Below are 117,328 nucleotides of genomic sequence, written 5' to 3'. Positions count from 1 at the left end.
CCAGCAATTTCGACGTTGCGGGACGCGGATCGTCTACACGGTCCCTACTTCGACGTTGAACGTCAAAGTAGGGCGCTATTCCGATCCCCTCATGAGGTTAGCGACTTCGACGTCTCGCCGCCTAACGTTGAAGTTAACTTCGAAATAGCGCCCGACGCGTGTAGCCGCGACGGGCGCTATTTCGAAGTTGGTGCCGCTACTTCGAAGTAGCGTGCACGTGTAGACGCAGCTCTGGTGCAGGGCGGAGCCCCGACGACGGAGCTCTCGCAGAGCTGAGCTGCTTCAGCATCTGGTTTGCTCTGCTGGGGGTTGTTACCCCAACTCTGCGTTTGGCTGGGGGAGATCAGAGCCCCGGCTTGGCAGCATAGGGGGTGGGTGGCGCCCAGAGGGCAAGCAGAGAGGCTCAGTGGTCTGATCAGCCCACCAGGTGACAGTCCCAAGGGGATCTCTGGGGACTGAGCTGTCCCAGCCTCCCTCCCCTTACTAACCACAAGGGCGGTGGAGTTAAATGGCAATTTGAGCTGTGCACTACTTAGGCTGGAAACCGGACTGCAATGGTGGCGGTGGGGGGCAGGCAGGGTGAGAGCTCTGCCTCCGGTGATGGCGGCGGGCTGGGCCTGGAGGGGACAGGGAATGAGTGAACTCACCCCAGCAGTACTAGGCAGGAAAAAATGGTGCTCGACTATTGACTGTTTGGCTCCTCTCGGGCACAGAATCCCAGAATCCCAGGGCAGGAAGGGGCCTCAGGAGGTCATCTAGTCCAGCCCCTGCTTCAAGCAGGATCAACCCCCCACTAAGTCATCCCAGCCAGGACCTTGTCCAGCCGGGACTTAAAAACCTCAAGGGATGGAGAATCCACCACCTCTCTAGGCAACACATTCCAGTGCTTCACCACCCACCTGGGGAAGGAGTTTTTCCTAATATCCAACCTACACCTCCCCCTCTTCAGCTTCAGACCATTGCTCCTTGTTCTGCCATCTGACACCACTGAGAACAGTTTCTCACCCTCCTCGTTAGAGCTCCCCTGCAGGAAGTTGAAGGCTGCTATTAAATAACCCCTCAGTCTTCTCTTCTGTAAACTAAACAAGCCCAAATCCCTCAGCCTCTCCTCATAGGTCTTGTGCTCCAGCCCCTGAATCATTTTTGTTGCCCTTCGCTGAACCTGCTCCAGCAAATCCACATCCTTTTTATACTGGGGGGTCCAAAACTGGAAACAATATTCCAGATGTGGCCTCACCAGTACCGAATAGAGGGGAACAACCACTTATCTAGATCTGCTCGAAATGCTCCTCCTAGTACAATGTAATATGTCGTTAGCCTTTTGGCTACAAGGCCACACTGTTTACTCATATCCAGCCTTTCATCCACCATAATCCCCAGGTCCCTTTCCATCGTACTGCTGCTGAGCCAGTCAGTCCCCAGCCTGTAACAATGTTTGAGATTCTTCCGCTCCAGGTGCAGGACTCTACACTTCTCCTTGTTGAACTACATCAGATTTCTTTTGGCCCAGTCCTCCATTTATCCAGGTCCCTCTGGAGTCTCTCTCTCCCCTCCAATGAATCTACCTCTCCCCCTAGTTTCGTGTCATCCGCTCCCCAGTCCCGAGGCGCAGCCCCCTGCCGGCCCCCCACACCCACCTCCCTGCTGGTGCTTTGCTAAGCCCGACTGGTGGGGAATAGAAAATCAAACAGGCTGAAATCGCCAAGGGCCCCAGTGTGCAGGGATCCACTGGGCAAATTGTCTACCGGCACCAGAGCAGACACTTGGGTGAGTGGCGAGAGTCTCCTGTGGGTTCTGCTGACCCTCTGGGAGGGGAGTGGTGCCTAGTGGATACAGCGGGGGGGGCTGGGACTCGGGACTCCTGGGTTCTGTGATCTGGCAGGGAAGTGTGGTTGGGTAGTTGAAAGCGTTGGCAGCCCGGACTCCTGGGTTCTGGCCCCAGCTGAGGGCTAGGTGAGCAGTCGAGTAGGTTAGACCTGGGGGGGAGGGGATGATGGAGACAGTGAACTTGGCTGAAGTCTGTACAGTGCCTGGGGTGAGAGGGGCCCCCATGGGAAATCGGGGGGAGCCTGTGCAGCAGCCAGAATTGTGGTGTCCTGATCTTGGTTATGGGGGTGTCCAGTGATCGGGGAACAGATCTCAGTCTGCGTCTGCGCAGTGTGGTGGGTCCCCCGTCTCAGCTGGGCTCTGAGCAGTGCGCAGCATGGTGGGTCCCCATCTCGGCCAGGCTCTGAGCAGTGTGCAGCGTGGTGGGTCCCCATCTCGGCCAGGCTCTGAGCAGTGTGCAGTGTGGTGGGTCCCCATCTCGGCCAGGCTCTGAGCAGTGTGCAGTGTGGTGGGTCCCCCGTCTCAGCCGGGCTCTGAGCAGTGCGCAGTGTGGTGGGTCCCCATCTCGGCCAGGCTCTGAGCAGTGTGCAGTGTGGTGGGTCCCCATCTCGGCCAGGCTCTGAGCAGTGTGCAGTGTGGTGGGGTCCACCGTCCCGGCCAGGCTCTGAGCAGTGCGCAGCATGGTGGGTCCCCGACTCGGCCAGGCTCTGAGCAGTGTGCAGCGTGGTGGGTCCCTGTCTCGGCCAGGCTCGGAGCAGTGCGCAGCGTGGTGGGTCCCTGTCTCGGCCAGGCTCTGAGCAGTGTGCAGCGTGGTGGGTCCCTGACTCGGCCAGGCTCTGAGCAGTGTGCAGTGTGGTGGGTCCCCGACTCGGCCAGGCTCTGAGCAGTGTGCAGTGTGGTGGGGTCCCCCATCTCGGCCAGGCTCTGAGCAGTGCACAGCGTGGTGGGTCCCTGTCTCGGCCAGGCTCTGAGCAGTGTGCAGTGTGGTGGGGTCCCCCGTCTCGGCCAGGCTCTGAGCAGTGTGCAGTGTGGTGGGGTCCCCCGTCTCGGCCAGGCTCTGAGCAGCGTACAGTGTGGTGGGGTCCCCCGTCTCGGCCAGGCTCTGAGCAGTGTGCAGTGTGGTGGGCTCCTATCTCGGCCAGGCTCTCACCAGTGCGCAGTGTGGTGGGTCCCCTGTCTTGGCTGGGCTCTGAGCAGTGTGGTGGGGTCCTGTCTCGGCCAGGCTCTGAGCAGTGTGCAGTGTGGTGGGGTCCTATCTCGGCCAGGCTCTCAGCAGTGCGCAGTGTGGTGGGTCCCGTCTTGGCCGGGTTCTGAGCAGTGCGCAGTGTGGTGGGGTCCTGTCTCGGCCAGGCTCTGAGCAGTGTGCAGCGTGGAGGGTTCCCCATCTCAGCTGGGCTCTGAGCAGTGCGCAGTGTGGTGGGTCCCCATCTCGTCCGGGCTCTGAGCAGTGCGCAGTGTGGTAGGGTCCCCCGTCTCAGCTGGGCTCTGAGCAGAGCGCAGTGTGGTGGGTCCCCCATCTCGGTCGGGCTCTGAGCAGTGTGCAGTGTGGTGGGTCCCCTGTCTCAGCTGGGCTCTGAGCAGTGTGCAGTGTGGTGGGTCCCCATCTCGGCTGGGCTCTGAGCAGTGTGCAGTGTGGTGGGTCCCCATCTCGGCTGGGCTCTGAGCAGTGTGCAGTGTGGTGGGTCCCCGTCTCGGCCGGGCTCTGAGCACTGTGCAGTGTGGTGGGTCCCCGTCTCGGCCGGGCTCTGAGCAGTGCGCAGTGTGGTGGGTCCCATCTTGGCTGGGCTCTGAGGAGACCCACCCATCACTCACCTGCCTCTGGAGCTGCGCTGAGCTGAGCTAGATCTGGGCCCTGGGACCTGCCTGCAGCCAGGGACGCGTGTCTCTGCTGGGAACCTGATGCTTTGAAAGCGGATCAGGTCACCACAAAACGTCTCTGCTCTTCTCACGTCTCACCCCCCGCCGTGCTCCCCACAGTGACTCGCTCCGGCCCCAGCCGCAGCCGGGCAGGAAGCTGTGGCTGGCAATTGTTCCACCCCCAGCGCAGGACGAATGTGGCTCCCCTGGGGCTCAACCCGGCGCTAGAGAGACTGCAGGGACCCTCAGAGACACAAACTGCACTGGAGCCCAGAGCCCAGTTTTGCCTGCCTGGGGAGAGAACCCCCAGCTGGGCCCTGCCCCCGCCCGCACGGCGCCCCCTGCTGGGCCCTGCCCCCCCAGCACGGAACCCCCAGCTGGGCCCTGCCCCCCCCAGCACAGCGCCCCCTGCTGGGCCCCACCCAGCTCCCCACAGCACAGCACCCCCTGCTGGGCCCTGCCTGGCTTGCTGCACCAACCCCCGTCCTCCTCCTCAACATCAGTCTTCACCAGCCTTCACCAGCGCCAAAACCCCCAACCTTCCCCCACCCCCAGCCGTCACTGGCCCCCAGCCTCTAAGCAGGAGCACAGGTGCCACTAGGGCCCTCAGTCCTGTTGGGCCTGGGCCCACACTGGGCCTGGCTGCTCCAACCAGTTCAGCCCCTGCAGCCCTGGCGAGGGGCATGAAGGCATCTGCCCTGGGCCCCCAGCGGGATGGACCAGCAGCCACCCCAGGCTCGGGGCTGGGCTGCTCAGCACCAGGTGCCACCACAATGGGCTCAGTGGCTGGGAACGAGGTGCCTTCTGCAGCCGGGCAGCTGGACAAGACCAGGGGTGCCCTGGGGTTAAAAGCCGGGGGGGGGGGCAGTGGCCTGAGTTTGGGGAGAAAGAGGAGTGGGGGTGGGGGGGACCACGGCCCTCTGGTGGAGTCGTCCTTCCCAGGGTGACAGTGGGTCACCCCCAGGGCCTTGATCCCCTCAGAAATAGACCTAAAATACCCCCCATCACTACCCCAGAGGTCTCCCCAGCAGAAACCAATGCGACAATGGGGGGAACCAAAGGCCAGGGGCTGGGGGCACCACCCAAGGCCTCCTCTGGGAGGGACTCCAGGAGGGGAGTGGTATCCCCCTGCTCTGCTGCTGCTGCATCCCCGGCTGGCGGCACCTGCGGGCCCCTCTCTATGGGCACGACGGAAGGATTGGCAGCACCCCTGTCCTTAGAAAGGAAAGGCCCCAGGTCCCGTTCCCGATCCCCCCAGCCAGCCAATGCCCCTGCCTTAGGGCCAGAAGGAACATTCCTCCTACCCGCTCCTGGATGCCTTGGCAGTAGCAATGTCTTGTAGGTATCAGCTGTGAGCTATTGCTGTCCCTAAGAACATTGACCCACTGTCACCCCTGGGGAGGACAACCCCGCCAGAGGGCCTTGGTTCCTTGCCCAGTGCTCCTCTGCTCTTGTTCTCGATCTCCATAAGAACGGCCATACGGGGTCAGACCAAAGGTCCATCTAGCCCAGTATCCTGTCTGCCAACAGTGGCCAGTGCCAGGTGCCCCAGCAGAGGTGAACCGAAGACAATGATCAAGCGATTTGTCTCCTGCCATCCAGCTCCCGCCTTCGACAAAAGGCTCGGCACCGTACCTTACCCCTTGCTAAGAGCCATCTAGGGACCTGACCTCCAAACATTTACCGAGCTCTTTTTCAAACTCTCAAAACAAAAAGCAGTCAAGTAGCACTTTAAAGACTAGCAAAATAGTTTATTAGGTGATGAGCTTTCGTGGGAGAGACCCACTTCTTCAGACCATAGCCATAAATATTGAGTCTGTTCTGGTCTGGCTATGGTCTGAAGAAGTGGGACTGTCCCACGGAAGCTCACCTAATAAACTATTTTGCTAGTCTTTAAAGTGCTACTTGACTGCTTTTTGTTTTGATAGTGTATAGACTAGCACGGCTTCCTCTCTGTTACTTTTTCAAACTCTGTTAGAGTCCTGGCCTTCACAGCGTCCTCTGGCAAGGAGTTCCACAGGTTGACGGTGCGCTGTGTGAAGAAAAACTTCCTTCTATTAGTTTTGAAGCTGCTAACCATCAATTTCATTTGGTGTCCTACAGCTCTTCTATTAAGGGAACAAGTAAATAACTTTTCTGTATTCACTTTCTCCACACCATTCATGATTTTATATACCTCTATCATATCGCCCCTCAGTCTCCTCTTTTCTAGACTAAAAAGTCCCAGTCTCTCTAGCCTCTCCTCATATGCGACCCGTTCTGAACCCTTAATCATTTTAGTTGCCCTTTTCTGAACCTTTTCTAACCCCAATATATCTTTTTTGAGGTGAGGAGACCACATCTGCACGCAGTACTCAAGATGTGGGCGTACCATAGTTTTATATAGGGGAAGTAAGATATTCTTTGTCTTATTTTCTATCCCTTTTTTAATTATTCCTAACATCCTATTTGCTTTACTGACTGCCGCTGCACACTGCGTGGATGTTTTCAGGGAACTATCCACAGTAATTCCAAGATCCCTTTCCTGATCTGTTGTAGCTAAATTTGCCCCCATCATATTATATGTATAATTGGGGTTATTTTTCCCAATGCGCATTACCTTACACTTACCCACATTAGATTTCATTTGCCATTTTGCTGCCCAATCACTCAGTTTGCTGAGGTCTTTTTGAAGTTCTTCACAGTCTGCTTTGGTTTTGACTATCCTGAAGAGTTTGGTAGAAGCCACCCCCCTTGCTGGTGTTAGCCACATTACACTGGATTTCCTGCTGCAGCAAATTCATCCGCTGGTCTAGCAGCCCTGCCTTGCTGCGCCTCCCTCCCAGCGCTCCCCACCAATGTGCCCAAGCACGCATTGCAGTCGCCCATTTCTACCCTGCAGCCAGGTCCAGCCTGCTCAGGGTGGAAGAAGGACAAGACGTCCTGCTCAGAAATTTGCTTTCATGAACGTTTGTTGGAGCAGGGAGATACGTTTGGAAAGATCCAGAGACACTGGAGTCCTCCCAGACGCTAATCATTTTGCAACAGCGCTGCGAAGCTGTAGGGCAGGTTTCCAGGCTGGAGATATCTAACGTGCAGTCAGGAGGTTTCAGAGTTAACCACATTTCCCCCTCTATCACTGAAGGTCACCACAGGAACTAGTCTCTCAGCAGCTGCAGATAGGGATGAGCTAAGAACATGCTTTAGTTCACGAACTAGGGGAAATTTGCCCTTCCCGGTGACTCCCAATGTCGTGCCGGCTCCTTGAGCCTGGTGCCAGCCTGAATCAATGGAATGTTCTCCTCGGTGTTCACTCTGAATCCTACTGATGGTAAGAGGTAGGCCATCCTCTTTGTCGACCATCTGTGCAGAGGCTGGGTGAGACCTGTGCAATCATAATGCTATAACTGACCCCAAAGTTGCTAGCTAACTGTAGTAAGCATCCAAAACAACAGTTGGGTGCCAGCCCCCTAATGAATCCTCCAACCGGGAGCCCAGCCCATCTGCTGGGTATTTGGAACCATGCCCGTCCCTGGGGTATCTGTGGGTTTCTATGGAGGGTTAAACACTGAAGGCACACCAGGATGTGGCTGAGCTTTGCACCTCTTCCTTTCCTGCCCGCACAAGCGCTTTCCAGGGGACATGCTAGAGAGATAAGTACTTTGCGGGGATGGAGACAAGGGACGGCAGGTTGGCTGTACGGTCTGCAAGCGTTATTGGATTGGCGGGTTGGAGGTAGTCAGGACATTCATTGGCTGGTGAGTTGCTCTAACTGTGCCTACTGGTTGGTTGACTGGATCTAGTCAAGACATTCGTTGCTTGACTGGTTGCTGACATGGGCTGCACTAGATCAGTGGTTCCTAACCCATGCGCCTCTGGCGGCCCAACCCTGCAGTTCATGTGACATCTTGATGGCCACGCAGTTAGCCCATATATATATAGAGCGTAGATGTGACCGACGTAATCTATGGGGACGTGCCAATGCAGCCCACAAAGGTCAATAGGTTGAGATTATGTAGGAACGAGATACATACCCTGGGCAGTTGATTGGAAGGGTGCATCAAACACATTGGTTAGCAGGTAGGTCGGATACGCACAGGGACATAAGGTGAGGAGTGAGCCCAGCCTGGGAAGTGAGCAGAGATATTGGTGCATCCTCCAGCCCAGCCCACCCACAGCAAGGGTCTGAGCAGGTGGCTCCTACTCAGAGAAGTCACCCAGTCTGCTGAACCTCCCCAACCTTGCTGGGGATCCTGCCAGCTACTAGATAGGTCTGACAGACTGTCCCTGCTCTGTCCATGGCAGGTTACCAGGGTGTCCTGACCCTCAAGAAAATTCCCCATAGCTGGTCAGTCCCAAATGGGAGCTGGTGCCACCTAGAAAGGAAGGACCTCATCTCCCATTCTACTCCTCACTGACCCAGCCAGTCCCCTGCTCTGGATTGGAACTAGCATCCTCTAGAAGGGAAGTTCTTGTGCACTGGGTGGTGTTGCTATGATCCCAGTTCCAGCTGAGCCCTTCCAGCCCAGCCCAGCTCTCACCAGTAGTAGCTGCAGGAGACCTCGTGGCTCACAAAGCTGGATTTGTCCTTCCGCGAATGCTCCACCAGCAAATGGGCCAGTTTGAAGCGTGATCCAGCCATCGCCACCTGGACATTACCCTTGGGCTTCACGAGAACCTCCAGCCACACCTTCCAGTCGTTCTGCACCGTGGACGCTGCTGAATCCGTCACGCCCATCGCCGACTGCTGCATTGAGCTGCAGAATTTCTTGTGGCACGAGTCATGGACCTTCCAGTCCACCGCGGCCAGTGGCAGCCTCTGCCAACTCCCTCCCTGCAGCGGATTCTGGCACAGAGTGCATGTTTCATCTGCATGCTGCCGGATGCCATTGTCCCACAAATAGGCCCCCCTTCCTGTCCATCGTGGTCACGTGGATTCCCTTGCCAAGCAGGCTGTGCCCAGGCCCCATATCTGGGCGTGGCTGACCTAATGGAGTCCCTCTCCTAAGAAGGGGGCCGCTGGTCTCTGAACTGCCCTAGAGGGAGAGACACAGAGGAGGTCTAGAACGAATGGCAATCCAGCGGCAGGTAGTGCCGTAGGTTTACTCTGTTGTAGAGACAGAGACCTGCCTACCAGCCACGACATGAACCTGGAAGCCTTATGCAAATAACATGAGGCCTCCTTTGCACGTTTGGCTGCAGATTACCTAATCCGAACCAACTTCCCTGCCCTCCACTCCCCAGACATTGTAACAGCCACGCTAACGAGGAGGATGCGCAATTTCACACCCCGGCTCTGCGGTGTGCAGGAGTGGGACACTGCAGTTCCTCCAGGGGGCCGCTAGAGGGCGGTGCCACGTGGACAGACTCTGTGGCTGGCAACCAGCGAGCTGGTGCAAAGGCCGGGGGTGGCCACGAGGGCGCCGGGCAAAGGTAGCCGAGCCCACGTCACGCACGCTGTGGCTTTTGAGTGACCTGCCTCACCTCACAACCTGCTGGCGCCCCCTAGGGGCCATGCCTAGGGCTGGAGTTGGCTACGTGGAAGCAGGAGTGGAGGGCAATTTTCTGGGAGGCTTCATGGTCACCCTCAGCCCTGGCATTGGGCGCTGCCCCTCTTGCACTGGGACTGTCGGGGAACAAGAGCAGGAAATTGCCCCAGAGCAGATCCTGGTCGTGCCTAGCTTGCTATTTTCCCCCCGCCTGTGGCCCGGGATTGGTCCCAGCTCATCTGGCATTGGGTCCCCTTCCTGCTGCCCCAGGAGCTCTGATCCACTCACCCCTCCTGGCCTTTCTCCCCCTCTAAGCACGCGAGCTGCCGGGTTCGACAGCGAGTCCGACGCTGCTGCCCTTTGGCTGGCCTCCTTCGCAGTGGGGGGCAGGAAGGGGCGGGAGCTCGGCATCCGGAGGGGGCAGCTGGCTGGGCCTGGAGGGCGCATGTATGGACTCACCCCAGAAATAGCCGGCGGGGACAACACTTGAATGGTGACTGCTCTGCTCTGCTGGTGTCCTCCATCCTGAGCCGCAGCCCCCTGTGGACCCAGCCCTGGGGTCCCCTCTGCCTTCCCCCACTCCACTGGTGTCCTCCAGCCTCTCCCCTGCACCCCTCTCTCATGCTGCCGGTTCTCCTCCCCGTGACCTGCTGCTCCCCCGTTTGTGGCCAGCAGAGAATCAAACAGCCCCGAGTCGCCGGCTGCCCCCGACGTGAGAGATCAGCCACGGGCAGGACTTCGCAGCGGCAGCGTTAATGGATGGAGCACTGACCTGAGAGCCAGGACGGCTCTGTTGTCGCTCTGGGGGGCTGGGGAGCAGGGGGTTACAGCTGTGGGGGGTGGGGAACCAGGCCCTTGGCTGAGGTCTGGGCAGCGCCTGGCGTGAGGGGTCCCTGGTCTCAGCTGGGGTCCGGGCAACGCCTGGGGCGAGGGGTCCCTGGTCTCAGCTGGGGTCTGGGCAGCGCCTGGGGCGAGGGGTCCCTGGTCTCCGCTGGTCACTTGCCTGTCCCAGCAGCCGAGCTGAGCTCTAGTTTGGGGCCCCGGGCGCGTTGGTGGCCTGGGCTGGGCTGTCTGTGGGGAGAGGCGAGCTTTGGGAGTGGACCAAGACCACACAAAAGACTCTGGGGGCGTCAGAGAGTGAGACCCTCTTCATGCTCTCCCAGCAACGGGCTCCAGCCCCACATCGCACCTGTGGCCGGCATTTGCTCCACTGCTGCAGTGAATCAAACGGGCCCCACGTGGGTCTCGACCCAGGATGTGAGGAGCTGGAGGAAGTGCAGGGGAGCCCTCAGTGAGACAAGCACAGGCGCTGGGCCCAGCACTGCCTGCCTGGGCAGAACGCCCCCTGCCGGGCCCGGCCCCTCCCCGCAGCACAGCGCCCCCTGCCGGGCCCGGCCCCTCCCCGCAGCACAGCGCCCCCTGCCGGGCCCGGCCCCTCCCTGCAGCACAGCGCCCCCTGCCGGGCCCGGCCCCTCCCCGCAGCACAGCGCCCCCTGCCGGGCCCGGCCCCTCCCTGCAGCACAGCGCCCCCTGCTGGGCCCGGCCCCCCTCCCTGCAGCACAGCACCCCCTGCCGGGCCCGGCCTCTCCCTGCAGCACAGCGCCCCCTAATGCTGCCTGGGGCACTGGGGCCAGCCCTACCTGCCAGGGGAGAGTGCCCCCGCCCTGCAACATGGCATCCCCTAGCACCTAGTGCCTCAAGGGTTGCACTGTAAATCCAGAGGTCCCGCACCGCTGCCAGTGGGACCAGGCCTGGATATGACCCATGGGTCAGTGTGGAGCAAGCTGGGGCCAGGCAGGTGCACCTCTACAGCAGGCGCCAGGGTTTTCTCTCTCTGGTCCCCTGCGTTTTGTTCCACCTGCCTTTCCAGCCCCCGGCACTTCACCACCAGGTTCCCCCAGCTGCCCCTGTGCTCCCCCGGCCAGGGGATTGTCCTTCACCCCCCTCCCTATCCCCATACTCTTGCCAGGGGTCTGCCCCGACTTCCTGTACCCTCTCCATCCCAGGCTCGCCCCATTTGTTCTCTCCTGCTGCCCTGGAGATACCAGCTGGGTGGGGGTGACACCAGAACCCCACCCGGGACCCCCTGGGCATTCACCACTGGTGCGTGTGAGAAGTCGGGCACTGTCCGTGCCTTGCACGGAAGGAGGCCCCGTGTGCTGAGCGTGAAAGTCCCACTGAATGGTGCGTCCTGCCATGGTGGGCACAGTTCTCACATCCTGGAACATGTTTGAGACCCAAATACGTGGGAAGCAGACAGGGTCCCTTATGTTTCCATCAGTGGGTGGAATAAATTTTATGTGCACTGAGGCCTGCACGGATGCACACCACCCATGGAAACAGGCTGCCGGCTGCGGGTGCTCTGCCTTCAGCTGGGGGGGAACCTGAATCTGTACTGGGAGGCTGCCTGCTCCCCCAGCCAACACTAGAGGGGGGAACCCCCCAGCTCCTCAGCAGCCACAAAGGGGCAACCAAACAACGGGCTGAATACCTCAGGCTGGCCCATGGGGATTCCAGACTCCCCGTGACCTCAGCAGCAGGTGGGGTGGAAGTAACATTAGTTTCTTCCTAGTATGGGGGGAGGCAGATGACCTCCCCATGGGCCCCTGCCCTGTCCCCAGTCTGGGCCTCCAAGTTCCTCTCGTCCCGCCTTACTGGGGCGAGGGAGGACTGGAACCCGCATGGCAGCCAGAAGAGCTACCAGAGTTCTGCTCATTTCTCACTTTGTCTCCCCGCCCCGATGCCGGCCGGCCTCTCCCACACCTGTCCCTGCGGTGGGAGCCCTGCCGGAGGACAGGGCTGGAGGTACTGCTCTGCAGCAGGGAAGGGACCGGAGGACCGGCAGCTCCTCCCTGCCCGGCCGTGGTGGGAATGGTGGTGGTAACAGCATGTCTCTGATATACGGCCCTGGCTAGAAACAGCTGGGCCGGGGAACCTTGCCAGCCACTTTCATCCTGTGCCATTTACCAAGCTGTACCCAGCTATCCCGGCTTACTCGCCCCTCTGCCTATCCCTTCTCCTGCCCTATCTCACCACTGCTGGGAAGACGGCTCCCAGGCTGGGCAGGGAACCCAGCCGGGATACCACAGCCGGGTGCTGCTCAGGACACCCAGAGGGGAGAGAAAAGTCCTCCCATTCAAATCTCAGCGTGACAAAGGCTGCGTCCGCACTGTGCAGCCATGTCTGTAAAAGCCAGGCCACGTAACCGCTGTTTGCGGGAGAGATACTCCCACACCCGCACGGAGCAGAGTTGGAGCGCACACACTGCTTCCCCTAGCCCGGGCTGCGGCAAAGCTTGTGGTATTTGGAGAGGGGCTGGGGGGGGGGTCACTCCTTGGCCCAAGCAATTCACACGGCCATTCCATTTTTACTTTCTGTGCAACTAAGTTTGAGCCCTGGGCTTGCCACTGACTGTCATGTGCAATCCCTCTTCCCGGCCGGACGTGGAGGTTTTCTCCTTACCAGCGTCTCTGGCTGCAGCCGCGGTGCCCAATCCGCGGCGAAAGGCGGCTTAGGAGAGTCGTGCATGTGGGGCGCCCCTCCTGCCGCTCTGCACGCACAGCCCACCACTTGGGGAGACAAGCGCGTGGCAGCAGTGGGGGAGGCAGCTCGGAGCCGTGGTCTCCTGTGGCCCCACGCGGCAGCACCAGCTGGTGGTGCTCGCGTGGGGGTGTGGGGCCAGAGGCAGCACCTGGCTCAGGAGCCGGGAGCACGTGGCCATCTGTTCAAACCTTTCGGACACCCCGGGTCGAAAGGAACCAGGGGATCGGCCCCGGTTACTAAAACTGGGGCAGGTCCACGGCCCATTGACAAAGTCAACTAATTCCTGAGCTCCCGCTGCTGCCGAGAGGGCCCCGTGCAACGTGAAGTGGTACCTCCCTGGGGAGATGTGCTGGTGCGGTTCCTGTAGAATGAGCTCGTTAGCTGAGCCTCTCGCCGACCGAGGGATCACAGCCCCTGGAGGGGTTTGCTGCTTCCAAGTGGCAGAGCATCAGAAGGGTCGCCGCCGGCTGGAGAGCAGCTGCGAGGTGCCACCGTTAGTCTACCCGGGGGATGCAGACAGAGGGAGCAGCATGGGGGATACATGGGTGAGGGCCTGGGGAACTCAGAGCCACCCAGCCTTGGAGGAGATACCCAGGAGCGGAGGACGCCAGGGAGGGGTGGAAAACTTGGGTAGCAGGGTCTCCCTCTGCCTAGGAGCACAGAGCTGGGGGGAGCGAAGGGAAGGGGCTTGGACATCTAGGCTACGTCTACACGTGCACCCAACTTCGAAATAGCTTATTTCGATGTTGCGACATCGAAATAGGCTATTTCGATGAATAACGTCTACACGTCCTCCAGGGCTGGCAACGTCGATGTTCAACTTCGACGTTGCTCAGCCCAACATCGAAATAGGCACAGTGAGGGAACGTCTACACGGCAAAGTAGCACACATCGAAATAAGGGAGCCAGGCACAGCTGCAGACAGGGTCACGGGGCGGACTCAACAGCAAGTCGCTCCCTTAAAGGGCCCCTCCCAGACACACTTTCATTAAACAGTGCAAGATACACAGAGCCAACAACTAGTTGCAGACCCTGTATATGCAGCACGGACCCCCAGCTGCAGCAGCAGCAGCCAGAAGCCCTGGGCTAAGGGCTGCTGCCCACGGTGACCACAGAGCCCCGCAAGGGCTGGAGAGAGAGTATCTCTCAACCCCCCAGCTGATGGCCGCCATGGAGGACCCCGCTATTTCGATGTTGCGGGACGCGGATCGTCTACACGTCCCTACTTCGATGTTGAACGTCGAAGTAGGGCGCTATTCCCATCCCCTCATGGGGTTAGCGACTTCGACGTCTCGCCGCCTAACGTCGATTTCAACTTCGAAATAGCGCCCAACACGTGTAGACGTGACGGGCGCTATTTCGAAGTTACTGCCGCTACTTCAAAGTAGCGTGCACGTGTAGACGCAGCCCTACAGGCCTACCCTCGGGAGAGGCGGCGGCTCTGGGATGAGCCCGAGAAAGTGCCAGGAGTGCCAGTGCGGGAGAATCCTGCTTCCATGAGGCTATCACATGGCCATGTCGCTTCAGCGAGGGGCGGGGCTTGGGACCATACGGCCACGCCCCCCTGGGGCTCAGGAAGGGGAGGGGCTTAGGCGGACAAGTGTGAATCTCTGTCTTTAAGAGGAAGCCCCCCCCCCCCCCCCCCCCCACAAGACTCCTGGGTTCTGAGCTGTGTACAGAGGGTGGGGCTGAGAGTCGGCATCCCTGGGTTCTAGCCCAGCTCGGGGACAGGAGGAATCGCAGAGGAGCCCCAGGCTACAAAAAGAGGGTTTTTATTTCATTTTCTCTCTCAGCGGCTCTGCGAGGCCGATTTACAGAGCAGCTTTCGCTGCTGATTACCACAAACTTCCTTAAACTGATTCCCACCCCCCCCACCCCCGTGGATCAACAAACCCTTCCAGCCCCACCCCCTGTGCTTCAGGCCACGCCCACCAGGGAAACAACCAATACACTCACATGCTGCGCCAACACCCCCCAGTAAGGGGTAGTGCCACCTCCCCACCCCATGACCTCATATGCATGGGGCAGTGTCTTGCCAATCTGCCATGCCCAACGGGGCGGGGCCTGGGAGCAGAGAGCCACACCCCCCAGGAGGGGCATATGCAGCCACGCCTCCTGGTGGGAGGGGCAAGGAACTGGGCTCTTTTCATCATCTCCCCAGCCTCCTACTCCTCCCCAGAGGGCCCAGAGAAAAAGTTGCATCCCTAGTTGGGGAAGAGGCCTCCAGACTTGGGGAACAAAAGACAATCCCCCAGGGCAGCTCAGGAGAGAGGCCCAGGGGATGAGACAGCCCCACCCCCTGGCAGGCGTGTCAGCCAACAACGCCCCCTGAGTGGGAGGGCGGAGCTTGGGAGCACTTTGCCACACCCCTCTTGGGCCCGGAAGAGGGAGGGTCTCCAGAGCAGCTATGGTCTGTGAGAGGGAGGGGCTCAAAGCCACACCCCCTGGAGAGTGAGGAAGGGGAGGAGCTACAGCCTTCCAGAGGGAAGGGGGCTGGGAGCATAGACCACACCCCCATGAGGGCTGAGAAGGGCTGGGGGCGCAGGGGATTAGAGGGCTATACCCACCTGCAAGGGTGGGGTGGGGGTTGTCAAAGAGCCACGCCCCTGAGGGGAGGGAGGGGCTCAGGAGGCCTGGCTCAGCTCCTGGGGCAGGCAGCCTTCGGGCCCGTTGGGGGCGGGGGCGGGGCCGTGGGTGCGCAGGTGCTTGCGGAGGTCGGAGGCGCTGAGGAAGGCCTTGCCGCAGCGGGTGCAGGCGTGGGGCCGCACCCCCGAGTGGATGCGCTCGTGCTTGCGCAGGCCGGCCCGGTCGGAGAAGCCCTTGCCGCACTCGGGGCAGGGGAAGGGGCGCAGGCCGGGGTGCAGCCGCTGGTGCTTGCGCAGGTCGTAGGGCGAGGCGAAGACCTCGCCGCACTCGGCGCAGGTGGGCGCCTCGGGGGCCGCCTCCGGGCGCGCCCCCCGCGGGAGGCGCTGCAGCACCCCGGCCTCCCCAAAGGCCGCCCCGGCTTCCTCCTCCTCCTCCAGCTCCTCTCCACCCCGGCGCTCGCCGTGGGTCCGCTCGTGCTTGCGCAGGCTGGAGGACACCACGAAGGTCTTGCCGCAGAGGCCGCAGCGGAAGGGGCGCTCGCCCGAGTGCACCCGGTGGTGCTTGGTGAGGCTGGCCCGCTCGGCAAAGCTCTTCCCGCACTCGGCGCACTGGAAGGGCCGCTCGCCCGAGTGCACCAGCTGGTGCCGCTTGAGATCCCAGGAGGCCACGAAGGTCTTGTCGCACTGCAGGCACTTGTAGGGCCGCTCGCCCGTGTGGATGCGCTGGTGCATGGCCAGGTCGGCCGGCTGGCGGAAGGCCTTGCTGCACTTGTCGCACTGGTAGGGCTTGACGCCCTGGTGGGCCCGCTGGTGGCGCCGGAAGCTGGAGGGGTCGGAGAACATGCGGCCGCACTGCGGGCACAGAAAGGGCTTCTCCCCGGAGTGGGTGCGCTGGTGGCTCTGGTAGGAGGAGAGCTGGGTGAAGGCCTTGCCGCACTGCCCGCAGCGGTAGGGCTTGTGTTCGGCGTGGATGCGCTGGTGGCAGGTGAGCGAGGAGGAGCGGGAGAAGGCCTTGCCGCAGTCCGAGCAGAGGAAGGGCTTTTCCCCCGTGTGGCTGCGCTCGTGGTTCTTCAGGTCCTTCAGCTCAGCGTAGGTCTTCTGGCAGGCGCTGCACTGGTAGGGCCGCAGCCCGGCGTGGATGCGCCGGTGCTTGCGGAAGACCGAGGGGTCGGCGAAGGCCTTGCCGCACTCCCCGCAGGTGTAGGGCTTCTCGCCGGTGTGGGCCCGCTGGTGGATCTTCAGCTTGGAGAGCGTGCCGTAGCTCTTGGCGCAGTGGGAGCAGGGGAAGGGCAGGTCGCCCGTGTGCCGGGCCATGTGCACCCGCAGGCAGACTGGCTGCATGAAGGCCTTGCCGCACTCCTGGCAGAGGAAGGGCTTCTCGCCCGTGTGGCTGCGCCCATGGCTGCGCAGCTCCGGCGCCGTCTTGTAGGCCTTGGAGCACTGCGGGCACTGGAAGGGGCGCTCGCCCGAGTGGCTCAGCTGGTGCTTGCGCAGCTGTGCCCGGTCGGGGAACTCCTTGGCGCAGCTGGGGCAAGCGTGGGGGGCAGCGCCCGCCCCGCCGTGGCACTTGGCATGGCGCAGGACGCGGGGCACGCTGGGGAAGGTCTTGCCACAGGCCAGGCACTTGTAGCGCCGGCCGCACTTGGCATAGCCGATGCCCTCTTCCTTCTCCTCCTCCTCCTCCGAGTCACCCTCCAGCTTCACCACGATGCTGACCTCGGGCTCCTCCATCGCTGGGAGGGGGAAGGAGCAGGATGGGGGAGGGGGCTGCTCTCTGAAAGAGAAGGAAGAGGGGGGCTAAGGAGAGGTTCACAAAGACATCAACTCCCCGCAGAACACAGCTGGGTGGTTAGGAGGCTCTTTAGTGAAAAATGTCACTGCCACCACCAACGCATACAGACTGAACTAGCAATAAATAATCCCAGACAGCTATTGCAGTCACTAAAAGATGCCATAGCAAGGTAGAATCCTACAGCTAGCTGCTCTAGGGCTGCCTGCAGTTTATACTAGCAAAATATAATCCCACTCTCGCACCAACATATCTGTTAGGTTGCACATAGAATGAACTAGCAATAGTAGTCCTGCTTTGCATACCAGACAGCTACTGCACTCCCTATCGGCAGACCTAACAATGTATAATCCCATGACTAGCTGCTCTAAGACTGCCTGCAGTCTAAACTAGCAAAATATGATCCCACAGCTCACACCAGTGCATCCATTAGGCTGCACATAGACTGAACTTGCAATAGATAACCCCACTTTCCCAGCAGACAGTTATTGCACTCCCTATAGGTTGAACTAGAAATGTATAATCCTATGGCTAGCTGATCTAGGGCTGCCTGTACTCTAAACTAGCACACTATAATCCCACTCGGTCACCGATACAGCCATACCGAAGCAGAAAGACAGGTCAATCCATTAGGGTACAAGTTGAAGGCTCAGTGGCTCTGGAGTCAAGATCTTGCTCTGTCACAGATGCCTGATGTGACCTTGGATACATCACTTGTTCTCTTTAAGCCCCAATTTCCTCATCTGAAAAATGAGGTTAATAGTACACCCGACCTCCTAGCGGGATTACGAGGATAAGACATCCTGTATGGTGAGCTAGCCTCTGGCAAAAGACCTCCCGGACGCCCCCAGTTGCACTACAAAGATGTCTGCAAGAGAGACCTCAGAGAGGTAGACATCGAGCTGGACAACTGGGAAGAACTAGCAGACGACCACAGCAGATGGAGGCAGGGGTTACACAAGGGCCTTCAGAAGGGCGAGATGAGGATCAGACAGCTAGCCGAGGAGAAGCGAGCGCACAGAAAGCACAATAAGGACTTGCCAGACACCCACTACATCTGCAAGAGATGCAGCAAGGACTGTCACTCTCGTGTGGGTCTTCAGTCACAATAGACGCTGTAAATAAAATCCTCAATTGAAACTATAAAGGGCGCGATCCATAGTCTATGCAGACTGAAGGATGCCTACTACTACTACTACTACTATCTTAAAGACCGTGAGGTTCTGATACTATGGCAGTGGAGGCCAGATAAGAAGCTAAAAAAGATGAACACTAAACCAGGAAAGTATCATTCCACCATTGGCTTGCATGGAATATATATTCCAATACTTATAAGCCCAGGAGTGCTGGTGTATAGAACGGGCCAACTGTGTATTATCCCACTGCTCACACCAACGGGTCAATTGGGAGCACTCACATCCTGCTGACCACAGAAGACTGACTGGGGACTTACGCACTCCTGTGGCTGGAGTCTATTGGGAGGGTGTTGAATATGTGCATGTGTTCAGATGGAGACACAGCTCTTTTGTGCTCCTCCAGAGAGCGACATCCTTACAACCCAAGCACCATCACAGACCTAACCCCCTTGTCTTTTTGGGTGAAGTACCACACGGAGGCCATGGAAAGCGGTGTTATTTTTGTAGGGCCCACACTATTTCCAGATTTAGCCAGCCAGCAGAGAGTGCATGTGTTCACCAGGCATGGAAACAGGCAGGGGAATGGTCCCTTGGGTGCTGTAACTGATGCCCTCTGCGGTTTTAAAGATGCTCTGTCGGTGTTCCTTGGAGGGCCGCCCAGGAGATTCAGGTGCCGCCTGGCTGGCAGCAGCACACCTACACCCCGCAGCATGCGTGTCTCGGTGGTGCACATGTGCATGTGCTCCAGTGCACATCATAAAATTTATTCTGCACACGGATGGGAAACAATAGCAGGAACGCTGCTCTGTGCTGATGATCAAGTACCAAGGTTTCCTGAGCTCTGATCCGTTCCCCGAAGGACTTGGGGACATCCCAATTAAGAGCATGGATCTATTTCCTCATTGTGGCTTTCTGCCTTTCATCACACTCCTAATGTTACAATCTGCAAGATTTGTGGATCATATGTTTGTGCACGTACCATTCTTCCATGTGAGGCTGGAAACAAAGAGTGCGTGTTTGTTTGTAGTTTAGGGGTGCTGTTGACAGCTGCTACTGGGGCTCCCAGATCAACCCAAACCAGGGGGTTATTAACCCTGAGCGGTCAGCTTAACAACCTGAGAACAGCTGCAGCCACATGACCACAGCAGCTGGTACAGGCCTCCATTTTGGAATTCAGGTTTTTTCCAATCCAAGGGGGATGTTAAAACAAAGGGCTCCCATCCAGGGGAAAGTTGAGTTAAGCCCTGGGAAGCTTTCAGCCTGCCTTGGAAATTCCCTGATACACCCCAAGAGGGAGAAAGAATTTGGCAGCAAACTGAAGATCTAGGTCAGGATAAGATTATTTTTGACTTGCAGCTTTCACCTGGAAGAAGACCAGCTGTTTTCAGGATCGCCCCTTCCCAGGAGAGAATCCTACACCCCCTAAGTGCAGCCTGTGATCTCGGCGCCTGGGTGGAGGCATTTATATTTCTATCAAAACACATATTGTGTGCCGGCCCTGCTGAGCAAGAGATCCAAACCCCTCTGCATCTGGGACATAAGAATATACAAACGGCCAGACTGGATCAGAGCAAAAATCCATCTAGCCCAGCACCCTACCCCCAACGGCAGCCAATGCCAGGTGCCTCAGAGGGAATGAACAGATTAGGTCAACAACTAGGAATCCCACCCCTTTCGCCCATTCCTAGCCCTGACAAACTGAGGCTGGGGACACCACCCATGCCCAGCCTGGTTAATAGCCACTGATGAACCTGTCCTCCATGAATTTAATCTAGTTCTTTTTTGAACCCTGTTAAAGTTCTGGTCTTCATGCCCTCTGGCAGGGAGTTCCACAGGTTGACGGCACAATGTATGGAGCAATATGTCTTTGTGTTGGTTTTACACCTGCTGTCTTCCTTCCTCATCATGATTTTCACCCCCACTCCCTCCATTTTAAACTCCTGCAAATTTGATTGTACATTTGCTTCCAGCCATCGATAAAAAAGTGAATGGCGCCGGGCTGAGGACAGAGCCCTGCAAGACCATGCTGGGAGCACACTCGCCTGATGTCGATTCCTCATATACGGCTACATTTTGACACTGAGAGGCCGTTCAGCTTCTAATCCATTTCACGTGGGCCTTGGAGATGTGATAACATTTTAAATCACCTGCGCCGTGTCTACGCTAGCCCAAACCTCGAAACGGCCATGCAAATGGCCATTGTGAAGTTTACTAATGAAGAGCTGAAATACATATTCAGCACCTCATTAGAATGCCGGCAGCCGGGGCACTTTGAAATTGGCACGGCTCATCCAGATGGGGCTCCTTTTCGAAAGGACCCCGGCAGCTTCGAAATCAGTAGATAGGAATAAGGGAATTTCGCATGGCCATTTCGAAGTTTTGGGCTAGTGTAGATGTAGCCCTTGTGTGGTACCAAGTAAAACACCTTCTAGGTGCCTAAAGATACACCAACGCTATTGTCAGCATCAACAAACTCTGCACTCTCATTAAAAACTCCAGTTACAGAATCTATTTTCTGTGACCCTCTGGTGATTTGCATTAATTATATTATACTCCTTTAATTCTTTATTAATCCAGTCCTAGTCCCTTTAACCTCTCTTCATAGAGGACTTCATATAAAACCATGGTTCGCGCACATCTTGAATACCGCATACCGATGCAGTCTCCTCATCTCAAAAAAGATATATTGTTATTAGAAAAGGTTTGGAAAATGGCAACTAAATGATTAAGGGTTTGGAACAGGCCCTGTATGAAGAGAGATGAAAGACGCTAAGCCTCTCCAGAAAAGAGGAGACATGGGGGGATATGTTAGAGGTCTATAAAATTGTGAGTGGTGTGGAGAAAGTAAACAAGGAAAAATATTTACTCATCCCCATAACAACAGAAGTAGGGGACAGCAAATGAAATTAAAGGGCAGCAGGTTTAGAACAAATAAAAAGTTCTTCTTCGCACAGCCAACCTGTGGAACTCCTCGCCGGGGGAGGCTGTGGAGGCTGGGACTGTAACAGGGTTTGCAAAAGAGCTGGGTAAATTCATGGAGGTTAGGTCCAGTAATGGCTGTTAGCCAGGCTGGGGAGGAATGGTGTCTCTAGCCTGTTTGTCAGAAGCTGGAGATGGATGGCAGGACAGAGCTCAGTATCAGAGCACTAGCCGTGTTAGTCTGTCACTTCGAGAACAACAAGAAGTCCTGTGGCATCTTATAGACTAACAGAGATTTTGGAGCATCAGCTTTCGTGGGCAAAGACCTGCCTTGTCAGATGCATGAGTGGGGGGGGGGAGGGTTCAGAGGGGTATTTAAAGAGTGGGGTCCCAGAAAAAGGGATGCCGAGAGCTGAGCTCAAGAGGAGAGAGATCATTACCTGTTCGGTTCTCTCCCTCTGGGGCACCCGGCACTGGTCACTGTCAGCAGTCAGGACACTGGGCTGGATGGACCTTTGGTCTGACCCGGTCTGGCCATTCTTACGCTCCGTTCCAAACCCCCTAATCATTTGTTGCCCTTTCCTGGACCTTTTCTCATGCCAATCTCTCTTTTTCGAGCTGAGGGGACCACATCCGCAGGCAGCCTTCAAGCTGCGGGCGCGTGGGGTGTTACATAAGGGCAATGAGCTATTCTCCCCGATTCCTAACACCCTGCCTGCTTTCTCCACCGCCGCTGCACACTGCCAGCATGCTGAGGACGCCCAGGAAATGCAGGCAGCAGAAGCCCTTTGGTTTCGCAGCAGCCAAGGTGGGACAAGGGGCCCACGTCCCTTTGTTGCAAGGAGCCTGCACGGGGAGGCCAGCTGGGTCGCGTTAGGACCGGGAATGGCAAGGCAGGGTGCAGCTCGCGGGCAGCTCGGTGGCTCCTTTTTTTTTTGGCTTGCCCTTGAGCAGCCGGGAGGCAGAAAGCCACCGGGAAGTGACTGTCTTTAGGACCAGGGGAGGCGAGGCCGGTGCAGAGGGGTGCAGGCCCGCAGCGCGAGGAGACACAGACGGGGCCGCGTGCCTGGCGGGACGTGCACGGCGCAGGCTGCAAAGCAAAATGGCTGGAGCTGAACCAGGGGAAGGTGGGACAGGCAAACCCCCTGGGCGGGGGAGCTGCTCTGTCCTTGTGCATTGCAGAAGACGGAAGGGTGCAGGACTGGGCACAGGCTGCAACGCCGGAGCCGAGCGACGTGGCTGGAGAGAAGGGGCGGGGAGCTTGCAAGGCGAGGCGGTTTGCAAAGGGAAGGCCCCCCCCCCGGGAAAGCGAGCCTGGCCCGGCTCTGCGCTTGCAAAGGTGGCTGGTTTTAGGACCGAGCGAGGAGACGCCGCCCCGGGGAGGGAATGCAAAGGGGAGAGAGGCTGGAAAGGAACAAGCCCTTCCCCCCCAGGGGAGCGGGGGGTGGAGGCATCGCCCCGAGTTTGCAAGCCAAGCTCCCCGCCCGCCCGCGCCGTGCAACAGCCGCGCGGGCTCGCGGCCGGGCGCTGGGGAAATGGCTCGCTCTAGGACCTCGGGAGGCGAGCCCGCCCGGAGGGACGGCAGCGGGGCGGCTGCAGGGCAGCGCCGGGTCACCCCAGGCGCCTGGCTGCGAGGCGGGTTGCAAAATGTCTGGGTCTAGGACCAGGGGAGGAGGCTCGCTCCAGGGGTGGTTTGCAAAGGAGATGTGCTGCGTCCCCGCAGTGCACGGCCAAGCAGGGATTGCAATGGTTTAATCTGTGCCTTACCTGGCTTCTGCGTCTCCCCGGCTGCCGCTGGAGCTGCTGTGCCCACTCCCTGCTGTAGGAGAATGAGTCAGCCCCTAGGACCCAGAGGGAGGAGAAGACGACAGCAGAAGAGGGGGGAGTGGGGGAGAAATGCAAAGCAGAGGAGCCACTTAAAGGGATATTACCCCTCCCAGGACTCTGTAGGCTTCCAGCCCTGGGGGAGTTAAGTGCCACCCGGTTGGAGGGGAGTTGCTGCACCGCAGGGGCTGGAGTCAGTGCAGGCAGGGAGTGGATGGCAAAGGTAGGAACCTTGTTTTCTGTTCGGCGGTCGGGGGTTGGAAGAGTTTGGGTGTAACACCGCAGGAAGTGTGGCACGGTGTACGCGCCGTAGTGGTAGGAAACTGGGGCCATCCCCGGAAGTGTGGCACCTAGCTCACCCAATGGCAGGGAACGGGAGGGTGAGAGAGAACCCAGGAGTCCTGGCTCCCAGCCACCCCCCCACCCACACACAGCAAGGAGAGAACCCAGGAGTCCTGGATCCCAGCCCCCACCCCACAGCAAGGGGAGAACCCAGGAGTCCTGGCTCCCAGCCCCACAGCAGGGAGAGAACCCAGGAGTCCCGGTAAGCACCGGCGGGGAAGGGTTTGACTGTAACTCAACCATGTTGGGGGGGGGGTCAGTGTTCCCGTGCCCCCCCCCCCCCCCCCCCGGCCTTTAGTTACCCGGCGGGGAAGGAGGAGGGCGGAACTGGCTCCAGGAGGAGCGGGTGTAGGGGGGGACCCTTTGGTTGGGACGCCGCCGGAAGCGGCGCCCCGGGCCCGGCCAGGCCGGAAGCCTTTTCCCGCCGCACATTTCCTGTTTCCTAGCAACAAAAGGAAGTGTTCGCGGGGCCCCGGCCGGGGGGAGTCGCGGGGGGGCTGCAGCCGCCCCCCAGCCGCAGCGCCCGGGGCGGGGGGGCACGCGGGGCCGCGAGCCCGGCGAGCCCCGCCCGGGAAGGCCGCTCCCCCCCCCCCACCCCGTGGGAAGCCCCGGGGCTCGCCGGGCTCGGGCCACCCCCGCGCCCCTGCAGCCCGGGGACCCCGCGCCGGGATCGGGCCCCCGGCGCGTCCCCGCCTCTGGCTGCGCCCCGCCGGGGGACGCGCGACTGGACCCCGGAGGTGAGCGGCGGCTGGGGGGTGTCCTGGGGCGGGGCTGGTAGGGGGCTGGGGAAACTGAGGCACGGAGCTGGGGGTTGGCCCGGGCCTGTGCGGGGCGCGCGTGTCCGAGCTGGGAGCCGAGACGGGCCCCCGCCTCCCCGCCCCCGTTCCAGCCCGCTGGGTTCTGTCCCCGGCTCCCGGTCCCCTCCAACCCAGCCCACGAGATCCTGTTCTTCGACCCCAGGCCTGGCTCCCAGCCCCCTGCTAGGCCCCCTCCCTTCCCAAAGAACCCAGGAGTCCGGGCTCCCACCCCACCCCCGACTCCATCCCACCAGACCCCCTTCTCCCAGAGCCGGGGAGAGAACCCAGGAGTCCGGGCTCCCACCCCACCCCCGACTCCATCCCACCAGACCCCCTTCTCCCAGAGCCGGGGAGAGAACCCAGGAGTCCGGGCTCCCACCCCACCCCCGACTCCATCCCACCAGACCCCCTTCTCCCAGAGCTGGGAGAGAACCCAGGAGTCCGGGCTCCCACCCCACCCCCGACTCCATCCCACCAGACCCCCTTCTCCCAGAGCCGGGGAGAGAACCCAGGAGTCCGGGCTCCCACCCCACCCCCGACTCCATCCCAACAGACCCCCTTCTCCTAGAGCCGGGGAGAGAACCCAGGAGTCCGGGCTCCCACCCCACCCCCAACTCCATCCCACCCGACCCCCTTCTCCCAGAGCTGGGGAGAGAACCCAGGAGTCTGGGCTCCCACCCCACCCCCGACTCCATCCCACCAGACCCCCTTCTCTCAGAGCCGGGGAGAGAACCCAGGAGTCCGGGCTCCCACCCCACCCCCGACTCCATCCCACCAGACCCCCTTCTCCCGGAGCTGGGGAGAGACCCCAGGACTCGCTCATTCCATCTTCCCTTCCTGCAGTTCTAACTTATATACGTTTATTTGTCTCTCTTCATTAGCTAAAATGTGTGTGGCTTCATCCTGTGTCCTACATCTTGTGTCCTACCCTAGAAGCTGCCGCATTGCAATAGCGGATAGGTGATCAGCTGGTGGTGGTGGGTGGCTCTTATCCAGCTGACCCTCCCCAGAGGTGGCAGCCTCTTATTGCTAGGCAAATCATCCCCGTGCTGTGTCACTGTGTGACTGTCCCCCAGCTGACTCATACCAGGGGCAGCCACATCTCAACACTGAGTGACTTGTACTGTCCCCCAAAGCACAGCTGGCTGTATTTCTGTACCAAAAGTGTGGTGTAGCTGTGTTTACCCAGGTTGGGGGTTAGAAACGTGGAAATCCCATGTTTTAAAAGGATCCAAATTTTAAAGAGCAACCGAATAGAAAACAACCAACTTCTGGCTGACCTGTCCTAAAAGATTGTTGTTCCTTTAGCAATTTCTGAGCCATTGAAGGCAATTGTGTTCCACCAGTCGCAGATCATAAAATCACCAGCACACGGTGTGTCAATCAGCCAAAAATTCTTCCCCGGGATTTCAGCTTCTTAGGCGTCACCTCAGATCAGTAGCGCTCTTTGCCCGTGGGGGCAGAAAACTTCCATTGTCAGTTTTTGCCTTGTCGCACAAATCTGTGTGTGTGGCGCTGGCCCTTGCTGGAGGGAATCATGAGACCCAGTGTGTGTGTGTGCTGTGTGTTTTTTCCACCCTGAAGTTGTGTCAATCTTTAAAGTGTGGAGGAGGTTAAAGCCAGTGGCTGGTATTCAGAACTCCAGAAATTAGCTTGTTGGTGTTCAGAAAAATACTGCATGTGGTTGTTTTTAGGGGCAAAGGTTACACATTAATCAATAATTGAGTGTTTGTTTTTTCTCTTGAGCCTTAGAATTCTATTCCGTGCTTTATATACAGGTGGTAATATGGAGTCATACGCTTTTCTAACTTATAATTATTAAGCCATTGTGCCTTAAGCGAGCCTCACCTTTGACTCAGGCAAGGCACACATAGTGGGTGTTTAATGATGGCCTTAGTAAACATGAGTTGGTGTCTGTATTCAGAGATGAGGAAACTGAGGCAGAGGGAAGGAGATTGACTTGCTCTGTGTCTTCAGCAAAGGAGGGTCTAGAACCCAGAAATCCTGACTCCCAACCTCTGACTAGTAGAGCAGGTGTCTGTGGTTCCCTGGGGGGCTGCAAGCAGGATTCAGTTGGCAGATCCCCTGAACCTTGGTGGAGCCCAGTCCCTGCTGCTTCCCGTGTGGGGCTGAAGCTGCAGCCTGACAATTCAGCTGTTTGGGGCTCCCTGTGGTGTGGGGCCCTGGGAACTGTCCTGGTTGCTAACCCCAGTGCCGGCCTCCAACTAGAGTTCATTCACCTCTCAGAGGCAGTGACAGAACCAGGAGTCTTGGCTCCCAGCCTCTCCCCCGCCCAGCTCTGTAACCACTAGGCCTCACTCGTTTCTCAGAGCTGGGGATAGAACCCAGGAGTCCTGATTGCTTTGGTGGCAGAAGCGGAGTGTACGTGGCACTGAGGGTATCCCTGGCTTTGGGGGCACACAGCTGTGCCCCTCAGTCTCATACCACAGACCCCTGTAATGCCAGTCCTGCTTCCCACTCTCCTGCTCCAGAGTTCTGCCTTCGTCCCGGCCCACAGCCCAAGACTTTTCTTAAACCAAGTGCATGACCCAAGCGTGGATGCTGGGGAATGAGCTGGTGTGTTTTGGGGGGGGGGGGAGAGACACGCACACCCCCCCCTTAGTTTCTTTGCATCCCAGACAGAGCTCTCTCTGCCAGGTGTTCTGCCCGGCAGTTAGGTGGCCTTTGTTTTCCCTTTTTGGACACCCTGAGACATCAGAGACTTTGTCTTCGGTTTGTTTACACGCTCTTTTAGTTAGTCTCAGAGGTGTCACTGCGTTAGCCTGTCTCTTCATGAAACAAAGCGAGCAGTCCTGTAGCACCGTTAAAGTCTAACAGCTTATTTGTTAGGCAACAAGGTTTTTGTGGGAAAAACCCGCTTCTGATTCTGGGTCTTTCCCACAAAAGCTCGTTGCCCAGTAAATAAATTTCGTCTTAAAGGGGCTGCAAGGCTGCTGGCTTTGTTTTAGTTAGCAAATTGCGTTTGGGTTTTATCCCTGTCTCTGGGAAGAGGGCCAGGGTGTATGGGTTAGAGGTGGGGTAGCTGTGAATAATGACACCCGGGTTTGGGAGGGGAGTGGACAGTAATGGTTAGAGCAGAGGGGCAGGGAGGTGGGGTGCTGACTCTGCTGGGTCTGTCGCTCTCTGATATCCTTTCACCCACCAGGCTAGGAAATGTAGTTGCAGGTAACCCCTTCTGGGCTTTGGTCTGGAAGGGATGAAGCTCTGGGTGCTTTGGCAGCTGACTGTGAGGCTTGTATGTGGGACACTCATTTTGCAACATCTTAACCCCTCTTCCTGCACTTGTGTTCCCGCAGCTGTCTCCTTGGGATGCTGTAAGGAGCCAGAGGAGGTGGGAGAAGCAGGAGGGGATGCCGGCTTGTTGTGTCAGAAGCAAAACTGTCCAGGACGCCGGCCCAGCCCTGTGAAGCCGGTGGAGACCGCTCCCTCCTGCCCTCCGATGTAAGCGATGGAAGAGCCCAGCTGTGACCCGAGCCAGCCGCAGCGGGAGGAGAGGCCGTTTAAATGCGGGCAGTGCCAGCGGAGCTACCGCCACGCCGGCAGCCTGGTCAACCACCGGCGCACCCACGAGGTGGGGCTCTTCACCTGCCTGCTGTGCCGCAAGGAGTTCTCGAACCCCATGGCCCTGAAGAATCACCTCCGCATCCACACTGAGGAGCGGCGCCACCGGTGCTCTGACTGCGGCCGCAGCTTCCGCGTTGCCTCGCAGCTGGCCAGCCACCACCGCTCGGCCCACGCCCGCTGGGGCTTGCAGGGGGAGGCGGAAGAGGAGAACAGCTTTCAGCACGGGCAGGACTCCTCCTCGTCGGATGCTGATGTTTTCCCTGCGCTAGAAGGTGGTGGTGCTGGCACGTTGCTTAGCAACCTGGAGAAATACATCGCCGAATCAGTGGTACCGGCTGATTTCTCCCAGCTAGAGTTCCCTGGCAAAGCAGAGGAAGGCCAGGAGGCCCCCGGAGTGCCAGCAGAAGAGCGGCGTTATAAGTGTAACCAATGCGATAAGGCCTACAAGCACGCGGGCAGTCTCACCAACCACAAGCAGAGCCACACTCTGGGTGTCTACCAGTGTGCCGTGTGCTTCAAGGAGTTCTCCAACCTCATGGCGCTCAAGAACCACACCCGGCTGCACTCAGAGTACCGCCCCTACAAGTGTCCGTCATGCTGCAAGGCTTTCCGCCTGCCCAGCGAGCTGCTCAGCCACCAGAAGGTCCATGACAAAGACCGGTGGGCTGGGAGAGCCCGCTCCGAGGGCTCGGAGCACAGTGTCTCAGAGGAGGACTCCATCGAGACCTCAGCCAAGCTGGACATCTACCAGCTGCCGCCGGCCGCCTTCGGAGAGGGTGCTCCCTGCAGTTTGAAGGATGGGGCGAAGGCTAGGGGTGGAGATCGGGGCAATCCGGATGGGGAGCTATGCGTGAGGTGTGGAGCAAACTTTGCCGATGAGGAGGAGCTGAGAAACCACAGCTGCCTCTACCCAGAGGAGGAAGAGGAGGAGAAAGAAGATGGGGGTGGCTTAGCCCAACCCCCAATGGACTCGGAGGGGGCGTGGGAAGCCAGCAGTAAGGATGGAGAGCAGGCGCGGCCCTACCGGTGTAGAGAGTGCGGCCGGACCTACCGTCATGCCGGCAGCCTCATCAACCACAAGAAGAGCCACCAAACAGGCGTCTACAGCTGCAGCGTGTGCTGTAAGCAGCTCTTCAACCTGGCAGCTCTCAAGAACCACCTGCGGATCCACCTCAAATCCAAGCCAGCCTCCCGGCCTGGCCTCCGTTACTCTTGCCCCCCTGCACCTGAGGAGACCACTTGCCACCTCAACCAGGGTCCCAGTGAGCCAGCCAGCAGGGCCAGGGCGGTGGAGGAGGGAGGCGCTCTCAAAGAGGAGGAGACTGGTGGGGTGGAAGAGGAGGAAGAGGGGGCCACAGAGGAGAGGCCTTACCGCTGCGGGGAGTGCGGTCGGACCTACCGTCACCGGGGCAGCCTGGTCAACCACCGGCACACCCACAAGACAGGCGTCTACCAGTGCTCTCTGTGCCCAAAGCAATATTCCAACCTGATGGCCCTACGCAATCATGCCCGCATGCATTTCCGGGCGGCACGAGCCAGGGAACGGGAGACCTACACCTGCACCAGCTGCGGTGAGAGCTTTGAAGAGGAGGCAGAGTACCAGCACCACCAGCTGCGCCACGCCCCTGCGGATGCTGCCACCCGTCCCGAGGAAGGGAAGGAGGAGCAGGAAGAACCAGGTACTGTCCGCACGCAGGAGACGGCTTTGCTGCAAGCCGTCAAACGAGACGCGGAGGAGTTGGAGGAGGTGGGGCCGGCGCCGGGGACGTCCCACATCTGCGGCTGCTGCGGGATGCTATTTCGGGATGTGGCGAGTTTGCAGAGCCACACCCTGACGCACAGCGGTGGGGAGCCCGGCACGGGTGAGTGCGAGGCAGAACCGCTGGGCAGGCGGGTGTACACCTGCGAGCTTTGCGGCAAGTCCTATCGCCACTCGGGCAGCCTGATCAACCACAAACAGACCCACCAGATGGGGGATTTTGAGTGCTCCCTCTGCGCTAAGCGCTTCTCCAACCTGGCTGCCCTCAAGAGCCATTTGCGGGGCCACCAGAAGCTAAGGAAGAGCCAGGTGGGGGCGGAGGAGGAAGAGGGGGGAGTGGCAGAGCCTGCAGATGCTCCTAATGGGCCGGTGCAGTCGGAGGGAAGCGAAGAGGCTGGGGGTGGCAGCCCAGAGAGTCCCGGAGAGGGAGAGGAGAGGAAGCTGGGTGAGGAGCAGCCCAAGCAGAGCTACAGTCTGCGGGGAGGCAGCATGGCCAATGGGTGGCAGCACCCAAAGGACGAGGAGGAGCCTGTTGAACCCCTGCCTAGCAGCCCCAACTCAGAACCGTACCAGTGCGAAAGCCTCAACCACAAGCCAAGCCTGCAGCTGGGCATCTACCAGTGCTCGCTGTGCCCAAAGGAGTTCCCCGACGTGGAGGCACTGAAGAGTCACTTCCGGGGCCACGCCATGGCCCAGCGGCCAGGCGCTGAGGAGCGTCCCTTCCTTTGCAGCTTCTGCGGCATGATCTTCCCAGGCGAGACGGATCTGCGGCACCACCACGGGCTGGCTCACAGCGAGGAGGGGGAGCCGCGGGATGGTGGCTTGGATGGGGGCGAGGCTACGGCTTTCCCAGAGCTCCGGCAGGAGGCAGAGGGGCGGCCGGATGAGCCTGGAGGAGAGGACGAGATGCTTCTCTCTCACATCTGTGGCTATTGCGGGCAGACGTTCGACGACATGGCGAGCCTCGAAACGCACAGCCTGGGCCACCGGGAGGAGAAGGAAGCCGCCCTGGCTGACACCACCCTGCAGCTGCGGCTGGGACCGCAGCCGGAGGTGCCTGAGGAGCAGAAATCCAGCCTGAAATCACCCGACCGCCGCCCCTATACCTGTGGGCAGTGTGGGAAGACCTACCGGCACGGTGGCAGCCTAGTCAACCACAAGAAGACTCACCAGGTGGGGGATTACCAGTGCGGCGTCTGTTCCCGGCAGTACCCCAACCTCTCCGCCTACCGCAACCATCTTCGGAATCACCCCAAGTGTAAGCTAAATGGCAGCCGGCCGGCCAGCAACGGGAAGGAGCCAGTGGTCCCACCCAGTGGGAAGGAAGGAGAGACAGCTGCAGCCCCTGTTCCTGGCAAAGAGGCGCCAGCAGGTGGCAATGCTGTGGATTGCCAGCTTCACGTGTGCGAAGTCTGCGGGGAGCTGTGCCAGGGTGCGGCAGGGCTGGAGGCGCACTGTGCGGCCCAGCACGCCCCAGAGGAGGAGCTGGTCAGCATTGCCAAGGAGGACGAAGAAGGCGGCGGTGGTGGCCCCGGGGAGGAAGGCGCCGCGTCGGAGCGCCCCTTCTGCTGCGAGCAGTGCGGCCGGAGCTACAAGCACGCGGGCAGCTTGATCAACCACAAGCAGACCCACAAGACTGGCCTCTTCCGCTGCACCATCTGCCAGAAGCTCTTCTACAACCTCATGGCCTTGAAGAACCACAATCGCATCCACTTTGAGGCCAAGCGCTACAAGTGCACCCAGTGCCCCAAGGCGTTCCGCCTCCAGAAGCAGCTGGCCAGCCACCAGCGTGTCCACCGGGACAGGAAGCCGACACTGCCCTCCTCCTCTTCCTCTAGGAAGCTGGCGCCTGCCAAAAAAGCCGGCAAGGCCTGTGCCGATGGTGGCCAGGTCTCTGTGTCACCTGCTGCCCCCAGGAAGCACCCCGACCCTGAGGAGCGGCCGTATCGGTGTGAGCAGTGTGGGCGGACCTACCGCCATGCTGGCAGCCTCCTTAACCACCGCAAGAGCCACAAAATGGGCCATTACTGCTGCCCTGTCTGCCCCCGCGCCTACCCCAACCTCATGGCCCTCAAGAACCACCAGCGCATCCACTTCGATGTCAAGCGTCACCGCTGCCCTGATTGCGGCAAAGCCTTCAAATGGCAGAGGCAGCTGGCGAGGCACCAGCTGGTCCATGCCCAGCGCCGGCCTCGCCCTGGGAGCAGGAGCTCCCTGGGCCACCGCCTCGGGGAGGGTGGTGCCCCTGTTGTGGGCAAGACAGCACGGGGATGGCGGGCTCCCCACAGGGAGCAGGGTGGCAGCCATGTTGATGCCTCAGGTGGCCATGTTGATGGTGGCCATCTTAGCACTACCTCAGGTGGCCATGCTGAGGGTACCTCAGGCTCTGATGTTGACAGCAGCCATGTTGGCAGTGCATCAGTTAATGCCTCAGGCGGCCATGTTGACGGCGCCTCGGGCGGCCATGTTGACAATACATCAGTTGGTATCTCAGGTGGCCACGTTGACACTGGCACCCAAACCCCCGGAGGTGACATTTCCACGCCCCTTGGCCCTTTCCAGTGCCCGGTTTGCCCCAAGCAGTTCCCCAACCCATCGTCCCTGAAGAACCACGGCCGGGTCCACACTAAAAAGCGTTTTGAGTGCTCGGAGTGCGGCAAGGCCTACAGGGCCTCTCGCGACTTGCTCCAGCACCTGTGGCGGCACCAGGCAGAGGCCGAGGCTCTGGCCACTCCAGGCGCCAATGGCCTGGTGGACCGGCGGCCCTACAAGTGCGACCGTTGCGAGCGGACGTACCGCCACGCTGGCAGCCTCCTCCACCACAAGAAGGTCCACACCGTCGGTCTCTACCGCTGCCCTGCCTGCCTCAAGGAGTTCCACAACCTCCTGGCCCTCACGTACCACCACCGCACCCACTCGGACAAGAAAAGGTGCCGCTGTCAGGACTGCGGTCAGGCCTTCCGGACTTCCAGCCGCCTGGCCAGCCACGCCAAGGCCTGCCCCGGCCGCACCAAGGCCAGCCACCCTGCCCCCGGCGGGGACCAGGGGCCCGGGACGGGCTCCTCCCAGAACTGGGGGCTGGATGGCGATGCCGCTCTCGCCACAGGGCCAGTTAGCTGAGGGTTGTGCGAATGAACGTGCTAGTGGGTGGGAGGGAGTGAGAGGAGTCGTTAGGGAGGGGAGGAATTTTCAGAGGCACAAATTTGGATGAGAGACGTACCCAGCCTGCCAGAGGAGGGGGCGGTTTGTGGGTGCTCCGGTCTGCTATGGGGGAAGCTTTGGGGTGGACCCCACTTCTCCATGGCGAGGCATGGGGGGAAGGGGTCTTAGTTTGATATTTTTTTTTTTTGCTGCCTTTTTGTGCCTCTGAGTCCTTTTCCTTTTATCCCTGTTATACCTTGTTTTGGGCCCCCAGTTCAGGAGAGATCCGAAGCTCCTGCTAACCTCTAAGCCTGTGCTTAAATCCAGTCGGTTTCAGTCAGGTTTTTAATTGGCTTGGCTGTAATTCTCAAAGGATTCCACGTAGATTGGTTCAGACGATGCTACAGGGATCCCCTGCGCTGGAGCCTCAATGTTGTGCTTCTAAAAATCCAAATCGTTGGTACCATGTTAGTTTTGTTTTGCTTTTTGTTCGTCGACATCTGTAGAATTTAATTTTATGGCTTGTTTTGACCGATTCCCAGCTCCTTTTTGAATGGTGTTTTCTATTGTAGAAGAAGGAGGACATTTTTAAAATTGCTTTCATTTGAAAAAAACAATAATTTTGCCCCTAAAAATTGACACACGTTGAAAACTTTTGTTTTTTCCTCCCTCCAAAATTGGTTGTGATGCTCAGTGCAAAATTCTAAATAATTTAAAATGTTGACTCTCTTTTTAAAATAGGCATTTATTATTTATGATGGTTTTTTGCGAGAGGGGAAAATAGTTTTATAAAAAAAACTTTTTTCCCTCAAATTAAAAAAAAATTGGTCTTAAAAACAAAACTTTGTAAAAAGAGAAACACACAAGCTATGTAATAAAAAAACAAATGTTCCATATTTGGAGCAAATTGTATTGATTAGAACAATTTTTTTCTCCCAAAATTTAAAATAAAAAAACACTTTTCTTATTAAAAAGAATACTAAACCTCTGTTTCAGGAGAAAAGGCAAATACAAATTTTGAACCATTTTTCCCTGAAAAGAAACACATTTGAATTTTAGACTAACTTTCTCCTTGTAAACAACGCATGTGTGTCTTCAGAATTCCTTTGAAACAATTTTCTTAAAGACTCCTTTGATGGGGGGAGGAATTTTTTTTTTTTTTTTTTTTTTATTACCAGTCTCAAGGAAGAGAAACTGTTTTGCAGAAATATTGAATTGTGATTGTAGAAAAATTTCCTTCTTCGGGGGTTGGGATAAATAGCTATACCTCCCAGAAATAGTTACTGTGCTACTGATCCAAGATGTATGAATATTTTTATTGTCCTATGGTGGAGAATATGTAAGTGTATTGCAGAAATCCGGCCGGTTCTCATATCTCGCACTCTCCTCTTTTAGAAATACCGTAACTTACCCATAGTTAAATTTTTCCCTGTATTTGTCTGGGTACGTGGAACAGCTTTAAAAGAAAGTTTTATCCCCCACTCCAACACTGAACTCCCAGTCCCCTTTACTCGACTCCATTAGACTTCACTCTGAGCTGGGAATAGAACCCAGGAGTCCTGACTCCTAGCCCTGCTCCCGTCCTCTCTCCCTCTAACCTTTAGTCCCTGCTCCCCTCGTGGACCCACATTAATATTTAAGTGACTATCTCTTCTTCACCCAATTGTAAGCGGGTGACTCTTCTGTGGAGAGTAAAAAATCAGCAAATGTGGGGTTTCGTGCCCCCTTAGATTCCTCCCTTTTTGCAAGTGACCATAAGAGTGGGGCTACGTTTGAACACCTTGGGTTCTATCCCTGCTTTGCCACAGCCACCTCTTAGACTGGGACATGCCCTGACTCCGTTTCCTCAGCTCTTTAGGTACTTCCCTCCCGGGGGCGGAAAGCTTTTTAAGTAGCTTGCTTGATGGCTCTGTCTGTACAGTGCCTGGCGCAGTGGTCCTGCTATCTGTGATAAAACGGGTTTCCTTTACCCCTAGCCTTTAATGAAAACTGGAGACCAAGTATCACCCTGCCCCCACCAGTATTTATTGATCCTTTTGAGCCGCTTGCCAGCTGGGCTTGGTACTTCATTTCTCCAGCCGTCCCACTCAAGTGAGGCCTGGTTTCCCACCCTCACCCCAGGTGCCCCCGTGGGATCTGTGATACGCTTATAGATTCGGCAAAGCCACCAGGCGCTTGTTCTGTAACCAAGTGTCCAGGCCTCTCGTTCCCTGTCTCTCTTTCTCCCTTTTGTGGTGGTTTTTTTTTTTTTTTTTTCCGTTTCGGAATAAAGTCCAGCCCACACAATAGCAACTACTTTGGCTTGCCAGACCCCAGCTGAGATTTCTCCTTGCCAGGTACGTCTTGGAAGGGCGGCATTGAGTTTCTTAGTCTTGTCTAAACACCTCCCCCCCTCCACCCAAATTTATATTCCATCCCTTGGGAAACTTCTAGGAGGCTGCTAAATTTGTTAATGACTCTTTGGAGGGGAGCGGAGAAGGGCGGCTAAATTTTCTGCTGAAAACTCTTTTTTTGTGATAAGCTTTAAAATGTGAACTTGGAATGGTTTTTCATGTAGAAATGCTTCAGTGCCGGTTGGGGTTGCTGTGCTATTTCCCATGATGCACCATAGAAACTCAGGAAAGACCCCAGTGCATGGTGGGACTTGTAGTTTGAGTAATTTATGCCCGCCATTCTTGCAGGCTCCACTCCCTGACTGGCTTACATCTCCCATAAAGGAACACCTCTGCCAGGTGGAAGAACACAGTGCATCATGGGAGATGTAGGCTGCTCTTGGAACCTGCCCCCCCTGCCCCCCCCCCCCCAGACATGGATGGGAGCATGAAACACTTGCATTACACCTCCTATTATGCGCTCTCCTATCCTGGAGAGGGGAAACAGTACATCATGGGATAGCCTGGCCCTAGTGCATCATGGGAAATGTGGTCTGGCTGGGCAGCCTGGCCTGTGGAGGAGAATAGGGACATGAGGGAATGGATTCAGGCCAGCCGGCAGAGGCAGGGGGTAGCAAAAGGGGGCATCGGCCAAGGGTGACAAAATGGGGTAGAGAGGTGGGGGAGGGGTGGTGCGATCTGGGTAGGGCTGAAGGCTGGCTGCCTTTGCCCCGCCCTTCCGCCCAATGCCCCTCCCCTGCACATGCCTGGGGTAACTCTGGTCGCTGGACAAACAGCCCCTCTTAACCACCACCCTCCTCCTTTGATCATCGCTTGCCTCAGAGCAGCAACAGGAAGTATTTCTGAGCGGGATGGAAAGTATAAAACAACCCGACTCAGTCTAGCTAAGTCTTGTCAGCTGAGTGCATCTGACGGAGCAGAGAAGGGGAACTTCACCTCCCATAAAATCTTCTGGCCGAGGCATGCAGAGGTAGGGCTGCTACTCAAGTTGCTATGGAGTGCGTTGGGCTCTTATTTCCAGCCAGTGGCTTGTGGAATTTGGGGATGAAGTTTGTACAAGACGACGATGTTGGTTAGAACTGTACGCGCGCGGGGGTGGCGGAGGGGAAGTGCGTTGTATTTAAGATGTTTTGTTTTTTATTAATTAACTAAAAATCTCACCAAGAAAAAAACTGGACCCAAGTGCAGCCGGATTACTTTTTGTTGTTGCATACTCGACGATGAAGGCGGGAGCTGTGGAAAGCCCCAGGCCTTTTGTCTCTGTGTGCCTGTGGAAGGGTTTGGGTTTAGTTCTGTGGGCAGTGGCTCCCAGTGCCCTCTGCAGCTGAGAGCTGTGGTGGTGGTCCCATTTTACAGAAGGTTAGACTGAGGCTGACATCACCCAGGGGGCCATGGCTGGAGAGGAGAATTCAAGTCACAGCAGAATGCTGCAACCACTCAACTCTGCTGCCGCACCCACAGATACACAGCTGTAGCATTAAAAAAATCAGTATTTATTTAAAAAACAGAAATGGGGGATCCTCTTTATTTATCTGATAGTTGCTGCTTTGCCCCAGAGTTGCGAGTTGGTGCAATAGCTTGTTAAAGCTGAGGTTCGTGTGCAGGAGTGCCCGGGATTCAGACAGCTGGGCCTGTGCACAGAATGGTTGAATCGTGCTCCACGCTGTCTCTCCCTCTCCCCAGGTTACACGGAGCTCAGGTGTGGTTGGAGGGAAACTCAGAGTTAAGCAGAGACCTGGGTCCTACAAATGGCCAGGCCTGCCATTGTGGGTGGGTTTGGCTCCCTGAATTGGAACCCCTTCATATTTGGAAGGGGGTAGGTCAGCACAGCCCCCTAAATGCCCCTTCTTATGCCAGATGCTGCATGGACCCCCTCTGGCCAAGGTAGAGACCCCCAGCTGCTGCACAGACCTCACCCCAACTGAGATCCAGGCCTGGGCTACCGGGTGTTGCACAGAGACAATGCTTGAATTTGGAAACCAGGTAATTCTGATTTACACTTGGGGAAACCGAGGCCCAGCCCTTGAGGAATGATTTGCCCAGCACCACATGCAGCGTGGTAGGGAACCCAGGAGGCCTGGCTCCTACTCCCTCTCACCCAGACCTGGGGATAGGACTCAGGTGTCATGGCTTCCACCCTCTGCCTTTTACTACATGAACCCTCCTTCCCTTCTCCGCTAACCCTTCCTTTCAGCTCTGACTGCAGCCCCTGCCCCTTGGCTTTCGGTCAGGCTCTAGAACAGGCAGGCCTCTTGCAGCCCATGAATTCTAGGTACGTGAGCACAGTTAGCAAAACTACCCTAGCCGTGGAGAGCCTCTTGGCTACGACTATAGTGCGTCCCACTGAGATGGAGAAGGGCCACTCATGCAGCCCACTGGGTAGCCTTGGTTGCCCTTGGCTGCTCTAAAAGGGCCACCCCTGGCTTTGGGGGTGCTTGATCAGGACTGCAAAGACAGAGGACGGCTGTGAGCATTGGGCTGATCTCACCCCTGAACCACTGCTTGTGGCTGGGCTAGAACATCTCTGCCCTTTGGCTTTTCCCTGCCTTGCTGGTACCAGGGGTCTTGCCTGCCCCTCTGCCCAGCATGGAGTGTGACTGGGGCTCTGGGGCCAGACATAGAGGAGCATGGGGGTGTTTGTGTCCTTGCTGCCCCCCTGTGGCTGCAGTTGGGGGTCTGTCTGGCCCCACTGCAAGGAATGGCTTTGGCCTGAGCCCCCAGGAGCAGAGGGCGTGCAGGGACCCCAATCGCCTTTCTGGCCAGATCTTTATTTGCAAAGCCAGGACCTCAATGAGTGCAAAGGGGCCCAACAGCTCTGGGGTGTAGCTGGGTAGGAGAGCAGAGAGGACTGATCCTGAAGGTCGGGTTCCCTGCTGGGGTCACCTGCCCCTAGCTCCATTGGAGCCAATGTGGCTGTGCCCTCAGTTGGTGTCACTTGGCCATAGCTCCATGGGCTCAGGGGGGTCTGGTCCCCAGCAGAGCATCCAGCCCTGATTCTTAATTCAGCCCATCTCCTCTGGCTTGCCCCCATGCTGCCCCCACTTTGAACTTCAAGCCAAGGCGCAGGGGGAGTTAAGAAACGGGAGGGTCCCCTTCCCTCTTTAGAGAGCCCCACTGCTGAGGCTGAGCTCTGGGTGAGAAGGGTCGGGAGGTTCATGCTTCAGGGTTTCAGCCAACCAGCTGTAGAGGGGAGGAGGGAATCCCCCAGGCCTATTGCCCCATTGGGATTAGTAACTGAGACAGCAGAGCTCAGCCATGGCTGGAGACAGGACCTGTCTGGGGTGGTCTGTGCTCCAACTTACTCCAGCGGGGTAGGGTGCTGTGCTGGAAGTGGGGAGTGGACGGGGGTCCTGTCGATCTGTGAGCATTCCCCTCTGGGGGTTTATCTGTCCCTCCTGCCTGCCCCTAGGAGTAGGGCTAGGGGTGCGTAATCTATGGGTGCCTCTCTCTGGGATCCCTCCCCATGCACATGTGAATGGTCGGGGGCTGGAGTGAGTTCATGCCATGGAGACATGGGCTTGCTGTTAACGTTCGGGTCTGCGGGGGGCCGCAGTGGGGGTGGGACTGAGCAACAGGGCTCCACCGTCCGACCCGGATCTCAACATTGAAATATTCTCTCGCCGAAGCCTTAGATTCTGCAGCTTCCTTCTGAGCAGGGGTGGGCCCAGTGCAGACTATTGCTCCTGTGTCTTGTTTCCCTCGTGTCCTGGGCTCCAGCAACACAGCAAAGAAGTAGAGATGGGACCACGGCAGAACTGATAAATCAACCCAGGAAACCTTCCTCTACGTTACTCGTGTTTCTCACAGGCCCCCACGGAGTGGGAAGTAACTAGGCAATCACAACGTGGGTGCGTGTCCCCTCCTTTGGCTGGCAGGTACGTGCAAGTTATTTGTTTAGGTCTCTGCTTTGTAACGTTGAGTTTAAGTTGGAACCCTTGTCTGGTTTTTTTTTTTTCTTTTTTTTCCTCGCTGACCGAGAAACGAGGGGCGTGTTTCTCTTTAGGCCAGGCAGACCGTGCTGGACTTGCAGCTATAAGAAAATAAATTCCACCAGGAAATCGGTGGCTGTTTCTCTCCCCTTCTGACAGGCGTGGGCACTGGCTCAGCGGGGCGAAGGGAGGGTTGTGGGAAAAGGGAGGGCTGGCGTCTCATCCCAGGGACCCTGGTGAGAGCTGGAAATGACCCAGCCCAAGTCTTTGGAAGGGTGGTGGGGAACTCAGGGCCCTTCGGGGTTACGACAACCTGGTGGCGCACGGAGAGGGAGGAGGGCTGCTCATGGCCCGGACGGCCCAGGGCTGCATTAGCAGCTGACCCATGAATAGCCCGATGAAGGGATTTAGCTAATGGTTCCTATCCACAATTGTTTTGGGGTCCTATGACCTGGCTGATGAGTGAGGCATTACCCCTCCAGAGGGCTCTGGCTCCTACTTAGATGCTCTTAGTCCGGCCAATCAGCAGGGGCTAGCCTACCCACAATGCTTTGCAGCCAGCCTACAGCCTGAGCAGGTGTGTGGCTGCGGCAGAACAAGGTCAGAGCCAATATTCCCAGGGGCCGAGTGTGTCAATGGGGGAGGGGGGAGGGTGGGAACGAGGACTCCTGGGTTCTGTGCAGCATTACGGGAAGGGAGTGGGGCCTAGTGGGTTGGAGCAGAAGGTGATGGCTGCGTGCCAGGACTCCAGGTTTTTCTCCTTGGCTCTGGAAGGGAGTAGGGCTCCTGGGTTCGAGCAGGGGGTGGGGGATGTGCAGGGAGCCAGGACTCCTGGGTTCTAGCCTGGCTCTGCCATAGATGCCTTGTGTGTTCAGAGCCGTCGCTGCAGCGTTCTGGGAGGCATTTCTGCCCCCGCCCCCATATACAAGGGAGGGGATAGACCTGGGAGCTGGGTCTGTGCAGCACCAGGCAGAATTGGGGCCTGTCACCCCCTTCCCTCAGTCACCCCGAGGCAGAGCCTCCCCCCAAATGGGGAGTGTCAGGGGCTGAGAGCCAGTGGCCAGGACCAGCTGCCCTCCTGTTGATGTTGCACCCCTGTAACAGCGCGGGGGAGCACGCGGCTGGGCTGGGCTGGGCTGGTGACCAATCTTCTCGCATTTTTTCCAGCTCTGGGCAGAACACGTTTTGTTCTCTGCACAGAAGCCTGTTCGGCCGCACACCACCAGTAGGAACACAAGGCTGCGGCTGTGGGTGCTCCTGGGTAGCAGCTGCCCAAGTGCTCAGCTGCCAGGGATGACAGTGAATGCTGATCCTGCCTAGGAGACGTGCTCGAGGGCCTGGGCTGGCCAAAACCGATGTTCCTGCGAGGGGGTCGGTGGCATCCCTCCCTGTGGTCTCCCTCTCCAATCCTTTATCTCGGGGACTCAGTGCAACCCCCAACCTCATGTCCCTTTTGCCAAGGGCTCTGTGTGCACCTGCTTCCCTCCTCTCCCCATGCCAGAGGTTGTGTGTGTCCTCCCCACCATCCTTTCTCTCTAGATCAGTCATTCAGATGTCAACTTTATCAGGGTATTTGGGGCAGACTCAGAGCCCTGGTTTCAGAGTAATCAAGGTGGACGAATCAGAAAAAAATTGATTGAGGTGAGCAAATCAGAGAGTAGAGAGATAGAAGGGGGCGGGAGGTCAAGGATTAGATTAAGCCAAGTATGCAAATGAGTCCTTTTGCATACAAGTTTGCATACTTGGCTAAATCTAATTCTTGACCTCCCCCCCACCCCTCTACTCTCTGATTTGCTCACCTTGATTAATGTTTTTGGTTCTCTGTGCCTTAAATATTGAGTCTGTTCTGGTCTGGCTCTGGGCTGAAGAAGTGGGTCTGTCCCACGAAAGCTCGTCACCAAATAAATTATTTTGTTTGTCTTTAAAGCGCTACTGGGCTGCTTTTTTGTTTTGTCTGATCCTACTGCAAGCCCGGAGAGAGGCTGAGCCAGCCACTCCCTATTTACTGCTGTGGGGATGGAGGAGGCTGCAGGTAGCTGGTAGCAGGAACCGATAAGTACCTGTTAGTTCTGCAACCAGATACTCTTATTACATCCCTAGCACAGCACAGGGAATCATCTAGTGATCCCTCCCGTCACCCATTCCCAGCTTCTGACAAACAGAGGCCAGGGCCACCCATCCTTACTAACAGCCATTGAGGGACCCGTCTTCTAGGGATTTACCACGTTGTTTTTTAAGGCCAGTTAAACTCCTGGTCTTCAGCACATCCTCTGGCAGTGAGTTCCGCAGGTTGACTCTGCAGTGTGTGGAGAAGTTCTTCCTTTCTTTCTGTTTTAAGCCTGCTGCCTGCTCGCTTGCCGTGTTGACCCCTCATTTGTGTGTTATGAAAGCAGAGCAATTGCCCTGCCTCAATTTTTCCACACCACTGTGATTTTTATAGATCGCCAGCATATTCCCTCCCGTGCCTATCCTTAGGGGAAACAACTCTGTTGTGTTGCTACCTCATGGTGGGAAGAAGCCCTGGGCAGACAGTCTATAAGCAGAGCTGGTCACGCTTCCTGGCGCAATGGTGGCCTGATGTAATACACTCATCCCTCGTTAAACGAGTATGTGCTAAAACGAGGGACACGTATACCTGCCTCTGTTCACTAGACAAGTGAACTCCCCCCACTAAAATGAGCCTTACCCCCTCCCCGAGGACCCAGCCTACTGCAGCTTGACCCCTGCCCACCCACCCAACATCCCCGACCTGCCGCAGTCTGAACCCCCAACCTGCCCCATGGCCCCAACCTGCCGCAGCCTTAACCCCCACCTGCCCCACGGCCTCAACCTGCCACAGCCTGAACCCCCCCTGCCCACCCCACATCCCCCATGGCCTCAACATGCCGCAGCCTTAACCCCCACCTGCCCCGCAGCCTCAACCTGCCGCAGCCTTAACCCCCACCTGCCCCACGGCCCCAACATGCCGCAGCCTGAACCCCCCCCCACCTGCCCCATAGCCTCAACCTGCCACAGCTGGAACCCCCCACCTGCCCCACGGCCTCAACCTACCGCAGCCTGACCCCCCCCCCCACCTGCTCCATAGCCTCAAACTGCCACAGCCGGAACCCCACAACTGCCCCACGGCCTCAACCTGCCGCAGCCTCAACCCCCCACCTGCCCCACGGCCTCAACCTGCCGCAGCCTGAACCCACCCCCCCCCGCCCCACGGCCTCAACCTGCCGCAGCCTAAACCCCCCTGCCCCATGGCCTCAACCTGCCACAGCCCTAACCCTCACCCCCCCGCCCGCCTGCCCCATGGATCCAACCTGCCACTGGGTTTTAACCCTCCCTCCCGCTCATGGCCCCAAACTGCCCCCCAGCTTTTAACCCTCCCCAGCGCCCCCCAAACCCAAGGTTCATTTACCTTTCCAAAGCAGCTGCCACTCCGTTGCTGAGTTAGGAGCACTTGGACTGAATCAGAGACTTTCACATGTATTTTAATGGGAATTTAGTGTCCCTCTTACGAGTTTTGCCTACGAGCAGGAAGTTGGGATGTAGCGATGGATGAGGGTGTTTGATGATACCCTGGTTTCAGCTGGGGACTGGAATGTGTAGCAAAGGAAGAGCTGCGAGTGGGGAGACCAGGACTCATGCAGAGACGCATTGGAAGGGATCGGTCAGAAGGGGTCAAGCTGGGGGGTGGAGGGCAGAGGAGCCTGTGACATGACCCTAGAGCACGCACCACTCAGAACCAGGGACAGAACCCACAAGTCCTGAGTTTCAGTAGTTCTCTGCTGTCGGCCAGTACCGATGAGGGCCCTCACTCGCTGGTACTGCCTGGTCCCCACGCAGGATGACAACCTAATACTGCTCTCAGTTACGCGGTTCACTGAACCGGCGGAGGCGTGCGCCTGGGATCTGGACATTCAAGTCCTGCAGGTGAGATGCGGGGGTGCCAATATGAAGTCACACAAGGGAACTGCTTTTGTTTTTCAGTTTATTGTTTTAACCAAGGCAACTGCACATGGTTTTTAACGTGACAGGAACTGTCTGGTGGCAGAAGCAAGCCCTGGGAAGTTACAAAAGAGCAGGAGCAAAATGAACAGCGCCTTGTTATGGAATTAAAGACTCTCGCCATGCAGAGGGCTGGCCTCTATTCCATGTTAAAGACCTCTCGGATGCTCTGCAAAGCCTGCTCCTTGGTTATTTTCTTCCACTCCGGGGGCAGATCGGCAGGCTCTGCAGAGTACTCACTGGCAAATTGGCGACTGAACTTTCTGAATATGTACTTCCAATAATCAGAGGCCCCAATGCTGGGGTCTGGCTGGATGCGCCAGGTGGGGTAGAAGTGGCGATAATCTTTGTAGGGATGCCATTGGAAGGCTGTGTGCCGGTTTCTAAAGCGCATAGAAGAAACCACATCAGAGGAGCACAGAGAATACACTAGCCTGTTACTTGTCAGATTCCTGTATCTCCCCAGCCCTTGAGGCCGATGCACGGATGCAAAATGCTCCTTGTGGTCGCTGCCTCCAGCTTCACAGGGGACTTTGCAGAATGGGCACTGCTTGCCACAGCCAAACACGCGCAGGAAGATCTCATCCTGGGGCTTGAACTGGAGTTGTGGGAACACCGTCTCACGGCTCAGCTCTGCCCGCTTTGAGAGGACACCTTCTTCCAGCTGGCGGAGGAAGCTCTGAATGTTGGCTGAGAACTGCCCCACGCTGGCCGTGTTCCTGAAGAGGATCACCTCCAAACTGTCCTTGGAGATGACCAGCTCCTTGCGCAGAGCTTGGCAAAGACGGTCCAAGAACTCAGAGATGGTGAGGGCAGCTTTGCATTCAGAGCTCTCCAGTGCATGCTGGATTTTCTTCATGATTGTGGCTAGAACTGCTCTCTCAAGCTCCTCCAACCTCTCGTTCTCAAAGTAGTGATCGAACAGGCGTGTCTGGATCCAGGACTTGACAAACTCTTCATAACCATTGATGTATTTCACATAGTTAGCAAAGTTCTTCTCCTCCAGCAGTTTCTTTTGCACAGTGAACTGGAAGAAGCTCCGGCTCCCATACTCAATGGACTCTCCACTGCTGAGAAAATCATCCACGATCTCAATCCCCAGTCTCTTCTGCATGTATTCCCAGAGGGCAGGTTTCAGGCATCGGTCACAGAAATCAAAAGCTCTCTTCTGGCAGGCATCCTTCTCATAGTAAAGGTCTCTGAAGGTGGAGAAATATTGAGGTCTGAGCTCCTCCAGGCGGCGCTGGGGGTCGTTCTTCTTGAGAAAATCTTCGTGCATCTTCTGGAAGGCACCAGCAGCCTCCCCCAGGATATGAAGCTTCAAATCGACTTCGAAGGAAGCACTCGTGTACGTCTTCCCAGTGGCCTTCTGCTGGAGCCTTTCATTGATCATCCACAGCAGTTCCTGGCAGTAAGTCTGGTCATAATCCCCACCAGAATGGACCTTCTGTCCAATGTATCTCCTACATTCCTCCACCAGGGTCTTGGCAAACTCTTCTGCGTCACGCCAATATTCCTGAGTTACAAGCTCCAGGGGCACTCTGTACCAAGACAAGTCCAGATATTCCTTCTTCATGCAAAAGGGTTTGCTTTGATAGGTCAGCAAGTTTTGGGCTTTACGGAGCATCTGACTGACCAAACTCCCTCTGTTCTCCAGGTCCTTGCACAGCTGGTAGCGGATGTTTTTGTGGATTTGGCGTAAGGGTAAGCTCTCCAGTGGCAGCTCTGCGATGGTTTCCTTCCACATCTTGTCAAACTCCCTTTCCAGTTCCTTTTGCTTTAGCTCTTTCTCCCTCTCCCTGCAGTCCCGCAAGAGCCCATCCACTTTCCTTTCGATGGTTTTCACATACTGGGCTTGCAGATGGTCTATCTTGCTCCGACCTTTCTGGATACGAATAGCCTCTTCAGATTTGCACAGCAGATAGTTCTCCAGTTCGTGTCGGAGAATTGTTGTGCTCCGGAGAAAGTCTTCTCTGTATTTCTCTACCAGGTGCAGGTTCCCAGCTCCACTCTCAAAGTAACTCTGTAGGTTCTGCAGCATTTTCTGCTCCCCATCATGCAGCATCTGGTGGACTTCCAGCTTTAGCCTCTCAAACGTGCCTGGACCCAGATCGTCCAGGGATTGGTTCTGGATGGTGGTTTCTGCTTTGGACATCCAGAGGTGCATCTCCTTGCGGAAATCCCACTCCCACTCTGCATACTTCACAGACAGCTGGGTATAGGCCTCGGCCACGAGGCTGTTTCTAAAACTGAAGATGAAGTTCTCATGTTTCACGGCATTCCAGAGGCTCCCCATCCACTCAATGAACTGGGGAATGTCCTTGGAAGATCTGCACAGAGATCGGTTCCTCATGAATCCAAAGAGATATTTCTTCAGCTCAGTCACACTCTCACTGTATCCCATATTCACTGAGGCCATAGGGGGAACCCCATGCCACAGCCCAGGGATGTACCAGCTGTGCTTCTCCGGGTCATAGTCCATGATGTCAGAAAATGTCACCTCCCTACTTTGCTTTTCCATCCTCGCGGCCGCTTTGGTCATTTCATTGAGCTGCTCCAGGAGATGTTTCCTGTCCCTCATGTTTTGGTCATGCGCAGACACATCACTGATGTTCTGATGCACGAACTGGCAGTTGGGTTTGTGCCCGATTTCCTCCATTCGGAGGAAGGCATGGACCACGATTTGCAGAACATCCTTCATTTCAGTGGCGTTCTCCATGGCCATGTTAACGATGGTGATGTCGCTCAGTCCAATCACCAGGGTGGCCAGTTCGTTGTCGTGTTCGTAACTATCCTCCAACGTGGCCAGCTCAGGGGCTTTCAGACCTTCTGTGTCTATCACCAGGATAAAATCACAGCCCAACTCCTGCTGAAAGTTCTCTGCCACTTTGATGAGTGTCATGAAGGCTCCTCGCGTACATCGGCCGCTGCTCACTGCAAACTGTAGCCCGAACATGGTGTTGAGGAGGGTGGATTTCCCTGTGCTCTGCACTCCCAGCACAGTTATAACCACCATTCTGGACCTTCCCCCCAGCTTGGCGTGGAGCTCAGTCAGAACATCCGTCACCCACTGCAGGGGGATGTTGGATGCATCCCCATCTATCAACTCCATGGGAAACCCTTCCAGCATCAGGTCAGCGGTTATGCCTGGGAGATGGATGAACTGTCTGGGCTGATTCCCCATCTTCTGTTCTTTCACCATCGAGCATTCGGCCTCATAAAATTGTCCCAACTCGCGCATGAAGTGCTCCACCCCTAGGGAGCTGGCCGAAATTAATTCATCCAGTTCTGCCAGCCGCTGCGCATCATCACCTAGAGTGTGACATTGGTCTTTGTACTCCGCCCGCAGCCTGGAGAGGTTCCCCCTGGCGATGCCGTCCAGGTGGAACTTCATCCATGTCAGGAAGTAATGTTTCTCAGCTGGAGGCAGTTGTCCTATCCCACTAATAAATTTAAGCATCCCGTCGGTGAGGTCACATTGATTCTGCTGCCTGCGAAGCTCCAACCACCTCTCTCTCAGCTGGGATCTGTAGTCTTCCGGAGGGACATCCCGTTGGCCTTTCATCCGGCACAGCTCTTTCTCCACTTTAGCCAGGCTCTTCCACAGATCCCCTTGGAGCCTCAGCATTTTCCTCTTGTACCTGGCCACATCCTGTATGTCTGCAGTGATTGCTTCAGCATGCTCCAGGGCAGTCTGACACGCTCCATTATCTTCGTCCACCTGGACCCCCAGCTCCCGCGCCATCACAGCCATGTCACCGATGCACGTGCTCTTGGGAGAGGAGCTGATAAGGCCCCGTAGGGTGGATCGGAGCTTTTTCACCAACTCTGTGCTGTTGTCGCTATTCTGTTTCACTAGAAGCTGCGATTTGTTCATATCCAGCAGCAGCGCTAACTTATTGAGGTAGGGCAGCGTTTCTTTGGCTTTCTGGCCCTGACTGTTAAGGATGAAGTAGTATTTGCGGGCTGATCCCTGCAGAGAAGATAGCAGCGCGTGTTCTTTCTCAGCGACGCTCTCTGTTAATATGAACACTGCTGAGGAAATCTCTGTCAAAAAGCTGAACTGCAGCCAGTGCGACTCCATATCTCCTCGCAGATTTGTAACTGCAACAGGCTCTGGGAAAAGATCTGAATTCTCCCTCCCAGCAGGGAAATACCAGGCAATCTCGACCAGCCCCTCTGCCATTTCCCGAGGGATGTTCCCAGACTCCATGTCCCGATGGACGAAGAAATCGTGATGCTGCTGGGAGGGGCTGAGAACCTCGTTGAGGAGTTTGGACTTGGAGAGGCTGCAGCTCCCCAGCCGCACAAAGGAAACGGTCGGCACTTTGGTGAGCACCAGGCTCTCCTCCCTGAACCCTCTGCTCTCTGCCAGGGAGTGCGGCCTCCACTTCTTCACAATGTCCCTCATGGCCCACAGCATTAGGGTGCACCTGGGGGTGTCGAGGGCGGGCAGCAGCAGAGGCAGGGCAAACTGGCACATGGACATTTTGGACAGGAGCTCCTGCTGTAGGAAACCGTCTGAGCAAAGCAGAACGGCACAGAGAACATCCAGGGGGTGGAGAGAAACCCTAGAGTCATCTTCCCTCAGAGAGAAGACATCCCCTCCTATCCCACCCTCCTCATCCTTACTCGTGTCCTCATCCGACGTCTCCTGTCCGAGGCTCGTGCTTCTGGCTGTCCCATTCAGGGCCATGAGCTTTCTCAGGAAGTGCCAAGGTAAACCTACCAAGTCCAGTCCAGTCCAGTCCTTCAGGCTTTCCGAGCTGATTTCCAGGAGATCTCGCAGCCTCAGCTTTCCATTTTGGAAATTCTCGAGTCTCAGCTTGGACAGGACGGTCTCCACGGCTCCTTTTTTCCCTGCAGGGGGAAACAGAGACATCACCCACCCCACCTGGCAACACAGCTCAGGGCCGCTTGCACCGTGGCCGTGGCAACAGTTACAGACCACAGTGGTGATTCCTCGTGCATAGGGAAATGGCCCTCCGCCAGGAGCCGAGGTCAGGGTGTGAATGCAGGGACAGACGCCGGCCTCTCCCAAACGCCGTCTCGTTTCAACTCAAGTGAAGGGATGAACCCAACCGACCTTTCACCCCCGCTCTGTCTCAGCTAACTCTGAGGGTGCTTCGTTTCATCTAGATCCCCTCGCTTCTGCGGCTGGGGGTCCCACACTGAGGCGAAGATGGTGTGACCCCGGCGTGGGGTAAGCGCCTGGCCTAGCAGTTACAGCGCAGTGAGAAGGCCCAGGCAGATGCACGGCCAGGAGGCCAGTCAGGGACTGGAGCGATGGGTTCAGAGGCAGGCAGGGTTTGAGTGGAAGGGCTGGTCAGGGAGCAGATCCGGCACAGCTATGGACGAGGAACGCCCTGAGTAGCCACTGTGCTGCTGCTGTAGCTAGCTGGCTTAAACAGGGACTTATGGGTCCTTCTGTCCTGCCAGGGAGTACAGTCAGCCAGGCCTTGTCTACACGACTGCAGTGAGTCCATCTAAGGAACACTCCTCCCGTCATGTGAATAACACAAGTGAAACGGACATAGCTTAGGTCAACCTACAAGGGCGTCCACCCTGCCCCATGGCAACGGGAAACGCTCTCCCGCAGGCTTCCCTTACTCTCTTTGGGAAGCTGGCGTGTCAGAGCTGGTCGGAGAGCGCTCTGCCATCGATTTAGCTTGTCTTCCTTAGGCCTAATAAAATCAACACCGCTGGGTCCGGCACTGCAGTGCTGATTTGGGCAGGTTTCTCGGGCCCAGCTGAGCTCATCGGGTTGTGAGGCAACCATTCTGGGAACCAGCTGGGTCCTTCCCAGTGGGCCCGTCTTCATTGCCGTTAGCTCAGAAATAGTGAATTTCCCCCCACAGAGCTTTCATTCATGGAGGAGTAGGGGGGGACAGTTTCCAAATCAAGGGCGGAAACACCCAGCATTTAAAAATCTCAGAATCTGCCACAAAAGGGACCTTCCATTCCCCAGGCAGCCCGACGGGTTGTATTTCTAAAACAATTTCACAGACGGACAATACACAGGAGCAGTTAGGAGCAGAGATGGAGACGTTGAATGGAAGAAGCCTGGGAAGAAGTGGAGGGACCTTCCTGACTTCCTCAGGGGCCAATTCAGGCTAGGGTGACTTGGATTTGGAGAGGACCTTAGGGTGTGGTGGGGGGACGTTATCTGGGCTCTACCTCCATGAACTTTGTTGGGAGATATCTCTGGATCCTCAGTTCCACTCCTGTCCGTGGATGCAGAATCGTCTGGCCTCTCGGTTCCACTGCTCTCCACCAACATGGCAACTTCCGGAGTCTGAGGTCTGCTCTCCGCCACGACCGCATCCGAGTCTGGAGTCCCTCCATCTAAGGACCCAGAAAAGAAGCCTGCTCAGATGCCCTAGACTAGCGTGTCTCAACTTTTCCAGGCCACTGTATCCCGCTCAAGTGCCTGATTTGTCCAATGACTTGCATACGATATGAAATATAAAAATACAAAAAAACGCCCCGGTGCGCTCTTACTGAGAAAAGGCCGCTTCTCTCGGTTTTACCATGTCGTCGTCATAAAACGCACTGGTGGGAATATAAATGTTGTACTTACGTTTCCATGTGGTCCTTGAAAGTGTTTTCCACTTGTGAGCCTTTTCCGAAGCCCGTGTCACAGGAACTGGGGCTGAAGCATCTAACATATCTTTATGGGGCCCCCATGGCATGGTGCCCCAGGCTCCTTTGACGCCCCCTCATGCCAGCCTACGCATATTGTCTCCCGAAACCCCTCCCAGCATCCCTTGCAGGCTGCAACACCTCTTCCCACACCCCCAGTTGAGACGCTGATCTAGAGGGCTTGTGTATCTCCCAGAATTTTTGCTATAAAAGTGACGGAACAGGAGTGTATTGACTGATCACAGACTGACTATGAGTCATCACCGTGATGCAATCCTGGAAGAAGCTAACACAGTCCTAGGAGGTATTTCCATGAGAGACAGGGAGGCGTCACTGCCATTATACAGGACACTGGTGAGATCTTACCTGGAAAACTCTGCAATTTCTGGTCTTCCATGTTTTAAGGAAGATAAATTCAATTGGAACAGATGCAGAGAGCAGCTACTGGGGTGATCTGAAGAATGGAAAACCTACCTTTAGAGAGGAGAGTTAAAGCTCTTGGCTTGTTTAACCTAGAAGTTATATTATATATTAAGTATACTATTATATTATATTATATTAGATTGTTAAGTATATTAAGGGTGTACTGTTTAAGGCATGTGCCAATATCCACAAGAACAAAAGTGATATAAACTGTCCATCCGCAAGTTAAGGTGTGAGTACCAGTGGCCAATGTCTCCAGGAGCTGGTGGTGGGACACTAGATGGGGAGGTTTCTGAGTTACCACAGAGAATTGTTACCCAGTTTTCTACCTGATGGTCTCACCCACATGGCCAGGATCTAACCGATCATCCTATTTGTGGTCCAGAAGCAATTTTCCCTCAGTCAGATTGGCCAAGAGCCTACCTGCAAAATTCCATTTTGCTGCAGCAGCCTTTCCTTCTTCTCCACAGCTGGGGCTACTTCCAGATCCTACCAACCAACACAAGAGAGAGTCTCTTAGGCTCGCATCAGAAGGAAGGTGGGATATTATAAATCTGAACCACAGACTATGTCCAATCGGGGTTTTTGAGAGGTGGCCTTCAAAAGTCTTGCTCTGTCTCTTGAAACCCTTTACCTGGATACCCTGAGTTCTACCTTAGCCCCTTCTAAAATAGAGGTGGAACCAAACTTGTAGCTGGAGCTGCTGAAATTGAGCTCCAAGTACTGGGACTCGTGGCTGATTTAACCTGCTAATCTGTGTAGTTCCAAAGAGCCAAGGGCACCTCTCTTCATCCCCCTGGATGTCCCCTAGTGACTGTTTCCATAAATCCACAAGCACCTTCTGCCCTTGCAAAGGAGCGAAATACACAAGAACTAGACTGCTCCTACACCTGACATCTAGCACAGCTTTCCTCCTGCCCCTGTCTATCCACCCCCAAGGAGAATCGGCCTGGGATCCTGTGCTTGGCGCAGGACAGCCCATAAATACTTAAGCACTGTCCTTACACGGGCCACTCTAGAGACCCGACCTGTACCTGCATCATCCGCTCTCTCCGAGGGCTCAGCAGCTGCAGGTATCTCTGAGGATTCAGCACCTTCTGGACTCTCTGGATCATTCTTGTTGGAGGGTGAAGCAGTTTCTGGGTTTTCTGGTCTGTCCCTCATTGTGCACTTGGCAGAATTTGGTGTCACTAGACCATTACCAGAAGACAATACATCTGGCTTCTCGAGTTCTTCCGGCTTCTCTGCATCATTCTTCTCTGAGGACATGGCATCTTCTGGCTCCTGTGGACCAACGTTCCCTGAGAACGGGCAAGTGGCTGGACTCCCTAGCTCATTTTCCTTGTGCAGCACAGCGCTTTCTGGGGTTTCTAGCTCATCCTTCCCTGAAGTCAAAGCAGCCCCAAGATGCTCTCGTCCATTCTTCTGGGAGGACGTGCCACCTTCTGGGTTCTCGGCATCGTTTGTCTGAGTTACACACCCTGCAAAGGGAAAACAAAGAGACGCCCTCAAAGTGTCTCGCAGATTTCTCCACAGTTCTGGGCACCTCCCTGCCTGGGAGAAAAGGGGGTGTGTTTCCATGCCCAGCTGAGCCCTTAGCTGCTCCCCTGCAGGAGCAGGTGCTGCCCCAGGTTCCAGTTAGCTCCGGAGTAAGGGAAAAGGGTAAAAACAGAAATCCTGGCAAAAGGGTGTTATGCGGGAGGGAGGGTGGTTGTTGGGGGACGGGGCTCAGAACAGATGAATTGGGGGCTAAATCCTCATGGTTCCAGGAATGTTACCGACATACTGAGGTTGAGCTGTTTGCAACGCCTCATGAAGAGCCCGAGATACCACCCTGTGGGTCCTGCTTCCTGCCTGCACCCGCCCCGCTCTCGCCCCCTGCTCTCTTCCTGCCCCCGTCTCCAATCGCCAGTCGCTGGGCAACGTCCCCTGCTAAACGCCGAAGGGCCTGAGGAAGCCTCAACTCACCCCGTGCCGGGGGCTGCAAGTCAGACAGGAAGTCTGGGAAGAGGCTCTGCAGACACTGCAGGAACAGCTCACAGCCGCACTCCCCCTTCCTCTGGATCTTGATCAGCAGCCGTCGGATCCGCTCCCGGGGCTCCGGGAGCTTCTCCAGGGCCTCGTACTCCTCCTCGGAGACTATCCCCAGCGAGGCCACTTCATCCAGGACAGAGTCGGGGGTCGTGAGCAGGAGGGCGATGAGTCGCTCCCGTCCCCGGCGGATCGTCTCAAAGGCCATCGGGCTCAGCTCCCTGGGGCTGGGCCAGGGACAGGGAGAGAAACGACGGCAGGTCGTGTTTGCAACTCCTCCCAAACCACCCACAACTCACTCACTGGAGCACAGCAGCCCCTAGCGCCTGGTGGGGGCATTGGGACTAGCCCTGCCTGAGGAGGGAGAACGCTCCCGGATTGCCCCCCCCCGCCTCGCCCCCCCCAGCACAGCGCCCCCAGCTGGGCCCTGCCCCTCCCCCCAGCACAGCGCCCCCTGCTGGGCCCTGCCCCTCCCCACAGCACAGCGCCCCCTGCTGGGACCTGCCCCCCCCGCAGCACAGCGCCCCCTGCTGGGCCCTGCCCCCCCCGCAGCACAGCGCCCCCTGCTGGGCCCTGCCCCTCCCTGCAGCACAGCGCCCCCTGCTGGGCCCTGCCCCCTCCCCCCGCAGCACAGCGCCCCCTGCTGGGCCCTGCCCCCCCCCCCGCAGCACAGCGCCCCCTGCTGGGCCCTGCCCCCCCCCGCAGCACAGCGCCCCCTGCTGGGCCCTGCCCCCCCCGCAGCACAGTGCCCCCTGCTGGGCCCTGCCCCTCCCTGCAGCACAGCGCCCCCTGCTGGGCCCTGCCCCCCCCCCAGCACAGTGCCACCTGCTGGGCCCTGCCCCTCCCTGCAGCACAGCGCCCCCTGCTGGGCCCTGCCCCCCCCCCCCGCAGCACAGCGCCCCCTGCTGGGCCCTGCCCCACCCCCCCGCAGCACAGCGCCCTCTCCTGGGCCCTGCCCCACGCCCAGCACAGCGCCCCCTGCTGGGCCCTGCCCCCCCCACAGCACAGTGCCCCCTGCTGGGCCCTGCCCCACCTAGCACAGTGCCCCTCCTGGGCCCTGCCCCTGCCCCCTCCCCCCCCGCAGCACAGCGCCCCTGGCTGGGCCCTGCCCCACCCACAGCACAGCGCCTCATAGCCCCACATGGGCCCAGCGCTGATTCCCGGCGGTGGGCGACCCTACTAAGCCCGCGCCCCCCGCACCGCCTTGGGGTGCCCCTAACATGGGAGGAGGGTCCCAGGCCGGCGTAGCCCCCCCCCTTCCCTCCCCACCCCCCGAGCTCGCCCCCGCTCTTACCCCAGAGCCCCGCAGCCCAGCGGGCACTGCTGGATGGCGCTCACAGCCCAGGGGACGGCGCCGCCCCTTCCCCGCAACTGCGGCTGCCGGCGCGCCGAGAAAAAGAAACTGAAAGCAGGACGGGGCGTCGGCTGGAGCCGCTGATTTGCCCCGTGCTTTCTGGGGCGGCCAGCGCCCGGGCTGGGAGCGGCCCTGCGGGGAGGGCGGGTCGGAGCCCCGCGGCAGGGCTGGGGGCTGAGGCTGGGAGGGATTTTGCTGCAGGGGGTGGGGATTTGCTGGGGGACACTCAGGCCCTGCCTAGGGCCTCCTGGCTGGGGAGCTGCTGGTGACTTTGGTGGGGTGCTGGGGTTCAGCCAGGCCCTGGGCGGCTCCCCGGCCCGAGCAGGGCCATTTGGTAAGGCGGGGTGGTGGGAATTCGCTGTTGAGTGGCCTCACTTCCCGCAAAGCCGAGTTAGCGCTGCCCCCTGGGGCGGCCAAACATCCCTGCTGCCCAGGCCACAAACGTGCAAATACGGGACGGGGAGACATGGGGCCGAGCCACCAAGCCCCGGAGCCGGGAAGGAGGCGGCAGCCCCAAGATTGCTGTGGGAGCCCTGGAGAATCCCCCAGCCCGCGCCCTGGGAAAGCGGCAGGGACCTGGCAGCCGCCTGCAGTCCCCGCAGGCCTGGGGAAGTGACTCCCGCCAGGAGCTGTGCCTGCACAGGGGCCCCAAACGGGACAACTCATCCTTTTAACAAATAAGTTGGGATGCCTTTTTGGCACCTCAAATACAGGACCGTCCCGCCCAACACGGGATGGATGGTCACCCTCCTGCTGCAGCAGTGCATTGTGGGACGCTATCCCATAGTTCCCTCAGTCCCTCTTTCTGTGCCCTGCCCCCAGGCCCTATTGTACCCCCCACTGCCGGCAACGCTCACCCTGCTGGCTGCTTCCCAGGGCCCTGCAGCCTGGGGAAGCGGGAAACCGACCAGTGCTGGCGTGTGGCAGCCGGGAGCCAGGTGCAGCAGGGCCAGGCAGCCTCTGGAGGCTGAGGACTTTGATTCCAAGGCATGGCGCTTCCACACCGGCCTTCACTCGAACGGCTGAGTTCGAACTCGACGCTGCACCCACCTGGTTCCACTGATATTCGGCTATCGAGCTTGGTGCCCCCTCAATCGAGCTAATGGTATTGACAGGCTGTGTCTACACTGGTCCAAATCGTCGAAAGAGCCATGCTCATGGCTCTTTTGAAGATTACTCATGAGGCGCTGAATTGAACATTCAGCGCCTCATTAGCATTAGGACGCTTCCGGCCGCAGCGCTTCGAAAGCGCCGCCTTTGAACGCCCGCGGCTCGGCACGGCTGCAGGGTTCCTTTTCGAAAGGACCCCCTCACGTTTCGAAATCCCCTGTGCCGTTTGCTGAAATCCCCTTATTCTGCTCCTTTTCGAAAAGGACCCCCGTGTAGCCACGCGTGTTCGAAGCGCCACAGCCGAAACTGTCCTAATGCTAATGAGGTGCTGAATAGTCAATTCAGCACCTCATTAGTAATCTTCAAAATGGCCGTTGGCATGGCTCTTTCGAAGGTCTGTGCCCGTGTAGACACACCCATAGAGTAGATGTAGCCCACCAGTGCTGGTCTTTCCTCCTTGGCTCTGGCTCTGGAGCTGGGGGGCTGCAGGGGCTGATGGGCTTTTCTTTCTTTCTGGGGGCCTTCGGCTGTGAGTGTTTTGTTGCGGAGTTTCTCACCCAGGGGTACATGTACTCTTGGGGTTACGTCAGTGTCTTCCAGGGGGCCAGCTACTCATCTAGACATTTGCCTAGTTTTACAGAAGGCTGTATAAAACCACCAGTACAGTCTAAATGTTCCTTCAGTGACTTGTTTTTACTGCTTCCTGTGCCTCACGCTGAAGTGGAGGCACAACATTTCCAGTTCGTTTCTTTCACAATAAGGTGGCAGAAAGTCAGCACGTTTTCAGCCGTAGTTGGCCATGATAGTTGGGATGGGTTCAGGGGTCCCCGAGCGCTGCACCCTGGCCACAGGCAGGAGTGATTCTCACACAGATGGTAGAACAGGAAGTTTATTAGGCATCAGGGGTCCAGTTTCTCACAGAGGTATCAGTACAGCTGGCAGAGACAGTCATTCCAACCCGTCCTGGGGAGAGGAGCCCAAGGGGTGCCCCTCTGGGGTGTAGTTTCCCCCCTCGCCAGGCTGGCTGCCTTCCAACTCTCTCTTCCCCCAGCTTCCAACTGCCGCCTCCGAATCAAACCAGCTCGGCTCCTCCTTCCTCTTTGTTCAGGGCAGAGGTGTTACCTGCCAGCCTAAGTTAGAGCCCCAGGGTCATCCTTAGCTGCTGGGAGCTGCTCTGTTTGTCTCACACACATCCAGCCTGAGTCTCACACATGCACTCCCCCCACTCCAACACAATAGTCTTGCATGATTTTATAAGTACAAGTAGCAGAGAGGTGGCTGTGTTAGTTTGTATCTCCGAGAACAACAAGAAGTCCTGTGGCGCCTTATAGACTAACGGATATTTTGGAGCATCAGCTTTGGTGAGCAAAGACCTGCTTCATCAGATGCATGAGTGGGGGGTTGGTTTCAGAGGGATATTTAAGGACCGGACTCTTTAAATTTATTTATAAGTAGAGAGGACCTAAAAAAAAAAAAAAAAGCAATAAAAACTGATAAATCAAATCGGATTGAAGGAATTTGTCAGTTTTTATTGTGATTCCTTTTTTGGTCCTCTGTACTTATAAATGTCAGCCTGTATTGGAAATGACACTGATCTCAGGAGGTGGGTCTGTCCCACGAAAGCTCGTCACTGAATAAATCATTTTGTTAGTCTTTTAAAGTGCTCCATTTCTGTGGCTTTGTTTTGTTGGAGCACAGACTAACCCGACGACCTCTCTGTTCCCGTAGTAAACACGTATCACTTTACAAATCATTGTGGGTGCTCTGCTCTTAAAACAGGGGCTACCAAAAGTACAGTTTGACGTTATTCATTGAGGACCGTCTCGTATTCACATGCATTGCTACTCGTGAAGTACTGAGGTTTTTACTGAATTGAAAAACATGGCTCTCCTTGCTGTTTTGGTTGCAGACCCCTGGTCTGGACCATCCCTGTTGGATATTTATCTAACCTGTTCTTAAATATCTCAACGATGGAGTTTCCACAATCTCTCTAGGCAATTTAGTCCAGTGGTTTATCTGCCCTAATGATTAGGAAGCTTTTCCTAATGGCCAACCTAATCTCCCTTGCTGCAGTTTAAGCCCCTTGGTCCTTGTCCTATCATCACAGGCCAAGGAGAATAATTTTTCTCCCTCCTCCTTGTAACGCCCTCTCTCTGCCCCCTCCAATTCCCTGTCTGACGAAGTGGGTCGTTGCCCACGAAAACTTGTGCTCCAAAATATGTTAGTCTACAAGGTGCCCCAGGACTTCTTGTTGTTCTCGAAGATGCAGACGAACACGGCTCCCTCTCTGCTACCGATCAAGGGGGCTCAGCATAACACCTCTTTCCCTCCACTGTTCTGTGCTGGGTGGTGGGGGGCTGGGGGACATGCACAGAGCAGCTGTGGCCTCCCGGGTGGAGTGGAACCAGATGCAGCTGTGTTTCAAGTAGCACCCCTGTTGTGCCCCCTGCACCAGATTTCAGTGGGATGTTGCAGGACCGCTGGTGGTCATCATGCCAGTTGGTGCATCCCAGGTCTCCAAGCAGGCATGGCTGGTGTCGGTGACCCGGACAGACCTAAAGAGGCAGATACATTGGAGGGGAGAGATCGGCTCCAGAGTGACCTGGATAAATGGAGGATTGGGCCAAAAGAAATCTGATGCGGTTCAACAAGGAGAGGTGTAGAGTCCTGCACCTGGGGTGGAAGAATCCCAAGAATTGTTACAGGCTGGGGACTGACTGGCTCAGCAGCAGTGCAGCAGAAAAGGACGTAGGAATTATGGTGGATGAAAGGCTGGATATGGTTTGTTTTCTTGGATATGAGTCAACAGTGTGCCCTGGTAGCCAAGAAGGCTAATGGCATACTGGGGTGCATTAGGAGGAGCATTTCGAGCAGATCTAGAGAAGAGGTTGTTCCCCTCTATTTGTCACTGGTAAGGCCATGTCTGGAATATTGCATCCAGTGCTGGGCCCCCCAGTATAGAAAGGATGTGGATTTGCTGGAGCAGGTTCAGCGGAGGGCAACAAAAATGGTTAAGGGGCTGAAGCACCTGACCTATCAGCAGAGGCGGAGGGATTTGGACTTATTTAGTTGTCAGAAGAGAAGACTGAGGGGCGATTTGATAGCAGCCTTCAACTTCTTTAAGGGGAGCTCTAAAAAGGATGGAGAGAACCTTTCTCACTGGTGACCAATGGTAGAACAAGGAGCAATGGTCTGAAGTTGAAGAGGGGGAGGTGTAGGTTGGATATTAGGAAAATCTACTTTCCCAGGAGGGTGGTGAAGCACTGGAATTCGTTGCCTAGAGAGGTGGTGGAAGCTCCATCCCTAGAGGTTTTTAAGTCCCGGCTTGACAAAGCCCTGGCTCGGATGATTTAGTTGGGGTTGGTCCTGCTTGAAGCAGGGGGCTGAACTCAATGACCTCCTGAGGTCCCTCCCAGCCCTAAGAGTCTATGATTCTATGGCAGTGCACGTTGCCCTAGCAGATTGGGCTGTTTTGGTTCCAGATGGCACAGGTCTGGATCTCCCTCTTGTCAGAGAAGGGCTTGTTGTAGGCGATAGCTCCTCCACCAGGGGCCTCTTTTATTTGTACCATCCACATGCAGAATAAATTTTGTCCTGTGCGCCAAGGCCTGCACATAGAAACACACCCTGCTGGCTGTGGGCCTCTGCTAATCAGCTGGGCAGCAGCTGAATCCAGATTCTTCTGGTCAGTTGCAGGGGAGGGCAGGTGGGGGGCAATTCCTTCCTACCCCCTGCAGGTGGGGCCCAAAGCATGAGGCTGGATTATGGTTATGGCCCGAGTGCAGAGCTGTGCCATGAGCACGTGGCTATGCACAGAGCCATTAGCCCAATAGTCCCAGCCTCCTCCACACCGCCCAGGCCCAGTCTTGTGGTGGGAAGATTCCTGCAAAGTTTATGGAGCTCAGAGCAGTAAGGGGGGGGGGGGCTGGGCTGTAAGACAGAGGGGTTGGGGGGGGGTGCTCAGTAGGGGATGGCATGGGGACTCAATAGGGAGCGTTGTATTGCAAGGAGCAGGCAGGGGCCCAGCAGGAGGCGCTGTGCTGCGTTGGGTTGGGGGGCAGGGCCCAGCAGGGGGCGCTGTGCTGCAGGGAGTGGCAGGGCCCAGCAGGGGACACTGTGCTGCAGGGGTCTGGGCAGGGCCCAGCAGGGGGCGCTGTGCTGCAGGGAGGGGCAGTGCCCAGCAGGGGGCGCTGTGCTGCAGGGGGTGGGGTGGGGCCCAGCAGGGGGCACTGTGCTGAAGGGAGGGGGCAGTGCCCAGCAGGGGGTGCTGTGCTGCAGGGGTCTGGGCAGGGCCCAGCAGGGGGCGCTGTGTTGCAGGGGGTGGGGCAGGGCCCAGCAGGGGGCGCTGTGCTGCAGGGGGTGGGGCAGGGCCCAGCAGGGGGCGCTGTGCTGCAGGGAGGGGCCGGGCCCAGCAGGATGACTGCATTGTAAGCAGCAAGGCGGGAGGCTGGATATCGGGGTGACAGACACATGAACTCTTACGCATTTAAACTCCGGACTGAGGCGCGAAGCTGCATTCTGTGAATGATGTTTTTTATTGTTATTTTAACACCATTGCGAAGCTCAGCCGGTGCTGGGATTAGCAGCGTTCTGCTCCTGCAAAGCCATTGGAACACTCAAGAGCTTTGTGCTACCCTCAGGTGGAGCACGCAAACAAAGACAAACAAACCCAAATTGCGGTTGGTGCTGGGGCACTCCCAGGTCACTGTGTCTTGACTATCAGCCGCTTGAGGCAGCCGTCACCTCTGGTGTGCCGGAAACAAAGCCAGGACCCCGATCTCGGCCAGGGTCTGTGCCCCGCATGACAGGGCCCCTCTGCTCGGTTGAGATCTGCACAGCATCTGGTGAATGGGGCCTGAGCCGTGTTGAGCACAGTGGAGTGCAGATCTCAGAGCCTGTGTGTACTATTGCAACATAAATAACAACACGCTAATAATTAAATGATAATTAACAAGCAGTTAAACAAGAATGTTCCACCCCAGACCCAGCTGCATTTGAGCATCAGCAATAACTCCATAGGACACTGGGCTCTGCTGGCAGGGGAGATCCAACCAGGAAGGTATCATAACACAAATGAAGGCAAGTGATGTCTCTTGTTCCTGATGGGACATCTCGACAGCTGGGACCGTGCAGGAAAGCGAGAGACTTGCCTGTTAGCCTCTGACACTCTGCCAGTGGGTAAAGGAAGCAGATGGCGGATGGGGGGAGCCAGAATTCCCGAATGTGGGTTGGTGGCTAGAAGAAATGGATCTTTCTTTTGGGTCCTTTCACTTTTTGCCCTGCGAAAGAGACCAGAAGGACAATAGGCAGTGAGTCCAGGGGGTATTTAGCCATGGTTATGATGCCTTGGTGGATGCCAAAGCATTGCAGACACAGGAATCACTGCCTTGGAACTGAGATGCAGCCACCTCTGGGGCAGAGCTGCAGGGGGGCAGCTGTCCAGGGAAATTGCTTGGGGATGGCTCTTCTGGCCTTGAAATGCAACCATCTCTGCTCCAATCCCTGCAGCACAGCGCCCCCTGCTGGGCCCTGCCCTGCCCCCTCCAGCACAGCGCCCCCTGCTGGGCTCTGCCCCATTCCCTCCAGCACAGCGCCCACTAATGCTGCACTGGGGCATTTGGGCCAGCCCTGCCTATCAGACACTGATGAGGCAGATCTGGGCCCTGGGTGGCTGATTGGTTGGCAGGAAGGGTGGAAGGTTGGTACCAGGTGCTGGGAAGCTGTTGTGCTTGCAGGGCAGGGGTGGGGGGTGAGAAGAGGGATTGTGGGAGGAGCAGATCGCTCTGCAGCGATACCACACAGTCAAACGCCCCTAGACTTCAAGGGGACCTGGCTTGACAATGTCCTGGCTGGGATGACTTAGTGGGGGTTGATGCTGCTTGAAGCAGGGAGCTGGACTCGATGACCTCCTGAGGTGCCTGCCAGCCCTCGGATGCTATGATTCTATGACCCAACAAGGTCCTGAGTTCCTCACCTTCCCTTCGTTTGGCACCACTGAATGGCTGCGGCTTCTTCCTCTTGCCCCTGGACCCTGCAGGTGAAAGAGATGTATAGTCAGTCGCATTCATATTCAAAAAAAAAAAAAAGGCAGTCCAGTAGCACTTTAAAGACTAACAAGATAATTTATTAGGTGATGAGCTTTCCTGGGACAGACCCACTTCTTCAGCCCAGAGCCAGACCAGAACAGACTCAATATTTAAGGCACAGAGAACCAAAAATAGTAATCAAAGTGGACGAATCAGAAAAATATTACCAAGGTGAACAAACCGGAGAGCAGAGGGGCAGAAAGAGGAGGGATTCAAGAATTAGAGAAAAACAAGTCATTTCTTTTCTGATAATATTTTTCTGATTTGTCCACCCTGATTACTATTTTTGGTTCTCTGTGCCTTAAACACTGAGTCTGGTCTGGTCTGGCTCTGGGCTGAAGAAGTGGGTCTGTCCCAGGAAAGCTCATCACCTAATAAATTATTTCGTTAGTCTTTAAAGTGCTACTCGATTGCTGTTTTGTTGTCCAGTCGGTGAGTGTGTGAGCCCCGGACGGCTGTGCCCTGCTCCCTGTAGCACGGTGCCCCATGCCATTGTGCGGTGCCAGCCCGGACAATCAGGGAGAGCATCCTCTATGCAGCCCTGTCCACCTCCCTGCGGCTCAGCTCCCCTCACAGCACTAGAGGGGCTGGTGGTGGCAGAGCCGGTCTCTGGATGGCTGGTTGGCCGGCAGGGTGGAAGTTTGTCCCAGGACCTGGGAGGTGGCTCTGGTTGCGAGGGGGCTGGCTGCAGGAGGAGCAGCTCGCTCTGCAGTGGGCACAATCCCAACAGCCCTTCGAAGTGGCTGAGCAGTGAAAAGTCACCCTAGGGTGCTTCAGGGCTTCACCTTCCCCTGGTTTGGCACCACCCTGTGACCCTGGTTTCCGGCCCTGGACACTGGAACCTGCTGGGGAGGGAGGCACAGTCAGCCTCTGACTCTGCATCTGCCACAGCAGCACGTCGCCCCCTTGTGCCCAACTGGGGTACCAGGCTCACCCAGGAGACAAGGCGCCGCCTGCGGGGTCCCTGCCTTGCTTCCAGCGACCCTGGGCATCGCCCTGGTCCACTGGCGTCAGCTCTGCCAGCTCCCGCTAAGCCTCCTGCAACTCGGCACCCCTGATGCCACGCCAGAGGGGCTGGTGGTGGCAGAGCTGGGCTCTGGGCGCTTGGCTGGGGGGGTGGAAGGGGTTTTGTGGAAGCTGGGGACGGGGGGGACCCTTGGTTGGGTGTCAGCTTGCAAGAGGGGCGGCAGTGAGCAGCACAGGCCCCCTGCTGAGCCCCGCCCCACCTCCCTGCAGCACAGCGCCCCCTGCTGGCTCCACTCCCTCCCTGCAGCACAGCGCCCCCTGCTGAGCCCCGCCCTACCTCCCTGCAGCACAGCGCCCCCTGCTGGCTCCACTCCCTCCCTGCAGCACAGCGCCCCCTGCTGAGCCCCGCCCCACCTCCCTGCAGCACAGCGCCCCCTGCTGAGCCCCGCCCTACCTCCCTGCAGCACAGTGCCCCCTGCTGGCTCCACTCCCTCCCCGCAGCACAGCGCCCCGTGCTGAGCCCCGCCCCGCCTCCCTGCAGCACAGCGCCCCCTGCTGAGCCCCGCCCTACCTCCCTGCAGCACAGCGCCCCCTGCTGGCTCCACTCCCTCCCTGCAGCACAGCGCCCCCTGCTGAGCCCCGCCCTACCTCCCTGCAGCACAGCGCCCCCTGCTGGCTCCACTCCCTCCCTGCAGCACAGCGCCCCCTGCTGAGCCCCGCCCTACCTCCCTGCAGCACAGCGCCCCCTGCTGGCTCCACTCCCTCCCTGCAGCACAGCACCCCCTGCTGAGCCCCGCCCCACCTCCCTGCAGCACAGCGCCCCCTGCTGGCTCCACTCCCTCCCCGCAGCACAGCGCCCCCTACTGAGCCCCGCCCCACCTCCCTGCAGCACAGTGCCCCCTGCTGGCTCCACTCCCTCCCCGCAGCACAGCGCCCCCTGCTGAGCCCCGCCCCACCTCCCTGCAGCACAGTGCCCCCTGCTGGCTCCACTCCCTCCCTGCAGCACAGCGCCCCCTGCTGGCTCCACTCCCTCCCCGCAGCACAGGCCCCCAGCTGAGCCCCGCCCCACCTCCCTGCAGCACAGTGCCCCCTGCTGGCTCCACTCCCTCCCTGCAGCACAGCGCCCCCTGCTGAGCCCCGCCCTACCTCCCTGCAGCACAGCGCCCCCTGCTGGCTCCACTCCCTCCCTGCAGCACAGCGCCCCCTGCTGAGCCCCGCCCTACCTCCCTGCAGCACAGCGCCCCCTGCTGGCTCCACTCCCTCCCCACAGCACAGCGCCCCCTGCTGAGCCCCGCCCCGCCTCCCTGCAGCACAGCGCCCCCTGCTGGCTCCACTCCCTCCTTGCAGCACAGCGCCCCCTGCTGAGCCCCGCCCCACCTCCCTGCAGCACAGCGCCCCCTGCTGGCTCCACTCCCTCCCCGCAGCACAGCGCCCCCTGCTGAGCCCCGCCCCGCCTCCCTGCAGCACAGCGCCCCCTGCTGGCTCCACTCCCTCCCTGCAGCACAGCGCCCCATGCTGGGCCCTGCCCCACCTCCCTGCAGCACAGCGCCCCCTGCTGGCTCCACTCCCTCCTTGCAGCACAGCGCCCCGTGCTGGGCCCTGCCCCACCTCCCTGCAGCACAGTGCCCCCTGCTGGCTCCACTCCCTCCCTGCAGCACAGCGCCCTGTGCTGGGCCCTGCCCCACCTCCCTGCAGCACAGCGCCCCCTGCTGGCTCCACTCCCTCCCTGCAGCACAGCGCCCCGTGCTGGGCCCTGCCCCCCCCCCCGCAGCTCAGCACCCCCAGCTGGGCCCTGCCCCCCTCCCTGCAGCACTGATACAGTGGCTGGGGAATGACACGTTCTCAGGCATCTGCGACTCACCTCCCCCTCGTTTGGCACAACCGGGTGGCATCGGCTTCCAGTACCCCTTGCCACTGGAAACTGAGGGGCAGAGAGCTATAGTCGGGGAGTGGCTCTGCTAAGTCCCCCAGCCTGTCCCCTGCAGCACTGCGCCCCCTAGCAGTGCAGTGCAGGGGGGGTCCGCATTGGTGGAGAGGGGAGAGCCCCCCCGCCCCTGCCCTGCGCCCTACAGAACCACACCCCTGGGGCTGCACTAGCGTGGTGGGCGGCGGTAGGGCAGAGCTCTGGGTGGCCAGGGGTGGCTGGCAGGGTGGGACGTTGGGCCTGGGAGCTGGAGGTGGCTCTGGTCAGGAGAGGGCAGATGGCAGGAGGGGCAGGTCGCTCTGCGGTGGCAGGACACTTCCAAACGCCCCTGGGAAGGCCTGGGAGTGTGAAAGGGGCCTGGGCCCTCAGGGACTCACCTTCCCCTCGTCTGGCACAGCTGGGTGGCACCAGCTCCCCCCATTCCCAGCCGGAACCTGCAGAAGAAGAGGTTGTCAGGGAGCGTCTCTGAGTTGCCCGCATTGTTCTCTGCAGCTCCGCACCCTAGTGCTGCCCTGGGGCACTGGGGTCAGCCCTGCCCATCGGGGGTGGTGCCTCCTGCTGGGCCCTGACCTGCTCCCCACAGCACATCACCCCCTGCTGGGCCCTGCCCCTCCCTGCAGCACAGCGCCCCCTGCTGGGCCCTGCCCCTCCCTGCAGCACAGCGCCCCCCCCCCAGTGCTGCACTGGGGCATTGGGGGCAGCGCTGGCTGTGAGGGCAGAGCACCCCCTGCTGACTCTTGCTCTGTTCCACACCCCCCGTGTCTCCTATGGCCATCCTGGGGCGTCAGGCCCAGTGCGGCCCGTCAGGGGCAGCGTCCCCCAAAGGCCCCCTGCTCCGGTCTCTGCCACGCAGCGCCCCCTGCTGGTGGTGGCCGCGCTGGGCTCTGGGTGGCCAGTGGTGGGAAGCTTTGGCCCAGGGGGCCGCTCGCAGGAGGGGAGGGGAGGGGAGGGGAGGTCTCTCTGCGGTCCCACCACACCTCAGAACGCCGCGTGGCCTTGCAGGGGGGCACAGAGGCAGCTCAGGCACCTGGGGAACTCACCTTCCTCATCTGAGGCACCAGCCGGGGTCACTGGCTTTTCCCCCCCTCCACATGTAGCTGCGGGAGAGACCGTGGCCTGGTCAGTGTGGGAATCACCCATATGGATCCCTGCAGCCGGCACAGGGCCCCGTCCCACCGCATGGGGGTCAGCGCCCCTTCCTGAGCCCTTCTCGGCCCCCTGCAGCCGGCACAGGGCCCCCCGTCCCACCGCATAGGGGTCAGCGCCCCCTCCTGAGCCCTTCTCGGCCCCCTGCAGCCGGCACAGGGACCCCCGTCCCACCGCATAGGGGTCAGCGCCCCCTCCTGAGCCCTTCTCGGCCCCCTGCAGCCGGCACAGGGCCCCGTCCCACCGCACGGGGGTCAGCGCCCCCTCCTGAGCCCTTCTCGGCCCCCTGCAGCCGGCACAGGGCCCCGTCCCACCGCATAGGGGTCAGCGCCCCCTCCTGAGCCCTTCTCGGCCCCCTGCAGCCAGCACAGGGCCCCGTCCCACCGCATGGGGGTCAGCGCCCCCTCCTGAGCCCTTCTTGGCCCCCTGCAGCCGGCACAGGGCCCCGTCCCACCGCATGGGGGTCAGCGCCCCCTCCTGAGCCCTTCTCGGTCCCCTGCAGCCGGCACAGGGACCCCCGTCCCACCGCATAGGGGTCAGCGCCCCCTCCTGAGCCCTTCTCGGCCCCCTGCAGCCGGCACAGGGCCCCGTCCCACCGCATGGGGGTCAGCGCCCCCTCCTGAGCCCTTCTCGGCCCCCTGCAGCTGGGCACCTCCTCATGCCGCGCGAGGGCAGCCAGGGGTGGCAGAGCTGGGCTCCGGGTGGTTGGCAAGCAGGGTAGGCGTGTCGCAGACACGGGAGGGAGCGCTGGCTGCAGGGAGCGGACCACAGGAGGGGCAGGCACCTGGCGGGGATCACACACTTTCTAGCACCCGCTGCACTGCTCAGGGACTCACTCTGCCCTCGTGTGGTGCCCGTCATAGTCCCCGGCTCTCCTCCCGCTCCGCCGGGGCCTGCAGGAGAGAGAAGCAGTCAGGGAGCGTCTGTCAACACCGCGCTGCCGTCTGCGCCAGGCCAAGCGTCCAGCTCAGCCACGCAACCATTGCGCAGCTGGCGTCAGCGGCTCCGAGAGCAATTGCTCTGGCCGGGACACAGCTGGAGGGAGACGGGAGCGTTGAGCTAGGACCTCCCTGGCTCCTGGTGCCATGGAGCAGCACCCTGGCCTGCTGGTTCGGTTTCGCGCAGCCTCGGTAGGCGCACGAAATCCAACCCCAGGAAATCGACTCCGTCAGTCCGCCCGCTGGATGTGCACTGGGTGCAAGGGGACAGCGCCCCCTACTGGGCCCTTCCTCTGCTCTCTGCAGCACGGCGCCCTCTGCCGCCACCCTGGGGCACCCGGCCCAGCACTGAGTGCCAGGGGCGAACACCCCTGCCCTGCTCTGCCCCACCCCCTGCAGCTGGAGCCCCTGGTGCCACACTGGAGGGGCTGGCGTAGCAGAGCTGGGCTCTGGGTGGCCGGGCAGTGGCAGGCAGGGTGGGCGGCTTGTCCTAGGACATGGGCGGTGGCTGTGGTTGGGTGGGGGGGGGCAGATTGCGGGAGGGGCCAGGCGCTTGCGAGGGAGCATCCCCGTCGGAGCACGTCGGAACGGCTGAGGAGTGAGAAGAGCCCTTGGGTGCTCAGCGACTCACCCTGCCCTTGTGTGGTACCAGGCGTGGGCGCAGGGGTTCCCGCCTCTCCGCCGGAGCCTGCAGGAGCAATAGAGGAAGAGTCAGGGAGCGTCTCTGGGCCATCCACGTTGTCTCCTGCAGCCTAGCGCCCTGGTGTCACCGTGGGCTATGGGGCCTGCTTTGACTCCCAGGGCTGTTCTGTTCTGCTGTGCTCCACCACCTGCAGCCTGGCACCGGGTAGCGTCACACTCGAGGGGCTGGCAGTGGCAGAGCTGGGCTCTGGGTGGCCGGGCGGGTGGCAGGCAGGGCGGAAGGTGGCTGTTGCAGGAGGGGCAGATCCCTGTGCAGGGCACACACCCTTCTGAACCCCGGTTAACTGCCTGGGGAGTGAAAGCCTGTCCCCAGGTGCTCAGGGACTCACCTCGCCCTGGGGTGGTACCAGCCGCTGGCACCGACGTTCCCCCCTCTGCACCGGAGCCTGCAGGAGAGATGCGTAATCAGGGAGATTCTCTGAGACACCCGCATTGGTTCCTGCAGCGCGGCGCCCCCTAGCGCAGCAGTGGGGCATTAGGGTCAGCACTGGGTGCAAGGGGACAGCGCCCCCTACTGGGCCCTTCCTCTGCTCTCTGCAGCACGGTGCCCACTGCCGCCACCCTGGGGCACCCGGCCCAGCCCTGAGTGCCACGGGCGAACACCCCTGCCCTGCTCTGCCCCACCCCCTGCAGCTGGAGCCCCTGGTGCCACACTGGAGGGGCTGGCGTGGCAGAGCTGGGCTCTGGGTGGCCGGGCGGTGGCAGGCAGGGTGGGCGGCTTGTCCTAGGATATGGGCGGTGGCTGTGGTTGGGTGGGGGGGGCAGATTGCGGGACGGGACGGGCGCTTGCGAGGGAGCATCCCCGTCGGAGCACCCCGGAATGGCCGAGGAGTAAGAAGAGCCCTTGGGTGCTCAGCGACTCACCCTGCCCTTGTGTGGTACCAGGCATGGGCGCAGGGGTTCCCGCCTCTCCGCCGGAGCCTGCAGGAGCAATAGAGGAAGAGTCAGGGAGCGTCTCTGGGCCACCCGCGTTATCTCCTGCAGCCTAGCGCCCTGGTGTCACCGTGGGCTATGGGGCCTGCTTTGACTCCCAGGGCTGTTCTGTTCTGCTGTGCTCCACCACCTGCAGCCTGGCACCGGGTAGCGTCACACTTGAGGGGCTGGCAGTGGCAGAGCTGGGCTCTGGGTGGCCGGGCGGGTGGCAGGCAGGGCGGAAGGTGGCTGTTGCAGGAGGGGCAGATCCCTGTGCAGGGCACACACCCTTCTGAACCCCGGTTAACTGCCTGGGGAGTGAAAGCCTGTCCCCAGGTGCTCAGGGACTCACCTCGCCCTGGGGTGGTACCAGCCGCTGGCACCGACGTTCCCCCCTCTGCGCCGGAGCCTGCAGGAGAGATGCGTAATCAGGGAGATTCTCTGAGACACCCGCATTGGTTCCTGCAGCGCGGCGCCCCCTAGCGCAGCAGTGGGGCATTAGGGTCAGCACTGGGTGCAAGGGGACAGCGCCCCCTACTGGGCCCTTCTTCTGCTCTCTGCAGCATGGCGCCCACTGCCGCCACCCTGGGGCACCCGGCCCAGCCCTGAGTGCCAGGGGTGAACACCCCTGCCCTGCTCTGCCCCACCCCCTGCAGCTGGGAGCCCCTGGTGCCACACTAGAGGGGCTGGTGATGGCAGAGCTGGGCTCTGGGTGGCCAGGCGGTGGGCAGGAAGGGTGGAAGCTTTGTCCCAAGAGCTGGGAGGTTGCTGTGGTTGGGTGGGGGCAGATGGAGGGAGAGCCACTCTTCTGAACACCCCACAAACATCCAAGGGACTGTAACAGTGTCCTCGGGTGCTCAGGGGCTCACCTTGTCCTCCTGCGGGACCAGCTGTAGTCACTGGCTTCTCTCCATCACTGCCAGAGCCTGCAGGAGGGAGAGGTATGGTCAGGGGGTGTCTTTGAGTCCCCTGCATTGCTTCCAGCAGCGCAGAGCCTGGTAGCAACCCCATGGCCATTGGTGCCTGCCCTGCCCACTGGTGGAGAGTAGGTAGCCTCCAACGGAGCACCCTGGTTTTCCTTTCTGGTCTTCCATCCAGCCACTGACAGAGCCCCACTGCTTGGTGTGGGCACCCAAAGAAATCAAGGCTGCTGTCTGGATCTGCCCTTACTTGGAGTAGGCTTCACTGGGCAGGCATCCTCTTCTGTGATGGCTGGAACGGGCATGGGCTGGGGGGCAAAGTAACCATCCCGTGTGATGTCCATGATCCAGTTCTCATGTGCTCTAATGTCTGTGTACACCCCAGGCTGGCTCTTCTTCCCGCAGCCGTTCCTGAAGCTGGAGAGGCCGGTCAGGAACCAAGCACCCTTCTCATTGCATATCAGGGGTCCCCCCTGGTCAGCCTAGACAGCCAAGGGCAGAGGAACAACTGCATGAGTTCTGGAACAGGAGGATTCTCAGGGCCTGCTGCATGGAGGTTATCCCAGGCTTTCCCCCTCGAGTGGCTGCATGAGGAGAAGTCCCAGAAATTCTGAGGAATACTTCTCCCCCTCGAATGAGCATGAGTTAACCCAGTGCGCAGTGGATCAGAGGTTGCACAGACCATCTCTGCCCTATGCAGAGCTACAGATGCTATGTCCTTGCCCAGTCCAAGGAAAGATTAGCCACAGACGACAGGAGAGGTCAGTTCCAGAGAACCAGGACAAACCCATGACTCTGCCATGGGCAAAATAGGACACATCAGCACCATAGAGAGATCCACCGGAAGGAGGGTGTCTGGAAAACGTGCCTGACCCCAAGCAGATAGTTCAGCCATGGCCGACGTAAACTTTCAGCACAATGGACCATAGATTGCTGGGTACATGCGCAGCCCAATAGTGGTTGGTTCAACCATGGCTAATAGGCCATTACAACGCTACAGGCAGTTCCATAACCCCCAGGTAGTGTGAGGCATGCCCAGCCTGGAGGCAGAATGGCTCAGCCCAAGATGATGGGACACTTCAGCACCATGAACAGCTCCAGAGAAGCTGGAATCTCCAGCTCATCCACAGCCTGAGGCCAGAGCATCTGACAAGCAAATGGGGCAGGGGGAAGACAGGAGGGTGGGACCCCTGGGGCTCTTCCCAGAACCAGGACACCTCATGGAAGATAGAGAAATGTTTCCCTTGACGAAGCCATGGAGCTCAGTCCCTCAGTGCCAGCTATGGTGGCTGCCCAGATGTTCTGAAAACCCTGCCCCACTCAGGAGCGTTGGCTGGAGGGCTCCCTCACCTCACAGCTGGTGGTCTCCTTTTGAGCGGCACAAAGCATTTCCGGCAGGATGGGCACAGCCTCACTCGCTGAGCTGGACTGGTTGTAGGTGCACTTACAGGCAACCGGCCCCATGAGCTCCACCTCCATGCCCTGGAGTGGCTGCACTGAGGAAGGCTGAGCTGTGGAAACAGAGAGATGTCGGAGTGTAAGCTGTCCACGACTACCCCTGAACCCATCTGCTGGTCCTTGAGCCGGCCAGTTACTGCCTGGGGTCCAGATCACAGGTGATGGCCTCTCGAGGGGAAAGGTCGCATGTCCCACGTACCGTTCTCCCGTCCCCTGACCCAGCAGGTGCCCCCAAGTCGGAAGCGGTGTGTTTCGTAAGGGAGGCAGACCGCCCATATGTGCTCCCCGAACACAACCGGCTGGCTGAGCCTCAGCAGCGCAATGTCTTTGCCCTCAATCACGTTCACGAAGGCCGCATGGAGGATCAGCTTCTGTAGGCCCCTCTCTTCTTGCCAGCGAGGCTCCACCCCATCCCGCCGCTCGCCCAGCAGCACCTTCCAGTCAGTGTGTTCCTGCCGCCTGCAACACAGACCCACAGGGGGTTACTGGTCTGTTGTTGGGGGGTGGAGGGAAGTCTGGGAGCCAGGACTCCTGGGTTCTGTCCCAGCTCTGGGAGGGAAGTGTAGGCTGTTGGGTTGGAAGGAGGCTAGAGCCTGGAGTCCTGGGTTCTGTCCCTGGCTCTGCAAGAGGAGTGGGCTCTAAGGGGTGGGGGCTGGGAGCCTGGACTCCTGGGTTCTCTCATGCTCTGATAGTACAGCAGGGATGGGGGCTCAGACACCTGGGTTTTATCTGTGACTCTGAGAGGAGAGCAAGGCCCAAAGGGGAGAACATAAGAACACCCAGACCAGATCAAACCAAAGGTCCATCCAGCCCAGTGTCCTGTCTGCTGACGGTGGCCGATGCTGGGTGCCCCAGAGGGACTGAACAGAACAGGGAATCATCATATGATCTCTCTCGTCAGCCAATCCCAGCTTCTGACAAACAGAGGCTAGAGACGCCCTCCCAGCCCATAGCTAGTGATGGACCATGGAGTCATCCAGCCTTTCTCCAACCCCTTTTACCCACTGGGAGTTCACAGCCTTCTCGGGCCAGGAGTCCCCCAGGTTGACTTTGTGTTCTGTGAAGACCTCTTCCTTCTGTCAGTTTTAAACCTGCCGTGTCTTAAAGTGGGGCAGGGCGTGCCCGGCAGGCAGTCCTTCTCCCGAGCAGACCTGGATCTCCAAGGAGTGTGACTCCTCTTCCTCCCTCCTGCCCCGGTCCCCGCGAGGCCGCCCCGGCCCAGTGCCCCTCACTCACTCGATGAAGCAGTGAGCAGCCGCCAGCACCCAGCTCTCGGCGATCAGGGCTCCCCCACAGATGTGCTGGCCTCTAAACTGTAGGCTCACGTACCAGGGCCAGGCCCCCTTGGCAGTGAAGCTCAATTCGTGGCCGTTCAGTTTGCCACAGCCTGGAGAGATTCAGAGTCAGTCACCTATTACCTGCCCTCGTAAGCCAGCCAGCCCCCCAGTCCTGTGGCTGGAGCAGAGCCAGTGCCCCGAGAGGGGAAAGGCCCCATGGCCGATTCCCCATGTCCCTCAGTCAGCCAGTGCCCCCCTGTGGGGCTGGACTAGAGCTAGTGCCTGTGGAGGGGAAAGGCCCCATGTCCCATTCTACAACTCTGGGTGGAACCAGTCCTCTACCCTGGGCCAGACCTGAGTGGGGGCCCCTGTCCCATTCCCCATGTCTCAGCACCAGCCAGGCCCCCACCTGGGGCCAGGTCAGAACTGGTGATCAATAGCAGGGAAAGGCCCCGATGTCCCATTCTCCGCTGGCCGTACCTTTGCACTTTCCTTCCTCGCTGCTGATGGGGGGCGGCCCAGTCTGCACAGCAAAGGAGGCTCCCCCGGTGTGGTTCTGAATCCATCTGGCATAGGCCGTGACCTCGGTCATCAGGATAGGGCTGTGGGGCTGGGCACAGCCTGCTGAGAAGCTCAGGATCCCGGCCTGGAACCACGTCCCGTTCTCGGAGCAGACCACTGACCCACCAGAATCACCCTGGGAAGGGGCGGGAAGGGGGATTCAGGCTGGAGAGAGCAAGGGGTGGTCCCTTTGCCCCTGCCGCCACTCTCTGAGCTAGGGGCAGCTCTTTGGTCCCCTCCCATAACCCATCTGCTCCTCTTCTCTCCAATTCCCCCCGTCCTGTCCCCGCCTGGTGCCCCCTTTCATTCACCTGGCAGGGCCCCTGGCCCCCACTCTGGAATCCAGCACAGATCAGCCCTGGCCCGGCGGGGTTGGAGAACTCCTTCTGGCGCAGGTTGTTGTGTATGCAGTTGCAGGTCTCCGCACTCAGCAGGTCCAGCTCCACCTTCTGGAGAGGCATGGGGTGTGGTAGCATCACTGCGGAGAGGGGAAGAAGAAGATGGCTCACTCTGCACCCTGACGGGGACATGTCTGCCCCAAGTGGGCAGCCAGGGCTAGGGATCTCCATCTCGGCCAGGGACTCTCCCCTTCACTCACCGTCCTCCTTCACCCGGCCCCAGCCGGTGGCCCAGCACTTGGACCCGAAGGCAAATTGGTGGCTGGCGTAGGGCAAGCAGACGGGGGCTATGTCGCGGCTGAAAGGCACAGGCTCCGAGAGTCGCAGCAGACTGATGTCCAAGCCCTTCGTGAAGTCTTTGTACTTCTCATGGGTGATGATCCGGGACACGTTACGCACTATGCCCCATGGTTCGTCACTGCTCAGCTGCAGACGCCCCAGCACCACCTTCCAGGAGGATGGGTCCGTGGTTGTGTCTTTCCTGCAAGGAGAGAAGAAACGGAGTGTCCTTACCAGGCCGGGGATGTGTTGGGTTCTAGACCTTGCTGTTATAGGCTTTCTGCTTTGAGGGGGAACTGAATTCTAGGCTTGGCGTAGATTGTGCGCATAGATCCAGATTGCTTCCTGACTCTTGGTTCTAGCTTAATGGAGCTTGATGGTTCTAGCTGCTCTTTTCTGGGGTTTTGGAGTATGATACCCACCTGTTCTAGATTTGTAGATTTGTGTCTCTTGGTGGTCATCTTTGTATGGCGCTAAACTCACTCTGGATTACAGTAGTGTGTTTGCAGCTCTACGTATATACTAGATTGTGCCTGCAGAACTCAGTTGTCTTGCTGGTGCTAACTCTTCTGCATTCGTGGCTATGGACCAACTCCAGATAGTACATGAAACGATACAGTTGTGGATGAGGCTAATTCTAGATGTTGTAGACAGCATGCAGTTATTGCTCTGGTTGTTATACCTAGTTTCCCGTCTCAGTATTTGTTCTAGATGTTCGAGAATCACTGCTCATTTGCATGTACCTTTCTAGATTCATGTCCCCATACTTTATAGATTGTGTGTATTGTGAGATCCACAACTTCAGAGGGTGCACACAGTTTTACATGCACTGCTCTTGGCTTGGTCTAAATTATGTGCCTGGTTCTAGAGTCGGTGCTCTGTACTACAGAGCCTGCACATCCTTCTAGATGTTGCAGAGGTTTGAGGGTTAAGCTCAAGATGTACTTGGAGACTAGCTACTAGAGTATCTGCTATATGTGGTCTGAGTAGAGGTGTGGTGTGGAGTTATAGAGATAAACTGTCTGTTCTGGGTGCAGCCTGGGGTTCTAGATTTTGTGCCCTAGGCTATGAAACAGTCCGGGAGGTACAGCTCCACCTTCTCTATGTAGATGTCAATCCAAGTTCTAGATCCACGGCTCTTGACTCCATTCTGGAGACCATGCCAAGTTCTCCAACTGCTCTCTGCCTCTGGGCGATGCGTGCAGCCCTGCAGGCTCAGCACTAGAGGGCACCCACGATTCTAGCTGCCCCGTTTTAGAGGCCCTGCAGCCTTTTATCCCCAGGGTGCTAGCCCTGAGGTTCTAGACTCACTCAGTGAAGCAGTGAGCCGCTGAGAGAACCCATTGGCCACCGATCACGGTCCCGCCACATATGTGCTTCCCACGGCTCTGCAGACTGGCTTGCCAGGGCCACTCTCCTCTCACAGCATCGACTCCACCGACGATCCGGCCAAAGATTCTCTGCTGGCCACAGGCCAGTCCTAGAGACAGGAAGGGGAATAGCTGTTACCCAATCATCTACCCAACACGTGGAGGAAAACGCAGACCTGGTTTCTCTTCCTCTGTGCGATGTACAAATCTCATAGAATCAGAGGGTTGGAAGAGACTTCAAGAGATCATCGAATCCAGGACCAATCCCAACTCACTCATCCCACCCAGGGCTTTGTTAAGATGGGACTTAAAGACCTCTGGGGAAGGAGATTTTACCATCTCTCCAGGTAACACATTCCCCAACTTTACCACTCTCCTAGTGAAATATTTTTTCCTGATGTCCAGCCTGGACCTCCCCAGCTGCTACTTGAGACCATTGTTCCTCATTCTGTCATCTGCCACCACTGAGAACAGCCTCTCTCCATCCTCTTTGGAACCCTCTTCATGTAGTTGAAGGCTGCTGCCAAATCCCGCCCCCACTCTTCTCTTCTGTAGACTAAATAACTCCAAATCCCTCAGCCTCTCCTTGTAAGTCGTGTGCTCCAGCCCCTTGTTGCCATCCACTGGACTCTTTCCAGTGTGTCCACATCCTGGTTTGCAGCGGGGGACTCAGAATTAGATTCAGAGCTCCAGATGTGGCCTCACCAGCACTGAATAAAGGGGAATAATCACTTTCTAGATCTGCTGGCAGTGCTCCTACTAATACAGCCCAGTGTGCCGTTAAGTTTTCTTGGCTACAGGGGCACACTGTTGGCTTACATCCCATGCACTGTACTTCCAGGTCCTTTTCTTCAGGACTGCTGCTTAGCCAATTGGTTCCCAGCCCATAGCAGTGCTTGGGATTCCCCCACCCTAAGTGCAGAACTTTGCACTTGTTCTTCTTGAACCTCATCAGGTTTCTTTTGGCCCAATTCTCCAATTTGTCTAGGTCTCCCTGGACCCTATCCCTACTCTCCAGCGTATCTACCTCTCCCCCTTGTTTAGCACCATCTGCAAATTTGCTGAGGTTGCAATCCTTCTCCTCAGCCAGGTCATTAAAGAAGATGTTGAACACAAACTTCCTCACCCATCAGCCTGGAAAATTGGAGCCTCTGTGCGAATGTTCCAATGGCTTTACTTGTGTATCCTATTAATATAGACTCATAGTCTGGAAGGACCCATTGAGTCCAGCCCCCTGTTCAAAGGAAGGGCCAAGTGAGCCTATCCGAACCCTGACAGGTGTTTGTCCAACCTCTTCTTAAAAACCTTCTGCGATGGGGATCTCGCAGCCTCCTATGGTAGCTTGGTCCAGAACTGAATGGCCCTTAGAAAGCTCCTGTCTGATTTCTAACCTATCTCCCCCATGTTGCAGATAACGCCCATCACTTCATGCTCTACCATCAATGGACATGGAGAGCCACTGATCTTCCGCCTTTGCATAACACCCTTTAACACATTTCAAGACGATACCATGTTCTCCTTTAGTCTTCCCTTCTCCAGACTAAACACTCTCAGCTTTTGAGCTTTTCCTTACCACACCAGTAATCTCAGCTTTCCCCAGTGTTTAGCTCTCCCCCAGACTCTCTCCAGTTTGTCCACATTGTTCCTAAAGTACAATACCCAGAACTGGGCGCAGGACTCCAGATGAGGCCTCACCAGCACTGAGCAACAGAGGACAATCGCCCCTGTATCTTCCATAAGACACTTGTGTTTGCTCCCCTAGAGTATTAGCCTTATCTTTCCATCCAAGGTCTAGAGAACATAACCCTAGGAGGGAGGACCTGGAAGAACTGGGCTTGTTTAGTTTGGAGAAGAGAAGCCTGAGAGAGAACATGAGAGCTGTTTTCAAGTATCTCAAAGGGTGTTATGAGGAAGAGGGAGAAAAAATGTTCTTCTTAACCTCTGAAAATAGGGCAAGGAGCAATGGGCTTAAACTGCAGCAAGGGAGGTTTAGGTTGGACATTAGGAAGAACTGCCTAACTGTCAGGGGTGGTTAAGCACTGGAATAAATTGCTGAGTATGGTTGTAGAATCTAGCTATTGAAGAGCAGGTTAGATAGATATCTAACAGGGATGTTCTAGATCATGGTTTCCCAAACTGGGGGGGGGCGTGCAGAAATTCCAGGGGGAGCATGAGGTTAACCTGCCCCCACACTATTCCCCCCACCCCAAGAAAGAGCTGGCCTTTGCTTCCGGCTCTCAGCCCCTGCCATTTTACGTGGGTGACCCAGTGCAGCTGCTATAAAAAGCAGGCAGCTAGCAAAGACCCATGTGGCGCTGGCTGCCTCCTGCAAATGAGAGTGAGTGTGGGTTGGGAGGGAGGTGGATGCGGTTAGATGAGGGGCTGGGGGTGCCTGGCTTTGTAGGAGAGCAGAGGAGGGGCTTTTGTGGGAAGCTCACAGGGCTTGCAGGGCTCGGGCAGCCAGCTAGCTTGTGGGACTCATGGGGCTCAAATGTCAGGCCCTGGCAGTGTGGGGCTCAGGTGGCTTGGGATGGTGGGGGGCCAGCTGGCCCTGGCAGCGTGGGGCTTGGGTGGGTGACTCGGGCAGCTGGCCTGTGGCTGGTGGGCGGGTGGGCAGCTGGTCCTGTCAACCCAGGGCTTGGGCGGCCAGCGGGCAGGTGGACGGCTGGCCCCAGCAGTGTGAGGCTCAGGTGGGTGGGTGACTGTCGTGGGCAGCTCTGGAGTCTGGCATTGGGCTCAGGCACCCGGCCAGCTGGGGCTGCACCAGGGAACCACAAGGGGCCAAGAAAAAGTATTTGTGCTTGTTTATAATTTTAAATAACATTTTTAGATTGAGCTTTGGTGTTTGTTTTAAATTACGAATGGAATGTTTTGTTAAAGGGGGTTGGCTGACGGTAAAGATCAGGCAGGGGGTGGGAGGATTTCCTCAAAAATCAAAAGGGGGGTGGGATGCCAAAAACTTTGGGAACCACTGGGCTAGATGGCCCTTTGTCCTGCTGTGAAGGCAGGGGCTGGACTCGATGACTTCTCAAGGTTCCTCCCAGGTCCAGGATTGCACCACATTGTCCAGTCATCCTATTTATGATCCCTGATAAGCCCCAGAGCCTTCCCAGCAGTACGACCACCTGGCCAGTAACTCCCTGTTTGGCTGGTGGGTGTTTAACGGTCCCTTCCCAAGCGCGGCACTTTGCGCCCGTCTCTCTTGTGTTTCCTCTCTCAGATTTCGGACCCATTCTCTGGGCATTGGCTCATTTGCAGAAGCTCCTTGTGAAATGCATAAACCCTCCTTTCCAAAGCCGCTGTTCCGTCTCCCACCCTCCACAGCGGAGCCAGCCACTTGGGAGCCTGCAAGAGGGCAACCAAAATCAGGTGCCTCCTGTCCTACAAGTTCAGATCAAAGGGTTGTTGGGTTTCCTACCTGCTGTCTCTGCTCCCGCCTGGAGGCCTGTAAGAGAGAAGAAAAAGGTGAGGAGCCTGTGTCAGGAGCCTCTGGGCATGATTCCATCTTGAGGGATGTGTTGGCCCAGCTGACCCCAAGTCTGACTCCAGGCCAGGCCCAATATGCCCAGGGGACCTAGCAGGGAGAACATGCATCCCGGAGCCATCATCTTCTGTGGACGAGAGCTCATGGGTTAGAGTGGGGGTGGGGGTGCCAGGACTCCTGGGTTCCATCCCGAGCCCTGGGAGGGCACTGGGGTCTGGTGGGTTAGAGCATGAAGGACGGGGAGTCAGAACTCATGGAGTCTATATCCTGCTCCTTGGGGTGTGCAGGGCTACAGTGGGGCTGGGAGTCAGGACTCCTGGGTTCCATGTGTAGGTCTCAGAGGATAAAAAGGCAATAGAGAAAAGAATGAGGAAAAATGGCCTAACATGCCAGGAGGCTCAAGGGGGAGGGAAAAACAAGACGTTGAAAAACCCACAAAATCACCTGCATGAAGGAAACGGTTTTAAAAAGTAACATGCAAATATTGGTTTTGTGCTTCCAACCCCATGGGCCTGTCCGCTAGGGGGCGCTCTCCCCGGTCGTCAGTGCTGGCCCCAGCGCTTCACTGTGGCTCTAGGGGGCACTGGAGTGACAGAGCTGAGGGTAGGGGGCTCGGTAGCGGGCACGCTCCAATCGCTGCCGCCCACAGTGGGGCACTAGGGGGCGCTGTGGGGCACAGAGCTGGAGGTAAGGGATGCAGTAGGGGGCATATGCCAATCTCCACTGCCCGCAGTGGGGCACTAGGGGGCGCTGTGGGGCACAGAGCTGGAGGTAAGGGATGCAGTAGGGGGCATACTCCAATCTCCACTGCCCGCAGTGGGGCACTAGGGGGCGCTGTGGGGCACAGAGCTGGAGGTAAGGGATGCAGTAGGGGGCATACTCCAATCTCCACTGCCCGCAGTGGGGCACTAGGGGGCGCTATGGGGCACAGAGCTGAAAACCACTGCGCTTGTGGGCCCTGGATCCCACTTTAAGGATCACTGATCCAGCCCATCCCTGATAGGGGTTTGTCCAGCCGGCTCTTAAATATCTCCAGTGCTGGTGGATCCACAATCTCTCTTGGCAATTTATTCTAGTGGTGAACTGGGAAATCTGCCTCAAGACTAACGTCTCTGGTTTAGGAGCTGAGATTTCAAAATATTTCTAAATGTCCAGGATGAGCGAGTGAGTTGCTCCGAGCTGAAGGCTCCCCACAGACAGTCCTAGCCTAAGAGCTGGCAGACAGTTGCTGTTGCCCTCAGTCAAAGCAGTAACTACAACAGATGGATAAAGTAACCCCCCAAAGCAGATTCCAGCTGTTTGCAAGAACCCATCCCATCCACACGAACCCAAGCATGTTCCTGATTGATTTTGCCACTCCCTGGGGCTGCCATTTCTTGGAAGACGGCATCCCAAGGAAGGACTTTCATCGCCAGCAGCCTCATCTTTGGGCTGGTGTTGCAAAGATTGGCACATGCTCTTTTGGGCTCAAACTCAGCCCCAGGGTGAGGTGCCTGACTCATGCTTTTCAGAACCTTCCCTCTCTCCCCTTGCTCTGATTTATGCGCCTTTCCAGCCAAAAGCTTGTACCATAAAACTGGCACCTGCGCTGGCAGTGAGAACATCTCAAAGGAGTGGCTCTCAAAGCAGAAACCTTGGCAAAACTTCCCCCGCAAACAAGTCCTTGCAGAAGGAGGTTAGATAAGAACATGGCACACTTGGGGGAGGGTACAGAGAAGAGCCCTAAGAAAGATTGAAGGATTGGAAAACTTTCCCTATTAATGAGATACTCTAGATCAATCTATTTAGCTTAACAAAGAAAGGGCTAAGAAATGCCTTGATTCCCATCTCTAATGACCCACACCGGGAATGAATATTTGTTAATGGACCCTTCCATCAAGGAGAGAAAAGTTTAACACAAGCCAATGGCTGCAAGTTGAATCCAGACAAATTCAGACTGGAGACAAAGGGCACCTTTTGAACAGACAGATGCTGCACCCCTGGCTAAACGTAAATCCAGATTGGAGGTTTTTTGGAGGGAGGGTCTGTAAAGCTAGCGGAAAAGTCCTACAGGGTGTGTTTTGCACAAAGTCAGGCTCTGGGGTCTAATGGTGGGAAGTCTATGACAGCAAGTAACAGACATGGGTCATTCTTCAGCTGTCATCTGTGGATCCTGGGGAACTCTGTGGACTAGGTCTAAGGGGTCCCCAGAAGACTTTACACTGGGCAGAATTCAACTTATCTGTACAGAGAATAGCGTTCCGAAGAGCCTTACACCGGCGTTCCCTGTGCGCTTGTGCAGCCACTGAGAAGAGATTGAAAGGCTGCCTAGCAGGTTAGCAGAGCACCCATGGCTAAGTTTTGTGCTTCTGCTGCTGGTGCAGATTAGCACCTGCCTTAGTGCACATAAAATTATTCTGCACATGGATGAAAAGATGAGAGGGAGCATTAGGCCCGAGCTTTTTAGGGGCTGCAGATGAGTAAAGGCTGAGAAGCACTGGCATATGTAATGAATATTCCTAGAAAACTGCCCAGGGTGGGACTGAAACTCTCGCTGCATGGAAACTACTCAGATACACTAACCGAGAGTCCTCCCCAGCCCTGAATATGCGCAGGCTGACCACCAGCCCAGCCCCAGCGTGGCAGCTCCCACAAACAACTTTCTCCGGCTTGTCAGCCTGGACGTCCATGTTCACCCCAAGTAGCTGTGTTGGGATCATTTCCCCAATGGGGCGGCGGGTGATGACATGGCTGCTGAGTTGGGGAGGCCACTTTGGAGATGAGCCAGACCAGCGCGCAGGTGAGAACATTACCAAAACTGGAAGAGAGCTCACAAGAACGGCCAGACCAGGTCAGACCAAAGGTCCATCCAGCCCAGTGTCCTGTCTGGTGACAGGGGCCAATGCCAGGTCATAGAATCAAAGACTTCTAGGGCTGGCAGGGACCTCAGGAAGTCATCTAGTCCAGCCCCCTGTCTAAAGCAGGATCAACCCCAACTAAGTCATCCCAGCCAGATGTCCCAGAGGCAGTGAACACAACAGGTCACCATCAAGTGATCCATTCCCCGTCACCCATGTCCAGCCTCTGGCAAACAGGGACACCTTCCTACCCACCCTGGCTAATGGACCTGGCTTATGGACCTGTCCTCCATGAATTTATCTAGCTCTTCTTGAGCCGTTAAAGCCTAGCTCCATCTATTTAGCTTAACCAAGAGCAGGTTCAGGGGTCTTTATCCCAGCCTGGAGGTACCTCCAGGGGCAGCCAGTATGGGACAACCCACTCTTCAGCTGAGCAGAGAAAAGCCTCACGCGATCCCATCGCTGGACAGTGGCACCAGACAATTTCAGGCCGGATGCAAGATGTACATGTTCAGCAGGGAGAGGAATTAAGCACTGGAACAATTTCCCCCAGGTTGGGGTGGGTCCCCCATCACTGCATAGCAAGAAAGTCTGTTTCCCTAAGAAACCTGCTCTAGGAGTTACTGGGTAGCAGGGATCTGGCCAGGGTCACCCACGGAAGTCAGACTGAGCTGAGAGCAATGATGGTCCCTTTTGGTCTGGGACTCCGCGAATCCAGCAGCCCTTAACGGATGCCCGAGCGACCTTCAGGACTAGAGAGGGGGCTGGACCTCGGGGCTGTGCCTGGCTGGGCAGGACTGGCTTTTCGTGAAGGAAGGAGCTCCAGGCTGTGGGAAAAGGGGCCAGGGAGGAGATTGCGTGAGGGGGACTGGGCAGGTGGAAGTCTGGGAAGCTTGGAGCCTGAACCAGAGCCAGGAGGAGGCTGGAGGTGGGGTGATGACTCACTGGGGCCGGGCTGCAGGGAGGTTTGGGTGGCTGTGGAGAGGAGCTGGAGGGAGCGGGAGGCTCCAGCAGAGGGGAGCTGGCAGGGAGGCTGCCTTCTGTGGCCAGGAAGGCCTGTGGAGGCTGAGTCCCCGGGAGAAGCCGGAAGGAAGGAGGGTGGGGGACCTGGGAGGGAGCCCCAGGAGGACATCTCCCGGCAGCAGGCCTGCAAGAGGACTCAGAGCAGGCTGAGACTGAGGGCAGCAGGGCAGTGGAGATGCCCAGACCTCCTGGCAGGACTCAGGGATGTACTGGGAGCTAAGGGGGATCTGGAGGCCAGGTGATGAGGGTGTTTGGAGTGACCTGCACTGGGGAGCGGTGGGCCTCAGGTGCACTCAGGTAGGGAGGCGGGGAAGGTGGGAATGTGTGATGTGGGTTTGAGAATGGAGCACCCCTGCATTGAAATGGGAGCTGGCTGGAAGCCAGGACTCCTGGGTTCTCTCCTTGGCTTTTGGAAGAAAGTGGAGTTTAGTGGTTAGAGCAGCAGGTGCTGGGACTCAGGATGCCTGGGTCCTCCTCCCACCTTTAGGAGGGGAATGGGTGGTCTTGTGAGTGAGAGTGTGTGTGGGGCGGGGAGGGAGGTCTGGGAGCCAGGACTCCTGGGTTCTTTTCCTGGCTGTGGGAGGGGAGTGTTGTCTAGTGGTTAGAGTAGCAGGAGCTGGGAGGCAGGACTCCTGCGTTCTCTCCCTAGCTTTAGGAGCAGGATGGGTGGGCTAGTGAATTAGGGTGTGGGGGAAGAGAGGTCCGGGAGTCAGGATTTCCTGGCTCTGGGAGGGGAGTGGCGTCTGGTGGTTAGAGCAGCAGGCGCTGGCAGTCAGGACTCCTGGGTTCTCTCCGCATCCCTGGTTTGCAGGTCCTATCCCCCTCTGCACAGCCACTCAGTGCCTCAGTCAACCTAACCCCAGCTTATCCGCCAGCCACTTCGAAAGCACCCAGCCCCGCCTTGCAGGCAGCCTTTCCTCCCAGCCCGCGACTCACAGATCCCGATCAGCAGCAGGCACCGAAGGCTGAGAGATTCCATCGTCCGTGGGCCCATTTCCTGCGCTCTTCCTGCACCTGCCTCCCAGGAACCGTTTAAATACACCGCACGCCTGCTGCCCCAGGTGGTCACACCCGGGCACACCTTGCCAGCATTACACAACACCCCTGCGTGTGCGAATGGGTTACTCACTGGTGCCTCACGAGTGCGCTTTCTGCCCTCCAGGTTTGCTGCTGCTGAGCTGCCAGGGAGTCAGAAATAGAGGGGCCTTTGGCCCTTGTCTCCTGGCTTGTCCCACTCATCTATGCCCACTTTTGGCCATTAGCCATCCAGGTCTCAGCTAGCCTCGAAGACTCTGTGGCTGACTGGAGAGCTGGAGGATTTTGAGATAAGTATCAGGGGGGAGCCGAGTTAGTGTGTACCTTTGAAAACAAGCAGTCCTGGGGCACCTTATAGACTAACAGCTATTTTGGAGCATGAGCTTTCGTGGGCAAGGACCCACTTTGTCTGATATCTGTTAGTCTATAAGGTGCCACAGGACTTCTTGTTGTTTTTGAGATGAGAGAGAGTCAGGAATTAAGGGCGGATGAATTCAGAAGAGAAGGAGCTCTTATTCAGACAGTTTAAAACTCCTTGGCCTGTTTCGGGGAATATCTATTGGACTCAAACATCTACTAAACAGAGGGGATAAAATCTCTCAGTGTTAAACAGCTGGATTTTCTTGCAATTTGTTGGTGCCTTTTAAACGCACTCAGCTAAAATTCACAATGCAAATTCAGGAGCAATTCTTTCTGAGTTAAATATTTGGATTTTAAATATTCAGACTGGGTAAGCTCCACCCCTCCATTCACACACATTTATCTCAAAGAACTAAGAAACATTCAGGAGAAAAATCTCTCTAGGTTAATTGTAACCCATATTTGTTGTATTTCTTGCAAGCTTTCTGGGTTAAAGGGTCATGCTTCCTTTCAGCCTATTTGACTCCCTTTTTAACAATTTCACTCAGGCACTCTACTTTGTGAAATTATTCTACTTTATTTGTCATGTCCAATATTAATCACTAATCAATTATACTGATTGATATTACTATAGGGTTATGTTAGACAGCGTAGGAACCTGTCATCCCATTGTGCCAGGCATGGCATAGATCAAGACAAAGGACCCCATTTTGCCAGGTTCTGCATCAACTGATAGTAGAAACCCCAACCTTTTGGGTGTTGGCTGCTACAGAAATTGCCATCCCCATATTCCCTGGTACTGAGTAATGGAAAATCCCTGCCCCGAGGAGCCCATAGCCTAAGCATGGTCTTGTTTGCTTTGTCTCCCACCTGCATTTAACTCAAACAGTTCCTAAACAGTAGGGAGAAGGGATGTTTTTGTGAAAAGTTCCACATGCCTGTCTCTCTGTGGTAGGACCCATCTTGCTTTTAGGGGTAGATACAGAGGCTAGCGCAACGGGGTGCTAGTCTGTTTCTGGGGCTCCCAGACACTACTGCAATAAAGCAAACAGATAAAAAAGTCTCCCCAAAATCAGTGAACACCCAAGGAACGTGTTTCAGGTTAAAGCGGCAGAGCTGAACGGTTATGGAGAGCGCTTCAGGCCTACATTCTGCAGCTGCATGAGCTGTGCAGCTTGGCAGAGGTCCGTGTGCATTGTTAACTGGTGAGTGGGGGCTGAAAAAGCCAGCGCAAGGCATAACTTGTTTAAGGGACGTATATTTCTTTCATTTCATGTGGGTCTGCCTGCGTGTATGTGCATGTGTCTGTGCAGCTCCAGGGCATGGAAAGTCATCGATCTAGCTAAGCTAGCCAATCACTTCCCAGGCAAGAGGCTGTCGTGAGCCAGCTCAGTCAGCCAGTGTGGGCAGAGCGATGCAGATGGCAAAGAAGGAAGCAGCTCGTTAGGGTCACTGAGATCAGAACCCAGCCTCAGTGAGGTCACCCTGGATTTACCCTGAGGCCTCTGTGATCAGCAAACACACAGTCCTGGGCCCTCATAGTTTACAGTCCAAATAGACAACACAGAGCCAGAGCAGATAGGGGAAACTGAGGCACGGATCAATTCAATGGCTTGCCAATGCTCACTTGGATCTCGGAGGTGAACCCAGGAAACCTGGAATCCCTCCCTGAGCCTTATTCACATCAGCTCTCGCTTCCTGTCCAGCACCTACCCCAGCTGCTGTGTTTCTGAGGCGGGTTTAGAATATTTGGATCCTGTAGCACCTCAGTCTTCAATTCACACAGTCATTCTCTAGCCCTCAGCACTACAAAGAAAGCCTTCCACCTCAGCATACAGAGCCTGCCACAAGCCAAGAGCAGCGAGCCGGTCACGTTTAGCTCAATGCTGTTAACACTTGAGCCTAATGACGACACCTAGCAGAGCAATGTAAATAAAACTGCTGATTGTTTTGGTGGACAGGGAAGAGGAAAGACATTGAGGGTGGAACCTGCATGGGTACAGGAAATTGAGGACTGCTGTAGGAAGCAAAGAAAGAGTTGTGCTTATTATTTTAACCCATGTTCAGTCTGAAGCCTAATGAAGAAACTTTAAAATCATTTTTACTTGGTCGTTGCTGATGATTCATTTTTTAAGCCAGGTGAAACATCCATGTGAGGGAGATGCACCCCTGGAGAGGATGCGGTCGTTGGCAAAGGTTGAGAGCCCCTGAATTAGAGAATCCAGGAGATGCCACACCCCCAGAGAAGGCTGATGGAGGTAATCTAGAAGCCATGCTGCCCTGCAAGGGGACTGACCTAGGGAGTTAAGACAGTCTCTTGTCCTGAGGAAGCACTGAGCCATATGTGGTACTCAGACCTCATCTGGGGTGAACGAACTCTCTGTTCTGCAGCCTTGGCTGAGACCCAACCAATGCACCAGTTGTAATGCTGACAGACTGGGGTTGCCCACCCCAGGGATAGAGCCCACAAGCATAGGGTCTCAAGCCCTGCACTCTACCACATGTGCTAAAAGCCAGCTAGGGTCAGTGAAGGCTCCACTTTACAGCCTTGGCTCAGAGCCACCTGGCCTTTAGCTCATGTGGTAGCGTGCAGGGCTTTAGACCCTGGGCTCCCAGGTTCTATCCCTGGGGCCAACAGGCCTTATGTATAGAATCCAGAAGACACCATGTTTGCAGAGAAGGACTGGTCCAGAGAAGCTGGAAGAAACTGAGATACCATCAGTCATATTGTCCCCTGGGAAGGGACCAGTGACCCCAAATCCTGCCTCATCCCCACTGGAGGCTGCGCCAGAAAACCCAGAGATCGTTTTACCCTCAAAGATGAACGATCCAGAGTGTCCAGGAGGTGCCAAGGCCTCAGACAGAGCGGAGGCTGAAGCTAGAGGAGGTGGTTTCTAGACTGGCCCAGGAGCCCAGGTGGATTCTCCTGGGGTGGACAGAGAGGGCCTAGGGTGATTATTTGCCTGTCCCTTGTTTAGGGCCACTTTCAGCTGCACCGAGAACAAGCTGATTGTCTCATGTGCTCAGTGCCTGCTGCCAGCCTGTGCAGCTGTAGCTGCCTCCTGTCTGTGGCTGGCAGGAGAGCGCAGGGCCGGTGGGAAGGTGCAGGTAGCTCTGTCCGGCTGGGCTCAGAGGCAGAGGCCTGAAGCCACTCAGAGGAGAGACAGCCTGTGCAAGAGAAGTTGGGGTGTGGGCCACCCCTACCCACATGCACCCAAATGTGGGGGTTCCCAGTGCAGAGGTGGGGGGGCGGAGTCTGCTGGCCCTTTCAGGCTGTGGGGCTGAAGCCCCCATCCCCCCCGCCCCATGCCCCCCATTGACGCTGAGAGCTGCAGAGCTGAATGCACAAGTAGGGGACCCCACGGGGCTGTCAGGAGCTGAGGGCTGATGTCCAGATCTCTGGGGCGCCACCCCCCATGACCCCATGCCCCATGGGGGGGGGTGGATCTCAGATACACTCTCCTGTCTCCTACGCACTCCCCCACCTTCCTCACACTGGGGACGCGGCAGCAGCCCCCCTGGGACCCGGGGCATGAGGGTTCTGGGCCCAGGGAGCAGGGAACAGGCCCTTCAGCTGCAGGTGGGGGGGCAAAGCTTACAGCAGCCCCTGCCTAGCTTGAGGGTCAGAGATTCCCCCTTCCCAGCTCCGCCTCCCCTCCCGAACTCCCCTCTGCAGAGCTGAGGAAGCAGCATCCTGGCCCTTCCCTGCTCCCTACGGCTTCCAGCTGTGCAGTGCACAGGTTGGCTGCTCCCCCAGCCTGCCCTGGGCCCCGGCTGCCTCTCCCGAGCCGGGGGGGAGTCGAGTGGGCTGGACGGGTGCCCTGGGGAGGGGCTGTGGCCCAGTGCCAGGCGTGTCCCCCACGGGTCACCTCTGGGGGGGCCAGATGCCCCCCACAAATACCGGCCACAGCAGCGGTGGGCGGGGGTGTGAATCGGGTGGGGGTTTGGGGGCGGTTAGAGCCTCATTCACCTGCAGTGGCTGACAGCTGGAGCCTGAGAGCCCAGTGTGTGCCAGGGGGTGAGCTGGGGATGCGGGGGGCTGAGCCGGCCAGAGGGGGGATTGAATGGGGGTGAACCGGGGTGGGGGTGTATTGAGCTGGTGGGGGGGGTAAAGTGCCCGTGTATGTCGGCGGCAGCTGACAGCTGGAGCCCCACAGATGGGGGGGAGTGAGCTGGGGCCACGGGGGCGGGGGGGCAGGGGTTGAACAAGGCAGGGGAGTTGAACGGGGGGGGGGGGGGCGCCGGGCAGGGTGGTTGAGTGGTGGGGGGAGTTGGAGTCCCACGCAGCGCGCTGGAGGCTGGGAACCGGAGCCCCATGTGTGTGGGGGGGGCGTTGAGCAAGGCTGGGCGGGGGTAGGGGTTGAACGGGGGTGCACCAGGGTGCTTCAGTGGGGGGTGTTTTTGGAGCCTCCATGCGCTGAGCCAGCCACATGGGGGGTGAGCTGGGGCTGCGGGGGGTGTTGGGTCTGGGTCCGCGGGGGCTGGAGGGGAGCCCCAGGCATGTGGCTGGAGCCTCCCACCAGGGGAGGTGAGCCGGGGACACAGGGGTGGCTGAGCTGGGCCTCAGGAGTTCGGGGGGAGCCGGCGCGGCTTGGCAAAGGGGGCTTTAGCCCTCCTGGCTGCGGGAAGCTGGGCCGGCTGAGAGCCCGGCAGCGTCGCCCTGCGGGAAACGCCCGTTAGAGCGCGTTCGCGGACCGTGAGACGAGGCAGTGCGGTGACAGGGAAATCCGGCCCTTCACCTGGCCGCTGTCTGGCTTTTCCAGCCAGAAAGAGCCCCCCAGTACCGGGCTGTCTGGTTCAATGCCTGGCACCTGGCAACTGCAGTCCCCTCCCTGCCCGGCACCCGCTTTGCGGAGCTGAATGTGTGCGCCGGAAAGAACAAGTTGCATCCCAGGGAAGTGGGGTGGACCCAGACCTGCCCTGCCCTGTCACTGCCCCAGACTGCAGGGCAGCGCCAGCCCCCCAGCCAGCTGCACCCAGAGAGACATGGCACAGGCCTCCTCCAACCCCTCCCACCTCAGCCCCCCGCCCAGCCTCTTCCAGCCCAGCCTGCCCCACACTGTCGAGAGGGAGTTAATGTTTATTCAAAAGGGCTCCCTGACAGGAATCCATGTTTCAAGATGGCCGACAAAATGCTGAGTCAGCTTTACCGCCGGAAAAGAGAGAGGCGGGAAATTGTTAAAAAAGGCGGGAAGACAGGGGTCATGTGACCTGTAATCCGCCTCGCAACCGGAGCTTATTTCAAGGGGGGTTACCTAATTGCTCAGGGCTCTCTCACTGCTCTCGCCTGGCGCCTTATGTTCCTTCCTAGTTTTACAGTGCTCACCAGTCTGTGTGCAGGATTAGAGGGCAGTGAGGTCCCTGGCTGGGGACACAGACACTCTTACAGCGGCAAGAGATGGGTATTCCAGGCCGGAATTTTATCGGTTGATTTATATAGTGCATGAAATGAGCGCCCTGCCCGCACGCACGCAGGCCCTTCTGGCAGGACGACGCTTTGGGAAAAGAACTGAAGGAAGAAGGCCCGGAGCCGCCAGCAAAGCAGGTCGCTTGTGCCCGTATTGAAGCTGTCCTCGGGCACGACATCCCCCTGACTCGCGATCTGGATGTGAAAGACTTTGGGGGGGGGGGGGGTTAATCTCTGTAAATTTCCTGCATGCAGTCTGGCGGTAGGTGTGGCATCCAGACACGTTTTGTTAGTAGTTTATCAACATGCAGTTTGCTTGTGTTACGCCACTGAGGCCGTGTCTACACGAGCCCAAAACTTCGAAATGAACACGCAAACGGCCATGGCGAAGTTTACTAATGAAGTGCTGAGATACGTATTCAGAGCCTCATTAGCACGCGGGCGGCCGCGGCGCTTCGAAATTGCTGCAGCTCGTCCAGACGGGGCTCCTTTTCGAAAGGACCCCGGCTGCTTCGAAGTCCCCTTATTCCCATCTGCTCAGAGGAATAAGGGGACTTTGAAGCTGCCGAGGTCCTTTCGAAAAGGAGCCCCGTCTGGACAAGCTGCAGCAATTTCGAAGCGCCGCGGCCGCCCGCGTGCTAATGAGGCTCTGAATATGTATCTCAGCACTTCATTAGTAAACTGCGAAATGGCCATTTGCGTGGCCATTTTGAAGTTTTGGGCTAGTGCAGACGTAGCCGGAGTGTTCGGTGTAGCCCTGAGAGCTGCGTTATGAGGGTTTGAATTTAAGGCACAAAGTTAAGCATTGTGAACTGATTGTACAACACCTCCTAAGGGAGCCCCCCCGCCACCTCTGCGACTCCCACTGCACCGGCGGCTGGGCTGGAGACAAGTCAGTGAGTGCCTCCCTTACACATCTCACAGAGCTGGCAGGGACCTGAGGAGATTACTGAGTCCAGTCCTGCCAGGGCCAAGCTCCACCCCTAAGAGTGTTTTTTTTTCCCCAGGTATCTATTTGCCCCGGATCCCTAAACGGCCCCCTCACAGACTGAGCTCACAACCCTGTGTTTAGCAGGCCACTGCTCAAACCATTGACCGACCCCTCCCTGTGCTCCCTGCCCAGAGCTGAGCTGGCTGCAGCGTTTCCCTCCTGCTGGGCCGGGGGCAGGTAAGGTCACCTGAGCCTGAACGTCTCCAATGCGCTCTCCTCAGCGCCTTGCCTGAGCAGCAGCCTGGGCTGCCCTGGGCTGCGGCCAGACGCTGGGGGGGTGTGTGTGTGAACAGTTCGGTGGTTGGATCCTTCTGCTTCTCTGGCTTTAGTCCCCCTGCCCCGTTAAGATGCAAGGAGCCGGCCTCTGGAGAAAGCTGGTGCCTGTTGCTGTGGTCAGCTCCAGGGGTGAGGCTGGGAGGGCTCAGGCCCAGCCTCTGGAGAGATCCCCCAGGGGTCTGTAGCTATTCCCCTGCTCCGTGAATGGGGCGATTCCTCCCCAGGGAGGTGACGAGTCAAGGCCTAACTTTGGGGAACACAGAGACTGGGAGGAGGCTCAGGGGCTCCCGCCCCGGAGCTCAGGTGCTGTGATGTAGTGGGGGATGTGTGTGACAGGCCCAGCAGCTCACACAGGTTGGGATGACGCCCTGGGGCTGTGACCTAAGCTGGGAGGTAACACCTCTGTCCTGAAGAAAGAGCTGGGAAGTAGCAGAGCGGTAGCCGTGTTTGCCTGTATCTTCAAGAACAACAAGAAGTCCTGTGGCACCTTAGAGACTAACAGGTACTTTGGAGCACAAGCTTTCGTGGGCAAAGACCCGCTTCATCTGAGGAAGCTTATGCTCCAAAAGAGCTGGGAGGAGCCGGGCGGGGTTTGAATCAGAGGCGCAGGCAGATGGATGCTGGGGGAGCGTTGGAAGGCAGCCAGCTTGTGCTGGGGGGAAGCTGGATCCCAGCTGGGGCACCCCTCGGGCTCCTCTCCCCAGGATGGGTTGGAATGACTGTCTCTGCCGGCTGTACTGACACCTCTGTACCACGCTGTGCATCGGTCGACTGATAAACTCCCTGTTCTGAGTGAGAGTCACTCCTGGCTGCAGTTGGGGTGCAGGACTGGGGGACCCTGAACCCCATTACAGATGCACCTCGGTGGCTGAGGCCTTCCTTTCCATCTGCAGGGAGAAGTGGAGCCGAGACGACCAGCCTGTCCAGGCTGAGATTCAGGGACCTCAGAAATGGAAAGCTGCAGCTGCGAGATCTCCTGGAAGTCAGCCCAGATGGCCTGAAGGACTCCTCGCGTGCCAGGCGTGGTGGGAGATGGCTTGGACCTGCCGAGGAACACCCAGGGGAGAAATTCCCCACACAGGAAAATCGACTTCCCCCTCCCGGGATCTGAAAGGGGAAGCCCAGGAAACGTGCGGCAGAGGGGCGGGGGAGGCTCAGCACACGGGGTCCAGGGCAGGGTTATTTAGCGACCAGAGTAGATGGGGTCGGGGCCAGATGCTGATCTCATGACCCTGCTGCAGACTGACCCGCCACTTTGGAAGGGAGCTACGATGCAGTGGCAGATCACCGGGCCGGCCAGAGGGGCCCTGGCCCAGAGGCCACGGCCAGTGTGGGGCCCCTGAAGAAATGTCCCCTGTGAGGAGGGCCCAGCACCATGCGCTGAGTGCGGCCGGGGCTGCAGGGAAGTGCTGGAACCGGCCGGGGCTGGGGTGGACTGGAAGTGGGAGATTCGGAAGGGAGGTGGGATCAGAGCCAGAGGAGGAGGTGTGGGGCCCCAGCTCTGCGCCCAGGGCCCTGCACTCAGCATCTGTCTCGGGGTAGGTTGTAAATTCGTTCTGTTCCTACAAGCCTCCGCCTCTCGGGGTCTCTCTTCCCCCTGCCCCACCCGGTTCCCTGTGCTCTGGGGACACACATGGGTCCTCCCCCTACGTGTTCCTCGCTGCAGGGGCTCCTGCCCTGCCTCCCCCATTTTCTGGGGGCGTTGGTGCCGGCTGCAGTGGGGCTGTCTGGCCTCCTTCAGCCTTTTGTGCAACTGTCCAAGGCAGCAGGAAACGAGGGGACCTCGCCCCGCTCCAACCTCGTCCCCTCCACAGGCACTCGGAGGGGAAGAGCAAACGTCAGAAAAACCGCAGGAAGCCAATGCAGAACACGAGACTCTGTAAAATGGTTTATTAGGTGAGCTCGCGTGGGACAGACCCACTTCTTCAGACCATCACGAGACTCTGTATTTCTCCCGTGCGGCGGAAAGGAAAACCAGTGGAGCTCCTGGTAGAGGGATGGGGGCAGGTCGGGGCCCAGCTTCCAAGGCTGCTTAGTTATCGACTGACCTCGGGCACCGTTCTGCTCTGTGACCTGCTGTAAACCCATCCATCTCCGCATCCTATGGAAATGGAGCTACCTGGGCGCACGATCGATCGATCGATCTGTCCAGCCGTCTATCCCTCCATCCCCACCACACGTCGCCTGTGTCTGTCTGTCCCTTTGCATGCAGGGGTAGCCAGTGCTGTGGGCTAGGACAGACCCTTGCGCAGGGTGGGGGGTGATGCTTCCTCCCCTGTGCCCCCCCACAGCAGGGGCTCCTGATCCAAATGCCTTTCCCTCTCCCCCACTGGAGCTCCCTGCCCTGCGGCGTTGGTGCCCGTCAGGTACCGGGCGACCTTCGCTGCTAGCCAGGCCCCCAGCTGGCTGCCCAAACTGCCTCCGATCGCGCCCAGGACTAGTCCCAAAACATGGATGACCACGGCTCTCCCCTCCGTCTCTTTCGCAGTCAGACATGCTCCAGCGACGGCCCCGACGTTCCAGCCCACCACACTCAGGCTGACCATCCCCATGCACTGGCCCAGCTGCACGACCAACTTTGCGTAGCGCTGCTTGTAGAGCGCCAGGAACCCCTCCGTCTCCTCGGCCAGCAACTGCTGCAGCTCCTGCAGGGCCACCTCTCTATAGGGGTCCCCAGCCAGCAGCTGCTCTTGGCACCGATCCTGCAGCTCCCAGCGCTTTCTGACCAGCCGACGCTGCATCTCCGCAGGCTTCACCCTCAGGCAGCGCCACATGCTCTGGTGGCCACAATCCTGCCAGGAGATGGACACGAGCATTACCCAGCCGGGGGGTGCTGCTACCTCATGCTCCTGCTCAGCCAGCCCTACACCCTGCAGCTGTGCTGAAGCCCCCCATTCCCAACCCGCAGCCCCTCTGCACTCACCAGCTCCTGCACGAACAGCTCGTACTCCCTCCAGGCCTCGGTCACTGTTCTCCTGTTCGCCTCGGTCATTGCTTCCACCTTCGCCACCTGGAGGGGCGCAGTTTGGGAGAGACCCAGCTCTGAACTGGGGGCCCCCACCCCACTCCTCACCCTCTCCCCATTCCTTCAGGGCCCCCGCTCGCTGCACTCAGGCGCCAGCCCCCAACCCCCACAGCCTGGGGGCCGTCCCTCCTCGTGACCCATGGCCGTAGCCCCATTACTCCCCGCCCGGTGGAGGCCTCTGGTTATCGAGCCAGGATCCCCGTGTGTCCTGGCCCCCATCAGGACATTCGCAGAGCTGGTGTGGTGCCCACTCCTGGCTCGGTGCGAGTGGTCAGTGGCAGGGGGTGAGGCTGAACTGAAAACGGTCAGGTTGCAATCTGTCTGTCTGTCTGTCTGTCTGTCAGCCCGTCCCCGCACAACCCCTCCAGCTACTCGTCTCTCCCCGCACACAGAGGTTCCCCGGGCTCAGCGCTGGGACACAGCCCTGCCCGGCATTGGGTGCGATGGTTTGTCCCTGTTCTGTGCACTGCAGCACCCGGTCCTGCTCCAAACACCCTGACCCCCTCCCGCCCCGGGACACTGGTGTCTGTCTGGCCCTGTCCCACCGGGGCCCCTCCAGCCGTCCCAGCCCCATCAGCCAAAGCCTCCAGCCCCAACCCCAATGGCCACCGAGTCCTTCACAGCCACAGCCACGCAGACGTGCACCCCCTGCCTCTGCCCTCCTCCCCGTGCCCCAGGCCCAGCCGCCCTCACTTCGTAGTGCTTCTCGTAGGTCCTCAGGAACATCTTCAGCTGCCGGTCCAGCTCCTCCTCCAGCTCCTCCCTGGCTGCCTGTCTCTGGGGAGCCTCGCCCTGCAGCCTGGCCCAGCACCCCCCCAGCACCTCCCGGCGCTTCTCTCCCAGGCGTCGCTCCATCGCCGCAGGCTCCACGCTCAGGCAGCTGCTCATGCTCTGGTGGTCATAGTCCTGGTGGGAGGGAGAGATCGGTCCTGCTCCCCGCAGCCTGGCGTGTGCCTCCTTCCCGACCCGCACCCCGGCGACCCAGGCCTGTACCCCCTGCCATGCCGGTGCCCCTCACTCCCCCCCGCAGCCCTGCCAGCCCGGCCGTCCCGGTGCCCCTCACTCCCCCCCGCAGCCCTGCCAGCCCGGCCCTGCCGGTGCCCCTCACTCCCCCCCGCAGCCCTGCCAGCCCGGCCGTCCCGGTGCCCCTCACTCCCCCCCCGCAGCCCTGCCAGCCCGGCCCTGCCGGTGCCCCTCACTCCCCCCCGCAGCCCTGCCAGCCTGGCCGTCCCGGTGCCCCTCACTCCCCCCCCGCAGCCCTGCCAGCCCGGCCGTCCCGGTGCCCCTCACTCCCCCCCGCAGCCCTGCCAGCCCGGCGCCCCTCACTCCCCCCCGCAGCCCTGCCAGCCTGGCCCTGCCGGTGCCCCTCACTCCCCCCCGCAGCCCTGCCAGCCCGGCCCTGCCGGTGCCCCTCACTCCCCCCCGCAGCCCTGCCAGCCCGGCCCTGCCGGTGCCCCTCACTCCCCCCCGCAGCCCTGCCAGCCTGGCCCTGCCGGTGCCCCTCACTCCCCCCCGCAGCCCCTCCCAGCCCGGCCATCCCGGTGCCCCTCACTCCCCCCCGCAGCCCTGCCAGCCTGGCCCTGCTGGGGCCCCTCACTCCCCCCCGCAGCCCCTCCCAGCCTGGCCCTGCCGGTGCCCCTCACTCCCCCCCGCAGCCCCTCCCAGCCTGGCCGTCCTGGTGCCCCTCACTCCCCCCCGCAGCCCCTCCCAGCCCGGCCCTGCCAGTGCCCCTCACTCCCCCCCGCAGCCCGGCCCTGCCGGTGCCCCTCACTCCCCCCCCGCAGCCCTGCCAGCCCGGCCCTGCCGGTGCCCCTCACTCCCCCCCGCAGCCCTGCCAGCCCGGCCCTGCCGGTGCCCCTCACTCCCCCCCGCAGCCCTGCCAGCCCGGCCGTCCCGGTGCCCCTCACTCCCCGCCGCAGCCCTGCCAGCCTGGCCCTGCCAGCCTGGCCCTGCCGGTGCCCCTCACTCCCCCCCGCAGCCCTGCCAGCCCGGCCCTGCCGGTGCCCCTCACTCCCCCCCGCAGCCCTGCCAGCCCGGCCCTGCCGGTGCCCCTCACTCCCCCCCGCAGCCCTGCCAGCCTGGCCCTGCCGGTGCCCCTCACTCCCCCCCGCAGCCCTGCCAGCCCGGCCCTGCCGGTGCCCCTCACTCCCCCCCGCAGCCCTGCCAGCCTGGCCCTGCCGGTGCCCCTCACTCCCCCCCGCAGCCCCTCCCAGCCCGGCCATCCCGGTGCCCCTCACTCCCCCCCGCAGCCCCTCCCAGCCTGGCCCTGCTGGTGCCCCTCACTCCCCTCCGCAGCCCCTCCCAGCCTGGCCCTGCTGGTGCCCCTCACTCCCCCCCGCAGCCCCTCCCAGCCTGGCCCTGCTGGTGCCCCTCACTCCCCTCCGCAGCCCCTCCCAGCCTGGCCCTGCTGGTGCCCCTCACTCCCCCCCGCAGCCCCTCCCAGCCTGGCCCTGCTGGTGCCCCTCACTCCCCCCCGCAGCCCCTCCCAGCCTGGCCCTGCTGGTGCCCCTCACTCCCCCCCGCAGCCCCTCCCAGCCTGGCCCTGCCGGTGCCCCTCACTCCCCCCCGCAGCCCCTCCCAGCCTGGCCGTCCCGGTGCCCCTCACTCCCCCCCGCAGCCCCTCCCAGCCCGGCCCTGCCAGTGCCCCTCACTCCCCCCCGCAGCCCCTCCCAGCCTGGCCCTGCCGGTGCCCCTCACTCCTCCCCGCAGCCCTGCCAGCCTGGCCCTGCCGGTGCCCCTCACTCCCCCCCGCAGCCCCTCCCAGCCTGGCCCTGCCGGTGCCCCTCACTCCCCCCCGCAGCCCCTCCCAGCCCGGCCCTGCCGGTGCCCCTCACTCCCCCCCCGCAGCCCTTCCCAGCCTGGCCCTGCCGGTGCCCCTCACTCCCCCCCGCAGCCCCTCCCAGCCCGGCCCTGCCGGTGCCCCTCACTCCCCCCCGCAGCCCTTCCCAGCCCGGCCCTGCCGGTGCCCCTCACTCCCCCCCGCAGCCCCTCCCAGCCCGGCCGTCCCGGTGCCCCTCACTCCCCCCCGCAGCCCCTCCCAGCCCGGCCGTCCCGGTGCCCCTCACTCCCCCCGCAGCCCCTCCCAGCCTGGCCCTGCCGGTGCCCCTCACTCCCCCCGCAGCCCCTCCCAGCCCGGCCCTGCCGGTGCCCCTCACTCCCCCCCGCAGCCCCTCCCAGCCCGGCCGTCCCGGTGCCCCTCACTCCCCCCCGCAGCCCCTCCCAGCCCGGCCGTCCCGGTGCCCCTCACTCCCCCCGCAGCCCCTCCCAGCCTGGCCCTGCCGGTGCCCCTCACTCCCCCCGCAGCCCCTCCCAGCCTGGCCCTGCCGGTGCCCCTCACTCCCCCCCGCAGCCCCTCCCAGCCCGGCCCTGCCGGTGCCCCTCACTCCCCCCCGCAGCCCTTCCCAGCCTGGCCCTGCCGGTGCCCCTCACTCCCCCCCGCAGCCCCTCCCAGCCCGGCCGTCCCGGTGCCCCTCACTCCCCCCCGCAGCCCCTCCCAGCCCGGCCGTCCCGGTGCCCCTCACTCCCCCCGCAGCCCCTCCCAGCCCGGCCGTCCCGGTGCCCCTCACTCCCCCCGCAGCCCCTCCCAGCCCGGCCCTGCTGGTGCCCCTCACTCCTCCCCGCAGCCCCTCCCAGCCCGGCCGTCCCGGTGCCCCTCACTCCCCCCCGCAGCCCCTCCCAGCCTGGCCCTGCTGGTGCCCCTCACTCCCCCCGCAGCCCCTCCCAGCCCGGCCCTGCCGGTGCCCCTCACTCCCCCCGCAGCCCCTCCCAGCCCGGCCCTGCCGGTGCCCCTCACTCCCCCCCGCAGCCCTTCCCAGCCTGGCCCTGCCGGTGCCCCTCACTCCCCCCCGCAGCCCCTCCCAGTGCCCCTCACTCCCCACCCTGCAGCTCCTCCGTACTCACCAGTTGCTGCACAAATTCTTCATAGTCCTTCCTGGCGGCTGTTACCGCTCTGCTGTTTTCCTTCTCCTGCCTCATCGCTGCCAGCGACTCGGCCATCTGTGGGGGAAGAGGGGTCAGGCTGGGGGGGTGGGGGGGATGGGATCATCTCTGAGCTGGGAGCCCCCCCCCAATCAGCACCTCCCCCCATTCCCCCTGGGCCCTGATCTCTCCTGTCACCTGCCCCAGTCCAACCCCCCAACCCCCCCGCAGAGTCGGGGCACCTCCCCCCACCCCAGCCAGGGGCACATCCCCACTGCCCTAGTGCAGGGAGCTGCTTCTCCTGCCAGGCTCCCTGGGGCCCCCTTGTGCCGCGGGGGAGGGGTGGGCGGGGTCTGATCAGGGCAACAGGGAGCTGTTGTGGTGCCCAGTCCTGACTCAGCACAACTGGCCAATAGCAGGAGGAGCTGGGCTTGGGGTGCAGAGAACCGAACACCCTGAAATGAGGCCAGAAGGAGACAGGTGGGGGAGGGGCGACCCGGTACCTTCATGGGGGAGAAAAAGTCGTAGCGTTTGGTCTTCAAGTCTTGTGAGACAGCCTGTGGGGAGCAACGGCCGTGGGTCAGGGACAGCTCAGCCAGCTTCTCGGGGAGCCCCCTCCCCACAGCACGGCGCCCCCTGCTGGGCCCTGCCCCCTCCCACACCACAGCTCCCCCTGCTGGGCCCCAACCCCCTTCCGGCAGCACAGCGCCCCCTGCTGGGCCGCACCCCTCCCTGCAGCACAGCGCCCCCTGCTGGGCCCTGCCCCCTCCTGCACCACAGCTCCCCCCGCTGGGCCGCACCCCTCCCTGCAGCACAGTGCCCCCTGCTGGGCCCTGCCCCTCCCTGCAGCACAGCTCTGCCTGCTGGGCCCCACCCCTCCCTGCAGCACAGCGCCCCCTGCTGGGCCCTGCCCCCTCCTGCACCACAGCGCCCCCTGCTGGGCCCCGCCCCCTCCTGCAGCACAGCTCCGCCTGCTGGGCCCCACCCCTCTTCCTGCACCACAGCTCCCCCCGCTGGGCCCCGCCCCTCCCTGCAGCACAGCGCCCCCTGCTGGGCCCCGCCCCTCCCTGCAGCACAGCGCCCCCTGCTGGGCCCTGCCCCCTCCTGCACCACAGCGCCCCCTGCTGGGCCCCGCCCCCTCCTGCACCACAGCGCCCCCTGCTGGGCCCCGCCCCCTCCTGCAGCACAGCTCCGCCTGCTGGGCCCCACCCCTCTTCCTGCACCACAGCTCCCCCCGCTGGGCCCCGCCCTTCCCTGCAGCACAGCGCCCCCTGCTGGGCCCCACCCCTCCCTGCAGCACAGCGCCCCCTGCTGGGCCCTGCCCCCTCCTGCACCACAGCGCCCCCTGCTGGGCCCCGCCCCCTCCTGCACCACAGCGCCCCCTGCTGGGCCCCACCCCTCTTCCTGCACCACAGCTCCCCCCGCTGGGCCCCGCCCCTCCCTGCAGCACAGCGCCCCCTGCTGGGCCCCGCCCCTCCCTGCAGCACAGCTCTGCCTGCTGGGCCCCACCCCTCTTCCTGCACCACAGCGCCCCCTGCTGGGCCGCACCCCTCTTCCTGCACCACAGCTCCCCCCGCTGGGCCGCACCCCTCCCTGCAGCACAGCGCCCCCTGCTGGGCCCATCTCCTCCCTGCAACACAGCGCCGCCTGCTGGGCCCCGCCCCTCCCTGAAGCACAGTGCCCCCTGCTGGGCCCCGCCCCCTCCCTGCAGCACAGCGCCCCCTGCTGGGCCCTGCCCCCTCCCTGCAGCACAGCGCCCCCTGCTGGATCCTACCCCCTCCCTGCAGCACAGTGCCTGCCTTTCAAGCCCCCTGCCCTGCTCCCTGTGGCACAACAACCTCTGCTTGGCCCCATCCACAACCCCCCTGCTAGGCCCCTATCATGTTCCTGGCCTTCTCCCTGCAGCACAGCACAGCACCTCCTCACATGCCCTCTGCCCCATGGGCTGCACCACAGCCCCTCCCTGATGCTCCCTTGCCCACTGCCTGCTGCTCAATGTCCCCGCCCAAGCCCTCTGCCTGCTCCCGACAGCCTGGCACGCTCTAGTGGGCCCCACATCCATACCCTGCATCAGCTCCCCCCCGTGAGCCTCTCGCCCAGTCCCCACTGTAGTGCACCCCTTCCTGAGCCCGGGGCCCCACTGAGAGTCCCACTCAGCCCCTGCCTCACAGCGCCCCCTCCTGAGTCTTGCACCCCAGCCCTGGCTGCCTGGGGCCCTCTCGAGAGCCTCACCCCCTCCCCGCAGCATGGTGCCCCCACCTGCGTCCCCCCCACCTCCTTGTGGCCCCCTTTGCTGTCTCCTGTCCTGTCCCCTCCCCTTCAGCAGACCCCCCTCCCCCACCTTGATCTTGGCGGCCAGCTGAGCTCCGGTCAGCACCTGCCCGGCTCGGTCCGTCCGGACGTGTGTCCCTGCTGAGCCCACCACGCTGGTGACGTAGTCACCCAGCCACTGCCGGAAATCCTCATCCGTGTCTGCAGGGGGGAAGGACCCCGGCATCCGGGAAGGACCCGGCACCAGGACAGGGCACGAGTCACATGGGGGATGTGGGAGCTGGTTTGGGAACCAGGAACTGAGATGGTGTCGCTGGGCAGCAGCTGCTTTGGACCCCCCCCAAACTGCCTGGGGGCAATGGGGGACCTGGGGGAGGGGCTGGAGGAGTGGCTGTGGGGGGTAGTCAGCAGTCTCCATGGCTGGTGGGGGGCTTTGAAGGCCTCAAATAGGACAACCAGCAGCAGCCCACTGGGAGCCCCGGTCAGAGCGGTGTCCCCTGAGGTCCCCCCTCCCTCCCACCCACCTATGGTGCAGGGTGCAGGGCAGTCAAACCTCAGACAAGTGGGTGAGCTGGGCCCTGGGGTTTGCAGTGGGGGGCAGGGCAGGAGGGGGAGATGGAAGAAGGATGGAGGGCGGGGGAGGCGGGGGCTGGGCTGGGCTGGGGTGAGCAGCAGGAGGGCTGGGGAAGCAGCGCAGGAGTTTGGGGGGGGTGTTGGGGTCTCTTACCAGCTAGTGTCCCCGCCGTGCTCCTGGTGAACCCAGTGCCTGGGTGAGGCAGGACGTAGCACCGGGTGCCAGTCGCTCTCAGGGCTGCCAACACCCGGGGCTGCTCAGCAGAGCCCTCCAGCGTCTGCAGGGATCAGAGTGACGCTTGTGGCCGCCAGTGGGAAATCAGAGCGGCCAGGGGACTGTCCAGCCTGTCCCAACGCTGCAGTTTTCTGCTCCCATGAGCACACCTGGCGCCTGCTGCACTCATTACCTGTATGATGCCATTGAGGTACTCCTGCCCCCCAGCCGCCCCGTAGGCTCTACTGAGCTGCCAGTCTCGCACCAACAGATCCAGACGCTGCAACAGAGAACACAGGGGAGGGTCACGTGGGGGAGGGCGACAGGGAGGAGATCAGAGCTGGAGGCTGCTGTCCAACCCAGCACCAACGCCGAGACCTGAGCATAACGTGCGCATGGGGGGAGAATAATGGGGGGCAGAAGCTGGATCTCTGGGCTTATTCAGTGCCTGGCACAAGAGGGGCCTGAGCTAGCATGGCAGTTCTGAGGTCCTGTAGGAGCCGATAGAGTGATGAGCAAGTAGGCAGTGGGGTGATGGGAACAGGACTGTAACCCTGCCTGGGTGTTGTGGGAAGCAAGTACTCACCTGAACTGGAGACAGATTGCAGGTCTTTCCCACTTCCTCTGCAATGTGCACAAACACCTGAGATGCAGAGAGAGAGAGAAAGTATATCAAAGAAAACATTTCTGATTTGAGCAGAACACCCCCCCGCAGGTAACTAAAGATGGCCAGTCGAGATGGATGGCCCAGGATTAAACAAATGAAAAAAAAGACACAGAAAATAACTAAAACGTAAACAATATTAAGTGAAAACTGGTCACTGAGGAGAGAAAACAGAGAAAGGGAAGGGAGAAATCAGTTCTGAAAACAAGAACTGAACACATCACAATTTTTAAAGCAATTATTGCATTCAAAAAACCAGGAGCTGGTTCGAGGAGAGCAGTCACTGAAGACCTAGAAAGCCAATAAACAAATTCAGCAAGCCAATCATTCAACTCTACAAAGAAAAAATCAGAAGAAGAAAATCTGTTACTGAAACCAGAAAAACAACTTTCAGAGGGGCAGCCGGGTTGGTCTGTTTCAGCAACAGCTGCAAGGAATCTAGTGGTACCTTAAGATGAACACATTTATTTGGGCATAAGCTTTCATTGGAAAAGAACCCACTTCATCAGATGAATGACAAAGTGGAATCTACTCCATGAAAGCTTATGCTGAAATCCATTTAAAACATAAAAGCACTTAAAGTGCTACTTGACTACTTTTTTGTTTTGATAGTATATAGACTAGCACGGCTCCCTCTCTGCTACGAAATCCAGTTGTTGGTCTTTAAGTTGCAAAGTTACCAAACAAATAATGTTAGGCCGAAAACCACTAGTGAAAAGAATTGGAAAAAAAAAAGTTTAAACTTCCCATATTTAAGGAATGTGTTCTTTACAGATCGTTTAGATCAGGTGTGTCCAGCCTGCGGCCCCTGGACAGGTAGTAATGCAGCCCCACAAGATTGTAAACTTTTAACATTATTATGTGATTTATATACATTAACTATATTATATGTTTTATATGCGGCCCAAGACAATTCCTCTTCACTCAATGCAGCCCAGGCAAGACAAAAGGTTGGACACCCATGATTTAGATGGAAGTGAGAAGCGCTCCAGGCGTGTCTATGTAAATAGTTGCTTTGTTTGCAAGACCTGATGGGTAGCAGATGAAGCAGTGGCGTTTTGCCTTTTGGAAACAACGTGTTTTCTGTAAAGTCACAAATTATGGAATTGTGGAATATCACCAATGCTTGAAATTCTTGTGGGGCTACAGGTCAATTGTCACCACTGGGTAAGATGTGAATCACACAGGGCTCACCTCAGCAGAGTACTGTGGAAGAGAATGGGGAGGGGATAGTGGTTGAGCTGCTGAGTGTTGGTCTTTTGGATATGCAACCTTGAGTCTGGCCTGGTTAGTTCTTTTGCCACTGTTCAAGGGTGGAATAAAAGCCCAGACCAATGCTGGGATTTGTGGCTATTCTCTGAAAATTCTCCCTAGTGGATATTGAGATTCTTTGTGACTAGGCCCCGAGCTGAAGCCACTGACAGCTGGTTTTGCCTAGAGCCACACCCACAAAGCAGTAGGTGAATGAATGAAGTGGTGGGTGGGAGCAGCAGGCGGACAGCTGGTAGGTGATCCTGCCCCTGTGTGAGCTCTGGATTGGTACGGACCAGGCTGTGCTGTAAGGGGGGTGCTGAGGGGGAGGTACACTCTGTAAGCAGAGGAGGGCAGTGGGGGTGGGCAAGTGAAGGTGTGCAGCTAAACAGCCCAAAGCAAGGGACATGGCTTACCAGCCTCTGGGGACAGCACCTTGCTTAGTGGGGTTTCCTTTCCTTTGTTTAGCAATACTGCATGAGTCTCTGTGTAGATTTATGTTCAGCTTCTGTTCCTACACAAGCTGTGTCTCTCAGACTCTCAGCTTGCCAGAGGGGAAGAACTGCCTTTACAGGCGCGCAGCAGGTACGGTGAGATTGTCCAAGGTTACTGGGTGGGGGCTTGAGCTGGTTTGGTTGCATTATTGATGGAATCCCTTTAGGACTGAACCTCCCCCTTCTTGTGGGCATCTGCCATAAATAGAAGGGTTACACTGATACTAATAAGTGAAGCCCCAGAAACACTGGAACTTTGTGATGAACAAAGAAAAGCAGAGAAGCGATGAGGAGCAGACCAACCTCCATGTGAATATTAAAATCTGCCAATCAAAGAAGGAAACCCAGTACATGAAATACGTAAAATGTGAGAACTAAAGTCACAGTATTGACAACCATGGGCCAAAACAGACAAATGAGAACTGAGAACCAAAGGCAGAAAGTTGAAGGCCAAAGCCTGCGAAAGGAACGGAATCAAAACACGTGCAGGGAGAAACCCAAGAAACGCTCAGCTGTCCTTTGGAAGTGGAAATTTGCATGAAAATATTCAGATTTTCTTTAGTTTTATTTTCCATTTTGTCCATTCTCACTCTCAGACAAGCTAATGGTGCAAAATGGCCGTCACATCGCACTTAAAAGACTAACAAAGAGGAAGGGCTAGGGGATGAGCCGTAGGACAATGGAGGGGCTTGTTGGAAATACTCCAATGGAACCGTTTTCCCACCACAAACCCTTTGCTGACACAGTGACACGGGTAGCCCAGGGCTGGCTCCTTCCTGGCCAGGCTCAGCGTCTGGGCACAGGGCAGCTGCAGGGGGTGCACAGACCCAGACGTGGCAATGCTGAGTCGTGGCCAGATGCCTTGGCTGTACTGGGGCATGGGGCTAAGAGGTATTTCCCTTACCTCGGGGGTCCCTGGCCAGGCTGAGCACGACACTGGCTGGGCCCGCGCTACCCACACCAGTCAGCCAGAACTGGTCAGTTGTGAGCAATGCTGGTTAGGGGGAGAGGGGTGGGTCTACCTGGGCAACCCCACGTACCAGCCGCCACAGCTCTGGGGCACCAACCCCGCCATGCACTGTCACAAGACTCCTGACCCTCCCAGCAGCCAGAGTGCACAGGCACATTTCAGATCAAAAAGTTGTTGGTGGTCGTACGGCTATCAGAGCGAAGGGCAGTGAAAATGGGGTAGGGTCAGAAGCTAAAATAAGAAAAGAACAAGTTAAAAATTACTGAAACAAGTTAGAGGTTCGGGTAGACAGGGCCTGATGAACTCCACTCTAGAATTCACAAGAAGCTGATTGAGGAGGTATCTGAACCATCGATCTTTGAAAAGTCGAAGAAGTTGGGAGAGATTCCAGAAGACTGGAAGATGACAAACATAAGTGCCTGTCTATAAAAATCGAAATGAGGACACCCCAGGAAACTGCAGACCAGTCAGGTTAACTTCTGGGCCAGGAAAGGTAAGGGAGCAAATTGTTAAGGAATCTATTTGCAAACACCTGGAAGATAATAAGGCGATCAGTAAGAGACACCACGGGCTTGTAAAGAACAAATTATGTCAAATTAACGTGATAGCTTTGTTTGATAGGATAAGTCTTGTGAATAGGGGCGATGGGGTATATCTGGTATTTCTAGATACTAATTAAGTATTTGATACAGTATCACACGACCTTCTCATTCATAAATTAAGGAAATACAACCTACATGGTGTACCATAAGATGGGTGCGTAACTGGTTGGATATCCAGTCCCAGGGAGTAGTTATCAATGGTTCACAGTCATGCTGAAAGCACCTAACAAGTGGGGTTCTGCAGGGATCACTTGTGAGCCTGGTTCCGTTTCATATTATAGTTATCTAGGTGATGGCATAGAGAAGACACTTACCAAGTTTGCAGAAGACAGCAAGATGGGAGGGGTTGCAACTGCTTTGGAAGACAGGGTCAGAAGTCAAAATAATCAAAATTCAGAATTCAAAATGATCTGGACAAACTGGAGAAACGGTCTGAGGTAAATTGGATGAAGTTCAATGAGGACAAAAGGAAACTACTGTACCTGGGAAGGAACAACCAGTTGCACACACACAACATGGGAAATAACTGCCCAGGAGGGAGTACAGCAGAAAAGGATCTGGGGGTCTCAAGCTAAATATGAGGCAACAGTGGGACACTGTTGCAAAATATCAAACATCATTCTGGAATACACTGACAGGAGCGCTGTGAGCAAGACGCGAGACATCGTTCTTCCACGGCGCTCTGGGCTCATTAGATCTCAACTGGAGTATTGTGTCCAGTTCTGCGCCCCACCTTTCAGGAAAGATGCGGCAAAATGGAGAAAGTTCAGAGAAGAAGAACAAAAGTGATTAAAAGACTTGAAAACAGGCAGTGTGAGGGAAGATTGACAGAACTGGGTGTGTTTAATCTGGAAAAGAGAAGACTGAGAGGGGACATGATAACAGCTTCTGAGCACCTAAAAGAAGGTATTGTTCTCCTTCACCTCTGAGGACAGGACAGGAAGAAATGGGCTTAAATTACAGCAACGGAGGTTTCGGTTGGACATTAGGAAAAGCTCCCTAACTGTCAGTGTGCTTAAACACTGCCATAAATTGCCTGGGGAGGTTGTGGAATCTCCACCATTGGAGACGTTTAGGAGCAGGTTAGACAAACACCTGTCAGGGATGGCCCCCTTTAGGCAGGGGGCTGGACTTGATGACCTCAGGTCCCTTCCAGTTCTACAATTCTAACCACTTGCTACGATCCAAAGGCCGATAGCCTGCCCCCTCCCCAGTGCTCACACCACCTGGACTACTGGCTTTGGCCCAGCAGGGGCAATGTTAGCAGGTGAGTGTCAGCAGAGCTGTGTTTATCCCCTGCCCCACTCACCTCCAGGTAATCAGCCTCCGTCCGCGTAAATGTGTTCGATATGTTAAAAATCTGGGAAATAATCAGCACAGGTGAGTTTTCCACACGCCTCAGTGAGCTCCTCCCACCAACTTCCTGTTTCACAGCACCTCCGGCTGAGCCTCCGCCTGCTGTCTGTAGCACAGTGGCCCGTGCAAAGCCCCCATCCGTTCCCTGCAGCAGGACACCTCTTCTGAACAGGTGATTACCCACTGGGCCAATGTAGCCAGTCCCCAGGGGCCCTGATCAACAGGGGAACTTCCAAAAAAGTGGCACCACCATGCCCTGGCCCACTCCGTCTGCGCAACTGGCACTTCTAGGAGAATAAGGGAAGTCCCGCGCCTTGACCCCACTACCTGGCAGGAGCACCAGGAGGGAAGTGCTGCAGACAGGGACTGCAGGGGGAAGGAGGAGGGGCTCCATTTGCTCTCTCCAGAGCCCACTGAATCCCTAATATGCCTCTGAGCTTGTGACAAGCCCCCTGCTGACTCCCTCACTGCATGGTGCCACCACGTGAGCCCCTGCCCCGTCCCTCACAGCACTGCATCCCCACCCAGTAGGAGCTGAGCAATATGCTGAACAAGGAGAGCTTGACGCTGGTCTCCATGTTGCGCTGCAGGTCCAGGCAGCCCTCGGTGTCCACCAGGAACACGGCCACCTGCAGGGACAGACACACAGACAGATCCACCTGCCACAGAGAAAGGTGCCCTGTGCTCACTCAACCCTTAACCCGATCTGCCCCGACACCTCCTAGACCAGCTTCCTGGGGCCTCTTCTGGCCGCTCTTGCTGGAGAGGGGACCTGGTGGTACAGGGTCAGGTTGTGAACAGCCCTTCAACCCCACTATAGTGTGCATGCAAAGAACATGCCCCTCCTCTCTCCCCATTCCCTTCTTGTTCTCCTACTATTCCATCCCTACTCATTCACCTGCCACACAGCCACTCACCTTCCTCCCCTGGACCTGTATCCATAGGGGCTGGCCACACATCCACACCCCCTTTGTCACACTCCTGTTCCCAGCAAGACACTGAAACCTCCCCAGGGCCTCGTCCTCTTGGCACATCCACAACGTGTTGTCTGCAGCATCCTGTAGAGGACGACCAATATGTGGTCACAAGGGAAGGGGCTTTGGGCCTTGGGCCATGAGTATGCGGGAGCTAACTCCCAACGTGGGAGGGAGAGGGGCCATGGCTGGAGAGTGGGGCCTGGGGTGCAGGGGGAGAGGCCATAACAGGAGAAAGGGGACCTTTCGTGTCGGGGGCATGGCCTCCTTTGAAGCGGGCAGGTGACTGGCCGGGTTGGGTTGGGCACACGGTACAAGGAACAGGTCCCTGTTGACTACGGGTGGGATTTATGGTGAAAGGGTTGGGCCCTGCCTGGGGCGGTTTGCGTGCAGTGTTTGAAGTAGGCAGGGCCTGCTGCACAGGGGTGGGGGGCCCTTGCTGGTGTAAGGGATCTGTGTTGCAAGAGGAGGTTCCTGGCTGGAGAGGGCAGGGTCTGTAGTTCATGGGGTGGGGCTCTGGCTGGGGAGGGCAGGGTCACTGATGCAGGGGCGGGGTCCTGGCTAGGGCTCATATCTCCACTCACAGGGTTCTGGAGCTGGCGCATCAGGCAGTTCATCAGGAAGGACTTTCCCCGGCGCTGCTCCCCAATGATGGATACCACACAGACAGGGGCTCCTTCCACCCCACCCTGCTCCAGGCAGTGGCTCAGGACCTCCTCATTCAGGGACGGGTTTCCTTCCTCATCCAGATACACCAGCTGCACTGGCCCGTCCTGGAGGGAGAAAGTATGGTCAGAGCTGGAAACCCACCTTTGCCCGATGCTGGGGACAGTGGGAAGCAGCTCCCTTAGGGAGGCAAGTCCTCTTTCTCTCCTCTGGCTATGACATATTCCATATGTCATAAGAAAATATACTTTAGATATGCAAGAGTGCCTTTGCATCTGGCTGTTCATAAGGACTGACCAGGATATCTGCCTCTGCCCTCCAACTTGGCACCCCCCCCCAGCCCCCTTTCCTCACAAAGATTATGAAGCACACAGCAAACCTCCACAACAGGAATATTGGCTTCGCTGAGGTCCAAATGGGTGAGAAGGCACCTGAACTTGGCTTTTAAACAGCCAAAGGCACATTCTACCACCACTCTGCACTTGCTCAGCCTGTAGTTGAAGTGCTCCTTGCTGTGGTCCATGGTGCCCATGTATGGCTTCATGAGCCAAGGGAGCAGAGGGTAAACAGGGTTGCTCAGTATGACTTTGAGCATCTCTACAAATCCAGTATTGATGTTCTGCTCTGGGAAGAAAGTCCCATTCTGGAGCTTTCTGAACAGACAAGAATTTCTAAAGACACATGTGCGATGCTCCTTTCCCGACCGCCCCATGTTGATGTCGGCGAAATGGCCTTTGTGATCACCGATGCCTGCAACACCATGGGAAAGTAAAGCTTAAGGTTTATGTTCTCTGAGGTCAGGTGGTCTGGTGCCAGTATGGGATATGCATTCCATCTATCCCTTCACTGCACTTAGCAAACCCCCAGGGCAGCAAAGTGGTCCACTCTGACCTGCACAATTCTCAGTCATGCTCTTTCACAGCAGAAGGGCATTGACTGCCTGGATCACAACCGTCCCCCACTGTAGATTTAGCCACTCTGATTGATTTCCCACTTCCTGGTAGCTGTCGGGCACTGCAAACTTCCACAGAGCAATTGCCACTCGCCTGTGAACAGTTAAAGCAGGTCTTATTCTGGCATCGCTGCGTTTCAGGGCAGGGGACAGCAAATCACAAAGTTCCATGAAAGCGGCCTTACACGTGGAAGTTTTGCAGCCACTGCTCAGTGTCCCAGACCTGCAAAATGATGCGTTCTCACGAGTCTGGGCTGGTTTCACGGCTCCAGAACCAGTGCTCCACTGTGTGCAATGCATCCAGGGGGCCAGCAGTTCAGTATTCCTGCTCCCCAATCCTTTATCATGCTCTGAAGGAGGGGCCTCCTCTTCCTCCTCCTGGCTGCTTTGTCTAATAAGATGCTGCAGGTCACTTCTTGAAGTGGCCATAACACACTGTTCAACCACTTTAAGCTCCTCCCCATCCATGGTAGCCCCTTGTAATGGCCTGTGCCGGGGCAGGCTTTGTAAAAGTGGCACAAAAATTCCTTACGCAGTTTGTTTTCAACAAGAGCGGGAGTGAGAGCAGTGCACTCTGGGATGATGACATCAGACCCCCACAATTACTTGCCGCACATTTTTCCCACTGAAACCCAGAATTCAAAGGAGTAGCATGAACTGTGGGATAGGTACCCACAATGCACTGCTGACACAATGAAACTTAGCAAAGGCAATGGAGACACACTATGTTGTCTTTCTGCAAATGTGTTGACACTCTATTGACTTTATAAAATCGAGTGGTTAGAAGTTAACTTTAATAAATTCGACTTTATTGCCTAGTATAGGCAACCTCCTGAGCCAACCTCCCTGCCTTTCTGAGCTCGCAGGCTTCATCTAAACTACAAGATAAATTCAAATTTAAGGCAGTTAGCTCGATATTAAAATGTCACTATCTTCACTGTAAATACAATTCGCTTGATATCGGGAACACTAATATTGATATCAAACTTTCGATATTACCGGATGGGTATAGCATCAAATTCAAATGGAGAAGTCTGAATAAAGGCTAACCTGGATGCACCGTGCGTTAAATTTGAATTTATTACCCCCCAGAAGTGTCCCGTATGTATCCCACCAAACTGCGCAGTGACCCTCCCTGCATGGCCGCTTCCTTCTCTGCTGCTCTCCATCCAGCTGTGCAGGAGGAAGGTCACAGGAAGTCTGCACATTTTTCATTAAATCTGAATGAGAATTCAGCAGCGCCCAGGCCAGCAAATATAAAGGGCCCCCAGAATGGAAATATTATTTTGCCCATCGCACTGCATCGGTGGCCATCTCCTGCAATCATGAGCACTCAGGGTAGTGGTCCGCCTAGCGTTTCTAGGGCTCACAGGAGAGCTCCAGCTTGGACGCATCAGCAGATTCTGGATCTTCTTGCATTTTGAGGGGATGAATCAGCAGTGAAGAGACTTCAGATGACCAAGAGAAATGTGGTACTCTGTGAGCACGTGTCGCGTGAGATGATCACCAGAGGTTACTCCCAGGACTCTACACAAAGCCAGGTAAAGGTGAAAGAACTCCGGCAGGCCTGTCACAGAGTCCAGGAAGCCAGCTGGCCATCAGGGTCATCTCCACAGACCTGCTGCTATTATGAACATCTGTATGTGCTTATGGGGAGCGACTGCACCACAGAGCCCCCCATGGAACCCAGTGTTAATTCCGACTCCTATGGAGGCCCTGTTCTGGAGTCTGGGGTGAGCCAAGAGAAGCTGGGTGCCCAGGAGGAAGAGGCCAATGGAGAGGTGAAAGGGAGCAATGAGCAAGGGACTGAGGAAGTTCTTCCTGACAGCCTGGAGCTCTTCACCCTAGAGCTGGAACAGGTCCCATTTACGCTGGTCCCCTCTACGCCACTTCCCTCCATACCAGTCCTCAGGCCCCTGAGTCCAAGATGTTCTGGTGAGTATTTTTCCTGCTTGCTAGAAGTGGGTTGTGGGTGGGTATAGGCGTAGGTTTGGGTATGGGTGCAGGTTTTCTATGAACCTGTGCCCCTCAGAACAGCGTGTTAGTATTTCTTGGGATGGAGCGCTTCTCCTTTTCAGAGATCTCCTCAAAGGCCTCTTCCAGGCACTCTTGTATTTTTTTGCACAAGGCTTTTGGGCAGGCCTCTATTCTTGCGGTTTCCACGGTAGCACACCTTGCCGCACCAGGCAACGAGATAACGATCTGGTGTCATGGCACCGCGCAGAATTTTGGCAAATTTTCCAGGCTTGTGGTCACACAGGAAGAGCAGCTCTTCTTCATGGATATCTGTTAGTTTTAAGAGGGTGATGTCTTCTTTGGCAGCTTAAATAAGCATGGGAATTTGGACTGGATTTTTTTCCCGGGCTTAACGACCTTGTACCTTTCCCTGCAGCAGCTGGCGGGCGCTCCATTCTCCCCCGACCATCGCAGGTTGCAGGCTCCCCGGAGCTTCTCCCCTCCCGTGTCCCTTTCCACCCCCGGCATTTCTTTTTACTTTACGGGAACGCCCCCACCACAGCCGTCCCTGCAGCTGGAATCGAACCCTTCCCTCTCGCCATGCAGCTGCTGGGCTCTGTGGATGCTACAACTGCAAACCAGCATGTGCAGCACATGTGGATTTACCCTCCTGTACGTGGCCGTTTTTCCATGAAGAGGCCTGCTCTGGGGACAGCCGAGAAACCTTTTTCTCCAATCCAGCAGACAGCAGGAAAAAGCCCCTCCCCTGGCATTTCTTTTTACTGAACAGGGATCCTCCCCTCACCCAGCTGTCCATGCGGCTGGAAAGGAACCCTTCCCCACCATCCCCTCTTGCCACGCAGCTGCCAGGCTCTCTGGGCCTTGCTCATTGCAGAGGAGTCCTCCAGGGATGTCTGAAAAAAGTTTGTCCCCTGGCCCAGGACACCGGACGTCTTCCCCTGCTTTGCAGCCCTTCCCCTTACGCCAACAGGCAGACAACCGCTTATAGCTTACCACATCCGCAAGGACGTGTTCTGGATAAGTGATGGTGCATGATGGATTGTGATGGCTCTGATGAAGGACAGCTGAGTGCCTGCCCAGGGTTATCCCTTCCTGATAGCAGGAGTCTGGGGATAGGGGAGAGGAATGCAGGAATAGTCCTGTGAACAAGATGTGTGACTCAGTTTACCTGCCCATTCTGTGTCTCTGTCCCCCCGGTGGCACTAGAATGAGAAGACGGATTTCTCGAGGCCATGGCAGATTCCGAGGCCAGGAGGGAGCAAGGCTGAGCTCTCGGGCAACACAGGCCAGACACCTGCCGTCAGTTAATCCCTGTGTGAACAAGAGCAGATCTCTTAGAAAAACAGCCCCATCTCTGCAGAGGAGGCACCAAGCTCCTTGCTACTTTGCTCCCATAGTCAATACCCTCTGTGGACATCTGGATTCTAGGCTGAATGTGTCCACCTCCAACTTCCAGCCATGGGATCACGAGACCTTCCTCTGCTAGGCTGAGCAGCCTAGTATTAAATATTTGATCCTTGTGTAGAAACATCTGGGCAGGGAGTGTCTCACCCCCGGAGCTTTTCTTTACTGAGGCTACATGTTCACTACAAGAGAAATTTGCATTTATTAAAATCGACTTCATTACTCTGTGTTTTATAAACTCAAACTGGAGTATCCTCACCTCCCTGCAGAGTCGACTTACTGCTGCTACAATGATGTGTCAAGACCCCAACACGCCCAAAGGAGACATGGTCCCTCTGGACCTGTGGAACCTGCAGGGACATCTCCTGAGGGAGAGTTTTCATCCCTTACGGTATCTCAACACTACAGAGTTATCCCAGAACAGCTGATTCCAGAGTTATTATTCCCAAATAAACTATTCCAGAATAACGCGTCCGCACTACTGGGAAGCTCCAGAATAAGCCAAACTTATTCCAAAATACTGCGTCTACACACAATAGAGCCTGTTTTGGATTACGGCCCGGGGAGCACTGCTTCTAGGGCCTCTGCTCTGAAATATTTCCTCTACGCAGCAGCGTTATTTCAGAATACGCTATCCGAGAATAGATTATTTCGGAATAGCCGCTATTCCCTGTCTATACGGCCCCCATTGGGAATTAGGCGCCATTCTGCACAGAACGAGGTTTGCAGAACTCGAAATGAGCTGTCCACTATTTCAAATTATTTCAAAGCTGCCGTTTGGCTGGGCAGACACTCGTAAGGTGATTTTGAACCAGCGCCCGTTACTCTGAGATAATTTTGCTGTGGAGACACACCCTGAACGTGCTCCCTGAAAACCAGCAAAGGGCATTTTCTTTCCCTCCATCTCTGCAGACAATCAATCAGGGTTTCACTGATCAAAGAGCTGCCACACTCGCAGGGCGGTTGGGGCTTCCCTGCAGTCCCCAGCTGCCGGAGGCAGGGAATTGCTGTGCTGGGCTACACCAAAGCAGGGCCCCCACATGGCTGTGCCTGCAGGGGCAGCACCTGGAGTGGGGCTGGGGAGCTGGAAAGGGGTCCCTAAAAATGTATATAGACTGCCCGGCTTTGAGGGGGGGAGGATATCTGAGGGTCCGACTCCCCTCCTGCAGGTTAGCTCTGCATGTCAGTGGCCTGATTGAGGCTGACACAAGACAAAGCCCAGATGTAGCTGCCTGTCCTGGGCAGAGTCTGGCAGCATTTCAATCCCACCTGGAGCCCAGGCGGTGACACTGGGGCAGATAAGCGGCTCTCTGTGTCTGTTGGCCGGACAGAGGGCAAGGTCCAAACTGCCCCTGCCTGGCTGGCAGCCCCCACCCAGCTGCTGGGAATTCTCCCACGGAGAGCCGTGTCCTCTCTGGGCCTGGGCAGGGCCTGGCAGAGCTCAGGGAGGGTGAGAGAGGGGAAGGGACTGGGAGAGGCACCAACCTGCACCCCAGTGGGGAATCGCCCGGGGGATGAAGCCGCCCTGTGGGGGGACAGATGGCAGGGACCGTCCTGTGCTCGGGGGGGAAGCAGATGGGAGGGTGAGTCTGGCCCTGGGGCAGAGGGGAATAGGTTGAGGGGGCCGATCCTGCCCGGGAAAAGTGAGGAGTTCCATCCTCGGGGCGCAATGAACGCGGAGCCAGGGCTCACACAACTGCTCACATTCACAACGGAGGTGGAAAACACACACACACTCTCTCTCTCTCTCTCTCTCTCTCTCTCTCACACACACACACACACACACACTCTCTCACACTCTCTCTCTTGCACAAATCTCTCTCTCTCTCACACACCCCTCCCCCCCTTACCTGGACATACCTTCTCTCACACACACACACTTACCCGGCCAAATCTTCTCTCCTCGGTGCTGGCAAAGCTGCTGAGAAACAAAAGTGAAACTCCCTGAGTCTCCCTGGCGCTGCTAATCGCAGCGGAAGGGAGGGAATGTGGAAGTGGGCAGGGCGGCCCTGCAGTCACATTGGCAGTGCGGGGGAGGCAGGGCGGGCTGTGTGTGCGTGCGGGCGGGGGGGGCACAGACCGGGACCGGGGGCGGGGGCAGGCTGGGGAAGCCGTTGCCAGAGCCTGGAGGATGCAGAACTAGAGAGACGGGGAGCAGAGTTGGAGTGTGGCTGACGGAAGGGAGAAGGGGAGAGACGCTGCCTGGGTGGGACCCTGCAACAGGCAGCCTGGGGAACTCAGCGGGTTCCCCCTGGGGTGCAGCGACACCCCCCCTCCGCTGATCAGGGCTGCCTGTGTCTGCAGCAATGGGCTGGGCTCTGGCGGTGCCACTGGCTGGGGGAGGGGAGGCAATGCTGTAACTTGGTAATGTTGTGCCGGAGGCTAGAATATAAAATGGGCCCCCTCATGTCTACAAATGCACAGTTGTCACTTAATAAACGACCCCCCACTCCGTTCGGTGTCGCGCTGAGGCCTCGCGCCCGCCCAGGACCTGAAGACAGCGGCTGTGTAAAGTCTGTCTGGAGGTTAACGACTCGGTGCACATCATGCCCAGGCCGACGGGGCTGGGGCGAGCGCCTGGCCGGCAGGAGAAACAGGTCGGGCAGGAGGCTCCCTGGGCACCCCGCCAGCTGGCCAGCAGAGAAGGCAACAGCGGGGAAAGTGCATCACCCAGGCGGGGAACCAGCACACAGACTAGGTGCCTGTCAGAGGCCGTGTCTACACTACAAGCCCTCGCCCGGTTCGCCAGCCCCCGCTCCTCTGCGGGCCTCCCCCAGCCCGCCCGGTTCCCCGCGATGACTTGTGCACCCGGCCACCCCTGCAGGCCCCGGAATCGCACCGCGCTCAGAGGAGTGAGGCTGCTTTGGGGGAGCAGAGGTTTAAGGGGCAGGGAAGAGGAGCATTCTCAAGGGTGATGGGACAGCCTATGGCAGTGGCTCTTGGGGCTGTCCTCGCCCTCCATCCCTGCGCCCGGGGACTGCAACACTGGGCGGTGGGCAACCTCCCTTCCAGGGACTCCGGGCCGGAGCCAGCGGCTCCTGCAGGGCTGTGTTGGGAGTCCAGCGGGCGAGCAGGGCCTCCGCTTGGTCGGTCGCTGCCCTGCCGAGCTTAGCCTCGGCCTCCCTCTGGTCTGCCACTCGCTGTTGTCGCAGCCCCAGCTTTCTCTGCTGGCGCGCAGCTGTCGTCCGACGCCCCTGAGCCGTGTCCTTTGCCATCGTACTGTTTCCTGCTTCAGACGGCTCCACCTGCTGCAGGGGGAGATCTGGCTGGCCCTTCTGCGATGCAGTGGGAGATACCTGTGTACTTGAGTGGCTCACAGAGGGTGGGGGGCTCCTGCTGAGGGTAACCGAGGCGACCACGTGACACCTTTGTACTGCAGACAAAGGAGGAGGTGGAGCCTGAGGGGTTTGAATGGGAACTGGGAGTTGGGAAGCAGTTAGTCTGGGCTGGGAGAGAGAGAGAGAGAGACAAAGGAGGGGCCTCCTCTCCCCAACATGGATTGGACTGGCTGTCCCTGCCAGCTGTACTGACGCTTCTGTAAGACGCTGTGCCCTGTCGGCTAATAAACCCGTTGCTCTCCTGCGGAGGGGGTGCAGAGCTTGGGGAGACCTGAACCCCATCACACTGGTGTCAGAAGTGGGATGTACCGCATCCCGAGGATGGAGCATCCAGCAGTAAGTGACGGGGGCCCAGGAGGAAGAAGGGGGGCCACCGAGATGCAGGTGTGCTGAGGGGCAGTGAGGGGCAGTTCCCCAAGGCGGAGGGGCCCACGGCTGAACCCGAGCAACTGCGTTTGTGGTCCTCAAGAGGGGGTGTCACACCCGAGGAGGGCTTACTCCTGAGAGTCCATTGGAATCGGTCCCAGAAGACAGAGGAGCTGAGGGCCCAAACCTCAGGAACAAATGATCCGCGAGGAGGCTGACACGCTGAATGAGTTCTGCCCAAGAGAGTGTGGTTGTGGTCCTTGAGAGCAGGTGTCATAGCGAAGAAGGGGCTCCCCTGGGAGTCTGTTGAAGTCAGTCCCATAGGGGCTTACGGCCTAACCCCAGGGAGCTTGCGACCTGCAAGGAGTCTGGCACACTGAAGGGATTCTTCCAGGAATGCAGAGGGCATCAGCCTGAGAGCCGGCAACCATGCTCAGCAACTCTGCTGCGAAGCAGCAACGCCTGCAAACTGAATCAAGATTAAAGGAGCTGGACAAGGCAGCATGGATGGACAGTGGCAGAGCTGAGGGTTAAGGAAACTCCTGCAGAAGTGAGCCCAGATCGGGGCAGGGAACCCTGGACTGCATGGAGCTCTGAACCGAGGGGCCTGCCACAGCTCAAGGAGGGAAGGAGCGATTCCAACCCATCATCTACTAGTGGCCAAGGCAGACCTGTGAAGAGTTTTCCAGGCCTGGGCCGAGGAAGGTGTGATGGAGTGGGGGGAGTGCATGGGTGAGTCAGGCTGGATGTCTGAGGCAAGCAGCAGCTCCCAGTGGCTAAGGATGACCCTGGGGCTACAACTGGCAGGTAACACCTCTGCCTCGACAAAGAGCAGGGAGGAGCTGAGAGGGGTTTGAATCGGGGGTGGCAGGGAGAGGCTAGGAAAAGGGAGAGCTGGAAGGCAGCCAGCCTGAGGAGGGGGAAGCTACACCCCAGAGGGGCACCCCTCGGGGTCTTCTCGCCAGGACAGGTTGGAAGGACTGTCTCTGGCTGCTATGCTGTTGCTTCTGTGAGAGACTGGACATCTGTTGCCTAATAAACCTGCTGTTGTACCTGCTGAGTGAGAGTCTCTCCTGCCAGCGGACGGGGTGCAGTGCAGGGGGACCCCTGAACCCCATCACACTGGTGTCAGGAGTGGGATGCACTGCACCCACGGATGAGCTCCCAGCAGTGGCTGACTGAGCACCAGAGAAGGAAGGAGTCTCACAAGAGCCAGAGGGGCTGGCGGCCAAGGCGGGTGGTGCTGACAATGGGCACTCGGACTGGGCCGAGTCCGCCCCACAGACCAGCTCCTCAGGGGGACCAAATGCTCAGAGGCCAGTTTACAGAGTGGGGGCGGCAATGCCTCTGTGGAGCAAGTGTCTCAAACACCTCGAGGTAGACGGGAAAAAGGTCACGGGGTTCTGGGACACAGGCGCTGACGTGACGCTGGCCCGACCCGGGGTGGTGGCACCGGGTTGCATGATACCCGATTCCCACCTGACGATAACAGGAATTGATGGGACCCCTTTCAAGGTGCCCATGGCGAGGGTGCACCTAAAATGGGGGAAGAAGGAAGGCCCCAAGGAAGTGGGCGTGCACAGCCATTTGCCGGCGGATGTACTGATGGGGGCTGACCTGGAGAACTGGCAAGGTGAACGCCCTCATGCCCTGGTCCTGACCCGTAGCCAAAGAAAACGAGGGGTGCGCTCCCCAGATTCAGGGGTACAGGCCCAGCCAAAGTCACAGGAGCCACAGGGGCCAACCCTGAGAGAAAGGGGGCCCCCAAAAACCAGATCTCACAGGCCAGGGGTGCTGGAGCCAGGCAGGGATGGGGAAGTAGCATCCGCTCCTGCCTGAGCGGAAGAATTCCAGGCAGAGCAGCAGAGAGACCCCTCCTTGCAGAAGCTGAGGGAACTGGCCAGTCTCAGCCCAGCTCCACAGCTGGGGGAGGGCTGCAGGGAGAGATTCCTGTGGGAAAAGGGATTCCTGTACCGGGAATGGGCTCCCAGACGCAAAGCGGAGCCATGGAAGGTCCAGAGGCAACTGGTGGTTCCCCAAAAGTACTGGCGCAGGCTGCTGTACCTAGCCCATGATGTCCCGCTCGCAGGACACCAGGGGATCCACCGCACCAGGAGAAGGTTGTTACAGAACTTTTTCTGGCCAGGGATCTTTGCAGCTGTCCGTCTGTATTGCCTGTCCTGCGATCCCTGCCAGAGGGTGGGGAAGAGCTGGGACAAGGGGAAAGCTGCCTTGAGGCCACTGCCCATGATAGAGGAGCCTTTCCAGAAAGTGGCTATAGACATAGTGGGCCCCTTCAGCAAGGCAACGCGTTCGGGGAAGAAATATATTTTGGTAGTGGTAGATTTTGCCACGCGATACCCAGAAGCAGTGGCCTTGACCTCTATCGACGCTGACACCGTGGCAGATGCACTGCTGTCCATTTTCAGCAGAGTGGGGTTCCCCAAGGAGGTCCTCACAGATCAGGGGTCCAACTTCATGTCGGCCCTACTGCAAAGCTTGTGGGACAAGTGTGGGGTCCGGCACACCTGGGCCACAGCCTACCACCCGCAGACCAATGGGCTGGTGGAGAGGTTCAATGGGACTCTGAAGCAGATGCTGAGAACCTTCATGAATCAATACCCCCATGACTGGGACAAGTACTTACCCCACCTGCTGTTTGCATACAGGGAGGTGCCCCAGGAATCCACGGGGTTCTCCCCGTTTGAGCTGCTGTACGGAAGGAGGGTACGGGGACCCTTGGACTTGCTCAGAGAAGAGTGGGAGGGGACGGCCTCTCCTGAAGGGGAGTCAGTGGTACAGTATGTACTGACCTTCCGGGAAAAACTCACCGAGCTCATGGGCCTGGCCAGGGAGAACCTCTCCATGGCCCAAAGGAAGCAAAAGGTCTGGTATGACCGTAACGCCAGGGCCCGAGCCTATGCCACCGGGGATCAAGTGATGGTCCTTGTACCTGTGCGGCGGAACAAGCTGCAAGCGGCCTGGGATGGGCCCTTCAAGGTTGTCAAACAGCTAAATAACGTGAATTATGTGGTGGAACTGTCGAACCGGGCCCACAGCCACCGGGGCTATCATGTGAACATGATGAAACCTTACTGGGACAGACAGAACTTGGTGCTGGCCGTGTGCAGACACTGGGAGGGGCAGGGGGACGATCCCTTGGTGGATTTACTCACAAGGACTGGAGCCGGCTCCTTGCTGGAATCTATTCCCCTCTCAGACCAGCTGACCCCTGCCCAGCAGACGGAGATCAAGGAGGTGCTGCATTCGCATCAACAGCTGTTCTCGGACAGACCCGGACGCACTGACCTGGCTGTCCACCGAATAGAGACAGGCACCCACGCCCCTATCAAGTGTGTGCCATTCAGAGCCACAGGGAGGATGGCTCAGGACATAGAGCGGGAGGTTGAAGACATGCTGGCTCTGGGGGTGATCCAACCCTCCTCCAGCCCCTGGGCCTCTCCCGTGGTGTTAGTCCCTAAAAAAGATGGGTCTGTTCGGTTTTGTGTGGAC

At 58.2% G+C, this 117,328-nt stretch overlaps 5 protein-coding genes and 1 long non-coding RNA gene across 10 annotated transcripts; 2 read left to right on the top strand and 4 right to left on the bottom strand.

Moving 5' to 3' along the window:
• Positions 1 to 14,607: 14,607 nt before the first annotated feature.
• ZNF668 (zinc finger protein 668) lies at positions 14,608 to 23,135 on the bottom strand. 3 transcript variants are annotated; one of them, XM_074998321.1, is made up of 2 exons: positions 22,892 to 23,135; positions 14,608 to 17,054 (listed from the first exon to the last, which is right to left on the bottom strand). In XM_074998321.1, the coding sequence occupies exon 2, from the start codon at positions 17,009 to 17,011 to the stop codon at positions 15,320 to 15,322; it is 1,692 nt and encodes a 563-aa protein (XP_074854422.1). In that variant the 5' UTR covers positions 17,012 to 17,054; positions 22,892 to 23,135; the 3' UTR covers positions 14,608 to 15,319. The 3 variants fall into 3 exon arrangements, with proteins under 3 accessions (XP_074854422.1, XP_074854423.1, XP_074854424.1); XM_074998322.1 differs by having other exon boundaries at positions 23,056 to 23,116; XM_074998323.1 differs by lacking the exon at positions 22,892 to 23,135 and adding an exon at positions 21,565 to 22,308.
• On the top strand, positions 22,190 to 40,529 carry LOC142015018 (uncharacterized). Its single transcript, XR_012646079.1, has 4 exons — positions 22,190 to 22,251; positions 36,823 to 36,948; positions 38,773 to 38,840; positions 40,062 to 40,529. It is a non-coding gene; the product is annotated as an uncharacterized LOC142015018 (long non-coding RNA).
• ZNF646 (zinc finger protein 646) lies at positions 23,392 to 36,142 on the top strand. Of its 2 annotated transcripts, none has more exons than XM_074998310.1 (2): positions 23,392 to 23,492; positions 27,405 to 36,142. In XM_074998310.1, the coding sequence occupies exon 2, from the start codon at positions 27,557 to 27,559 to the stop codon at positions 32,549 to 32,551; it is 4,995 nt and encodes a 1,664-aa protein (XP_074854411.1). In that variant the 5' UTR covers positions 23,392 to 23,492; positions 27,405 to 27,556; the 3' UTR covers positions 32,552 to 36,142. The 2 variants fall into 2 exon arrangements, with proteins under 2 accessions (XP_074854411.1, XP_074854410.1); XM_074998309.1 differs by lacking the exon at positions 23,392 to 23,492 and adding an exon at positions 23,914 to 24,027.
• A 2,077-nt stretch (positions 40,530 to 42,606) lies between the features above and the next one.
• LOC142014973 (interferon-induced very large GTPase 1-like) lies at positions 42,607 to 53,338 on the bottom strand. The gene is made up of 6 exons (XM_074998303.1): positions 53,281 to 53,338; positions 51,924 to 52,213; positions 50,990 to 51,436; positions 50,379 to 50,444; positions 49,068 to 49,235; positions 42,607 to 47,750 (listed from the first exon to the last, which is right to left on the bottom strand). The coding sequence occupies exons 2-6, from the start codon at positions 52,192 to 52,194 to the stop codon at positions 43,030 to 43,032; spliced, it is 5,673 nt and encodes a 1,890-aa protein (XP_074854404.1). The 5' UTR covers positions 52,195 to 52,213; positions 53,281 to 53,338; the 3' UTR covers positions 42,607 to 43,029.
• A 6,347-nt stretch (positions 53,339 to 59,685) lies between these two features.
• PRSS53 (serine protease 53) lies at positions 59,686 to 81,710 on the bottom strand. Its single transcript, XM_074998618.1, has 21 exons — positions 81,668 to 81,710; positions 76,806 to 76,832; positions 73,329 to 73,497; positions 71,939 to 72,219; positions 71,652 to 71,818; positions 71,260 to 71,476; positions 70,739 to 70,889; positions 69,702 to 69,961; positions 69,395 to 69,555; positions 68,295 to 68,526; positions 67,994 to 68,050; positions 67,477 to 67,533; positions 67,077 to 67,133; positions 66,542 to 66,668; positions 66,142 to 66,198; positions 65,409 to 65,465; positions 64,467 to 64,858; positions 63,804 to 63,860; positions 63,364 to 63,423; positions 60,425 to 60,481; positions 59,686 to 59,729 (listed from the first exon to the last, which is right to left on the bottom strand). The coding sequence occupies exons 1-21, from the start codon at positions 81,708 to 81,710 to the stop codon at positions 59,686 to 59,688; spliced, it is 2,730 nt and encodes a 909-aa protein (XP_074854719.1).
• Positions 81,711 to 90,681: 8,971 nt separating this feature from the next.
• Positions 90,682 to 112,082, bottom strand: LOC142014983 (RING finger protein 112-like). 2 transcript variants are annotated; one of them, XM_074998318.1, is made up of 15 exons: positions 111,996 to 112,082; positions 109,876 to 110,018; positions 105,697 to 105,885; positions 105,056 to 105,196; positions 104,663 to 104,767; positions 104,092 to 104,142; positions 99,388 to 99,444; positions 98,995 to 99,081; positions 98,742 to 98,865; positions 98,085 to 98,215; positions 96,247 to 96,300; positions 95,726 to 95,821; positions 92,519 to 92,731; positions 91,724 to 91,810; positions 90,682 to 91,592 (listed from the first exon to the last, which is right to left on the bottom strand). In XM_074998318.1, exons 2-15 carry the CDS (start codon positions 109,939 to 109,941, stop codon positions 91,032 to 91,034), a joined length of 1,962 nt encoding a protein of 653 aa, XP_074854419.1. In that variant the 5' UTR covers positions 109,942 to 110,018; positions 111,996 to 112,082; the 3' UTR covers positions 90,682 to 91,031. The 2 variants fall into 2 exon arrangements, with proteins under 2 accessions (XP_074854419.1, XP_074854420.1); XM_074998319.1 differs by having other exon boundaries at positions 98,121 to 98,215.
• Positions 112,083 to 117,328: the final 5,246 nt, after the last annotated feature.

This window comes from Carettochelys insculpta, chromosome 6 (assembly GCF_033958435.1).
Source record: "Carettochelys insculpta isolate YL-2023 chromosome 6, ASM3395843v1, whole genome shotgun sequence".
Taxonomy (NCBI): domain Eukaryota; kingdom Metazoa; phylum Chordata; order Testudines; family Carettochelyidae; genus Carettochelys; species Carettochelys insculpta.
This window is presented reverse-complemented; position numbering and strand designations above follow the sequence as displayed.

Excerpts from the sequence above, each read along its gene's own strand:
- ZNF668 (XM_074998321.1), bottom strand. The coding sequence starts at position 17,011 with ATGGAGGAGCCCGAGGTCAGCATCGTGGTGAAGCTGGAGGGTGACTCG.
- ZNF646 (XM_074998310.1), top strand. The coding sequence starts at position 27,557 with ATGGAAGAGCCCAGCTGTGACCCGAGCCAGCCGCAGCGGGAGGAGAGG.
- LOC142014973 (XM_074998303.1), bottom strand. The coding sequence starts at position 52,194 with ATGGCCTTTGAGACGATCCGCCGGGGACGGGAGCGACTCATCGCCCTC. Across the intron at positions 51,437-51,923 it reads CTTGCAGCCCCCGGCACGGG|GGTGTGTAACTCAGACAAAC; the intron begins GTGAGTTGAGGC and ends TTCCCTTTGCAG. Across the intron at positions 49,236-50,378 it reads AGCAAAATGGAATTTTGCAG|ATGGAGGGACTCCAGACTCG; the intron begins GTAGGCTCTTGG and ends CTGGGTCCTTAG.
- PRSS53 (XM_074998618.1), bottom strand. The coding sequence starts at position 81,710 with ATGGAATCTCTCAGCCTTCGGTGCCTGCTGCTGATCGGGATCT. Across the intron at positions 68,051-68,294 it reads CCCAGTGAAGCCTACTCCAA|GCTCTGGCAGTGATGGAGAG; the intron begins GTAAGGGCAGAT and ends TCCCTCCTGCAG. Across the intron at positions 67,134-67,476 it reads TGGTACCACCCCAGGGCGAG|GCTCCGGCGGAGAGGCGGGA; the intron begins GTGAGTCCCTGA and ends TTGCTCCTGCAG.
- LOC142014983 (XM_074998318.1), bottom strand. The coding sequence starts at position 109,941 with ATGGCCTCGAGAAATCCGTCTTCTCATTCTAGTGCCACCGGGGGGACA. Across the intron at positions 104,768-105,055 it reads TACAGGTCCAGGGGAGGAAG|GTGGCCGTGTTCCTGGTGGA; the intron begins GTGAGTGGCTGT and ends CTGTCCCTGCAG. Across the intron at positions 91,593-91,723 it reads AGCTGTTCGTGCAGGAGCTG|GATTGTGGCCACCAGAGCAT; the intron begins GTGAGTGCAGAG and ends ATCTCCTGGCAG.